At 46.3% G+C, this 140,293-nt stretch overlaps 8 protein-coding genes across 9 annotated transcripts in view; 6 read left to right on the top strand and 2 right to left on the bottom strand.

Moving 5' to 3' along the window:
* The window catches only part of LOC147601867 (lymphocyte antigen 6E-like), a 2,761-nt gene extending 2,281 nt beyond the window's left edge, over window positions 1-480 (top strand). The window contains exon 3 of the mRNA XM_086741504.1: window positions 323-480. Coding sequence (XP_086597630.1) covers window positions 323-480 — 158 coding nt within the window. The remainder of the gene's footprint in view (window positions 1-322) is intronic.
* A 14,133-nt stretch (window positions 481-14,613) lies between these two features.
* On the top strand, window positions 14,614-17,799 carry LOC104482602 (lymphocyte antigen 6E). The gene is made up of 3 exons (XM_010124116.2): window positions 14,614-14,665; window positions 16,925-17,044; window positions 17,591-17,799. The coding sequence occupies exons 1-3, from the start codon at window positions 14,614-14,616 to the stop codon at window positions 17,797-17,799; spliced, it is 381 nt and encodes a 126-aa protein (XP_010122418.1).
* Window positions 17,800-21,063: 3,264 nt separating this feature from the next.
* LOC104482611 (lymphocyte antigen 6E) lies at window positions 21,064-27,145 on the top strand. Its single transcript, XM_010124127.2, has 3 exons — window positions 21,064-21,251; window positions 25,399-25,518; window positions 26,529-27,145. The coding sequence occupies exons 1-3, from the start codon at window positions 21,200-21,202 to the stop codon at window positions 26,735-26,737; spliced, it is 381 nt and encodes a 126-aa protein (XP_010122429.1). The 5' UTR covers window positions 21,064-21,199; the 3' UTR covers window positions 26,738-27,145.
* Window positions 27,146-31,977: 4,832 nt separating this feature from the next.
* LOC104482617 (lymphocyte antigen 6E-like) lies at window positions 31,978-36,878 on the top strand. The gene is made up of 3 exons (XM_010124138.2): window positions 31,978-32,029; window positions 35,729-35,848; window positions 36,667-36,878. The coding sequence occupies exons 1-3, from the start codon at window positions 31,978-31,980 to the stop codon at window positions 36,876-36,878; spliced, it is 384 nt and encodes a 127-aa protein (XP_010122440.1).
* Window positions 36,879-48,893: 12,015 nt separating this feature from the next.
* On the top strand, window positions 48,894-55,146 carry LOC104476950 (lymphocyte antigen 6E). Of its 2 annotated transcripts, none has more exons than XM_086741357.1 (3): window positions 48,894-49,040; window positions 53,056-53,175; window positions 54,313-55,146. In XM_086741357.1, exons 1-3 carry the CDS (start codon window positions 48,989-48,991, stop codon window positions 54,519-54,521), a joined length of 381 nt encoding a protein of 126 aa, XP_086597483.1. In that variant the 5' UTR covers window positions 48,894-48,988; the 3' UTR covers window positions 54,522-55,146. The 2 variants fall into 2 exon arrangements, with proteins under 2 accessions (XP_086597483.1, XP_086597481.1); XM_086741355.1 differs by lacking the exon at window positions 48,894-49,040 and adding an exon at window positions 50,179-50,262.
* A 17,330-nt stretch (window positions 55,147-72,476) lies between these two features.
* Window positions 72,477-78,862, top strand: LOC104474864 (ly6/PLAUR domain-containing protein 2). The gene is made up of 3 exons (XM_010120701.2): window positions 72,477-72,614; window positions 77,664-77,783; window positions 78,651-78,862. Exons 1-3 carry the CDS (start codon window positions 72,563-72,565, stop codon window positions 78,860-78,862), a joined length of 384 nt encoding a protein of 127 aa, XP_010119003.2. The 5' UTR covers window positions 72,477-72,562.
* A 17,106-nt stretch (window positions 78,863-95,968) lies between these two features.
* On the bottom strand, window positions 95,969-105,327 carry LOC104473365 (secreted Ly-6/uPAR-related protein 1). Its single transcript, XM_086742681.1, has 3 exons — window positions 105,215-105,327; window positions 99,220-99,339; window positions 95,969-97,941 (listed from the first exon to the last, which is right to left on the bottom strand). The coding sequence occupies exons 1-3, from the start codon at window positions 105,264-105,266 to the stop codon at window positions 97,730-97,732; spliced, it is 384 nt and encodes a 127-aa protein (XP_086598807.1). The 5' UTR covers window positions 105,267-105,327; the 3' UTR covers window positions 95,969-97,729.
* Window positions 105,328-123,711: 18,384 nt separating this feature from the next.
* Window positions 123,712-127,737, bottom strand: PSCA (prostate stem cell antigen). Its single transcript, XM_010119735.2, has 3 exons — window positions 127,532-127,737; window positions 125,487-125,591; window positions 123,712-124,162 (listed from the first exon to the last, which is right to left on the bottom strand). The coding sequence occupies exons 1-3, from the start codon at window positions 127,581-127,583 to the stop codon at window positions 123,951-123,953; spliced, it is 369 nt and encodes a 122-aa protein (XP_010118037.2). The 5' UTR covers window positions 127,584-127,737; the 3' UTR covers window positions 123,712-123,950.
* Between the last annotated feature and the right edge of the window lie 12,556 nt (window positions 127,738-140,293).

Here is a 140,293-nt window from a genome sequence, read left to right as displayed (position 1 = left end):
GCCTGGAAATTTGCTTTCCATCCAAACACGAACATTGTCTCATGGATGCTATTGTACATCTAAGAAACCCTTGACAGGAGGGTCCATGCTGGCAGATGCTGGATGCCCAGCAGGGGTATGGAATACCTTGTGTAGTGTATCACCAGCAATTATTGAGCTGTGGTGGGATACGGGTGGGTGATATTGGCCATGTTGGTCCTTGGGGCTGTGGGAGACATTGGGACTCATTAGCCCATCTTCCTCTGGAAATATCTGCTGCATAAGATTGAGGGGCACTCAAGAAACTCTCCTTGCTAATGCTGCTCTCTCTTCTTTGGGCAAGGCTTTTTGTCTTTGTGGAAGAGGATCACCAAGAAGTGCTCTGAGACCTGCCCAGACCACAACTTCAGCCTGGGCTTGGCTTCCTACACCTCATATTGCTGTCAAACCTTCTTGTGCAACCTGAGCGCGTGCCCGGGACCCAGGCTAGCTCGGAAGTGAGATGGCAGGAGGTCCTGTGCCAGTACGCAGCGGTGGTGGGAGAAAGGGGCTCCTGAAGGCCTGAAGAGCATGGTCAGATTCCCCCAGGATGGTATGGACACCGAGCATGCTGCGGAGTAGATAAAGTATTATTGTCACCACCTCCTGCCCTGTGTTGCCTCCTAACCTGTAGCTTCTCACTTGCTTCTTGTGCCTGAGCTCTGTCACCCTGGCAGCTTGATGGAGAAGCGGCCGTGCTATGTCCCTAGCAGCCTGGGGGAGGGAGATGCTGCTTCTGCATGTCCTGCAAACTCCTAGACGGGTTTCTCCTGCAGTCTTACCTTATCTCAGGTGCAACTGGGAACCATACAGTGGCAGCTTCCAGACTCAGGGAGGGGGGGTGGACAAAAATAACAACCTCTCTGCATCAACTCGGAAAGGAAACTGTGCAAATTCATAGGGTTGCTGGTGGTGAAGGAAGAAAAGGGAGTCCTATGTATAAAATCCTGGGCCTGTGATGGGTGCTAACTGCAGCTCTTCTCCCTTGCACCTCTCACTCTCTCCGTCCAGCCTCTCACTCCCAGCCACCAGCTAGGGACAACGACATCCCCCTGTGCCCCATTAACAGTCAGGCACACCAGCCACATGCCTCTTCCTGTTTGCTCTGCCTGCAGTGCCATAATTTCATCAAAAAATGATGCTTATCTGCACAGCCCGTACATTTGCGCACATCTGCTTATCTGCTATCTTTGTCCCCACCTCCACTTCCACCAGCTGTCCTTGGTCATTCCTTTCTTCGTGTTGCCGTGCTTGTTTGTGGCTGTTCCTTGAGCCAAGTGACCTCACCCAGGGCTAGCACTGCCCTGGACCTAGCACTTGGCATTGTGTCTTCCAGCAAAGCCCTTCGTTTACCCATCCCTCCGACGTCCCCCAAAGCAACCGCAGGGTAACGGAAAGTATTTGCAGCATTTGGGTCGAGCTGCTGAGGAACAGTGGAGGGGTTTGTAAGAGAAGAATACAGATTTCAGAGAAGCCAAATACTTCATGTAGCTGTTTCCAGAGGCTGCAGAGAAATGAGGGTAAAAGGAAGCTGCAAAAACGGAACAATGATGAGAGCTCTGAGATTTTTCATTGCCAGAGGTGCTGCTGAATGCCTCTCCCAAGCAGCACTTTTTGGAGGAGTTTTGCTCTGGCAAAAGCATGGAAATGCTTGAATTCAGGTCAGCCTGGCCTCCTAAATCTGCAAAACATTGCTCAGACAAGGGATGATGCTCTGCGCTGTGCTTCGAACCCACTTCTGGTAAACAAGGGGGACAAAAGGGGCTTTGAGCCGTGCCAAGCGCGCCTGCCTTGGGCTGGTGCCCATGGCTGCTGTGGTTGAATGCCTTCTTCTGAAGTGCTACATAACGGGAGTCTTCAGAGATGTGCGCTCTCTTTTATTAATCGACTTCTACTTTCCTCTACCTCCTCCTTCTCATAGTTACGCCACGCTGCGAGGGCAGATCTCTGTGCCAAAGGAGCTGCGCTGGGTGATGCACCTCCCTCTACCTCTTCATTAGACCGTGATCTCTTTCATAACCTATTTAGGAATTCGCATTTTTCGCCCCCTCCTCTCCCTCCGCCCGGATGCTCAAAAGCTCTAATTTACTCCTCACACAATATTTCCTCATTAAAAAAAGGGACTACTGTGTTTTTCCTCTTGTGTGCTGGAATTATTTAGCTCTATGAAAGCACTGAGGAATCCCAGTTGGACAGACTCTAATAATTAATATTTCATTGTGTTTGATTTACGCATCCTGCAGTAGCAGAGACAGTCCCCCACAGCCTGCAGAAAAACACAGTTGTTTTTTTTTTTTTTTCCCTCTTTAAAGCAAAACTGGCTGTTTTCTTGCTTAGTTTGATTTGCCTTTGCTGCAGAAGAGCATTCTGGTATCCCATGGCTAACATAAGGGGAAATAAATCATCCTAGTTGTTGAAGAGCAAAGAGTTCTTTATTTCCCTTGCCCGAAGGGCACTGCAGCTCTAGGACGTTGAAATCTGCCCTCCTCCCATGGTGCAAAGTTGCTCGAGGGGCAATTGCTCCTTTTCAAGACATCAGAGATGTGTGGGGAGGAAGCAGCCGGTGTGATTCCTAACCACTAATTTTGACGAGGAATTCGGGCCAATCAGAACCACAGGGAGAAGGCGGTCATTAACACACGGATGAGGTTGTCCGGAAAATTACCCCGAGCCTGTGCCCCTCGCTGCGTCATTGTGCAAGGCAGCATTCACCCCTTGGGTTTGAAAGGTGCTTGGAGAACCCTAAACGGAATGGGATTGTGCGCTGGGTGGAAAGGAGCTGGTTGTTATCATCACTACAGACTGCACTGAGCTTCTCTGAGCCAATTCAAAGGCATCATGGTGATGGGAGAGATGGGAGAGAGCTCTCCTTTGACAGGCTGAGAGTGTTTGGGCTGTTCAGCCTGGAGAAGAGGAGGCTCCGGGGAGAGCTGAGAGCGGCTCCCAGTGCCCAAAGGGGGCTGCAGGAAAGGCGGGGAGAGACTCTTCAGCAGGGCCTGCTGTGACAGGACGAGGGGTGATGGTTTCAAAACAGAGGGAGGCAGATTCAGATCAGATATTAAGAAGAAATTTTTCCACTGAGGGTGGTGGGACACTGTCCCAGGTTGCCCAGAGAGGCGGTGGATGCCCCATCCCTGGAAACATCCCAGGCCAGGTTGGCCAGGCCTGTAAGCAACCTGATGTGGTTGGAGATGTCCCTGCTCCTGGCAGGGGGATTGGGCTGGGTGGGCTTTGAAGGTCCCTTCCTACCCAAACCATTCCATGATTCTATGATTCTGCTTTCCTCAGCACAAGGCAGGGGTCAGGTGAAACCCTTGAGTGGTTCTGGGCATCCCACAGTCCAAAAGAGACAGCTCAGCTGGAGATTGTCCAGAGGGTGGGAGAAGGATGATATAGAGACTCGGCATGGCCTTACTGCAGGCGTTTGGGGAGGAGATATCCAACCAACCAGAGATGGGAAGAGAGAGGAGAGAGGGCTGTTGTCCCCCAAAGGGGCTAAGAGACCCTGGTGCAAGGCATGGAGGTGGATCCGTGGAGAAAGAAGTGCCCAAGCACAGCACTTAGAAGAAGCAGCACAGAGTCCTTTCAGTGGCTGGAGCTGGCAGGCAAACACAGGGCGGGGATGAAGCAACAAACAATTACAAATGGTATAATAAGTGCCTGGTTGCAGGTTTAACTAGCAGTTTAAATACCTAAGGGACTCATTGGATGGATGTCAGGGAGGCGTGACGTGGCTCCTTCGGGTCTAGGCTGTAGGTCAGTTGGACTCACTGTGTGTGGTCGTCACCCTTCCCTTCTGCTATCAGAGCGACCAGCTTGCAGCCTCGAACAGCCAAACACACGTGATAAATTTAGCCCTACGCCAAGCTGTGCGTGTGGGCAAGGCTGGAGGAGTGCTGGGAGGAAGGCTGGAAGCGGGATGGAGCTGCCAAGCCTTGCCAAAATGGGAGCAGCGGTGCCCTGGGCAGGGGTCCCCATGGGTGGTGATGGCAGATGAAGGAAGCCAAGCCTCTCCGTGGCCAGCAGCCACCCCATCTGTCCCACGGCCGCCCACGCCACGGAGATGAGTACCACACCAGGCAGCAAAACACCAAACCGCTTTTCTGAAGCGCAGCCCCTGATGTGTTGCCTAATTCTCCGCAAGGCTCAGGGTTGGGGGGCGGGGGTGAGGTCCGTGTTTCGCTTGTGATGCGGCCAGCATCATTGGGATGCCGGTGAGACCTGCTGGGTCACGCGGCCCGGGGAGGAAGGAGAGGGGAGAAGTGAGCTGGCTGAACCTAGCAGGTACCAGGGTGTGCCGTAGGATGGACAAACACCTCTCCGGACTCATGACACCTCCCTGCTGGGGGCTTGGGTAGAAACACTGTGGGAAATTCAGCCCCGGGGGAAATTCCAGCTCTTTGAGGAAACCAGGAGTTTTTCAAACCAAAGCCAGAAGCTGAAATGACAGCAGTTCCCAGGCAATGTTTGGAGTTGAGCCACGTTTTTGTTTGTGGTATAAATAAAAAAAAAAAAAAAATTAAAAAAAAAATTATTCTCCATTTTGTTCTTGACTTTTGACTTCATAAAACATGAACAGTTTCAACCATTGTGAACTAAAATGGCCTTCGGGGACTCGTGCTGTCGCCTTCATTGACATATCCAAATGCTGGATGCCTCAGTCTGTGCCTGCCCCCTGAGTCGCAGAGCGCTGGGCACCCTCCTAGGACAGGCATCAAAAATGGGGGTTCACGGGCTCGGTGGAGACCCTCAACTTTTTCCAGAGGCCTAGGGCAAATGAATCAGAGCAGCCTACCATTTGCATGCCTAATTTAGTTGCTTTGAATCCCAGCCTCAGTGAAAAGAAAGAAAATTTTTTAAAAAAGGAAAAAAAAATCAAAAAAAGGAAAAAAAGAAAAAAAGAAGAGGTGGCAAGACTGTAAAAAAAAAAACCCGCCTACGGGAGGAAACTTGATGGAAGTCGGCACATTTCCACAAAACTTCCATGTCTGGTGCACTAATGAATATTCTGAATTATGAGACGGGGATAAACAACAAAAAACTCCCTTTCTTGGGAAATCCTGGACAGTTTCCAGCGCTGAGAGCCAGCCTAAGCCCACGAGAGGGAGCTGGTGCCTCTGCGCGGCACCGGACTGGACACAAAATGCTGTCAGCCCACAGAAAGCCCGTGCTCCTGGAGCAATTTCCAGGGGGAAAACCAGCACCCGTGCGAAGGATGAGATGGCTCGGTTGGAAGGAGCCCAGGGAAGGATGGCTGTGGGACCGCGCTGCTGATGCCAGTCGCACCGATCTCTTCACTGACGGTGGGCCCTGGCCAGCCTCCAGCATCTGCTTGCTCCCACACTGGGGATGTGCCTTGGTTTTTCTGCGCAGGATAATCCTGGTGCATCCTGGGCTGCATCCCCAGCAGCGTGGGCAGCAGGTCGAGGGAGGGGATTCTGTCCCTCTGCTCCGCTGTGGTGAGACCCCACCTGCAGCGCTGCGTCCAGTTCTGGACCCCCAACATCAGAAGGAGGTGGAGCTGCTGGAGAGGGTGCAGAGGAGGCCACGCAGATGCTGAGAGGGCTGGAGCAGCTCTGCTGTGAGGCCAGGCTGAGAGAGCTGGGGCTGTTCAGCCTGGAGAAGAGGAGGCTCCGGGGAGAGCTGAGAGCGGCTCCCAGTGCCCAAAGGGGGCTGCAGGAAAGGTGGGGAGAGACTCTTCAGCAGGGCCTGCTGTGACAGGAGGAGGGGTCATGGTTCCAAAACAGAGGGAGGCAGATTCAGATGAGATATTAGGAAAAAATGTTTTCCACTGAGGGTGGTGGAGCACTGTCCCAGGCTGCCCAGAGAGGCGGTGGATGCCCCATCCCAGGAAACATTCCAGGCCACGTTGGCCAGGCCCTGAGCAACCTGATGTGGTTGGAGATGTCCCTGCTCCTGGCAGGGGGGCTGGGCTGGATGGGCTTTGAAGGTCCCTTCCAACCCTAATGATTCTATGATTCTATCTAATACCAGCTCCTGGCGTGCCTGTGCTAGAAGGGAGGGCATTTGCATCCAAATCCCAAACCTGGAACCAAGCCCTGCCAGTTTTCAACCCAGAGCCTGTGGCCATGGGTTGCTTGGAATTGGGATGTGACTGTCTGTCCCTCCCTCTCCTAAGGTTGCGGTGCTCTTGGAAGTCCCCAAAATCACTGGGTTGTTGTCAGACTGGGCCTGGGCAGCATGAAGGGAACCTTATTTTCTTGGCATCTATGAGGTCCTGGGGAGTAAAGAGGGTATCAAATCGGATGGTGCTGCACCTTTCTGTCCCGTTACAGGTGACTCTGTCCCTTCTTTCTTATTTTCCTACATATTCCCTCTTTGCAACGAATCTGTGAACATCTTCCTGCCTCTCTAGTACTAAACTCAGCTAACTCCCTCTATTCCTCTCACAAATGGTCACAGGTGAAAAACAAGACTAGCACCTGCAACCCTCCATGCATGCAAATAATGGAGATTCCACGTTTTTCCTCCTCACCTGTGGGTTTTAACCCTGTCTTCAACCCATTGCCTGATGCCTTCAGCAATTGTGTGAAAGTAGAGAAGGGAAGAAGTCCACAACGGTCTTGGAGGAAAAGGTGGTCTAGATGAGACTTCAAACCAAGCTCTGCCACTGCTTCCTCATGTCTGACCTTGGGAGAGTCATCTGGTGTCTCTGATTCATGCGCTTAAGATGGAGATAACAACGCAAGGCTTCTCTCCCTGACCTGGAGGGCTCTTTGGATCTCGGCACTCAGTATCCTGATGGCTTCACCCAGCTGATCCAGAGATGTCCTTACACTGGGACCAGGAAGGGTCAGCCCACCCACCTACTGCAGATGTCTGAGCGCTCAGAGCTTGCCTCTTCCGGGACCCTGCAGCACTGTGCTGCTATAACCGGTGTGAACACTCATCCTCGCCACGATGCGGTGCAGAAACCTGTCGTGGCAAAGCCTGGGCTGCTCCCACGTTGCTCACTCCTCCAGAAATGCTGTTCTTTGACTCACTGTGGTGCCAAGCAGCTTTTATTAGGAGCTCTGTTAGGAGCTAGGCATGCGTACAGTGCAGAAAGACACCCCTCCCCAACTTCCCTGTCTCACTGGAGCTTTTACAGTGGGTGGATGTAGACACACACGGATCATAGAATCATAGAACAGTTTGGGTTGAAAGGGACCTTCAAAGGTCACCCAGTCCAACCCCCCTGCAAGGAGCAGAGACATCTCCAACCACATCAGGTTGCTCAGAGCCCCGGCCAACCTGGCCTGGAATGTTTCCAGGGATGGGGCATCCACCACCTCTCTGGGCAACCTGTCCTGGTGTTCTATCACCCTCAGTGTAAAAAAATTTTTCCTAATATCTCATCTGAATCTGAATCTGGGAAGGCAAGCCTACGGGCGTTGCTTGGTGCATCAGTTGCTTGGCCGCTGCCTGATTTGTTGTTGGCAGGGTCACAGGTCTGAGAACAGGCTGAGGCTGCTCAGTAGGTTTGGTGAGGTCCAGGACCCCTCGTTCAACTCCAAGGCTCCTGAAAGTACAAACACAGGATGTATTGGGAGGCAGATGCTCTCTCCAAGGTTTCCTGCCTGCTGTGGGGCTGAAGGATTCAGGGGAAGCACATCTTGATGAATTTCTAGGTCTGATCATATTTCATTTCCCAACAATACCCACCGTCACCAAGGCTCGGTGGCAGAAACCCAGATGCTGTCCTGCTTCCAAGGAAACCGGCAGGAGGGGTGCTCAGCATCTCCCAGGCGTTACTGAAATGGTCCTGTCTGCATGGCCCCTCCCTCTTAATTTGGAGCAAAAAAGGAGCTGGGTCAGAGGCTGTCACAGCAGCGTCCCCACAGATAATCTCACCTCCCACTCCAAACCCTCCACGCTAAATGCTGCACCGCACGCGTTGGTGGGACTGTGAAGAAGCAAAAAAGGAGAAACCAAGTTCCTGAGGATAAATGCTACAGGGAGAGGCTCCATCCAGACAGGCAAAGAGTACAGGACAGAATCCATTCTCCAGCCCTGAGGCCACGCAATATGGCATGCTTGTGGCACCCTTTCCATCCCCAAAATGAGGTGACCAGATCCAAATGGCTCTGGGCTGTCTCCTCAGCATGGTCTGGGAGGTGTTTCTTGGCATGGGTGAGTGCTGATAGTGGGCAAATGTGCGAGCCCGTGCCTGTTCTTGACTTATTTATTGATGTGGACGCAGGTTCACAACTTTTTTTTTTGTTACCGTAGCACTTCACGGGTCTGGCCAGGACCCCACCGCGTTGTACAACTGGCATAAGAAACCCAAAGGAAGCGATGCCTGACTCCAGTAGGTGCAGAGATTGCTTGCTCAGAATGGCGTGTTGCATCCTCCCCTTCTTGGTCACTCTTCCCTGGGGAAATGAGATGGGGTCAGAGTGGGTGGGCAGGACCCATCCCACCGTCAGGACCAGGTGGCAATGCAGGCACTGGAGATGTCATGGCTTGATTTTGGCTGATGAAGTGATGCCAGAGGCCCCACTTGGTGCTGTGGACATGTCAAAGGAGAGGAGATGCCCCGTATGTCTACTGTGACAGCCATGCCCAGAGGACAGGGGGTGAGGTTTTGGCTGCAGAATGGGTTTCATGGTGCTGAACCCATCCCAGAGCTATTTCTGTTGGCGTTTCCTCCATCCCATCTCCCTTTCAGCTGGTACAAAACTGGGGTTTCCTCCACGCAGGGAGGCAGGAGAGAGTGGCTGTGAGCAAAACCAGGTCCTGGTGCCAAGCATCGTGTTTACAGCCCAGAAATGAGAGGGCATTTGCATCAGCGTGGGTGGCTTTTGGTTCCCATGCCCCTCCCAGGCTGTCATCTGCGAGGTTTATGAGCCCTTGTTTGCACTGAACAGCTGGGGAGATGGGTTTGGAGGGGCCACTCCAACCGTGGATGGGGTCGCTTCATGGCACGTGAGCAGCTCTCACCACGCCCCACAAGCAGGGAGGATGGGGCGAGAGAAGCCAAAGCCCAGCTGCAGCGTGCAGGGATGCTCTTGAGGTGGACTGACACCTTTCCCTCCTTCTGCCCGCCCACCAGTGCAAACGCACCCCAGCAAAATCATGCTCTGCTTTTCCAAAATAACAATAATTAAAAAAAACCCAAACAAACAAAACAAAACCAAAACAAACACAGCCTTGACTTTTTGGCTAACCCTCCTGGGAAATCATCCTTCTGCTTGTCTGGTGAGGAATGTGATCGTGTTCCCAGATATCGTCCTGTTTGCTTCTCTGACCTGCTGAACACACCCGTTGGGCTGGGATGGTTTCAGCCAGGATATTTCCGTCATCTGCAGCTCCTCCACCTTCCCTGGGCGCTCCTCCTCCAAGGACAGCCCTGCTCTCCGTGCCCTCCTCGGCCGCAGTTGCGGAAGTTTCAGTATGGCTATTACCTGAGGTGTGACAAGTTTCTAGACGTAACAAGGGATGGCCCAAGCTCTTGTTCTCACCGTGCAACTGGGGTTTTGGTGCTGTACCTGACTGGGTCAACAGGAGTGGATCAAGAAAGAAACCGGAGCATTCTGATCTTCCCACGCATGTGCTGAGTTTTTCCACTCATGATGAGTTTTTCCGCTCCCAGTTGGGGTCCACCTGGAAAAAAATCAGACCCAGAGCCGCTAAAACAAATTAAGAGGAGAGAGGTCGTCCATGGAGCTCATCACAGCTTTCCCATAGAGAGAGATAAATGTGCTTTTCTCATTTTGCTCTCAGCTTCTCCCTAACCTTGCAAATTTCAGCTATTGGGTTTCAGCACAGAGGCCTGAAATACCTATCAGGAAAAAGCTGAGTCAAAAATTTAAAGCAAATTTAAAAAAACAACAAAAAAAAAAGCAATTTTGAAAACCGTTCCTTGCCTTCTGGGATGGGGGGGTGTGTGTCTATCCTTTATAATGGGTACACATGGAAAATTTTATTTCTTACAGAAGTACAATGGATTACTAGACTAAGACTTTCTTGGTGTCCCTGCGGATGGCTGTGAAGGCTTTCACAAGCCAGCTGCTACCACAGCTGTGTCATAGGTTAGTTTTTCTCACGTATCACTGGCCCGGCAGGTTCAAATGACTGCTCTCTACACCACCATGTAACTCCAGGATTTTAAAGTTCAATTTAAAAAATTCCACAAAGCAAACACAAAAATCCCACAGTGATCAGAAAGACACATGTGAAAACAAACATAAGAACTGTCACCTACTTTTCCTCCTGTAGATGTTGGCCAAAATTTTCTGTGGCAAATCTTTTGATCAGCCTTTCATAAGTGTTTGTACTGGCATGGTTCTAATGCCTATTGCAGACCAAGATTTCCAAAGAAAGACCAGAGCATCACATGTCAGGACCAGCGTGAACATGTGGAACATGGGACGCTTCCATTTTAGTGACTGCACATTGGCTTCTCACGTGATGAAAGAGGGTCAGGAGGGCTGGACCTCGGACAAAGCGAAATTCCCACTTCCCATCAAAAAGCAATGAGAGTTTTGGGAATTATCAACTGAGCTGTGTTACAAATGCAAACTTAAATAAACCTGCGAGGATCATTTCTCCCCAAACACAGTTGTGGTCAGTGGTGTCCTCCTTGGTGAGGACTGGCATTAACTCTTTTGGGGCAATCTCAAGAGGGTAAGGAGTTTTTCTCTCTTGCTTCTTCCTTCTCCCAACCATTCTTCTTCGCTGCCCTATTTTTTTTTCCTTCAGACCCTGCAGTTCTCCAATATCTCCCCTCCTGGCTGCAGAGGTGTCACCACAGAATAAAAAACCTTGGCTCTGTATCCAAGAAGGATGATTCACATCCGTAACTCTAACTTCTTTCCTCTGCAAACAGGGTGGTTACAGCCAAATTGCTTGCAAGGAGTAGCCCTATGTCAGGGCAATGCTTGAGACAATGCTGGCTGGGGTGTGCCCAAGCCATGTTGATGGTCCGATGGCATGGATGGCGTTGAGGCTGGGCTTGTGCCCTGTTTGGTGAGCTAGTCTGCATCTGGCCCAACAGGCAGGGCATCAGCGGGGATGTGATTCATGGTGATTGACTCCATGCATGATGGTACTGTTTGATATCTCCCCATGAGCCTCCAAGCTGATGGGACTGAATTATCTCTTAGGACCTTGGAGGTTCGGGGAATGTGACAAAATGGCTTTGGGTCCCCGTTGGCTGGTAGCTGCAACCCCAAAGGACTCAGGTTTCTTACCCATTGTGACCAACAACAAGGCTGCCTGCAACAGTCAGGCCTTAAGGTGGAAAAGGCAAAATATCACATGCAGATATTCCTTTTTTTCCTGGGGTTTCTGGATCCTATGATCTCGCCACTTCCAGCCCTTCACCTAACCCTGTTGCCATTGCATGGCCAGATGAAGCACCCAGCCTTCTCTGACCTGTCAAGGAAGGAGGAGAGGACATGACGAGATAAGCCTGATGCCGTCTGGGACTGGGCTGGACCGCTTGCCTTCAATGCACCATCTGAATGACTCAGGGACACTGGGAGCACTACCCATGGCTGCCTTCTTCCCATCGTGTCCCATGACCTCTCCTTTCCCTGTTGAGGCTGCAGTTTACAACCCTGAGCTGAAACAGAGAGTTTCCTCTTTGCACGATGGAGGAGAGCTGTGGTTGGAGCCACTTGCCAGAAAGAAAAAGGGAGAAAGCGGGGGGAGTTGACATTGAAACATCCCCAGACCTGGCAGTTTGCTCCACCTCACCGCTCCATCACAGGCTGAAAACACACTTTGTCTGTGTCCAGTCGCACAAAAGGGTCAGGTCTTGCAAAACGCACTCCCAAGGTCTGGCACAAACACAAGACATCAGCTGCCAAGCTCAAAGTGGGTTAAGGTTTACTCCTTAAAACTCCCGGGCTCTGTTAACTCTTTAATACCCTCCATGACACCCATCGGGTTAACATCCCACCTAGCCCAGTTTCTGCAGCAGGAGTCACCCTGCTGCCCTCCGCTCTCTCTCTCTTTTTTTTTTTTTTTCATAATGTCCCTGGGAATGTAGTTTTAACGCCTCCGTGCTGTGTTCTCCTGACACCATCTGCACTTCCCGCTACCCTAGTTGTCTTTTTCCCGGCTTTTCTTTCAGCTCTCTTCACTCCTTGCTTGAAAAAAAACTGGGCAGCTCTCTGCTTCAAAGGACTCCCGTCCCCCAGCCCACCGCCATGGAGCTGGTTGGAGCCCGGAGCCCTTGCAGTGGCCCTGAGCGTGATTGTAATATCAACAGCGCAGAAGAATAGCATGTTTTTGGGACCTGGCCAGACCCCAGCCTGGATCCCAAAGCTTTTGCAGTCTTATCCTTCAGGGATACAGGGATGGGGCCAGGGGATGCCCCAGATGCTTTCCTCATCCAGGCCCCACAGGAGACCCCGCAGTTTGATTCCTGTAGCTGGTTAAACTGGGATTTGGGGAACTGTAGAAAATGCTCCTCAGACACTGAAGGGCTGTGGCTAATACCTGAACACTGCACATAACAACAGGTACATTTTACACATCGCTAAGTAATGCCACCATAGGAGAAAGGGTGAAGCGTCGATACTTCCATCCCATCTTATTTCTTACCCTCACTTTGCCTGTCTTTAATTATTTCCACCCCAAGCTTTGTGTGTTTGTTTTGATTTATTTTGCTTTGCATCAATATTTCTCAACTTCCTCCTTCTCTCTTTCCAGTTCTGGGTGAAATATTAATCTTGTTTATTATTATTAACCTTCCCTCGCTCTAATCTATTTAAATGCTTTCTCACATTTCCACTTCCTACAGCCCATTTCTCACTTGCACATTTTCTATTCAGCTGCATTTTGCTTTAACAGTGTAATTTATTTACTGTTCATTTATTTGTTTTAATTTCAAAGCCTTTCTTCTTTCTTGTTGTGGGCTGTGTTCGTGCATTGCTCCCTTCTTCCTGCTGAGGAGCTGCATTTTTCTGCTCTGTTGGCTCCAAGATGAGCTGAATTCAGTGCGATAGCTCAGTTTCTTTTCTGGATTTTTGATGTGGATGGAAGGGAAGGAAGTTTTGTTTTCAGTTTCTCCAGCTGGCTAAGAGAAGCCTGGCTATTATGGACTAATTCCTACTATTTCCCCCGTGTTCTAGCAGATTATGTTGCTTGCCTGATGTCGTTCATGCGTGTATTTATAGGAAGTCTTTTTGGGAGAGTATGGTTTTTTCACAGATTATTTCTGAAGTAGAGTTGCGACATTAGCTGTCACGTGGGTCTTTCACATCCTTGCTGCAAGAGGAGATAATTAAAGATTCATGCTCAAGGTCAGGGAAAATCCAGAGAACAGAGTAGAAGACTTTGAAAACTGGGTGCTTATCTCCCTCCACCCTGCTCTGGACACAGGCAGAGACAGAATGAGTTGGGGGCTGAAGCTGCTGTAGAAGAGGAGGAACTGGGCAAAAGAAGAACAATTGGAAGCAAAAGACTCATCACAGGGACTGGGCATGGGGTCACCTGCCCAGGATCTTGCAGACAACTGATCAGAGGAAGAGCCTATGAACCAACTCCTTGGGGAGTCATTTGGGGAAAACAAAGAGCAACTGGATGTTCTTTTTTTTTTTTTCCCTGTTTCCACACTATTTGTGACATTACAAACCTGGACTCTGACCTCCTCTTGGTCATTTCTCTCTCTAAAGACAAAAGGTCCTCATCTTCTGAGATGTCTTCTTGACCAGGGTTTGTTCTGTTTCTCAGTAATTTTCGCTCCCGTTCATTGTTTAACTCCTGCAACCATTTCCATGCACTTCGTGCCTCTGCTGCGTCCTGAGTCATTTGGCAAGAGGTGATGAAGTGGCTGTGGGAGCAGAAGGAGAGAGCCCAGAAGAACTGGAAAGGTCACGAGGGACTGGAAAAACCTTGCAGAGTCAGGAGTTGATCTACAGGTAGCAACAAACATTGTCTCTTGGAAACCCTGGATGCTTCTGGAGGAAAGAGAAGCAGAGCAAAACAAAAGCATAGGACCAACCCCATCTTTGCCAGGCCTGTGGGAGCTTCGGAGGGACAATCCTTGGGCACAAATAGTGTCATTGCAGGAATGACCCAAGCTAGTTTTCTGCTTAAAGCACTTTTGTTAGTACAAATATGATAAATCTGGATGAGTACAGACAATCCAATGAAAAATCTTTCTTGCCTCTTCTCCCACTTCCCACAGATACGAAGGTCTCATATCACGGCAGAGAGAAAGGATGGAGGATGCCAGGTGACACCTACTATCTTGCAAGCGATGAGCCACCCCAGACTGGCACGGCTGCTTCTACTTTGCTCCAGGTTTCATGGTTCAACCCAACAGAGTAAGAAGGGACTCCCACGTTCGAATCGGACAACCTGTTCCCCAGATTAGCAAATGCAGACATGGTCAGCAGGAGTAGGCCTTGGAAAAAAAGATTGGATCTGAATGAGATGTAAAAAAAAAATTGCTACCTAGAGCCTCGTAACAGGTTCCTACGCACAAACACACCCATCACTGATCACATCATATGTGCTGTCACTCCCCAAACCCCAAATTACCGCAATCAAAGGCAGTCAAAGTAAATGCGGTCCCGGTATAAAACCTTACCGTGATGCACCATCCCACATTGTTCAGACTCTGAGGGCACAACGACCATGAAGGCTTTTCTGATTGCCCTGCTGGCAGCAGTCCTGTGCGCCAAGCAAGGTAAGGAGCTTTGGAGGCTGGGAGAGCCAGAGGGAGATGGATGATGAAAGTACCAGAAGAGAAATTAGAGATAATGCAGGGACAAGAAGACTTAACAGCTTTTAGTGCAATTGGTGAGATCTTGGTAGTGCAGGTGGTATTGACACTGCATCTCCTGCCAGCGTTTCACTCCATTTCCCACGACGACATTACAATTAAGAAGCTAGGTTGCTGGCAGATTATTTGAAAGCCTAAGAGCTCCTTGCTTATAGATGTGAAGAGCTTTTTTAAGTGTCTGGGAGTTAGTGTGTTTGTAATGGGATCCGTAATGCTCCGTGTTCACCCCCTTTCAAAAAGAGGTCCAGATAATTGTGTAGAAATACCCAGCTGAGAGACGTTGGCTCTGTGAGTGTATTTGCAATCCCGAGGAGGACTGCAAGCCTTTTCACATTTTGAAGACTGTTTCGGGCTGCATTTGCAAAACTAGAGCTAACGGAGCATGGAGGCCAGACGCAGGCAAGTCTTTCTAACAGCTATAATGGTCTAAGCTGTTATTTTTTTTCCTGGCTGGGAGGGATTTTCCTTGCACCACTCAGTGAACGTGAGTGCGTTTCAGTTGCTTTCGCACAGATGCTGGGGTCTTGGCTCCATCTGCAGCAGGAAGTGGTTTGAACAACTTTGTGAGATTTGGCAGAAAAACAGACCAGAGAGAGCTACAGGGACTGTAAAATGCAAGGACACTTGCTAGGCAGCGTGTCTGGGATTGCTCTGGCATGGTATGCAAACGGATGGTAGCCCACAGCTCCAAAGAAGAGGTGAGAGGCTTAACTTATCCAAGTGATGGAGAAACAACGAGTGCTGAATAGTCGGTTAGAGGGAAGTCAAAACTAGGAAGCAATAGGGATGATTTTATTTGCTCTTATGGAGAACACCTGCGCTTGCCACCCCTGGCACTAGGAAAGAGAAACTGGGTAGGTTTCAGAGCAAGACTACCAGTCATATGTTGGGGGACCAGGACCCAGAGGTGGCTCCAGAGCCTTATCCAAGGCACTTGAGCTCCTTGCAGTAGAGAGAGATGGCCTTTTCTTCTCCTACCTGGGATATTTAGGACCTAAAATGGTGTTTAATTCTGTTTTCTACTGCTTCTGAAACTGTGTAACCAAGCGTCATGGGCAGGTTCAACTTCAGAGATTAATTTGAATCAACAGCAGCTGGGCTTTGGAGAGTCCCTGGGAGGAGTTTCCTTGTTAAAAATAGATCCAAATTAAATCAAAAGGGGCTATTCGGTGCAGAAATAAGAGCCTTCCTGGGTTGAGAAAGCCAGGAGGAACTGAAGCAGGGAGATTTCAGCCTAACAGAGGAGCCTCCCTGGTTTGCAATTTGGTCACCTTCAACCAAGAGCTCTCCACCACTGGTAGCAATGGAGCAAGGCTGTCCCAAGAACAGCTCCACTGCCTCTGTCACCCCTGCTCAGAAATGAGGAGCATCTCATGGAACTCTGAATGAGTTTCCACCCATTGTGAACCCACCTCCAGGGAATGAGACGACAGGTGCCTGTGTTTCTAGCAGGGCCAGCTGGCCCGCCTGGACCTTCGAGTCAATTTACTTCCGTTTTGTTCAGAAATACATATCTTACCTCTTTCTGGCTTTGTAATAGACCTGGTTTAGCCCTGCTAGTAATATCAGTGAGAACATGGTGTTCCAAGTGCTGGTAGAAATAATCTCTCCATTGTCTTGAGCAACCCCTCCCAGGGAACTCCCTTTAATGTGGCTCTGTGCTCACTAATTTAGCTCACAGGGCTATCGTAGGCTTTAATTAATTCATATCTGCACGGTGTTTTTGCAGATGCAATCCGAAAGTACAGAAAACTAACCTCTCAGCTGAGAACAGTGCCAGTTTATTCTCTCCTTGCCAGAACTATACTAGTCCTAGCCGGCCGGGTCGCGAGCTCTACTTTTGTGGGTTGGCCTCAACCAGGCCAGTGCAGACCTGAGGGAGAAAGAAATGTCACTCGAGAGTGCTGCTCTGGCTGAAAAAATATGTTTTCATGTTTAATCACCAAAAATCTCAAGCAAAGAAAGAAAACTTGGTTCGTTCTGCTTGTTTAGCTTTTCAGCTTCATTAATTAAAACCAACCTCTTATTTCACTTGTCATGAAAACTTGTTCGTAACGTAATTTTCACCTTGTATTTTCCAAGAAGGGACATGGCTTTTGACACTTTCTTCCCAGGAGGGCACTGCTGGAAACCACTAATGTGTGCCGTGTGTGCTCTTTCCAGCTTCCTCGCTGTTTTGCTACACGTGTGACAACGAGCACTCCAACTGGAACTGTCTGAAGACCTACAAGTGTGAAGACCATGAGAAATACTGTCTAACCACATACAGCTCTGCTGGATTTGGTGAGTACCAGCAATACCTCAAGGCTTTTTTTTTTTTTTTTTTTTCCCCTCCGGAGAAACTGATGGGCAATATATTTTTAGGACAGTAGTTGGTTTTGTTGGAAAGAATCGACCGCAGAGGTTTAAGGATCATAGCACATAACGTGTGTGAATCCCTCAGTGGTGCTCTGTTGGGGCATGTTCCTCACCACCTTGTGGCAGGGATAACTGGAGCACACAGATTTGTGTGCTTTGTGATGGAGGATGGAAAGGGGTTGGATGTAAGTAACGTGGTTTTAGAAACTGAAAATGCATTGGCAGTGTGGGGTTTTTTTTGCTGTCTGACAGGAAGCATGGTGTGGATTTCTGTCAAGGACTTTCTAGTGTAATGCATTTGATCCAGGTTGCGTGGATACTCACCCAGCACTCATCAGATCTGCTGACAGCTGTTATTACTGCACTGCAAATTAAGCCTAGTGCAGTATACCTCCTCCTATCGCCCTCTGGTCAGCTCTTGCAGAAGAATCTTAAATCACCGCTCTCCTTTCTTGTCTATTCTCCATCCAGGCAAGGACACAGGACACCGCATCACCAAGAGATGTTCTGCAGACTGTCCTGAGACAAATGTGAACTTCGGCGTGGCGGCTTATTCCACCAAATGCTGTAGCACCTCCTTGTGCAATTTCAGTGGTGCCAACAGCATAAAAATCAGCTACGCCGTGATGCTCCTGGGAGTTGTGGCCAGTTTGATCTGTGTCGTCAAGGCAGGATTGTGATAAGGGGTGGGACGAGATACGACAGCCCAAGAACCTACAAGGTATTTCCCAACTGAGAAACCAACATCCTCTGTCAAGTGTCTCCAGTAGGGTCTATGCTACCCTGTTTTTTTTGACCAAGACATTGCTTCAGATCCCATCCACAAAATGGCACGGCAGTGTAGCTCCTAGTTTTTCCCCTGTATAATTTTGCTGTTTTATACTAATTTTCCCTGAGAAAGCTCTTTTGATAGCATGTGTGTGACAATTGTCAGCCAAAATAAAGATTTATGTTATTCTAGAGTGTGTTTGCTATATCCACTCTAAAATCAGCCTGAGAAAACAGCTCTGCCAGAAAGGACCATAGCCTGAATTTCTATTTCACATTTAATTCCTCTTTTTAGCACCTGGGAGTCTTCTCCTGGCTGCCTTTCTCAATCGACTCAGTTGCATCCAGCATCTCAAGACACACACCCCACAAAACCAGATGATCTGCCTGATCACTCAGCACTAACGAATGAAGGTGTCGGTCTGGAAATGGCAAAGATGTTTGTGTTGTTCCCATTACAAGCAACAGCGAGAGTTGTTTTGTGACTGCTAGCACATAGGATGGAATTTTGGCAGGTATTGGTGGTGCTTCTGGCTGTGCTGCAAAGTTCTCGTGTGATCTCTGCAGGGTGGATGGTTTCAGCTTTTTAAAATAGGTAAAGGTCCCATATCAAGATGCTGGAGATGTTCAAGATGAGGATGGTGCTCCTGGAACCTGTCCTCATAGAAAGGGGACCTCTGTGCCTGCTTGGAGAAGATGCTGTTGACTGAGTGATTTAATTTCTGGCATTTATTTAAATACGAGATGGCCTAACTGAAGAATGGTAGCGTTGTAGAATTTCTGTGCTGAGGGACCAAAAGAAATGTGGGTTTTTGCACTTCTTTTTAACCATTTTCCCCATCACCTTCCCTATATGTCAATGACAATAATTTCTGAAATGGTTCTCAAAGCCTTTGGCCAACTTGAAAATCCACATTTAATAAAAACATCCGAATTTCACAGTTACCTTTAAATTTCAGCTTTTGTTTTGTGAAAATGACATGTATTCACCAAAATAAATAAATCATTTGCCCTCCTCACATGAGAATTACAATCAGCTTTAGAACAAGATGAGCAAAACAGTTTCTTCCTTCTCCACTCAGCAACTGTGTCAAGGGAAATAAGTCTTTCCACCTCCAGTTACTCTTTCCAAAATCTTCTTGAAGTTCATTGCTTTCAAATACTTGCAAACTGTGATATTATCTTCTCCTTTGCCTTGGTCCTTCTCGAGTCCTACTCATCTACGTCCTTTCTACCTCCAGGGGTTCTTTTAAGTCTATCTCACCTGGCACTAGGGAAGGATGAAGATAATATTAATATCAGGGGGACATACGGGACCGGTTGGAAGAGTTGTTGGACCATCTAATGGAAGATCTCGACTGTCAGAATAGCTCCTTTTTAAGAAATACAGTCTTGCTGTCTCAAAATCTCAGCAGCTTGCAGGAGACGAGAGATATTTTAGTTTTTGCTTGGATGAGTCGGCAAGGGATGGGGAAAAAAAAAAAAAAAAGAAAAAAGTGCCTGGCTGAGCTGCTATTTCTGTACCTGTTAATGGATGCTGTTGGCTGAAATAAATCTGAATGTGGGCTGCCTCTACAGGGCAACGCACGGGCTGCAGAACGGCATCGCCTTGTGACTAGAGCCCTCTGTTCTGCTATTACCTCAAACAGTCAGCAATAAAAATGGATTTACCAATAAAGACTCATAAGGTCTCTTCTGGACTGGGGAAAATAAAAGATTTCACAAGGAAGAAAGAGTTGCACTGCCTGGCACGGAGGGGGCCAGCTTCTGTTTTCCTCCTGCCTGGTGCCTTACGAAGGCATTGGGCTTGTGAAGCCAAACAACGCTCCTCCTTTGAGCTTTCTTGGTTAATTGCCACCTCTGTTCCAACTGAGTTTCATGCCCTACCTATTGAGAAAGCAGAAATTTCCTCACATTAGTCACACAGGTCTCCATGCTAACAATATGTATACGTCCAATTTAGATTTGTTGGAAAGAGTTACATCACCTCAAGAACTGGACGTGCCTTTTCGGGGAGATAATGACTGTAGGTGGGTCATATTGGAAGCCCAAATATTTAATGGGAGATGGAAATCTGAACAACTTTGAGACTAAGAAATAAAAGGAAATAAAACAGATGGAGAGCAACAAGGGGCAGAGTTGCTGGCAGAGGCTTGGGGCACACAGGTTGCTCCCGCAGTTCTGAGTGTCATGTGAAAGGGATCCAGCTGGACCATTTCTGGGACTGTGCCTCCATCTCCATGACTAGATGGCAGAAGGACAACGGTGGGGTGCAAAAGCAGCAGCAATCAGGAGGAGATGGTAAAGATTCTGATTTTTACACAGGGAGACAGGATGAAACATGATAAAAAAGGAGGAATAAAGGGCACCGTATGGAAACCCGGTGGAGTACTCCTGTTTGGCATTTCACATAATTTTGGCTGGCTATATTTTATTTTTATTTTTTTTCTTGAAGATTTAATGAGTTGAGATCCTTGATCAGGCAATCTCTCATTCTCCATGCTTTTACTGTTTGGTTTTTTGTTTTTGTTTTTCTCCCTGACATTTATTTATTTTGCAATTTGTGAAAAAATAATCACAGCTTGTTCAATGTGATGGGGGTGGGTGTTATTTCTGTTTTTTTTTTTTTAATTTAAAAGTGGTCATTTTCATTGCCTAGTGGAATTTATTTTCTAATAAGATAACATTTTCCCTCATGTATAGGATCCAATTTTTAAACAGAAACATTTATGTTTTTGAACTCCTCTCTTAAAAAGACCCGCAGAAAATGATGTCTGCTCCCCTATGAAAAGCAGTGGAAGGATACTGCTCTTCTGATCTAGCTGTATTGACAATCCTGGGAGACATTCTGTAGAGGTTTCAATCCCAATTTCAATTTCAAATTCAATCCATTTCCATATGCACTAAAAGAGTGCGTGAGGAGGACAGGATCCTCAAGGACACAGCCTGCTCTGACACCCAAGCTGATCCAGAAAGGAGAACATTCCTCTACTCACGTGGATGCTGTTTTGGTTTTGTTTTTCTTTTCCTCCACGTATCCAGAATTAGAAACTGTTGCGCACTTAACACTGGATGAACAAGCTGCATTGTGAAACAACTAGGAAAAGAAGTTTGGGAGGAGAAAATACGCCTATTTAGATTTCCAACAAGCATACTTCCACATACAAGTGCTGACACGTTCCTCTCAATTACCCACCACCTGACACAGCAATCCTATAGTTATTTTCCTAGCACCAAAGCAAACATTGCAGAGGTATAAAACCTGCCCTGGGTGAGTCTGGCTCGTTTTGGAGGCTGTGAGACCTATAAAGGATGAAGACTCCTCTTCTCGTCGTGCTCGTCGTAGCCCTGTGCGCCGAGAGCGGTGAGTCTCCAAGGATTGCTTTGCAGCAGCGAGACCCCCTCCGAACTGGGGCATGTCTTTGATCTTGCAGGATGATAAGGGGATTTTGCAGCACGGATGGTAAAGCTGAAGGACCATTAGGCTCTGGAGAATATTCCTGTCCTCAGGATAAGAAACCAGAGGACACGTCCCCACCAGGAGTTGGAAGGATGCTGAGGAGCTGAAATGGGGGATGAGGTACCCACTTCACGTGGCTTGTGCACTCCCAGCCCAGCCGTTGGAGTGGCTCGGTGTAGGAAGCTCCATGAAAATGGGGGGGGGGGGTTAGTTGAGGGATATACAGAGCTGAACACATGCAATAAAACTGCAAATTTGGCATATAACTAACTACAGTCTGATTTTTTTTTCACTTGCTTGTTCATTAGTTGCAATTACAGACCATAATTGCCTAATTTGGTAGTGATGGTCATGCCATAAGAATATACATTTCTGGCTCTCATCCCTTTCTTGCGGCCTGAAGCTTTGAGGTGCAACTTTGCCGATGTCGATCCCAGGTCTGGGATGGAGATGTAGAGTCTTATTCTCACTCTGATAACTAGCGCATGTTTCTTTTGGGAAAGATGCAGTGTCCCTGCTCCTTGCGGGGGGGGGGTGGACTTTTAAAGGTCCCTTCCAACCCAAACCGTTCTATGATTCTGTAACACGCACTTTAATTCTGCCTGGCTGGGCTCTGGCAAGGACTGCTGCCTGTGCCTCTGGAAGATGCCCTGTTTGCCCAGGGCAGGGCAGTGGGTCAGGCAAGGAGAAGAGGGTGCAGCCCTGAATATCCCTCTGATTATTCCAGGGAAATAGTCGATTTCCTTAACTTGAGGGGCTTTTGCTTTACTGCAAACTGAATCTTTCTCAGGGTCTCCTGTAGGGCTTTACCTGCAAATTACTGGCCATTCCAGGCCCAGTCTATCAGAGCATTTAGGCTACACTTAATTTGCGGCTGTAAATATTCTTACTTCAGAGGCTTTAAATTGGTCAAGTGTAAATCATTGTGCTCAATAAAAAAAAAAAATGTGTGAGAAAGTCGAGAGCAATAAAAGGTTCACTTCCTGCAGCTTATCAGCTGTAATCACATTTTTTAAAAAAAAAGATCACATAATGAGACAATAAACTTACCAAAGAAGTCAGTGAAAGTTAACACATACGCAGCACCATGTCGGTGTGCAGTCCAACCAGAAGGCTGGCTGCTCTTCCAATTCATCCCGACTGAATTTAACAGTGTAAATCCTGCATCCACCAGCACTTGCACCTGCTTTACACATGTAAGTTGTTTCTCTGGGCGGCTAAAATTATTCACGTGGAAATCTTCCTTGAGGAATGTTCTTTTCCAGTTAGAGCAGAGGTCCTGCTGGGTGTAGATTGGAGACCTCCAAAGGCAGCCTGGTTTAACCCCAGGTTTGCATTCTGAGCGGGGCACACGTCTAGAGAAATATTGTTCCCTTCTCCACTCAGCCCTTGTTGCAATAGATATCTCAATAGACGCAATAAAATCAGAAGTGTTTTTCGATATTATATAAGCAATTGTTGTACTTACCAGGACAGGGGATCCAAATTATCCCACCTGACTTCAGGGTCTTAACTGAGCCACTCAATTAGGACCATCCTGTGCCTCCAAGAGTCCTCTACAGTAAATATGAGTGGGAGAAACCTCCTGAGCACAGAGAGAGGTTGGCAAAGTCACCCCTGAAGGTGCTTGCCCCCTCCTCTGGCTAGATGGGTCCCAGGGCAACTGTACACTTAAATTAGCACCTTTGGAAGGTTGGGATGAAACAGGACTTGGGTACGTAACAAGCTCCACTGTTTCCTCCATAGATTCAGGAACTTTTTCTTAGAATGTGCTGGATTAAAGAAGCTATGTTAATTAAGGAATAAAATGGGTTACATGTCTGGAAAACCCAGTTTGGGAACTCTGCTCTAGTGCACGGCTATTCTGGGAGGTAAGGGTGGTTCCCAGTGGGGTGGAGCAGAAATGTGCCTGTGTTTGCACAAGGAAGGAGAATGAAGCCACACCACTTTGAGTGCAGATGGTCTACAGGAGGGTCTCAGATTTGAAAAAAAAAAAAGTAGCCTGCAATGTCACGAGAATACTGAATGCAAGAGACAGGCAGGACAGCCAAGAGGGTCTGGAGATGGAAATGACCATGACCAAGGTAGGAAGCAAATTGTAATAGTCTTGGTATCGAAAGAGAGCGAGCTGGGTGCCAGGTTTGAGGCTTTTGAAATCATAAGGGTGTTGAGCACAGGAACAGAGGGAGATGGGATCAGGGTCGCTGCAAGCCCAGTTGCCCAGCCTCTGTGTCCTCCGCTAGCTGCTCTTCAGTGAGAGACAAGAGAGGGAGAGTAGGAACTGTGAGGGCCATGGACCACAAGAGGAAAGTGAAGGTCAATGTTGAGTGGCCATGGGAAAGAAGAAGGGGCTGTCAGCTGGAGTGAGGGGAGAAGATAGTTTCCACAGGCACCGAGAAGGAGAAATAGAGCCCTAAAAGGCATTTCTGTGACTTCCTATGAAATACAGTGACTCTGGTCATCTGGGGTTACGGTTTGAGCTGGGGTCAAGTCTGGGCTAGTAGGACCATAGGGAGCAGAGGGCTTGTTTAGGTCAGATGAGCTTGTCTAAGGTCAAACAAGGGCAGCAGTGAGGTTGCGACATTGCTGGCAAAGGCACTAACAAGGGCAAAGAAACTTGGGCAAAGGAGAAGAAGAGTGAGGAAGATGAAGAGCAAGGAAGGAAAAGGATAGTGCTGGTACAAAAATAAGACGGGTATTAACTGGCTATAGATAGGGAAAGCCTGGAAACGAGAAGAATGAGCCTAATCCCCAGTGGGTGACATTACTGCAGGAGTGTTTGCTCCAGATAAACAGATGAGTGGGAAATTCCCCTTATCATGCAAAAAAACCTTCCCCAAGGATCTCTCTGCTACAAATGACTGCTTTAGCTTACCTGAGTGAAAGCTATTTTTGTTCATTCATAGAATCATAGAATCATAGAACAGTTTGGGTTGGAAGGGACCTTTAAAGCCTACCCAGTCCAACCCCCTGCAAGGAGCAGGGACATCTCCAACCACATCAGGTTGCTCACAGCCCCGGCCAACCTGGCCTGGAATGTTTCCAGGAATGGGGCATCCACCACCTCTCTGGGCAATCTGTTCCAGTGTTTCACCACCCTCATCATAATTTTTTTTTTCCTTATGTCCAGTCTGAATCTAACTCCTTCCATTTTAAAACCATTACCCCTTACCCTAAAACCATATTAGTTTTATTAAGTCATGTTAGTACAGTGCTTCGCAGATGCACAGTGTTATAGACGCACCCATTTTGCAGTGTTAGGCAGTCATCACCCACAAACAGCTGTAAAAAGGAGCCTGCAGCAGCCAAGGGGGTGGTTTGCTGAGCCATGTCTTCTACAGGTCCAAGATTGCCTCCTGACACAGGAGAGCTCTGAAAATGAACCAACCAAATTCAAGCACCCATCTTCCCAGCAAACACTGAGAAGCAGATCTAGGTCACTTGTCCCTCATTTGAGAAACTTTATGGGGGCACGCAGCAAAATATTCATGCCTAGTATGGCCGGTAGGTTACTCTCAGGTGTTCTTCTTCCTTTTTGTATGCAAAAAAGATTTTAAAAATAATTTACTGTTGGTCTGTGTGCTCTGAGAAAGGATGTGCAGGCCAGGACTCTTCAGGTGACTTGAGGAGGACGTGAAAGAGTGTGGACAGGAATCAGTCAGTCTCCTTCCATACAAGAACTAGTGGCCAGCATACGGGGCTGGGAGGAGTCAAGCTGGAAAGAAATCACAAGAGCTTCATGCTGCAAGTGGTAGTAGACTGGGGAGCTCTTCCCAAAAACACAATGATTCAAGGGAAACTCAAGTAAGCATCCAGAAGGAAGATCCCTTGAGGGTTACTAAATGAGCAAACCACATCAGTGTCAGGAATCTGAACTTAAAGTACTTTGGGTCCAGGAGAGTCGCTGGGGCCAAGATTCGCACACCGAGGAGGCTGTCTGCCTGTGACTGCTGGGCTTGACAGATCCTCCATCTGGACCAACGCCACCAGTTTTGTGCTCCTACATGTATTTCTAGAGGTCACTGACAGTTGTTGTGTGCTTCTTTTGCAGCTTTCTCCTTGACATGTTTCTCATGCAAAGATGCATCTTCCAATATACATTGTCTTGGTACGACCAAATGCTCTGACCATGAGAAGTACTGTCTCACAACCTATTCTACCAGCGGACTCGGTAAGTGTGAGGCTTTTCTAAGGCTCTGATGACAAGACAGGGTTCAGCTTAGGCTGACTGCAGAGCCTTGTCCCACCATGGGCTGTGGTGGAAGAATTGATGAGGATCACAGCACACAGAGAGCAGGTGGGAACTCAGCATGGCCCATCTCGGTTGCAAAACTTTGTAACAATACTGCAATGCTGATTAAACACAGTCAGGAAAGGGAGACACTAGAAGAGAGAGGATTTCTCTGCACAAACCCCTTATCTCATCTCTAAGCTCAAATATGTGCTCATGAGGTGGTGGAATTAGAAAGGGCCAGGTACTGTGGAAGGAGCAATCCCAAGGCATGGTGATGATGACATCTTGCAATCTTCATAGAATGACATAATCGTTAGGGTTGGAAGTGACCTTTAAAGGTCATCCAGTCCAACCACCCTGCAAGGAGCAGGGACATTTCCAACCAGATCAGGTTACTCAGAGCCTCATCCAACCTGGCCTGGAATGTTTCCAGGGATGGAGCATCCAGCACCTCTCTGGGCAACCTGTTCTAGTGTGTCCACCACCCTCAGTGTGAAAATTTCTTCCTTATATCTAGTCTAAATCTACTTCCTTGTAGTTTAAAACCATTACATCTTGTCCTATCACAACAGGCCCTGCTAAAAAGTTTCTCCCCATCTTTCTTATAGACCCCCTTTAGGTATTGAAAGGCTGCAATCAAGTTCTCCCCACAGCCTTCTCTTCTCCATCTTCCACTGTACAAATGCATTAGATATTTAAATTCTTGCCCTAGGGTGCACTCAGTGAGCCCTGAAAACAGCAGAGGAGTCGCAGGGCCTGGAGATGGTCTCCACAGGCCACATATACACAAAGTGTGATGAAGCCCAAGGGAAAACCAGCAGCATTAAGTGGAGAACAATGTGTTCCCCACTGGATATTGCACAGCCAGTCTATCGTTGAAGTCTGTAACAAACATGCAAAATAAAAACTTTGACTTTTCTTCCTATTTTCTCTCCCTCCCACTTCAGGCAACGACCGTAACCAGCGTATTACCAAGAAATGTGCTGCATTTTGCCCAACAATTGACCTGAATATAGGCATAGCCGGTGTTGCTACCAGCTGCTGCGAGACCTCCTTGTGCAACATCAGTGGTGCCAGCAGTGTGAAAACCAGTTCCGCCATGATAGCTCTGGGTGTCTTGGCCAGTCTAGCCTGCATCCTCCGGTTGGGTTTTTAAAGGAGCTGGGAGGGATCAAACTTTCGTCTGTGCAGCGTGACTGCTGCCCTGTTTCTCCTACTTGGGAGGTCATGTGCCATCAGCAAATATTTTTACTCTTTCCATGCTCTCATGACAACGCATAAGAGCACAGCTCTACCTCAAAATGTTTTTTTTTTTGGAAGAGAAAGGCATGATGTGGAGCTCTTCACATGCAGAAGGGCACCATATAGTCACCATCTCTCCTACTATTGGTCTTTATAACTCTATATATTTTTTTTTCCCCTTAATTTTGTCCCTGGTATTCTCCTCTGCCATTCTCCCCTTTATACCATTTTCTGCCCCGTATCAGTTTGCTCTGAGGAAGCCTTTAATATTACAGCTGTAAAACAGAAGCTGAGCACAATAAAGTGTTGTTTTATTCTGTTGTGTGACTGTGTGGTATGGTCCACGGGGCAGAGCGGCGGGATGCATCCATGTTAGCAGCAACAAAAGCGGAGCCGTTCAGACTGCGAGTCAAATTGAAATAATGCTGAAATGTATTGCAATTGCTTTGCATTCACGTCAGGAAGCCTCTCACCAGGTTTTAGTTTGTCTTGTTTTTTTTTTTTTCCTGCATTGGCAGAAGTGTCATTTTGTGACTTCATTTCAGAGTAAACTGTATTTCATTTAACTTGCTTTCAATTTCTCTTCTGGGTCAGCTGGCTGAAAGGAAGGAGACCTCCAGCAGGCAAACAGAAGGGACAAGGCAGGACTCGACGCGAAGAGATCTTGAGCATTAAGTTTTCTTTAAACTAATTTAAGATCTTCCAGTGGAAATGGCTTTATAAGCACTACGGATAATTTTGAAAGGGGAGAAAAGTATCTTGCATGGTGCTTAAGGGAAAATCACTGGAAAAGACAGACAGTTTCTACTGTGTCTGCTGGCGTCCAGAAATTTCAGCATCGTCTATAACAAAATATTAATTTTGAAAATAAATCTTTTATATTTGCTAGTCAAGTTTCCTATCGAGGTTAAAATTGAAGGAACTCATTCCCCTGAACTGACCTTCCTTGCGGATAATCTTAGCTAGGAATGAGAAATTTGCTCACTCAAACCCTTCCGAAGTGAGTCACAGGAGGCTGGAATGCTTTCTCCTGAGCTGACGCTCTCCACCAGGATTACCCCAACAAAGATCTCCCTGGATAATTAGTTGGGCACAGCTCACCCAGCTGGTTTTCTCTCCGTAGACTCATTGCACTGGGAGAGCCGCTCCATGCTTTGCTCACTCTGCCAGGTATTTGTCAAGAGCAGAGAAATAACAACACTCAGAAACAGCCAGATCTTTATAACAGGTTTGCAAAGGAAAAGTGGACTCATGGTTCCAGTTCACCCCAATCTGCTCCCAAACCTTCTTGTCCACCCTTCCTCCCATCAACATCCAATCCCCAGCTATGCACTCCCTGGCTGTTTTCTCTCCCAGCCTTTCTTGTTGGCTTCTTCATCCAGTCTTGGTCTGGGCTTTACCTTCAACCTCTATTTTCTTGCTAGAGCCTCAGCTGATTTTTTTTTCTCCTTGGTGCAAATGCAAGGTTGCCCAAGGATACTTTGTCTTTAGCCATGAGATTCTCCATTGTCCCCTCAGTTTCTATTGCACTGCTATCCCACAGCTGAACTGTCTCCATTCTTTTGTCCAATCTGCTCTCTTCACCTTTCTTCCCCTCCTGCCAGATTTAGAGATATTCAAGTGGCACACGCATTTGAATGTCTCAAAGGAGCCAAGAACTGTTCTGTGGCCTTGGGTGGCCCCACACCCAGATGATAAGGTGGTGAAAATGAACTACTGGAAGTAGTCCCTAGCCTTTGCTATCCACAGGTTTATGATTTCTTAGAGACAATGCTGGTTGGCACAGGCCAAGGTCAAGCTGGGGCTAGTACTGCCACAGGTCTTGTCCTGCTGAGCTTGTGAATATAGACTTGTTCTTGGCAGCCAAGTTTAAAATAAGGTCATGTCTTCTGCTACATGAACTTCACAGGTGCTGTTGGTTTGAGTTGGGAGGAAAGCTGGCATATGAACAAAGGTATAAAAATGTGTGGGCAAAGAGGGTGAAGGCTAGTAGTAGACCCTGCTTCTTCTGTTGTGGGTTTCCTGGTCTGCTTATGGCTGTTGCACGAAGAAGTTATGAACAGCACTGGGAAGCCAGAAGTCCTGTCCCTAAGGAAGCAGCTTCATCCATAGTCTCCAGCCTGCCTGGTTTCTCCGTGACCCCATAGGTTTTGCATTCCCTCCTGCCCAGCAACACAATCCATGCATGTGGGCCAAAGACCGACCACATCTCAAGTTACATAAAAGAGTCTTTATCTAAAGGAGGGAGCAGCAGCAATTGCTTGGAGGGCTGGGACATCTTAACACCATGAAAGCTCCGTCAGTGAGCCCTCCCTTGGCAACGGGTGTTGTGTAAGAGGAGAATCCTCTCTGCTAGCCTTCCTGAGAAATCCTGATGTAACATCTCCCACGCAGATGATGCTGCCTAATTTCACATCCCTCCGCCCATGGTTTCTTATTTATTGACTCCCATGGTTGCATGCTCCTTGGATGAGAGTGGCGAGCTGCCCTGCAGAGATACCTGGGATGCCTGGAGAGCTCTCAGGAAGAAGATATGTGTCTCACTCAAATAGCTGGGATTGCTCCTGGGAGGTAGCTGGCTCTCTCTGCATGGATTAAATAAGAGCTCTGGTTTTGGTGCTCTGAGTCACTGCACCAGGACCTGAATCAGCTAAGGGAGCCTTGCCCTGCCTAAATTAGGCACCTGGAGGAGGTGATTTAACTTTGGCCCTTCTTTTCCCTCACTCAGGGCTCTATCATCACTGATTCTGAAGGACCAATGCTGCCTTATACTCTCCTTAAATAATTTGGCTGTCTTTCTCACCACACCATTAAATTTCTTCCCTTTGTCTCTACTTATTTGCCCAGATCCGATTAACACTCAGTGGATCAATTACAAGGCAAGAGACAAGATGGATGCAAAAGACCAAAGCAAGGTCTTCACTGGGTCTTAAAAGCTTCTGAAAGCCATGGAAAGTGACAAAATTATCTGCTGCTTTCTTGTCATATAGCCAACTCATGGCTCCATTTTGAGGAGCATTTCAGTTTTCCTGAATGGGTAGCGATGAGATTACTCTACAGAGGTGACTCAGCTTCCTTGCATTTTTTCCAGTCTTCCTCAAGAGAACAAGCTGGTGTCCTCAGCTTGCCTGCCCCAGGCCCTCCTCCAGGCTGAAGGCTGTGATACTGGGCAGTGGGAGACATCCTCCCCATACTGGCTACTTAAGTGTTGCCTCTGACTCCTTTTGAGTTTTGTAATCTGCCTTCTTGAGAAAGACGTAATTGCTGCGACCCAGTCACTGTGCTGCAAAATTACTGCTCTCCAGACACCGGGAAGACAGCATGTTCCAGCATTACAGTGTGCCTAGGTACTAAAGGAGACACTAATGTCCTGGGGATAGCTCCCAGATAACTGTTTGACATGGAAGAGCTTGTTTCCTACTCAAATATCTCTCCTGAGTACACATTTCTTGGCAGCGCTGGGAATGTTTTAGCCTCATCGCTCTTTCAAAGTTGACTTACCCTCAGCCAACATCCTATTGCATGAAGGTTCATGTTGGAACAAATAGATGTCGGCAAAGTCAACGTAAGGGGGAATATGGCAATAATTAAAGCATTCTTTCATACATGGAGGAACGAAAGAGGAATATACATAACAGAAGTCTATGGGATAATTAATAGGACCAAAAAAAAGGAAGAAATGGTTGCTTCTTTTGACCCTCATTGCAAAATACCAGCCAGAAGACACACCCACTAATTATGAAGAACAACTTGTTTATAACACACTTGGGCAGTAAACCGAGTTGCCCTCTGCAAAGCAGAAGGCTCAACTTGATCATCACTAGTGTGTCTTCTGCTGACCTCACAAATCTGCAAAACCAAGAGCGGGAATGTCTATTTTGACACGGGGCTCGAACAACTCTGGATTTCGCCACCTGATGATGTCTTTCTAGAGGCAGACAAGGAGGGCCTTGAAAAAGTATCAGAAACTCATATGGATTAGGAAGTCATCCCGTGTTGGAATGATTCATCTTAGAAACAAACAAAAATACCCTACTGATGGCTACTTCTAGGGAACTGCCTGTTAAATTATTCCATAACCACCAGCAAAAGTGGGGTTTGGCAATTTTTTTTTTATTTTGCATATTCTGCTACCTGCTGTCCAGATCTAATCTCACTTTGGAAGAAGCTTCGTTGAGATGGCAACTCAAGCTCTTAAAAGATGCATCTCATATTAAGGGCTATTTCCAAGAACATCAGAAACAGATTTTAAGAATTTCAGAGGAAAGCAACACAGAAGAAAATGGATTGATTTAAGATTGAAGATTGATTGAGGTTGAAAAAGAGACAGTTCAAGAGATGGCTTTTTTTCAAAGTAAGGCAGCAACTCCAGGATGCCAGTTTGTGATATTGTAACCGGAGGTCTGATTTCGAGAAACTGGTGGGCAAGAAGAAAAATAGACATCGTAAGGATCCCTGAAATAGAAGCAAAACTTCATTAAACAAAAAGCGTATAAGGTATTTGAGAACTACAACCAAGAGAGGAGCAAGCAGAGGGATCAACTACAGATAATGGAAAATTGATGAAAAAAGGAAGACTGACATAAAAATTTGAGGAAAATCTTATGTGTAACTAACAATTATCTAATTTCATGTAGTGTAAAATACATTGATTTTATTGGAGGTAAACCAGCACAGGGCAGTTGAGAGTCTGAGCTTCTAGTATTGTGGAATAATTAAAGAAAATGAATGATATGAACCCTGGTACATCAGGTGATAATTCTCCAAAGGGATTAGAAAAATGTACTGCTAGGACTGTCTCTCCATGCCTCCAGGCTCCACTATTTCATCAGTGCAGCTTCCAGTTCTGCTGGAAGGAAAAACTGGAGGAAGGAGAGGAGGAAACTTAGAGGAGAGATGAGCAGTTTCTCATTTGCCATCACTGATATGACCGGAAGGGCAAGAAATACGTTGCTAAAAGGACTTTTCCCCAAGGTGCCAGCCTGTTCCATGGTTTCCAGCATGGACAACTCCCACATCCACATTACACACCCTTGGGTTGATTTCATGTCCACCCGTGAGCTATCTGGAACCTGTAAAACTGCTGCAGTTTCAAAAGGTATATAACCTGTCCTCCAAGCATCTTCCCAGTTCAGCGGAGAGGATCTGGTGGAGATGAAGACTACTCTTGTCACCTTGTTGGCTGCTGTCCTGTGTGTGGAGCAAGGTGAGCCTCTAACGCTGCTACTAGTTAAGATAATGCTTACAGAGAAGACGGTGAAAACTTTTTGTGTGGCAAAAATTTAGAGGGTTGTAACCAACTTTGCAGTATTGCAACGCTGCAGCCATGCTATCATCAACTCCTTTCACGCGTAGGTTAGCAGTTTGCTGAAGAAATAACAGCCTGATAAACTAATTCTTCTTTCCATTACTGATAGAGCGCTGTACGGCGCTGAATCTATGGGATCTTCCCAAATGATGCAAGGTGGAAGTGCCGGAAAGCATAACAAACCATATTTTTTATCCATATAATTTTTGAGTTTTTAACAGACTTTTCTGTACTGCTGCTTCCTCCACTGTAACGAGCCACGTGGTTTGCCGTGTGTCTTGCTCCCTAGGAAATGCACCAGTGAGAATTTTTGTAGATTAAATAGGAGGCAGAGGTGAAGAAGTTTTTCTGTGCATATGTAATGCTAAAGGCATCCTTCTCCCAAATGAAAGTTTGACACACTCTGAATGTGTGTCCTTCTTCTGGGACACATACATGTGTTGCTACATCTCTACTTGCACGTAGGAATAATGACCAGATTGCCAATATTTCCCCCCACGCCTGATGGTTTCCCAGAAACTATGATACATATCTAGCAGAGGTTGAGAAAGAAACATCTAATTAGTTCTTGCTCTCTGATGTATCAGCCCCTCACTCCTACATTTTTTTTTTTGGACAGATGGTTCTTGCAGCATGCCTGGAAGATCAGAAGCTTCAACTAGTTTTAGGGTGGGAAAAGGGGTATTCAATTCTAAAAAAAAAATAAAAGGATTTTGTGCCCATAATTCCTGAACACAGTGAAACGACATGGACAGAGGAATAGTCATCAAAGGCAACGTCCTCATGTTACCCATGATGAAGTGGAAAGCTACTAGAGATCCAAGACGCTGGTAGCACACGTTCATGGTGGGTTACCTTGTTGCTGTAGTAGGCTGACAACATCTTACATTGGCATCAGCTTCCAAATGGACTTAAGGACTGTCTTTCATACAGCATCCTTCTGTAGCCCCGTCTAGACTGGAGAAAGCTAGTAATTCTAATCTCAAGGCTTTCATATTCAAGAGTAAGAGATCACAACTTTCTAGCCTAATACAGGGACAAAGGAAATCTTGGAGACAACCATTATTTGATCTTTCTCATATATCTAGGGTCCCATTAAAGATCCCAATAAGCAACTTTTGATCAAAACTGTTGATCTCAAAGTCCACTAAAGAAGGTCTGTTGCCATTTGCTTCCATAAACTCGCTGTTATATATATATTACATCCATAAAAAATCTTAAAAGGTCATGATCCTTTTCTCCGCTCTAATGTTGGACCAAACCCAGCAGATGTTCATCCAATGTGTCCTTGAAAATTTTCAACAAAGAAGATTCTAGAGCCTGGAATTCCTCACACCCTCATCTCTTTAGAAGGTTAGTCTTAATATCTCGTAGCATCTCTTTTTGTACACTTCTGTGTTTTCATCATAGGATCTGTAGAATAGTTTATTTATTATCTGTAGAATAGTTTATTACTTTCTTCTTTGCAGCTTCTTCTTGCTTGCATTAAGAAGGTTACTGTGTCTTTCCTCAGCATTTTCTCGCTTTTATTAAACAAACTAAATGCTTCTAACTTCCCTAAGAGCTCATAGTTTCAAGGTATCTGACATTCCTCCTCCCTCTCCTCTGGTCTCTCTCCAAATGTTTCGCATAGTTTTTGAAGTGCCGCATAGAGATTTGGTAATTGGTGTTCCAGCCAAGGCCTTGCCAGAGTGGAAAGGCCACTTTGCGTATCTTGCACATGACATTGCTGCCTGTGCTCCCTTGGCTGACGCTTGTTTTCATCGCTGTAGTGTGACACTGTTGACTCCTGCTGTTTGCACTGGAGCCCTTAATTATAACTCAACCAGTTGTTCCTCATTCTACATTTAAGTGGCTAATTTTTATCTTTATTTAATATATTTCTCTTTATTGATAGCCATAGATTTTTTTTCGTTATTTTATTACATCCATCTGTCAAAATAACTTATAACTCTACTCATAGTATGTTTTCAGCTATTTTGTCCTTTACATCATCTGAAAACGTGATATGCATCCTCTATCCCATCCCTACCGCCACTAGTGATGATACTGTATATAGACCTGAACCCACAGAAGAGCTCTGGAGAACCTTACGAGTTGCATTGCTCCCAGTGGTTTGACCAGTTACCATTGAGAACTACCCTGTGAGTGGATTTTCATGTCTGGCTTTGCACCCATCCTGTTGCATTTTCACTACCTTATGTTTTCTGGGCTTCCTCATAATGATGTCATTCAAGATTGTGGCAAAAATTTTGGTAAAACCTTATTGCATCTCCTTTACCCTGTACACAAAGATTCAACATTTTTTAGTGATGAGCAAAGCAAAAAAGCTACACAGTGTTATGGCCCTCTCAGCATCAATGGCTGATAACTTTTTCCTTCCCTTCCCATCCCTTCCTTTCTCTTCCTTGCATCAGGAACTTCTCATTTAATGGACTTTCTGACCTAGGTTGCCCTTCCACTTTCTTGCTGCCAATCTCTTATCGGGCAAAGCTGCACTCACAACAACGTGTCCTCAAGTTTCTTTCTGCCCTTGCCATACTGACAGACTCTCCCTGGACTTACCAGGAACTTAGTAAGAATTCGGCGTTATGTTTGCTTCCCTTTCCAAAAATATCCGTGTTTTCAAAGTAACTCATCGCCTCCTACATACAAACACACATACTCTGCTCAGAACCCAACCACCACCACAAAACTTATAAATAAATTAATTTGCCTAGCTGGGGAGAGTTCTGCAGATGCTTTGGTGTGGTTTTGCATCCAGACTGTGGTTTTGCTCTTCTTCCTTTTTATCACTACTTTCTGGAGACATTCCAGAAGTCTACCTACCACGTTCTGGATTTCAGGGCGAAGCGGCACATTCTTGAAAGACAAGACACCTCATCACTGACTGCCCTTCCTGCCAGTCATCTTCTATATCTGTATTGTAGATGTACGAATTATCCCACCAAATCTGTGTTTACCAGTTAAACCATACTTTTTTTTGGTTAAGACTTCTAATTTATTCTCTATCTTACAGTAGTATGCAGAAGTTCAACAGAGCATGTGACTACTCTTGCCAGACTTCCTAGGACTGAGGTTAGGTCAGTTCAGTTAATGGCATTCAACCACAAGAAAGGATATGTGACAGTACTCTCCGAGCTAGATGAAAGAGAATTAGGACACTGGGCATTGTCCACCTCCTCAAAATGCTCCCAGGCATCCTCAAGCCCTCCTTGGCAAGCTCTGCTTAGGCTTGAGCAGGAGAAGCAACTGAGCAGTAATTGGCAATTCACGTGGCAGAGCTCTCAGGGCAGAAAAGCTATTGCTCAGCAATAATCTCCATCATAAAAGACTCCAAATCCTTGAATTCCACTCACATCTACCGCTGCCAGAGATTGCAAACAGATCGATAACGCTTCACAGTCTCGGACATATGAGACAGAGAGGGATTCAACATTGCTGCCACGGGTCAGGGGATAAAGAAAGTCACTGGTCATTCACACACAGGCATTCATCAGGCTATAACTAGGAAAATGGAGATATCTAGATTATAGGTATTGTGGTTCCTAAACCATGTAATATGCTTTTTCTTTTTCTTTTTTTTTTTTCCCTTAGCTTACCCATTTATGTGCTACGTGTGCCAAGAACAGGAGTCCAACAAGAACTGTTTGACCATTTCCATGTGCGCAAAGGAAGACAAATACTGTGTGACTGTCCGTGACAACGTTGGAACAAGTATGTTTCTGAACAGCACCTTGTTTGTGCCATACAAGAGCAGTCCCAGGAATGGGCTTTCATCCCAGTCATGGCCACATACGGAAATTATAGCGCCCAGTCACCAACTGGTAGGAAACACCAACTGGTAGGAAACACCAACCTTGTTACTGGATATTGCGGCCACTGCAGTGTCCATACTTAATATTGTCAGCAGGTAGCAGGAGTTGGGGAAATGCTGAAGATACACATAGCAGCAGCAGAGAGTGGGCTCAATCCTGGGGCTGTGTGCACTGCTTCACGGTTAGGTCCCCTCAGCTTTCTTCTGACCACTCCAGCTAGCTCTTGCTATGGCAAAGGCCATTCCCAGGGTTGTTTTCAAAAGTGTTTGGCCAAAACTGCACCACGGCTGACTTCCTCTACCATGCACAATCCCTGAGCTTTGTCCCTGGGGCTCTGCACACTCAAACACTTCCAAGTACTCTCAGACCAAATCTCAGGTCATACAATACATCCCCCTCAGCTTTATGCTCTAGGAAAATTGTCCAGGTGGGCAGCGATCCAGCCTGAGCATCACTTCAGGCAGCTTGAACCGAAAGCCACCCCCACATGCTAATTTCACTTTTGGGAGGGATGAAACGTGGAGCCCAGAGAAGATGAGCATTATGTTGCAGCCATGTGGACGTGGCCAGAATGTTGCTAGTCCTGAGCAGAAGACATATTTGCCTTGGGGACAAGTGCCTGGCCTTGTTTTATACACCAATGTAAATTTAGTCATGGAAAAATTTTAACAATGACTCTTATATTCTACTCTTTCTTCCCTCCCCCCCCCGCATTAGAGCCTAACAAGCCTAAATATGTCATCTCTAAGATGTGTTCTCCAACGTGTCCAGAGACAAGCCAGCAGCAAAACCAAACCTATCAGAGAGTTTCCTGCTGTGAGAAACCATTATGCAACGTGAATGGAGTCAGCAGCAAGCAGAGTGGCTACGGAGTGATGTTCCTGGGTGTCCTAGCCAGTATCACTTACATCTTTGCATGTGGACTGTGATGGGTTAGGAAAAGCTCCCTGTGATGGCATTGTTGGCTGAAATAAAAGTGTCTTGCTCTGGGATAATTACTGCTCTCAAAGCGTCGAGCTTTGTGGCTCAGCTTCCCCTGGGATTTTGAAGAGAGTCTGAGTAAGTCAGGTGCTGAACTCCCATTGATTTCCCAAGCCTACTTGAATCCTAAGTACCCCCAGACATTCATGTCACCTAAGAAAACACATAAAAGACAGCCCTCTTGACATCTTCAGGCTTCAGATCGCTACAGCTCCGAAGAGACTCTCGAAGACATATTTTTGTCTCTTTGACTTTCAAAGCACTGTGAGGAGTAACAACCCACTCTGCCTGAAACACAGGTAATAGCTCAATAGCTATGAGGGGATGTTCAGTATCTTCTGTTCACAGGAAGTTGGTTATCACACATCAAATAAGTAGACATAAAGCTTATTTTTGGCAGTATTTTGAACATTTCTCCAGCCTCAGTGGGGCACAATTTCCGGCTCCTCTGGCTTTTTGCTCTCATAGGGGTATCACATTTTGAAGAGAGCATCCTTTATCGCCCAGCTCTTGGCTGAGCTTGGGGAAAAGGCAGAGAGGAGCAAACATGGCTGAGAGAGGAAAGACAGCAGCAGGGTACCTGTGGGGAGATGGGATGGAGAAGGGAAGGTGGGAGGCAGCATGGCAAGCACTGCACTGGAACTTGCCTGCACGCTGCCTCCTCATGGAACTGGTCCATCTGGAAAGAACGATGTTCCCGTATCTATTTCCCTCTTTTTTTTTTTCTTCTTTTTCAGATTTTTTTTCCAGGGCCAAACCAACCTCACAGCTGTTGCCAACCCCAGTCATTTAGAGGCTGTGAGATGGTTTCTACAAAACCATGTTCCTGGCGTAGAAACAATTGATTGTGTTGGGCTTTGTTTGGTTTTGCATGCCAGGGTCTCCGCTCCCTCCTCTCCCTGCAAGAGCTGCAGCTGAAGGGAGACAGAAAAGCTCTGTAGGAGGCCTGGTGGTGTCTACAGAGAAGAAGAAGGGCAGGCAGCCAGACACTAACGCAAACAGCCCAGAGCTTCTTGGTCACAGCCCCTGCTGCAAGCTCACTTTTCTGGAAAACAAGAAAAACAAAAAAAAAAGAAAGAGTTGGCAGCATCACTAGCTCAGCTGTGTTCTGGGGGAAATCGGAGTTCATCCAAACAATTAAAGGAGTTGTTTTGGTTGTTTTTTTTTTTGATGAGATGTTGTATTTGATGGCTAAATGAGATCCTTGGTTTATCTGAAGCATTGCCTTGGAAGTCTGCCGTGCTTTGGTTGCACATGTGGAAGGATGCACATTTTTGAGATGTTTCACGCTGCCTGGATTACAAAGCAACTGGTTTCCCCAGAGGACCATCAGCCAAAGATGCCCCATCAATCGCACCTTTTGTACGGTGAACTCTGAAGCCTGGTGCCTCGTTTTAAACATTTTGTTTAACGGACAGGAGGGAAACAGAGCAAATGAAGGAGGTGACACCACAGTGCTGGGCAGGGGCAAGAAGACTCTGATGCCTGTTGATCTAAGCATAACGGGTGAGCCGTGCCCAGGGAAGACAGCTGTCAAGACGGAGAAATGTGAACTTGCCAGCAGAACACACTGTTAATTTTCTCTCACCAAAGACAACCGCAAAAAGGAAGGAAGAGATGTCCAGCTACTAAGGGCAGAGGCTCGTAACACTGGCAGGGGCTGTGGTGGTCATGCTCCATCCTGATGCTATGAGCACATGCTCCATGAATACCCCGCAGAGAAGGAAGACCCTTCTTCCTTGCAATACATGGCGTGCTTTCCAAAGACCCCAAGAAAGTTGGGCTCCAGGCCAAAGCCACTACTGTCTTTACCGCCAGGCAAGTTGGCACAGGAAAGGGGAAGCAGAAGGAGCAATTTATATCTCAACTAGTTTCACGGGACGTGAGAAGGCAATGACCTGGTGGGTGAGACCAGCTGGTGGGGAAGGAAAGAGTCAAGGGTTGAGACAAGTCCACCGAGGCTCATGGCCTGCGGGGATCCAGGATGGGCAGAGTGAAGGAGGGACAGCAAACCTCATCTTTTTTTAGAGCAGCAGAGTGGGAGTTGCTGTAGGGTCTGTAGGGAGAGGTGGTCCACTCAAAGGCCAGCTGAGTCCAGCGGCCGCTAGTAAGAACTCCCTTTTGTAACCTTTGACATGGAGATCCCCAGTAATTGGACATTTTTTTCTAAAAAAAAAAGTTGCTTGATTCTGCTTACACGGACTTTCTCCTGCTGGCAGATTTCTGCATGCATCATGTGCCCTTGCAGGCACTTATTGTCTTCCTAGCTCTTCCCCTCCATTTCACCACACCAGTTTAAGTGCCGCCTGCTGATAGCACCCAGATGGATGTTGCCTCCAACAACATAAAATGGACAGAGGGGTTTCTTTCTTGAAATTTCTGGATGCCAACACTCAAAGAGTTGTGGTCAATGGCTCAATGTCCAAGTGGAGATCAGTGACGAGTGGCGTTCCTCAGGGGTCCGTGTTGGGACCAGCCCTGTTTAATATCTTTGTCGGCGACATGGACAGTGGGATAGAGTGCACCCTCAGCAAGTTCACCGATGACACCAAGCTGTGTGGTGTGGTCAACACACTGGAGGGAAGGGATGCCATCCAGAGAGACAAGGGTCTCTCCTGTAGGACAAAGGGTAATGATTTTAAAATAGAAGGAGGCAGTTTTAGACTAGATATAAGGCAGAAATCTTTCACAATGAGGGTGGTGGAACACTGGCACAGGCTGCCCAGAGAGGTGATGGATGCCGCATCCCTGCAAATATTGAAGGGCAGGTTGGATGGGGCTCTGAGCAACCTGATCTCCTTGCAGGAAGGTTGGACTGGATGACCTTTAAAGGTCCCTTCCAACCCAAACCATTCTATCATTCCATGACTCTATGGTTCTATGATTTATGAATGGACTTTGTCAGACCTGATGCTCTGAGTAGGAAATCACCGAAAGTCTTTCAAAGAAATGAAGAAGGAGGGGGGACACTTAAAACTTTCCTTCTTGTTTGGGGGTGAGAAATGGAGTACATGTTGGTCTGGCTAATAACGAGATCACAGCTGCCTTTCCACACTGCCTTCCCTGGGCTGGAGGAAGATGCAGGGGCTGGAGGAAGACCAGAGTTCCTATGGCCTAGCAGTCTAAGTACAGACAGACAAGTCTTCTCTTCCTCCAAGGGAAGCACCAGTCACATTTGCCTTTTCAAATGAAGCTGCAGTGTGATGTTTGGTTGATGGTGCTCTCCAGGCATAGCTGTGCTTCCTGGGAGAAGACACCCAGGTGATGCTTGGAGGTGACACTTCAGCGTAGAATTTGTTTTGCAAGCTCACAACAACTTTGAGTTGCATGCTTAGAGATGTCAGGAGATGTGGTTTTGCTTCCAGCCTGCAGTACCTGAGGAGTAAAAAGGAAGACAGGTGTGGAGACACTCACCATGTCTAACACGAGAGTGACAGAGCCATTTTGCTGCCGCAGATGTTAATGAGATTAACGCGGATTAGCCAACTAACACATTAAAGGCAAGAATTATTAAAACGAAGCAGGGCACAGGTCTAAGCAAATAAAATGTGGTGTTTTCAGTATGAATATGCACATCGGTGAGCGATATCAGCCAAACTAACTGGCATCCAGGCACAGAGGGATTGGGAAAAAAAACCCTCAGAAATAAATCATCAAACAATTTGCAATGGTGTAGGGGCTATTAAGGACATGGGGATGAACAGCAAGAGCTCGTGATAGATGGGTGTTATTCCCACCTGTGACAAGATGGCAAAATCTGTAGTTAGGGGAGAAGTGGTACCTGTCACACAGCTCAGTGTTAATAAAGCTTTTGTCACATGACAGTCTCATAAGCAAAACTAAGAAAACACAGTCTAGCTAAAATAATGAGCAAATAACTGTCAACAGTTTGCTGTCAAACTGTAATGATCTATTAAACAGGGTCCTCTGTGGCTTGCCTTGGCTCGGGTGTGATGCGATGTTTTAATTACCGGTTTGAATGATGGTTTAGAGAATAAATTCATCGAGCTTGCATGTGACAAACTGAGAGATTTTTCAAATGGGAAATTTCTGGGTGACTCTGATAAATTTAAGCCATAGTCTGTGAAAGAGGATGTAAATTAGGAAGGTGTTGTGGCTTAACCCCAGTCGGCAACTAAGCACCATGCAGCCACTCGCTCACTGCTCCCTCCCAGGTCGGATGGGGGGAAGAATCAGAAAGAAAGAAAAACTTGTGAGTTGAGATAAAAACAGTTTACTGGGACAGCAAAGGAAGAGATAATAATAATAAACATATTAATAATGATAATAATAAATTATAATGGTAACAGAATATACAAAATAAACAATGCACAATTTCTCACTGCCCAGTGACCTGATGACCGATACAGCCTGTCCTGAGCAGTGATCATGGAACAGAACCAAAGCAATTTTGGAACAATCAAGAAAGAGAGAGAGCTGCCCACTAGCCACTCCCTCACTTACATACTGAGCATGACATCTGTGTTACGGAATACTTCCTTTGGCCAGTTTGGGTCAACTGTACCCCTCCCAGCTTCTTGCACCTCCACATGAGCAAAACCTGGGAAGCTGAAAAATGTCCTTGATCTCTTAGCAATAACTAACAACATCTGTGTATTACCAACATTCCTCACATACAAAATCCCATTCTAAATCCAAAATACAGCAGCTACTAGGAAGCAAATTAGCTCCACCCCAGCCAAAACCAGAAAGAAGGACAAGCACAAAGCTCTACAGTTAGTATGGACCCGTCATCTGCACAAATACAGGATGAGGAAATCTCCCTTGAGCAATCTGGCAGAAGAAGAAGTCGTGGTGGGTGTTAAAACAGATCACAAGTCTAACATGTGTCAAACTTAGAGAAAAGAATTATGAAAAAGAAGGCAGCCTTGTTGAAACTCTGCAATCCATTGAAAAGTCTTACGTGTTGCACTAGGAACTGTAAACTGGTGTGTGATGGGATGACATCCTTCCAGCCTCTTCTCCAAAGGGAAGGCCCAGGCTGCTCCATTCTCCCCGCTTTTTGCTTTAGGGTTCACACAGCAGCAAAGGAGCTTTTAGATAGGATCAGAAAGGATCCTAGCATCTAACGTACAGTGGAGAACTAGAGAACTGCCTCCAGCATCAGCAGCTTGAGCATCATTACCAAGATGCATCAAAGCATGATAGAAAAATACCGTCCTTAGCATGTCGGTGTCTCCACTGGGGCTGGAGAATGAACTCGGTTGTCTCTCCTGATTCTCTCTGTGTCCTTTCTTTCATTCCCACGTACACATTGCAGGAGCTGGTTTCCTCCACTAGGGCAGAATTGTGGTCTTCAGGCTTGACTTTGCTTTATCATAGAATCAAAGAATGGTTTGGGCTGGAAGGGACCTTAAAGATCATCTAGTTCCAAGCCCACTGCCATGGGCAGGGTCATCTTCCATTAGATCAGGTTGCTTAAAGCCAAATATTTAAGCAATGTCTAGCAGCAAAGGAGACCCAAAGATACTCTTCCACTGACACCATGTAGGAACTTTACTCCAAAGGATGTTCAGCCTCTGGAATACCTCCAGGGTTCCCAGGATGTCAGTCAACACTAAAAGCAACAGTAGTGCTAAGGCAGTGAGTGAAGAGACAGCTCTGCGTAATAAGAATAACATATGATTTTGTCCTCTTTCAGATTATTTCTCACCTAGGAAAATCTACAAAGCATTGTCATCACACATGGGGGGTGACAAGGGTTCAATCTTCCTTGGTCCCCAAGGCCCAGGAAAGAGGCGCTGGCTCTGTGCCCAGTGCTCTCAACAGCTCACCTGGGATCTGCCTCCAGCTCCAGGGCCTGCTCCAGCATGAGATCTTAATCAGCAATTAGATAACGTGCAGGCACTGCTCCTGGGAACAAGTAACTCCCTTCTGCAGTCTACAGGAAATTAGTGTAATAAAACTAACTGCAAGATCTTCTGGGAGAAGAAAGCAATTTTGTGATACAGAATCTCTAACAAAGTTGATTTTGCCCTCTCCCACTTATCCTTACAGATTTAATTTGACCACTGTCTCACAGGCACCAACATGTGTGTGCTCAGATGATCTGGCCAGCGTCACTTCTGTGCCACAGGTAGCCAAAAGATGACAGCGGTGCAGTGCTCATCGTGCCTCTCGGGTTCTTGGCAGAGCACACCAAACTCATTTTGGACTTGCGTTTTACAGCCTTTAGAGAGAGGATGGGGGTTTGGCTCCCTTTGCTTTCATTTTGCCCCTCTTAGGTGAAATTCCTGGATCTCCTGGTCCTTTTGTTTTCTTTATGTGGGCGTTTTATCACTCCCGCCCTGTTCTTTATCCTCTGAAGGCTCTTATCTACGGTCGGTTTGTTCCTTTTCTTCATCTGAATGAAGTCAGACACAGGGTGCTCTACTGCAGTTAACACAGGCCTTTCCTTTTAACCCTTGCTCTGCTGTTTCTTCTAAGTGCTTTCACACACTTGCACATTCCCTCTCCTATGTCTTTCATACCAAACTTAACATTTATTCTACAAATCTCCACAAGCCCAGCACCTTCCCTACAGCTTCAGCACGGTTTGTGCAGCCTCTCTGGAGGCTGGTGAATTCCTTGTTTACAGAGAGGCACTTTTTTTTTTTTGTGGAAAGGACGGTGAAGGACCTTAAAAGTCTTTTCCCTCCCCAAAACAACCAGGTGATGAGGTGGGAGAGGAGATGCCCCCAGGCACAGGAATCTTTGCAAGCTGCTGCAGAACCTCATAAATGGTCCAAAAGAGGCCAGGACTAGAGAAAAGGCTACAACATGGGTCCAAAGTTCACCCAGGAGATGGAGATGGGACTGGAGACAGGTATACCTACTACATAGGTCAAGGGCCATCCGGCAGATAGGGTTGGAGACAAGTTCACAACCTGAGGCCAGTGGCCATCATGAGGCCAGAAGCAGAGCTGGAAACAAACTGCCCACAGCAGGAGTCCAAGGTCCATCCAGGAGATGGCTGGAGATAGGCACACTTACAGCATAGTCCTGGCAAGGACAAAAGGCTCAGGCTTGAGCCTAAATGGGGCTCCTGGACCCAAGGGGAGAGTCTGAAAAGAGGTCCCTGGTAAGACTGGTCAGGGCAATTAAGGCCCATGGAGGCACTCAGGGCATGACAACATGAGCCGATTTGTAGAGGAGTCAGTTTATGATGCTGGAGCAACCTTTCTTCAGAGGGAGCCTGGTCGCTCCAGACATGGACATATCTTCCAGCACACTTCCAGCAGCCTGGATTGCTCACAGCAGCGATCAGAGTTTAACTTTTTTCCCTGACTAACGACCCTTGCTTAAAGCCTCAGAATTGTTTTCCTGTCAGAAGCCTAGAAGGTGATTCATGCAGACTCTGGAAAGAGAAAGTGTGAGAATATTTATTTCTCCAGTACCGACTGAGCATGCGCCAGCCAGCAAATGACCTTCACCTTAACAGCTCCAGAAGAGAAGGGGAACGGAAATGTTGACATCAACGAGAAATGAAAGTTCATAAATCTGACAGCCTGACTGTGACAGCAGGTTGTGGTTTTGGTGGGCAGATCAGGGCCCTCTTCCTGTAAATCATGCAGCCCAAAGATGTACCCAGTTATGCACCCACATTTTCAGCAACCTCAGTAGCTAACTGAGAGCTATCTCAGGTCTGTCCTCAGAGGCTGCAGCAGAGAGTGGCCTACCAGGATGATGGAGAACAGTGAGCTATTTGGCACTGCTCAAAGAAGCACCTATGTCTTGGTTTGCCCATGAAAAACTTGTGTCTGGAGCATCCTTGGATGATCCAAGAATGTTCCTGAAGGTCTTCTGGACAACTCTGATCCAGAGCAACCAGAAGGGACTTCAGGAGGAGAAACATCCAGGGGTGGGATGATGACATATGAAGTCAGCCCTCTCATTCAGGCAGGTGGAGCAGGATGGTTTGAGTAGGAGTCTCAGGGATGGTACATCACGGCTCCAGAACTCTTAGCAGTGTAGAAGGCTATGCCAGCACCTGGGGCATTGAGGGCCTTTATGCCATGACTACCTTGCAGCAGACTGCTCTGGGCAAAAAGACTTGTCTGTCTGAGAGGAAATGTACTCTGCAGCAAGGATGGAGAACCCGGGCTCCTGCTCTTTCAGGCTAGAGAACAGATCAAGTCCTCACAGTCCTCTGGTCTGACACATTGACACTCCACCTCATCTAATCGCTGATTAACGTCTAATACTGGAGCAGGCCCTGGAGCTCAGAAGAGAAGTCTGAACAAGTCTCATCTCCAGAGGATGATGTAACTATTGGAAAGAAAGGACTTTGTCCCATTCCTGTGGCATCTATGCAAGGTGGTTTTAGCGGGTTTGCTCCACAAACCAACTCTGCTCCTCTGGGAGCTTTCCTTCCTGGGGAAACACCTCATTTGCAAATTCAGCTGGGGTTTAGGTGCCTCACAGAGACTCACGTGTAGAGTCCTGGCCAGGCTCAGGAAGCCTCACCCAAGCCCTGAAACAGAAACATAGCAGTGAAATAAACTCTTTGCATGCCACCTGGCTCCACAGAAGCTGAACAAGCTTTTAGCGGGCCCACATTTCGAGCTCAAACTCCTAAAGTGCCAGTTCAGCACAGAAGCCTTGCAGATCTAGTAATTCCAGTTTTAATTGTTGCACCCATCTCTGCTAATCCTGCTCCCTTGACCCATGAAGGGAGCCACCATACTCATAGAATCATAGAATCGTTAGGGTTGGAAGGGACCTTCAAAGGTCATCTAGTCCAATGCCTCCGTAAGGAGCAGGGACATCTCCAACCAGATCAGGTTGCTCAGAGCCCCATCCAACCTGGCCTTGAACGTTTCCTGGGATGGGGCATCCACTGCCTTTCTGGGCAACCTGCTGCCAGTGCTCCACCACCCTCAGTGTAAAAAATTTTTTCCTTATGTCCAGTCTGAATCTACCTCCCTCTATTTTAAAACCATTACCCCTAGTCCTATTACAACAGGCCCTGCTGAAAAGTTTCTCCTCATCTTTCCTGTAGGCCCCCTTTAGGTACTGGAGCTCTCCCCAGAGCCTCCTCTTCTCCAGGCTGAACAGCCCCAGCTCTCTCAGCCTGTCCTCACAGGAAAGGTGCTCCAGCCCTCTCATCATCCTCGTGGCCTCCTCTGGACTCACTCCAACAGGTCAATGTCCTTCTGCTGTTGGGGGCTCCAGAACTGGACACAGTACTCCAGGTGGGGTCTCACCAGGGCAGAGTAGAGGGGCAGAATCACCTCCCTTGACCTGCTGGCCACACTCCTCTTGATGCAGCCCAGGATGCCGTTGGTTTCTGGGCTGCAAGAGCACATTGCTGGCTCATGTTGAGCTTCTCCTCCACCATCACCCCGAAGTCCTTCTCCTCAGGGCTGCTCTCAATCCATTCTCTGCCCAGCGTGTATTTGTGCCTGGGATTGCCCCAACCCTCGTGCAGGACCTTGCACTTGGCCTGGTTGAACTTAATGAGATTTGCACTGGCCTACCACCTCTCCAGCCTGTCCAGGTCCCTCTGGATGGGATCCCTTCCCTCCAGAGTGTCGACGGCACCACACAGCTTCATGTTGTCGGTGAACTTGCTGAGGGTGCACCCTATCCCACTGTCCATGTTGCCATACTCTTCATCTTGTGTTTTTAAAACTAGCCATTCCTCCCCATCACGCAAGCAAACCTTGGAGTATTTAGCACGAGTTTGCTTTATAATCCACCTGCCTCCTTATCTGCTTTTCCCTGGAGCATGTTTTTGTACCCGTGTCCACCTTTCCCCAGCAGAGACCACATTCCTGTTGCTGGACTTTACTCCTGCTGCCTTTCTTGCCTCTCTTTTCTTGTGAAGAGACATTTTTTTTTGCCTTGCATTCACAGTATGAAGTCAATGGTTCAATGAGGCCCTTCAACAACCCCCAAACTTGCAAGAAGAGGCTGGAGCATTCAGTGCTGTCTTTCGCTGCACGTTGGTCTAGAACGTAAAGCCTTGTCATCGGAGTCACTGTGTTGAGCTTTGCAGTCTTCTGTTCCACACCGTAGCCTTTGTGAGGGAGGTTGGACCAGCAAGCTTTCAGAAGGGCGTCCTTACCTGGCACATCTTCCACCACAGGGAATTGGCCTTCAGTCACCCTGTCCACCTCTTCCATTTGCAGCATCCGGTAATTAACGCTGTCCCCGCCCAGCCATTTCAGAAGTATTGGGATTACTCCAGATCCCATGGTGAGTTATGCCCCCATGTGACTCTTAGGTCTTCTCTCTTCCTTCCTAGCAGCAGACAGGTCCTCTCCAGGAAACGGTAGATCTGATAATGTGAAATTTGTGCGTGAGAGAAAACCAGAAAGCTGTAGGCCCTTGTACACTTCTCGTGGGGTTGAGGGGAGCATACAAGACATCAAAGCAACCAGAGAACTGAAGAAATATGCTGTGCCTTCCTGATACCCAGAAATTAAACCTCACATGCTGCACCTCAAAGCTGTGAGATTACCCACACGTAGGCCACAAAAAGCCAGATTGACTCTTACAGGCACAACCTGAACTCGGTCTACATGTGACAGGGGTCTTGTGAGTGTATCTGAATTACAGTTGCTCAGGCTACCGGAAAATTGACACTTCCCATTTTTTTTTTTAGTATTTGATTTCTAAACCAGAGAATGAAACAGTCCCAGCAGCCCGTTCCAGTGGAAAACATTAGACCACATAAACACGCCGCTTGCAGTCAGATCCGGCTAGAATAACTGGCAGTGACAAATAATAACGAGCCATAAGAGAGAGAAGGGAAGTAGGGAATCCACACATGGATTTGTTTTCCGAGTAGAGGACTCCGAATGCACTCTGACAAGACAGGAGCTGGAATTTCTTCTGACAGATGTATTTGCCTGGAAATGCTGATTCTGCAGAACTAAACCCAGCTGTGGCATACAGTTTGTCAAACCTGCCTGTTTCTTGCAGGCTGACCAGCCACATCCCGCATTCCCAGGCTTCCTTAACAGCCAGCTTCACAGGGTTCCTCCCCCAGTGCCCTCCTTGCAGCTTGTTTCCTAGAGGATTTAGCTATTTCTGAGGGACTTACTGAACCTGGGCCACTCCAACAAACCTTCTGGTGGACTGTCCTACTCTCTGAAGACCCATCCTGCCAAGCAGCCCAGGCTGTCCTGTGCCACCCTGGCTGCTGAGCCCTCGTTCCTTCAAGCTTCCCAAACCTATATATATCAAATTCTGTTTGGGTTCTGGTGAACAGCTAGGGAAGTTGGTTCTCTATGTGCTTGGGTCTTGCATGAGGACTATGCATGCAGAGGGCTTGTACATAGAATCTTAGGATGGTTTGGGTTGGAAGGGACCTTTAAAGGTCATCTAGTCCAACCCCCCTGCAAGGAGCAGGGACATCTCCAACCACATCAGGTTGCTCAGAGCCCCGGCCAACCTGCCCTGAGGAAGGGGTGTCGTGCACGCATGGGGCTTGTGCATTTAGGGGGTCTTGCATGCAGGGGATCCACGCATGAAGGAAGTTCTGCACGCAGGGGTTTGCGCATGGAAGGGGTGTGTGCCTGCAGGGCGGTTGTGAGCGTTTGGGGGGGTGTGTGTGCTCAGAGGTGCTGCGAATGAAGATGCACGCAGGAGGAGAGGGAGGCCTGAATGCAGCAGGTCCTCGTGGGCGAAGGGCTGAAGGGGGTTGCACTCGAAAAGTGCTGCGCGTGACTGGGGCCCGATACGCAGGCAGCCCTCCTACTCCTGTCCTCAGGGAAACAGGGAGGAACCGAAAAGGGGATGGAAAAAGCCTTTGGGGCAGGGCCAGGGGAGAGCTGGCTCAGCTCCCCGCGGGACCCTGAGCGGGCCAGGCGCAGGGCAAGCCGAGCCACCTCTCCCACCACCCGTTTCCCCTCTCCGGGCTCTGCGGAGCGGAGAAACGAAACCCGACGAAGCCGCGGAGGCGGTGGAGGGGAGGCGGTGCGGGGCGGGGCCGCCGGCCTTTCCCCACCCCCCCCCTACCCCCCCCCCCCCACCCCCGGCGCCCGGCCCTGCCGCCAGCCCTGCGCTCCGCCAGCCGCCCTGCGCATCTCGCCGGACCCAGCCCCGCACCATGAAGGCGTTTCTGCTCGCTGTGCTGGCTGCGGTGCTCTGCGTGGAGAGAGGTAAAGGAGGGAAGGGGATGCCCCGGCCATCCAGCCACCACCGTCACTTCCCGAGGTCCCCCAGTCCCTTCGCAGCTCTGGATTTTGGGAGCGAATTGGGGGGGGGGGGGGGGGGGGGAAGATGATGCTACGTCTCGCAGTGGGAAGTTGGAGATTTGCAAGGGGAGCGGGGGGGGTTGCAAAGGGGCTGGGGGGGGGATAGAACTGAGCCGTGCCGCGGTTTGGCGCGGGGTTTGGGGGGTGGGGTGGGGGGGCGGTGTCTTTCCAAGACCTGCTTCGCAGCAGTGCCCCTCTTGAAGCAGCAACTTCAGGGTTTCCGTGCCGGGATGTATAGGTGTGCATCTCCAGCTGTGCCTGTAGATATTTTGGAGCTTTTCCCAGTTACAGCTCGAACAAAGACCAGGGCCCGCTCCTCTCCCTCTTTCCGGCGCAGCGAGCCGGGATAACGGCGTCCGAATGGGCTGAGATGCAGCCGATGGGAAGGAGGGTGGAGGGGAGATGGAGCCCAGCCCTGGCAATGGCTGATGGGGCAAAGTCTGGGCAGAGCTACTCGTGATCTTGACTCCTGCCGCCCCTCCACCCCCAGCATCCTTCAGAGCCAGGCTGAGGTGGCCAAGGGGAGGTGACCCCCAAGGGACCATGCCCTGCAGAGTACATCTTGGGGCTGCCGCCGAAGCTGGGGAGAACGTGATTCCTGTTGCTGGGCAAGTTGTCCGAGTCGCAGGGTCTGCAATCCCTGCCTTCCCGCTGACTCGGTCTCTGGTTATCCGAACTCCATGGGGCCGTGCAAAACCCCATATTGTTTCCATATGTCGATAGTTGGAGAAGCCAAACAAAGAGCAAACGGCAGAGTTCTGGGCCCTCCGAGCCCCTGCTCAGGAAAGAGGGGCTCTTCTTATCTCCTGAGGACATCGATGAGAAGAAACGAATTTTTGCTGCTCTTCCCGTGCCCCTCTCCCAGTGGGGTCTGGGAAGCAATTTGGCAATCCGAGCGTTGGGTCTGCTGGCACGCGCTCAGTTCCAGCTGGGAGGATGGGCTGGCCAGGCCAAGGCAATAAGGGTTTTCCTATACCCCTCCCCTCCCAAAAACCTTTCGGCTTAAAAGTAAGTTCTTAGCCAGGCAAAAGGGTTGGTTGCAGGGAGCTTTATCCCCAGATGCTTCCAGCACATCCAGGGAGTCTTTTGGAGAAAAGCTCAAAGTGCCCCGAAGGTTTTGCGTATGGTATGTAAGAATCTTGTCTAAGAGCAACGGAAAAGGAAAGAGTGTTTGGCATAGCGACCGAATGGAAGAGCTGCCGAAGCAACAACATTTTTCAGCACTGCTGCTGAGCTTCAGAGCGGGCTTTTAAAGGCTTTTTTTTTTTTTTTTTTTTTTCCCCTGCATTGCTCTTTGCAAGAATAGCTTCAACCTCTTATCTGAGGAATGCCCCCAAATGATCTGCTCGGTTTTGGGAGCTCTTTGTTCCTCCAAGGAGCTGAGCAGCAAACAAATAAACATAAATTTTTCCTGTGGAAGAAAGCCACATTTTTTTTTTAGTTGGTGAAAATGAGACTTCCCTTTCGCATTGTTCAGCCTTGGGCTTTTTTTTTTTTTTGCTTTCTTCTTTTTTTTTGTAGCCTTGAGCTCCAACTCTTTGCTCTATCCCCAGCTGGATAAAATAATTCTGCCACACCTCTTGCGCCTTTTGTCTAAAATACTCAGTCTGCTTAACTCTGTTAACTCTGCAGTGGGTTATTTACTTACCTGTTTTGCTGGGGCAGAAAGTGGCACTAGTTAAAACTGCAGATTTCCTCTCTTGAACTACACTGAAAGACTCACCTTTCCTGGAAAGATTTCATCTGTATTAAGACAACAGGTAATAGGTAGATGTGACGAAGAAAAACATGAGGACAGGTACGTGATGCTGTGGCAGGAGCGTAGCTTTAGTCACGTGGCAGAGAATTTTGTATACGAGTATTTCTGATGTGTTTGTATTTGGAACCTCTCAGCCTTAATGAGCAGCGCTGCACCGCTCGACTTGTGTGCTCAGCGTGGTGAGCAAATCCATGTGAGGACGTACGTTCTACCATAATGCCCACAGGAAGCCTGTGATCCACTTCATTCCCAGTTGCAGACGGTTCATGTGAAATGAGATGAGTCAGTGTGCCTCCTGGCTTTGCCCTCAGCGTGGTTGCGAGGTGAAGGGTTTGGGACAGGTTACCTGAGACTTGAGAGCAGAAGCATGCTGGGGACGGGGGAGCTGGGCTTCATCCTGAAGTTCCAGACTGAGTTTTGGCCAATGAGGTCCAAAACGCCACCCGTGGAAATGCTTTGAGGGCTCAGCAAGGGACAATGACAGGCTGTAGACTCTGTCTTCCTCCTCCTCCCCTGCTCCTAGATCCCGAGGCGAGGTCCACTGATGAATCTCTCCTGGGGTATTTGACTCAACTGGTGGCCCTGTAATCCTGGGTGCTGTGTGTAGGCTGTGGCATGCTCAGGTAACTTGGTTTCGTTGCAAGGATTGTTGGCAAACTGGTGATCGTTGGAGGATGTATGAGACAGTCCAGGAAGTTCTTGCTTAGGGGGTTGTGGTGTGGGCTTCATCTCCAAAGCAGAGTCATCTAGCTGCCCCGATGTGACATTCAGGATCTCCCACTAACTCGTTTTAATCAGTTTCCCTGAGATTGTGTTTTTGTTTTATTCCTTGGCATGGCTGCTCAAAAGTCGTTCCTCAGAGTACAATTGTTATTTTTTTCTTCTCAATTTTCCCATTAAAAAAATTATTTTCCTGAGAAAAACAGGATTGAGAAGAAACTCAAGAGGTTATGCAGTCCTGTAGTAGAGCTGCTGACCAATATTTGCCCAACTTGTTCTTCAAAATAGTCCATGACAGAGACTCCTGAGCCTCAGCGAGCTCTCACAGGGTTTCCCTGACTTCACCTCCTTAGGATAAGTGGGCCAAAAGAGGTAGGAGCAGGAATGATGCTGCCTTGCGCTTCCCATCCTGAATCACCCCCTGCTCTGTTTTGCATTCTGTAAATACAGAAGAGAAAGGCATCTAAGTGCTCAAAAATCAGAGCCTGTGAAGGATTGGGAACAGACCTGATCTCTCAGCGTATGTAGGTCAACAGTTGCAGTGTGGATGTGATGTTCTTGTATGTAAAATACAGGGAAGATGATCCGTCCACTGCAGAGTTCGTATGTCCCTACTGAAGTCACCAGTCCAGGCTGTTTCTGCAACCCTTTCCCACCACCGAATGCTGTTTTCCAGTCTTGCCCTATTCCTGGGGAGACCTGAAGGATGTGGGATGGGAGCTGGCTGGTGCAGTTCATCCTCCTGGTGTAGGGTAGACCGTTTTGGGGGACCTGCCGTGGAGGAAAGTGTGCTTTTATACTATCCCTCTGCTCCAAATTGAAAAGGTTGGTTGCACGTGCTGCCTTCACAGTGCCATGACTCCCTGAGTAGCGGGACAGTGCAAGTCCTTGCAGGTCTTGCCGCAGCGCTGGGCTTGCTCTAGCTGAGAAATGGTTTCCACCACGTGCTCTCGCTCAAGAGTAGCCTGAGCTTTGTGCCCTGCTGCCAAAGGCAGGTCATGGAAAGCTCGAACCCATGGTCACGCCTGGAGCGTTTCCCATCAGGGTCTATGGTGGCTGAGCTGAATAAGCCCAAATGTCAGGCTCCGTGTTGCAGGCCTGAACTTGCCTCTGTTGATTAGTTTCAAGTTGGCAGCTGTAGCTTGAACCTGCTCTTGGTGCGCACAGGAGCGTGCCGTAAAGCACCAGGCTGACCTGTGGTTGTGTTGAGGCTTTAGTTGGCAGCTGATCCTGCCAAGAGCTTGAAACGTGTCCCTTATGCTTGAACCTTCCACCTGGCCAATTTTTTTTGGGAGAAAAAACCTATCACAGATTGGTACAGCCAGAATAGCAGCGTGCCTGTGTCCAGATGTGGATGCGTGCCATGTGTCAGAGGTGGGGATCACCAAGTGGGGAGGTCTCCCCACCAGCTCCTAACCGAGATGTGCCTTTCCCTTGCAGCCCACGCGCTCATCTGCTTTTCGTGCTCGGATGCATCCTCCAACTGGGCCTGCCTGAAGCCTGTCAAGTGCGGGGAGAATGAAAACCACTGTGTGACGACGTATGTTGGAATGGGAATCGGTGAGTGATGACAGGAGCTTCTTCTTCTCCTCTTGGCTGCTCTCCTGGGTCACCTGCTGAGCTACAGGAAGGCTTTCCTTCCTTTGGTTGGAAAAAGGAGAAAGTTCTGCTTAGCAGCTGAGTATCAGACCACCTCAAGGGAATTTTTACGAGGGACGTGCCGCCAGGCAGAGTCACGTTAAAGCCCACGTGCCTGCACTGATGTCGGGAGTCCGAGAGGAATTTTGGCATGGGGGCAGGGAAGTTGCCGATGAATAAGTGAAAAGGTGGAGGATGCTGCAGATTTCCTCTGTAGGGAAGCTCCAGGGCTGCCCTTCCCACTTTTGCTGTGTTTGGGTTGTTCATCCCTGAGTCTTACCTTTGGTTCTTCGCTCCTGATGGATGAGGTGGGGTTGCCAGGAAGGGAGATTTGCGGGTTTCCTCCCTAAGTGCCAGGAAAGATCTGATGGGGGGGGTGGTCTGAGCTTCCTGGCTGCTGTTCCTAGGGAAGCAGGCCGCTCTGGCAGGTCTCCTGGCACCGTTGCAGAGATCAGAGCCCAGCCTGGCTTGCCTTGCTCTCTCTTGCAGGACGGAAGGGTGTTGCATGCCTGAGTTGACCCACCCACGTTGTTGTGGACCATGCACGCATGCACAAATGGCGACTGGGAGCTTTTATAAACCTGTCGTCTTAGCACGCTGCTAATGGTTTCCTATTTCCTGCTGCTAAATGTGTTCTGTGCCTCTCTCGCAGCCGACGCTCGCAATGCAGCCGTCACTCACGCAGCCTCCCCGGTGCTCTGTACGCCCCGTGTCTCGCTCAAGGAGTCGTAGGGTCAAGCTGGAGTGGGATTTTTGAGATTCTTCACCAGAGCCGTAGTGGCCAAACTTTAGCCAGCAGCCTGGAAGGGGTGCCCCGGGGGTGTTGCAGGGTCTCTAGGGTCTGTGTGGGCGGTTATCGTGGGTGTTTCTTGAAATGCGTGGGCTGGCTGAGATTATTGTTGTAGCCCGACGCCGAGAAGCACTTCATCCTCTCCGTGCTTCGGCTATTTCCGTACTGTTATTTCCTTTGTGGAACAGGTGATCAGAAAGCCGAGAAACATTCTAAACCTGTTTCCTTTTGCTTTTCTTCCTTTTCCCCCTGCCCCGACCTAAATCCAGGCAGCAAGTCTGGCCAGTCCATCTCGAAAGGATGCTCTCCCATTTGCCCCAGCGCCGGGATTAACCTCGGCATAGCGGCTGCCTCCGTTTACTGCTGCGACTCCTTCCTCTGCAACATCAGCGGTTCCAGCAGCGTGAAAGCCAGCTACCTGGTCCTGGCCTTGGGGGTCCTCGTTAGCTTCATCTACGTCCTCAGGGCTCGTGAGTGATGGGGCTGGCCGAGGAAGACCCACCTTCCATGGGCTGTCTCAGGTCTCATTAGCCAATATCTTCTCTGTTGCTGTCTGCAAGGAGATCTTCTACTTCTCAGCAAGCTTCCAAGGTGGTTTTTTTTCCCAGACTTTATGCTCTTCCAGCATCGGAGACCTGGGCGGTTTGGCCAAGCTGTTGTCCTCCTTCTGTGGACGTACCCCACTACACTCTCACACCTCCTTGCCAAGGTGGATCGTTTTGGAAGGGTTTCTGCTTTTATACCTAATACCTCCCCCCTCCTCGTTTCTAAGGTTGGTTAAAACAAGGCCTGGGACTCACCGAGAACCGATTAACCCCAGACACCACCCGGTCAAGCGTTCAGACGTTCCTGCCTCTCGCCTGCGTGGAGGTGCCTGGCACCAGCGTGCTCCAGCGCATGAGTGGTCCAGGCACCGGGAATGCATGACCCGAAGGGAGACACATTCCCAGCCCCTTGCAGCTGCAGTCTCTTTTTATAAAATAATTTTGTTTCTTCCGATCCTGGGCTGACTTTTCTGGAAAACAAATGACGTACCTTGTATCCTGTCCTTCTGAGCTCTGTAAGTGCCAGACCTGAATAAACATGCTCCTATTGTTACCTGAGATGGGACGTGTGCTGTGTGTGTTTCCTTGCTCCAGACAGAGAGATTAGAAACGCTCTTAGAAGAAACCCAAATATTATGCCTGGCACAAGGGCCTCTTACCCTCTGAAGTGGTTTTTGATGCTTCATCTCAGCATTCCTTCCAGTTCACCTCTGAGCAGCAAGTCCATCTTCTCCCTGTCCATTCTGGTAAACACCCCTGGGCCTCTCTTGGGAATCGCCTTTTCCAGGGGCATTTTAATGAAAAATGCCAGTTATTTGGGTCTGGGTCAACGCCATTACTCCTAAAGGAGCAAGTGCACTGGGAACAGGACCTCTAAAAATTAGTCTGCATATTACAAAGACTTGGTGCCTCGATTTCCCCACTTTGGACTTGTGATGGTGATAGACAAGAACGTCGATACCTAAATGCTCCAGGATAACAAGTTCGTTTGCAAAATTTAGTGAAGTCAGAGACAGAGATCATTACTCAGACCTTTAGGTTCAACCTGCAGTCCCTGGATGGGCTGATGATGTGTGTGGACTGCAGAAGGTGACTTCACCACCAAACCTGCCATTCCTGCTGTCCCTCAGATCTCAGGATCTTCCCAGGTCTTTTGGCAGTGTGGCTCCTGGAAATTCTCAGATGTCTCATGGGAGATGTGTCCTCCTGCCATCTCTGTGTTGTGTTGATTTCCTACATGTGGACCTGCTAGACACTAATGTTGAGCCTTAAACTGTCAGGCGAAAGCTTGCTGTGAACTTCCACTGATTGATCAGAGGTGCGCTGGGCTTTTTTTCTCTTCTAGCAGTAGAAGCCAGGAGTAGCTTTGGTACTCTTTATCTACAGTCTCCTTGTCTCCTTTGTACCTGGTTCTCCTATTTTGTATCAAAAAACAAACAAAAAGCTCTAAAACTGCACACACTGTCCCCACTTAATTGAGTGATAAACAGTGTGTGGAGATGTGTAGAAATATTTGCAACAAAAGCGGTTACCTGTTTTTTCCTCCTCCTTCTCCCCATCTTTTAATTAAAATGACACAGATGCTAATGACAGCTTTTTCAACAGGAGGGGCTGGTCAGTGACCTGCAATTAGGTGATGAGGTTGGTAAGAATGCATTGCATGTCTCGTTGGTCCTCAGATGTGCCTTCCTCTGGTTAATGCATCCTCCCTCGCCTGCTGGGACCACAGGGCGCGAGGTGCGCTGCAAACCTCTGCTATGCACGTATAGCACAGGGAAATTTGGGGGAAAAAAATTACTAGACATGGGGTAAATATTCCCCAGCTTCCCTGTGCTTGAGCCTTCCTTCCAAGAGGGTTAAAAAGCTTGTCTGTAGGGTTAATTAGTTTCTTGCCACTTGCTCTGAGTAGATGCTGTAGTGAGACCAAAGCGGCACCCAGAGTACTCTACCTTGCAAGTAATGGGGCTGTAACTCTTTTCTATCCAACTGGTAAAAAGATATCTTGGTTTTGGACTCCGTTACCCTCACAACATCTCTGCTGTGAGCAAAGAGCTAGACTTAAAGCCATCAGCATAACTGTGTCCTAATGCTTGTCCATGCCTTTGCAAGGCTCTTGAGGATGCTGCACTGGACAACCCCCGGGGCTAAAGCTATGAGCAGGGTTATGAGACCTGGTTGCCTCTTCCGATGGCCATCTTCTTCCTAGCTCGGTGTTCCAGAATTTGCTTGTGCCAAGTACCCATTATGTAAGGGCTGGTGGGAAGAGCATTCAGCAGCCTACTTACCCTGTACAAATAACAAGTTACATTAATGGTATTGCCAGGGGACAGATCTGAAGGTCAGTTCACACGTGTTCTTGAGCCTGTAGATGAGAAATTGATTGCATATGGAGATAGTTTTTTTTTCCCCTCTTCTCTCTTTGTCTTTCTCTCCTCCTCATGTGCTATACTCCTGTACGCTTAGTATACAGAATGAAAGATATTTGCAGTTTTTCCTTTCCAACACATGTGGCAAAGATTTATTTGATAGATATATATATGATGAGAGAGAGGGAGGGTATGACAGCTTGTCAAATGCAAGAGGTGTTATCCAACAGTTTAATCCCAAGCATCATATGATCAGTTCTGCCAGCTCCCACAATTTCTAGTCCTACTGTAGATGTTTTTTTTTTTTGCCCCCAAATCCCCAGCACCAGAAATCATGTGAGAACCTCCGCTGTCGTAAAGCCCAGAAGTGAAAGACCTGGAAATGTGCAGCCGTAGTAATTAAAAACATTAATAATAAGACGAAAATAAATAGCAAGAACCCAGCATTTATAGTTCATTAAAACTGGTGGCTTATTAAGCCAAATGCCTGATTTGGAACTTCAGGGCCATGATGGGACAACTGTTAAGTGCTTTGAATGTGTTTACTTGCACTGTGGAATTAGAGATCGAAATCTCAGCAGAAAACTCAGATCTTCACTTTTTCTGACAAGACGAGAGGTTACAATGGGAGGCAGCTTTGCTCCATACAAGCATAAAATATCCTGGAACATTTTTCACTGGAAAATGAGAACAGCTCAACTAAATAATCTACCCATTCTGGAGCACGCTAATGAGAAAATGGTTTCTGTGCTTCTGTCCTGGAAATGGCCGTATTTCAATGGCAGCTGCTGCTGTCTACCACTATGCCAACATTGCAAGGGCTCTCGTTTTTGCGTATTGTCTGTACGTGCTCAAGGCTTCCCGCAGCACCAGCCCTTTCCACTCAGGTTCACTGGGTTTGCTGTTTGCTGAAAAGGAGGACTCAAAAATGATCAAAGTTCTTCCAACTGTTTTTGAATTTATTTTTTTTTGCGAAAGGGCAAAATTTCTCCTTTTGGAAAAACTCAAGACCTGATGTGACTTCCCTCCGCAAACAGTTGGAACAAATAAGGCCAGATGCTTAATCATTACTCAAAGGACCCACAGCATTACTCAAAGAATGTCCTTTCTTGGTATTAATTTGCTCAAGTTAGGGATTATTTGAAATGACTTGCCTCTCAGAGACCCTATTTACAATGAAGGTGGCTGTGGTCCCACCACCTCTGTAGGAAGCCTGGTAGCTCTGGTTTGGATGGCTGTGCCTCCATGCTGGAATGACATATAGGCATCCGTGCTCTCCTGTCTCTGGAAAAGGCAGATGTGGTGGACATCTGGATGCTTGGAGGTTTAGGGCCCTGTCACAAGCTCCTCGCTCCTGTGATCTCAATGCTTTCGCACCTTGAAGCTGGTCAGGGTTCTCACTGCCATCCTCAGCAGTGAGGTGCTGTAGGTCTCAGCTGTTTGGGATGAAGGTGGCTCTGAATCCTTCCTTGATGCTGGAGGAGTTATTTCGCCCCTGGAAAGCTGCTGTCTGAGGCTATCAGATTGGAATGGGGACAGACATACAATTCTGCGTTTTGGGAGTGTCCATGGTGCACAGGGAAGTGAAGCTCTGGGTCGGTCCTGCCATCTACTGGCTCTTGCCAGACATGGTAGAGATGCTTTGAAGCCCAGATCTCTCAAGTCTATGAAGAATCGTTAACACATGAAATCATGTTAAGACATGAACTTATGAGTAGGAAGCCGAGGGTGAGCTATCTTTAAGCAGACAATTGCATACAAAGTGGAGAATCAGAGGCAAATTGAGTCTTTTAATTTGTCCAGCTTTGCTCCAATAGTGTAAATTGAGAAATGAAAGGCCTAAGAGGCTTCCCAGGTCCAACATTTTCTGAGGGAACACTTTTTCCAGCCCAAACCCTACTGTTTCATCAAAAATTGAAACATTTCATGAACATATAATAAGGCCAATAAAGTGTTGCAGAAAAAATATTGACACATTTTACTTCAGCTTCGTTGGATGATTTCATTTTGCTGAGATGATTACACTGAAATGTTGATTTTACTAATACATATATGTGAGGTTTCTAATTGTGTATTACCTTTATTGTAACAGAATAAGCCGAATAAAGAAACGTTGATTCCTTTAAATATATTAAAGTAAGTGTAAGTGTAGTGTATGTTACATATGGTTTCTTATACTCTAATAAAAATATATGGAATTAATAAAAAAGGTACACTTGGAACAAATTTTTTTTTGATGGCTCTGCAGATATTACAGATACTACTTCTTGCTTTGTGTGAAAAGAGAGTGCTTGGGTTGGATTCCAAGCCCAGGCTTGGGGGTTGCAGGCTGGTCAAAAGAAGGACAGACATGAGGCTGAGCCTGTAGACTATAGGGAAGGGATAAATCCATCCGTGCCATCTCAAGGCCATTGGAGTCTGTTCCTGGTGATGGATGAAGAAAAGGGATTGTCTTTGCCTTCAATAGCCGTGCTCATAAATATCGTTGACTTGCCCTTGACCCTACTGGGAATGGAGATGGGATTTGTCCTTTGAGCCTGTGCTCTTTCTTGTCGGAGAGGGCGGTTATTTTGGGCACATAATGGCCTCTGTGTGGGTGCAGCTGTTCCTCTTCCCGAGCTGCCCTGGCCTCTCGCCTGCCCTCGGGTAGACGCACACGTGGACACACAGACGTGGGGCTGGTTGCTCTGGAGATTCTTCCCTGCTCTCCTGAACTGAGGAGCATTCATGCCGCTTTGCAAAGTTGTGTCATTCTAATTTTTGTGTAAAGCTTTATTATTTTGGGGAGCCCAGCTGGTTCCTGTGGGAGAAGGAGATTACATTTTCTGGGGAACGTAAGATAAATGCAGAACAACAGCAATGGGCTCTCAGGAGTTTCTTAGGAACAGCCACAGGCTGTTTGAAACAAAGACATAAAAATATCTTTCCTTTTCACTGGATAACCCCAACCTGGGCTATTTTGTTCCTGGGAAAGGATCTTCTCCAGTGCTCTACCTCCTTGCAATCTAAATTTTGCAGCTTTGCCTATAAGAGGTTTTGGGATGGAAGGGCAGCAGTGGTAACAGGGAGTATTCTGGGGGCTGGAGGGCATTGCACAGCATGTGGTGACAGAAGAAACTTGCCCCCCAAGAGTCTACACCTCCCTACTGCCTGGTGTTCCCCAAAGTCCCCGCTTCTGCTGCTCTGTGGGGACCTGTCTGTCTCTAGATAGGCCCAGAAAGGAGCTCTCCACGTTTCAAATATTCAGATAGTTCAGGAAAATTATGCCATTTCTCCTCATCTAAGAAGGGACACCATTAATGTTTTGACCGAGAGGTAACAGGGCTGCTTCCTTCGTTAAGGTCCATATTTCCAGGTAAGCCTTGATAAGAGATGCAGTAATACCAAATGCTCAAAAGTATTTCTAGAAACTAAACAGCATGGGCTGTTGCTGGTGTTTCTGTTTCAGATGTGTCTGCAGATGTTTCTCACTGGCATCCAGAGGTCGTGTTGATCATCTCAAGGTATGAGACACCATGTGCTAGCAAACGGATCTGAAGCGGAAGAATTCTCGCCTCTTCATCTCTGTCCTTTTCTGTCCCTCTGGACATGTCTCCAATCTAGTCATGGCAAACACAGGTTTTAGAAGAAGGAATAGCTCTGTGTCTGGAAAGGTGTCTTCAGAAAATGGGTTCATTTGCTAGTTTTGACGTGGAGGAGTCAAGAAAACTGTGTAGGTAGATAGATTGCAATTGAAAATTTGGTGCTAATGGAAGGAAAAAAATAACTGACTTAAGAGCTCCACCTTCCTGCCAGTGCTAAGCATCTTCCACTTTCTTTCCCCCTGATTCCTTTTCTCCCTGGTTCGTGGGTATTGAGGTCCACAAGAGAGACTGTGGGGAGCAAGTGGCTCCCCTCCTTGGCACCTCCAGCCTGCAACGATAACCTGAGCAGCAGTTGAGATGGGAGGAGGCTGGAAAGGTGGGAGGTGCTTTTTGTGGCTGTGGGAACAGGCTCCAATCTTCCTGCTTATCATCTCCCAAGAAAAAGAGATTTAAAGCGATACACAATGTACCTCAGTCTCCTTGGGCTTGGTCGCCTGGCCCTTCCTGTAATACAGGGACACTTGGCCAACCAACCTACCATTAGGTTAATAACTTGTCCTCTGTGTAGAAGTTGTTAAGCCATTACGTCTAAAATGTAACATGTACAGCATCAAACCCATGGGGTTTGATGACAAAAACCAAATGCGAGCACTCAATAGATATAAGACAGTGGCACCTTGTATGTTACCTCCTTGCAGTGCTCAGGTTCTTCACAAGGGCAAGGTGTAGCTACTCACATTGGAATTTAACTCATGGCTTGTTCAAGGCAATTTAGATAGATAGACTGAATTTTTCTCCCTTTTTTTTTATTTTCACGTGGAGGTATCTCATCCTAAACCTGGTTGGAACCAAATTATTGCAAAACTCGAATCTGGAAACAGTAAAAATTAAAAACTACCGAAATTATCCTAAAAATGCCTCCCTTCCTTCCTTGGGAAATGGGCTGGGACCAGGCATTTGCATTTTCTTCTCTTGTCGGAAGGTGGCAGTGGCAGGCCCCAGATCAGCCAGTGCCGTCCCAGTAGGAAGTCCTGGGATGGGTGTGTTGACTTATTGGGACCACAAGCCCGTTCTACTAAGGGACATGGTGCAGAAAGAAGTTTATCTGGTCCAGTTTTAAAACACTCACATGGAGAAATATTTCTCATTATATCTGACCAGAATTTCCTACAAGTTGTGATCAATGGACATGCTCAAGGAGAGTTCAGCTCAGCCTTCTCTTTGACTCTTTTTTTTTTTTTATGTCAGATGCTGTTAGACCCCCTGAGACCTCTCTTCACAGCCTGTTTTTCAGGCTGAACAAACCCAGCTCTCATAACTCCTCATTTTGCCTGTGGTTAAGTCCCTGGCCAAACCACAGGAAAGCTGGCGATCACAGAGACGTGGTGGGATAGCTTATGTAATTGAGTGCTACCATGGCTGGGTACAAGGTGTTTAGGAAGGGCAGCCTGGTAAGGTGAGGAAAGGGAGTTGCTTTTTATGTGAGAGTGCAGCTGAAGTGCATGGAGCTCTCCCTAGAGATGGACAATGAGTCAACGGAGAGGTAATAGGTCAGGATGAGCAGGCAGATCAGCACAGATGATGTTGTAGTGGGTGTCTGATACAGAATCTGGATACACACCACCATATCATACCAGGAAGAAGTAGATGAGGCCTTCTTCAGATAACTGGAACAAGCCTCATATTTGCAAGCCCTCATCCTCATGGAGGACTTTCCCCACCCCAATATCTACTGGAGGAACAACACAGCAAGACACTAGCAATGTATGAGGTTGCTGGAGTGCTCTGGTGACAACTTCCTGCCACAGGTGACTAAGGAACCAACAAGGAGAGGTGCTTTGGTGCATCTCATATTTGCAAATAAGGAAGAACTTGTCAGGGATGTGAAGGTAAGGGGCAGCCTTGGCTGGAGTGATCATAAGGTTGTAGAGTTCAAGATCCTGAGAGAAGGGAACAAGACAAAAAGCAGCATCACAATCCTGAAGTCAATATGGATTCACAAAGGGGAAATTATACTTCACCAGCCTGATAGCCTTCAACGATGAGGTGACTGACTTGGTGGATGATGTGAGAGAAGTGGATGTTGTTTATCTCTACCTTATTAAGGCTTTCAACACTGTCTGCCACAACATTATCGTAGATAAGCTGTGACAAAGTACAGGTTAGATAAGTGGATACTGAGGTAGACTAAAAACTGGTGGAGCAACTGGGCCCAGAGACTTGCAATCAGTGGCATGAAGTCAAGCTGGAGGCAAGTCAGTAGTGGGGTACTGCAGGACTCCATGTTGGAGTCAATACTATTCATCACCTTCATTAATGATCTTGATGATATGACAGAGCTCATAGAATCATAAAGTCATGAAATCTTAGAATGATTTGGGTTGGAAAGGACTTTTAAAGGCCATGTAGTCCAACCTCCCTGCAAGAAGCAGGGACATCTCCCACCAGATCAGGTTGCTGAGAGCCCGTCCAGTCTGGCCTTGCTCACCTTCATCAAGTTTGCAGATGCTACAAAACTAGGAGGAATGGCCGATAGACCAGATGGGTGTGCTGCCATTCACAAGGACTTGAACAGATTGCAAAAATTAACAGAGTGGAACCTCAGGAAATCCAACAAATGGAAATGCAAAGTTTTGCATCTGGTGAGGAATAACTCTCTGCACCGGAACAGGCTGTGAGCTGATTAGCATAGAAAGCAGCTTTGCAGAGAAGGAACTGATGGTCATGGTGGACACCAAGTTGCACATGAATCAGCAATGTTCCTTGGTGGCAAAGAAGGCCACCAGCCTCCGGGGCTGCCTTAGGCAGAGCATTGCCAGTAGGTCAAGGGAGCTGATCCTTCCCCTCTGCTCAGCACTGGTGAAGCCATACCTGGAGTTCTGTGTCCAGTTCTGGGCTCCACACTACAGGAGGTACATGGACATACTGGAGAAAGTCCAACAAAGGGCCATGAAGATGATGAAGGGACTGGAGCATCTATGCTGTTAGGATGAGAGATTGGGGACTTTTCAATCTGGAAAACAAGAGGCTCCGGGAGGATCTTATCAATGTCTGTAAATATCTGAAGGGAGGGTTTGTAGAGGACACAGCCATGCTCTTTTCAGTGGTACCTAGTGTCAGGACAAGAGGCACAGGGCACAAACTGGAACACAGGAAATTCCATTTAAACATGAGAAAAAAAAAAAACAAACCAAAACTTTATTTAAGTGTGGTTGAATGCTGGAAAAGGCTCCCCAGAGAGGTTGTGGAGTTTCCCTCATTGATGATATTCAGACCTAGCTGGACACAGCCCTGGGCAACCTGGTCTGGTTGATAACTCAAAGTTAAGAGTTAACTAATAGTAAATTAATGTATTGTATAAACCTGCATGCTTTGCTGGTCACATTTCCCTTGAAGAGGAACTTAAAAGTATAACGAAATGACCTGGTAAGGTCATAGGATTAATGGACTGCCAACGAGGCATGAAGTCACCAGGATGCAACAGTAACTGGAGTTAAAGGTAAAGGTGGCAGGGGGAGATCATGGCCACCAACTCAATTCAGGACCAAGACGACTTGCCTCCCCTCCAAAACTACAAAGAGCATGCATGTTAATTTACATAGCAGGAGAGGCTAATTTAAATATAACTAAGCAATGCTAAATGATGTGCTAATTCCTAACCAATGAATGTAGAATGGTAGATTTAGATCAGTTATTAGGACATTTTTTTTTACAATGAGGGTGGTGGAACATGGGAACAGATTGCCCAGAGAGGTGGTGGATGCCCCATCCCTGGAAATGTTCAAGGCCAGGTTGGATGGGGCTGTGAGCAACCTGATGTGGTTGGAGATGTCCCTGCTCCTTGCAGGGGGGTTGGGATGGGTGACTTCTGAAGGTCCCTTCCAACACTCATGACTATATAATTCTATGAATCTATGATCTCCAGAGGTCCCTGCCAGGCTGAACCATCTCAGGCTTTGTATGAATACTGCTGCTGCTGCATCTGAGGGTGTTTGTGCTCCTTTGCTTTGTGACAGGTGCCCACGAACCGTTCTTGTCTTCCATGGACCTTCCTTTGCTGGTTTGTGAGCACCATCAGACAGACCGAACTGCTCACCTAGCTGGGAAACATCACCACAGGGCTGCTTCCCTCACCTTCACTGGGGAGAAATGCTCTGGGAGCCCGAATGCTCTGGAAGCTCAAAGCTCTGGGATCAGAAGCATCGTCCTGAAATCTTCAAACATCTGGAGGCCAAATCTGGGATGTTTCTTGCAGCTGGTGGGAGACCACCTGGGCGGTGGAGGTATCTTCAAGACACTTAAGTTTTTTACTAGTTTGGGCAGACTGAACCTGAGAACACATTCCCACCAGTCCTCAGGCAACGACCAGCGGCTATTTCCAGGCTTAATGCCAAGCACTGCAGTATTAGAGGGAGACGAAAAGGGCCTGGAGGTAAAGCTGCTTCTTTTCAGTCAGGTCATTTACTGTTTTACATGTGTTGTCCTTGTTCTTCCCTTCTGGGTCAATAAGAAGTGACTCAGATAGGAAAGTATCTCTCATTCATTGGATTAAGTCTTGAAGGAACGTAGGGGATAATTAAAGCAGGTGACAGCTAAGCTGAGCAAGTGATTTACGTTCCTGCATCATTAACAATGCCTTGGAAAGCTGGATGGAGCAAATAATCTCAAAACAAGTGATTACTGCCTCAGTCAGTCAGGGTTGATGGGAAGGGAAAAGATACTGGCTTGAAAGCAAAAAGAAAAAAAAATTTCATAAATTTGACAGGGAAAGAAGACAAATTCCCACTAGTTATAAAAATACGGTCAATCTTTTCTATGCATATTATGAACAGAGAAGAAGAACACACTTTAGTAGTTATCAATTCCCATAAGATTCTCCCACAGGACGACTGTATCCATAAGCTGGCCACTGGCCAGGCAAGTGATAAATATGAAAGTCTGACCGAGAAAGAGTTAAGTGCTACACAGAGGTTGTCCTAAGTAATAAACTGGAGATGAGAGGTTCAGGCATTAAATTCAAAGGAAAAAAAAATGCAGATACCATTACAAACAGAGAACAGGACTCCTTATAAAAATAAATCATCTTGTTCTCTACCTTCTTGTCCTAGTGAATACAAAAAGCACTACTAATTGTTGGGCATAGCACACAACACATGGCTGGGGCAGAGGGTGATCTGGTCTATAGTGTGGTCTGGTGGTGTTGTAGTTCAGCCCCGATCGGGACCAGACTACGCAGTCTCTCTCTCGCTCCCCCCACCCTCCGAGAGAATAGGGAGAGATAATGTAAGGAAAAACGGCTCGAGGTTTGAGATAAGGACAGGGAGAAATCCTTAAAGTTACTGTTACGGGCAAAACAGACTCAACTTGGGGAAAAGTATTCATTTATTTCTAAAATTAGCAGGAGAATGAGACAGGGAACAAGATAACCTCTCCCCACTCCTCCCTCTTCCTGGGCTTAACATTATCTCTACTACCTTCCCCCCACCTCAGCGGCACAGGGAGGAGGAGGGAATGGGGGTTGCAGTCAGTTCATCACATGTTGTTTTACGCCGCTGCTACATGGTCGGGGGAAGAACTCCTCACATTCCTCCCCTGCTCCAGCGTGGGGTCCCTCCCACAGGCCACAGTCCTTCGTGAAACTGCTCCGGCATGGGTCATCTCTTCCATGGGGTGCAGTCCCTCCAGAACGGCTGCCCCAGCGGGCCCTCCACGGGCCACAGCTGCCTTCAGGCACCTGCCTGCCCCGGCGTGGGGTCCTCCCTGGGCTGCAGGTGAATCTCTGCTCCTCTGTGGACCTCCATGGGCTGCAGGGGGACAACCTGCTCCACCATGGTCTTCACCACAGGCTGCAGGGGAATCTTGGCCAGGAGCCGCATTACTCCTCCCCCTCCTTCTTCACTGACCTTGGTGTCTGCAGCCGTTCCTCACAACAGGCTGGCAGATGCCTCTCAGGATCCTTTTTTACATCTTATTCACTTCTCATCTCCTCTCCACTTCTTGCAGCCGGGCCGGGCTGAGTCGGGCCCAGTCAGCCGCCCGGCGGGAGGCCAGAGGGTGAGGCCTGCAAGGCCCACAAGGCTCGTGCCTCCCCCTCTCTGCCCCCCGCTCAGCTGCTTCACATCTTTTCCTGTTTCTTTCTTTTTCCTGTTTATTTCTTTTTCCCATTTTTCCCCTTCTTAAATATGTTATGGCAGAGGCATTATCATGGGACATTCTGCTACCAATTGGCTCGGCCTTGGCCAGCAGCGGGTCCGCCCTAGGCCCGGCCGAGTCCACTGAACAAAGGGGAGCGACTTCTAGCAGTTTCCTACAGAAGCTGCCACCTTAGGCCCCCCCTCACCCAACAAAACCATAACAGGTGGGAATATGGGAAGAGAAGCAGAGTTGAAGACACCCTTCACACTTGTGGTCTGGTCTGCCCTGCCTGCCCCAGGTACTGCACTAACCATCCCTCATGTCCCAGACCAGTACCAAGGTGGAAACCAGTGTGGAGAGAGCTGCCAAGCTTTCTGTACCCATCTGCAGCTCCAATCTACAGCAGACTGACCTGCTACCAGGTGTGAAAGTCACAACTCTCAGCTCAGCAGGGTCCTTTGAGCCTACGACTTGTCAGATTGAGGGGAGGCATGTCTTTTCCCCAAGGGCACCTTCCAACAACTTGATTGCGGGAATCACTCGACCTTTACACGCTCAATAGGATTGAGAGAGGGCTGGAATGTCTTGCAAAGCCGTGCCAGTGTAATGGTTTTAAAGCCAGGCAGAGACATGTTGGATCTTGGCCATACATTGTAGGGAACGGTAGTAAAATCAATTAATAGGAGTAAGGCTGCTGTGACTAATGAGTTAATGAGCGATGCCGGAGTGGAAATGTCTCTAAGAGAGCTGCAGGGTTGGATTCCTGATGCATTATTCATAGGGATAGGCCAGATGCAGGCTTGGAACTGTTTATCTTTTACTTTGCTTTTCCAGGTTTCTCTTTAACTTTTTAAAGACATTCCTCATCAACAGAGGAAATGGAAGAGGGCAAAGATACATGTTTCATTCCTTTATTTTCAGTGCAAAATGGCTCTCTTTTCTGGAGAATTGTGGTTTCTGTGAGAGCTAGATGGGGGACATCTAGCATCAGCCCCGAACGGGACCAGATGCCTGGCAAGGTCATGGAGCAGATTCTCCTGGAAACCATGCTAAGGCACATGGAGAGCAAGGAGGTGGTTGGTGACAGCCAACATGGCTTCACCAAGGGCAGATCGTGCCTGACCAATTTGGTGGCCTTCTATGACGGGGTGACGGCATCGGTGGACAAGGGATGAGCAACTGACATCATCTACCTGGACTTGTGCAAAGCTTTTGACACTGTCCCGTATGACATCCTTCTCTCTAAACTAGAGAGGCATGGGTTTGATGGACGGACCACTCGGTGGATAAGGAGTTGGCTGGATGGCCGCACTCAGAGAGTGGTGGTCAACAGCTCGATGGTCAGGTGGAGACCGGTCACGAGTGGCGTCCCTCAGGGGTCCGTGCTGGGCCCAGCCCTGTTCAACATCTTTGTTGGCGACATGGACAGTGGGATAGAGTGCACCCTCAGCAAGTTCGCCGACGACACCAAGTTGTGTGGTGCCGTCGACACGCTGGAAGGGAGGGATGCCATCCAGAGGGACCTTGACAGGCTGGAGAGGTGGGCCCGTGCCAACCTCATGAAGTTCAACCAGGCCAAGTGCAAGGTCCTGCACCTGGGTCATGGCAATCCCAGGCACAAATCCAGGCTGGGCGGAGAATGGATTGAGAGCAGCCCTGAGGAGAAGGACTTCGGGGTGATGGTGGATGAGAAGCTCAACATGAGCCGGCAATGCGCCCTTGCGGCCCAGAAGGCCAACCGCATCCTGGGCTGCATCAAGAGAAGCGTGGCCAGCAGGTCGAGGGAGGGGATTCTCCCCCTCTACTCTGCCCTGGTGAGACCCCACCTGGAGTACTGTGTCCAGTTCTGGAGCCCCCAGCACAAGAAGGACATGGACCAGTTGGAGAAGGTCCAGAGGAGGCCACGCAGATGATAAAAGGGCTGGAGCACCTCTCTTATGAGGACAGGCTGAGAGAGTTGGGGCTGTTCAGCCTGCAGAAGAGGAGGCTCCGGGGAGACCTGATAGCGGTCTTCCAGTACCTCAAGGGGGCCTACAAGAAAGATGGGGAAAGGCTGTTTAGTAGGGCCTGTTGCGATAGGATGAGAGGTAATGGTTTTAAAATAGAGGGGGGTAGATTTAGATTAGAAATTAGGAAAAAATTTTTTACGATGCGAGTTATAGAACACTGGAACAGGTTGCCCAGAGAGGTGGTGGAGGCCCCATCCCTGGAAGCGTTCAAGGCCAGGCTGGATGAGGCTCTGAGCAACCTGACCTAGTCAGGGATGTCCCTGCTCCTTGCAGGGGGATTGGACTAGATGACCTTTGAAGGTCCCTTCCAACCCTAACCATTCTATGATTCTATTCTATGATTCTATGACATGATGTGCCAGAGGTGAAGTTCATGGTAATTTAGTCCCTGGCAGTCTGCACACCAGCAGATTTATTGATTAGATTAACCCATCCTCGCCTTTCTTAAGTAGCTTTTGTCACTGACACTGTTTTGGAGCTACTAGGAGAAAACTGTGAATAGTTTGAACAACTCTCCTCTTTAGCCTTCCTAATACATTGCTTATATTGTAGTTACGATCAACCTCACAACATGCACCAACTTAATATCTAGAATGGGGAAACTGAGGTTCATTTTCCAAGGTCAGCTAGCAAATCATTGACAGAGTTTAGGATAAACCTCTAGAATGTGGCTTTCAGGCCAGCACTGACTCCTGTTGCCTCTAGTAACTCATGCATCTCCTGTGAGGGTTGCACGAAAATAGCAGAAGAGCGCTGGTGAAAAAAGAGCGTTAACTAGTGGCTAAACCATGCAGAATACAATGCTGCCTCTATTTCTGGAGTGACAACTAACTCGTTCCATGAGCCTAATTAACCTCTCTGCATCTTGACTTCCTGATATCTGATTTTGAAATAATAATATTTACTCATCTGACAGGATTGTTTTTGGGTTTAACCTACTTGCAGGCGAGCAGCAAAAGCTTAGCACTAGCGTATGACACTTTCACGTCAGCATCCCTCCACATCTGCCTTTGAATCCAGTCACAGCTTTTGCTCCTACACCTGTCTGCTGTGGAAAGCTGTGGGATTCCTAGGACGTACATAAAGAGCTGATTAGAATCAAGAAAATGGAGAATTTAAAATTATCAAGCCAAGAAGGCTCTCAATCAAAACCCAGGCCTGCATTTCTCTAAGCAAATACACAGCCCATGGTCCTTGAAACTCTACACTGGAGGTGGATGGGCACATCTTAGGACTTCCCAGCAGGACCTCCTCAACCTGGTAATTAGGCAGCCTGAGCAAGTCTATTGGGAGGTTATGGGATCTGGAGACTTTCCAGCGTGGATGCAACTGTTGCAGGACTGCTCACATCAGATGAAGATGCCTCCGCCCAGAGACTGTCTTAGCTGGCCAGGTAGGGCTGGGAACGGATTTGGCACAGGTGTCTCAGGGTGGAAGTAAATGTTTGACTCTGAACTTTTCCTTTTATTTATGGTAACAAAATCATCTGAAAAGCAAGGAGTTCTTATACTAGTTTGCCTTTGCACACAAACACTGTAAAATGCCTTTTCTTTTCTTTTTTTTTTTTTTTTCAAATCCATCTTGTGGGTTGTGAGGCAGATTTATAAAGCTTGTAGTTTTGGTTTTTTTTTTTTTTTTTTCTCTGTAGCTAATGGAAAACCCCCAGCACAATAAGCTGTTATTACTCACAAAAGAATAAAAGGAGTGCAACAAAACACTGTTTGGATGTTCCTATTAATTCTTGTTATTTCTCTGGTGACTTGCCAAGACTGCAAGGCAATTGCATAGGGTGTGCAAAAAAAAAAGAGGAAACATTTCAGTGATGCTTGAAGACTCTGATAAGCTCAACTGAAACTATAAACAAGTAAGGTATGTTGCCACCCCCCTCCCCGCAAAACAACACTCCAAATTGAAGGAGGGCACAGGATTTAAGCAAGGTGTTGGCATATGTTCTTCCATCCAAAAACTTATAATGTAATGGAGATAACATTTCAGACATGCATGTGAAACCAAACATCTAGCAGACATTGTTTGAGGCCACTTAATACCAGAAACCAGAAACCACACCTCTTTCCATGGTTTGTTTTGTTTTGTTTTTTCCTAAGAACAAAGCAAACACGATCAGCGTATTTCCCCTTTCTTAATAGGATTATACAATTCTCTGCTGAACATGAGGAATATCAAACAGAAACTATGCCAACACGCCTTTCCCTAGATAATTTTTGGCTGGAAATATCTGCTAAACTTTCATAATCAATGTAATGACTCTATTACGGAGGCAACTGTGAAAACAATGGGTCCAAACTCCTGAGGGTGCCGGTCACCCAAGAAGTGTTGTTTGCACATGAGCAGGACTTGCTAAAATGATGACACCATCCCTGTCACTGGAGCTTTATGTTTGGAGAGAGGGAGGGTTGGGTTGTTTATTTGGGAATAGCAGAAGATCTTTTAACATGTCAAGAATTGGAATGATACTAACTCTGAATATTCAGAGTTCCTCCAATGGTGCCATAGATAACAAAGGTGGTGGAAATATTTCCAAGAATATCTTTGTTTCAACTTTCCCTCCTTTCTTTCCTTATCGAAAGTGTGTCGGAATGACAGGGAGAGACTCTTCAGCAGGGCCTGTTGTGACAGGACGAGGGGTGATGGTTTTAAAATAGATGGAGGTAGATTCAGATTAGATATTAGGAAAAAATTTTTGATGCTGAGGGTGGTGGAACATGGGAACAGGTTGCCCATAGAGGGGGTTGATGCCCCATCCCTGGAAACATTCAAGACCAGGTTGACCGGGGCTGTGAGCAACCTGATGTGGTTGGAGATGTCCCTGCTCCTTGCAGTGGGGGTGGACTGACCATTCCATGATTCTATGATTCTATGATGTGCACTTGCCATAACCACAGAAAGGCTCTTCTTTAACAGCTTTTGCAATTCCACCATCAAACTTGCCAGGATTTACTTGCATGGGGCTGGTCTGAGGCACAGGAAAAGCATGCAGAGGCCTGGGGAGGCAGAGTTTGGAGATGGAAAAGCCAAGGTTTTTGATAAGCAAAGATGTTGTGGGCTTGCTGCCACACTTGGAGAGGGTTGGCACAGATCAGAGTGGCTTTCCCATGCAACATCCTCCCTGAACGGATCGGGGTAGTGAGCCTGAGATGCTCCATTGGCCCAGACTTTCATGGCCTGTTGTCTTCCCAGTGCTTCCACCACCTATGTCCATAGAGAACAGGGAAGGAGAGAGGAAGACAACTAGCTCCCAGCCACAGCTCCCTGAAACCCTGCTCACAGCTTGGAGAGAAGTTTTACAATACCCAAACTCCAACCATGCTGTTTCCAGCGAGTAAGAGATTGCAAATCAGCTTTCAACTTCTCTTGGTGATAAACTCTGGCCTCTGCTGAGGGTAAAAACATAAAGGAGAAATGTACATGGAATTTAATGCCTTTCTGTTCACAGCTACAGAGGTTTTTTTCCCCAAGGTTCATGGAAATTGCCCAAGTCTCCCTAACCACTACAGAAAGAAAGGAGAAATATCAACACGCTTCATGGCATGGCATGAACACTGGGGTTATTTAATACCCTGGGTTTACACATCATACCTTGACACAAAGCACCCAGCTTAAACAACCTCGGCTATTGTCCACCATGCAAACCCTCATTTTCTTCTCCAAGGAACATGAAAAGAGATGACAGTATGGCAGGAGGTGGGGCCTGCTATGTAGCTCGTTCAATTCATTTACAGCTCAATCAGACTAGTTTTTCCAGTAGAATTGTATCTCGGGTGGGAATTGGTACATGGCAAGCCATGAGAAGGTGTTCCATTAAAGCTGAGGGTGAAGAGCAGTGACAGACCAGTGACGAAGCGACAAGGGTCGGTGCAAGATGAAGATATTTCTGTCTTTTCTGTTGATTGCCATTACTTGCATGAAGTTCGGTAAGTTCCTGCTCTGACTTATCCAAACTCCTGCAGGAGATGCGGCATGAGGAGATGGGCTGCATCCTGTTCCCTCTGAAGTCCATGCCTCCCACTTCAAGCAATTTGCAGCAAAAAAAAATTCTGTCTTTGGGATATTTCCAGCCTGTCAGGTGTTCAGCATCATCACGGTCGCATTGGGATTGTTATTTCAGGCACTTTAGGAAATGTTACAAGACAAAGTGTGATTATATTGTGTCATTTCTTTAATGTCATTTCCAGCTCTCACTTTTTACTGGTTTTGTTCAATCTGACTCTCATCTTCTGGTTTTTTTTTTTTTTGTTGTTGTTGTTGCTTTAAAGAAATATTTCTGTTCCTTTTTTGATATTTAACCCTGAAGCCAGTTAGCCAGTCTAGTGCAGTGTGTGTGTAGTGGTTCTCTCTAATTATACGTTGCGCATATGGTTTATTAAACTTCATCCAATAGAAGGGGGGAAGATGGTCTGGGACTGGATGGCCTTTAACGGTCCCTTCCAACCCAAACCATTCTATGATTCTATGATTCTATGATTCTATGATTCTATGATTCTATGATTCTATTATTCTATTATTCTATTATTCTATTATTCTATTATTCTATGATTCTAGGAAACGGGGTGAGAAAGAAGGAGGTTTTGGAGGATTTTTGGGGAGGACACAGCTGCTGTTTGGAGAGGCAGACCCAGAGCTGGAACGGTAGCCCTCTCTTTTGTGTAATGCACTGACTGTCCTGTTATCTCCAAGACGTGTCCTGACTCTAGTCACTGGTAATTCAAAGCCTTGGAGTGCTTGTGCTGTGTCAAGATCAATGAGAGCTTCTTGTGCCCACCACAGCTGCTACAGTAGACATCAATCACCACTGGTCCCCAGAGCAGGAGATATTTCTCTTCATCATTATTCTGTGTTCATTCTGAGGATTCATGTCTGCTTGTCAATGGAGAGATAGCAGTTCAGAGAGGAACGTAATTATTTGATAGAGGACAGCTTGAGGAGGAGACTCTATAGTCAGATCTCCTTAAGGGACAGGCAGGAATCTGAGAGGCAGAATGGAGCAGGAAAGCAATGGGGTGGGATACAAATTTGGTCTAGGATTGACTCACCAAACTAATTTTGCCATCCTACTTATTAAGACTTTGTTAAGAGTCGGGCAGCTGGTAGCTGAAGCTCCTGCTGTGACCCAGCGTTGCCACCATTTCTCCCTTCTGGTCCTTCCCCACTTCCCTGTCCCAGTGTGGGATGGATGCTTTGATTTGGTGGGCAAATCTTGGCAGATGTGGGAAACTTCAGAGTGGATTTGGCAAGCAGAATTTTCTTCTGCACACTCTCTTCTCTGCAAAGCTGGGATAAAACCGTGATGTCTCTGCAGTTCCTCCAAGTTTTTTTTTTCTGAGCATGAGTGGAATCTGTGCAATTTTGGCGTTTCCTAGAAAGACAGAGTTGAAGGCTAGAAGATCTGCCAAGATCCCAGTAAAACTAGTAAAATCTCTTCTGAGAATTTACAAGCTTTTCTGCTTTTTTTTTAAAATCTCCTTTTCTGCTTTTAGCTAGCCAAAAAGGGTGTGCTATAATTACACTGAATTATTTTAGCATTTTATATTTACCTTTTATTTATATTTACCTCTTTATTATATTTATCTGTGTTTGAACCTGCTAGTCTCAGTAAGGTTAATGAAAATACTGGGTTTGCACATGTTGGGGACAATGCTTTCTCAATTTTACTTCTTTTTGTGCTTACCTTTGGTTTCCTGTGCTTTTTTTTTTCTTTTTCTTTTTTTTTTTTTCTTTTGTTTAAAGAGGAACACAAATGCTGTGACTTAGACTTATCCAGTGATGAGTATCAGGAAATCTGAGATTAATGACGAAGCTTCCTCCCTGAAGATGTATTTGACAGCTCTCAGACATAGAATTGATGCAAACAAAAACATCAACTCACAATGAGCAGAACAGAATAATAAAATAAGCTTTGAATAAAAGCAATATAATTACTGGGTTTGTTTATCAAAAGGGCTTGCTGCTTAGGATGAAGTTGCATTACCTATTTTCATAAGGTGCTTACTTGCCTGAGCCTGCTGTTATGGCTCCCCATTTTAGGTGTGTTGAGATGAGCTGACTTGTTTTTCTTTTTCAGTGAAGTTTAAAGTGATTTCGCCTGGACATGCAAATTCAAGTGTCTGGCTGGGGGGGTGGAAAAGAATACCTAGATCAAGCATTAGATTCCTCAGAAACACCTACAGAGACCAAAGTGTTTTGGAAAGCTTGTCCAAAAATTGCTTCCCTGGTGACAGGAAATATTAGACACTGTTTGATCTTGATATCTTTAGCTTAGAGTGCTCTGCAAATACTGCATCACAACAATTTGGGCTCTTCTCTGTCTCTTTCTAAAATCTCTCCATCTCAAAAGGCTTTAGGCATGGAAGGACTTGGGCTGTGGTTATCCTCCATGTCTACATTCTTCTCCTGAAATCAGAATCTCAGCACAGGCAAAGGGTTGTGCTTAATTTGTTCTCTTGGCTCAGTAGATTTGATGGAGACAGTTCCTTCTCTCTGGGACACTCTCCTACCCAAGAGCTCCCAGTCTTTGGAAAGAGCTGACAGAATGGACAGCACCAGATGTAGTTCTTCCTGCTGCAACTCACATTCAAGTTTGACTTCTCTGTGTATCTAGATCATTCACCAAGGGGAAGTCAAGCTTAGTCAACTTGATAAACCTCTATGATTAAATGATTGGCCTAGTAGATGAGTGGACAGCAGTGGATATTGTCTACTTGGATTTCAGGAAGGCCTTTGACTCTGTCTCCTCATAGACAAGCTGGTGATGTATGGACTGGATGAGCAGACAGTGAGGTGAGTTGAAAACTGGCTGAATGTCCAGGCCCAGAAGGTGGTGATCAGTGGCACAAAGTCTACCTGAAGCCAGTAACTTGAGATGTAGCCCAGAGGTCAATACTGGGTCCAGTCCTGTTTAACTTCGTCATTAATGATCTGGATGATGGAGCAGAGTGTACCCTCAGCAAGTTTGTGGATGACAAAACTGGGAGGAGCGTCTGATACATTAGAACGTTGTGCTGCTATCCAGAGGGACCTTGCCAGGCTGGAGAAGTAGGCTGACAGGAACCTCATGCAGTTCAACAAGAGAAAGGGCAATGTCCTGCCCCTGTGGAAGAGCAACTCCACATGTTGATATGTTCTGAGGGCCATCCAGCTCGAAAGTAGCCTGGCCAAAAAGGACCTGGGAGTTCTGGTGGACACCAAGTTGAATGTGATCCAGCAATGTGCCCTTGCGACAAAGGCGGCTAGTGATATCCTGAGTAGCATTAGATGAAGTATTGCCTGCAGGTCAAGGTAGGTGATCCTTGCCCTCTACTCAGCACTAGTGAAACCATCCCTGGAGTACTGTGTCCAGTTCTAGGCTCACCAGTACAAGAGAGACATAGACATCCTGGAGAGAGTTCAGTGAAGGACCACATGGATGAGTCTCTCCTCTGAGGAAAAGCTGAGAGAGCTGTGACTGTTCAGCCCAGTGAAGAGAAGGTTCAAGGGGGCATCATATTGACATCTATAAATACCTGAAGGAAGAGTTCAAAGAGGACGGAGCCAGACTCTTTCGATTGGTGCCCAGTGCCAAGAACAGAAGCAATGGGCACAAATTGAAACACAAGAGGTTCCTTCTGAACATCAGGAAACAATTTATTACTGAGCACTGGCACAGGTTGCCCAAGGAGGTTGGTGACTCTTCATCGTTGTTGATATTAAAACCCCATCTGGACACATCCCGGGCAGCTGACTCTAAGTGATCCTTCTTGAGCAGGGGGATTGGACTGGATGACCTCCAGAGGTTCCTTCCAACCTCCACCGTTCTGTGATTCTGTGAATTTGTGAGTCTGTGGTCTCTTTCTAATGCTCTACTAATGCAAAGGCAAGGAGAAAAGCAGATGAAAAGTAAGAATAGAGTTGAGGTAAACCATCTACAAGTGTGTTTACTCTCCTGTGGGAATAACACAGCTTAAAGGTGCAAGGCCAGGTTGGACGGGGCCCCCAGCAACCTGATCTGGTTGGAGATGTCCCTGCTCCTTGCAGGGGGGGTTGGACTAGATGACCTTTAAAGGTCCCTTCCAACCCTAACTATTCTATGATTCTATGATTCTAAAGGAACTTGGGGATGTCGTTGGCTGGCAAGCAGAACAGTTAGATACTTGGCATAAACATGTGAAGCAGGACCTATTGACTAATTGTGATAATGATTAAAATAAAAAACATCTTGCTAATTGTACAGCTGAAGTATAGGACCTCTGCTCTGTCCCTGCATGTCTAAGCCCTCTGCTAGCACTCAGAGCAAGATCTTCAAAGAATTCAAGCACTGAGGTGTTGCATGCTATAAATTCTGCCTGCTAAGATCCAGCCACCACACCAAATAGGCAGTCCTGTCTTGGGCAACCCAGTTACCCCCACAGTGATAAGGGAGAAGCAGGTGTGTCTAAGAGCTCTTCGTTGCTATTATCATGAATTTACTCCTGATTTTTTTTTTAATCACTCTCATCGGTTTTTTGGGTTTTTTTTTTTTTTTTTGGAGTTGAGGTGTCCCAGCACATTCAGCCCATATTTACTGCATGTTCTAAGGTGCAGATAAAAAATTACTCTTATACTCTTTGGTGGACTGCTTAAGACCTATCTGCAAAAAAAAAAGGCCAACCTACCAAACCCCTGATAACAAAGCAAGAGCAGAAAGACCGTCTTTGTGCCCCAAAAAATCGGCAGTCTGGCGTTGATAGGACTTTGTGGTATCATGGGATCTTCTATGTGTGTGGCTTTTTTTTGCTTTACAAGCAGTCTGAACCTACATCTGAGGCTGTACTTTGACCACCAGACTACTGTATTTCTCATTCCCATTGGTATACATACTTTTCCCTGTTCCATTCATATTCTCTGTATGAGTATTTTGGAAAAATACCCTCCCCAGAGGTACCTGGAGGGCCATGGACAGAATCTGGTGGTCCATACTAAGCCCAACTTCGTATTTTTCCTCCTTGCAGCCCAAACCTTGCAATGTTACACTTGCTCTGAGCCTACCACTGTTGATAAGTGTCTGCTGATCCAGAGTTGCACGAAGAATGAAACCATGTGCAAGACAACCATGTATTCCTCAGAGGATGGTAAGGGCAGTGGCTTCTTTATCCTTAATTTTAACATGAGTCAGTGTTTCTACAGTGAAGATTGCTGCTATGGGGAGCAGTATATTTTCTCACTTAAATATGCAAGCCTGGAAGAGAGCTCCCACAGGGCAGAGAGCGCTCTCCTGCTGTTGTGGAAAGCAGTCTTCATGTGAATGAACACTTAGTAAATGCAAGCTCATAGTTAATGCTGGTTAGAAAAAAAAAAACATATTGACCTGAGCTTAAGGCATGGAGCTAGAGTTCTCTCTCTCCAGACCCTTTTCATGACTCACAAAACCAGTGTGTGTTAAACAGTGCTCTCATCACCTGAGAACAGTTTATGAAAGCTGAGTGGAGTACAGAGGCAAGTAGAGATGAGCCAAGCTCAATAAGGTGGGGACATCAACTTCTGGTCATTGAGGCAAAACAGAAATGCCCATGAGTTCTATGGAGCTCCCGGGAAGGCATCGTCAGTCTGACTGGTGATGCTACAGGCCATAACATGTCCAAATAAAGAAATGCACTGGGAAGAGGGATGCTCTCTCTTTTGCATGGTCCTGCTGATAAGGCTCTAAGCGAGGCAGGAGACAGTGAATGGAATCAAAGCAGAGGCAGAAAAAGTGCCTAATTGACCTTTTGCAGGAGAAAGGGGATCCAGGCAGGACACAGAGAACACAAAGTGTGGTTCAGCTTGCAGCTACTTGGTGGGAATTGTTTCCAATATTTGTGGTAGGAAGTAGAACAGCTGTGTTTGAACCGGAGCCAAGACTTTGGTGATGAAGGCAACTGATATTTCACTGAGGACAAGGAGAGTTCTCCTCTGTTCTTCCCATTCCTAACTGTTCCTTTTTTCTTGCTTTATTGTAGTTTATCCCTTCACGGGCGTCTCGACCATCACCAAGATGTGCGCTTCCGCCTGTGTCCCATCTGATGTGGACGGGATTGGCCTGACACGCCCTGTCTCCTGCTGTTACTCTGACTTGTGCAACTTTGATGGTGCAGCTAGTTTGAGGACCAGCTTTGTGCCTGTTGGGATACTAGCAAGTTCCCTTTGTACCCTCTTCTGGACTAGACTGTGAGGAGCTGATGGGGAGGTCTTTCATGCTGAAGAACCCAATGAAGAAGAGAACAAACCCCTGCCAGCCTAACCTTCTGCTTGGATGCCTCATGGATAACCCTCAACAGCTCCCAGAATTTGCTTTTTTAGTACTCACCCGTTTCATAGAACGTGTCTATTTTTCTCATGACCAACAGAGAAGCAAAACTCAGGAAGTCTTAACACAAATTTTTGAATTGAACCTTCTTCAAAACTAACTATGGAGTTTCTTTGCCATGCTGGTCTGATTGGTTTTGAACTAAAAAATTCTGCTATATAAAGTATATTTAAAGCAAAAATCTTGCGCTAAGAGCCTTCTGTATCTCCTTAGAGCATTTTTCTCCCAGTCTTAGCCAGCAGAATAACTGAATTGGCCAGTCTTCTCAGACGAAATTCAGTTATGTGGCAGGTCCTCTCCAGTCCACAGTTTTGTGTTGGCCCTTTGTGCTGTCTAGATCTCCTTCTTCCTACACAAGAAGTTAAGGGGAGACTTCTCTGCTTCCAAAGTATGAGTCAGGAGACTAAACTTCCCATGCCAGTGATCTGATCCAAGGAGGCTAAAATCTCTTTTGTTTTCTGTACCATTTTGAGCAGAATAAAATCAATATTGTATTAAAACTGTAGTGATCACTAACATTATTTATAATGCACTTGTCCTCTGATAAAGTTTATTGTTTTATTTTATTTTATTTTATTTTATTTTATTTTATTATTTTATACTCCAGTTCCACCTTTTAGTATTGCTTACACCGTCAGATGAGTTAGATTTTGTGGTCAATCTTGCAGCAGATGTGTAAGACATTCCCCATTATCCCCCACTGGCAGTGGCCTCCCGTCAACATTCCTTCTACTAACTCCACTGGTATAAAACTATCTTCACTGGGAAGACTGGGTGATTTGTGTAACTGTGGTAGCTTGGATTTGGAACTCAGTGGAATGACTTCCCCACTTGCTTCAGTCCTCCAGAGCATCATCTGCAATTCCTTGTGTGTGGGTAAGGGCTATTGCATTTTGATGATGTTATCCATCCTGGTCTGGTTCTGCATTTTCCTGTCATCCCCTTTTCAAGAATCAGCAAAACTGTCCTCCTTCAATTATCGCTTTGCTTGGGATAATCGATAAAGAAGTGATTTAAAATCTTCCCTGTAGCATATGCGAAAGAGCACTCTGAAGAGAGTCGGTACAATTTCCATCCTTGGAAGTTCTCATGACTCAGCTGGATGAAGTCCTGAGGAACCTAGGCTGACCTCACAGTTGAGAGCTTTGATCAGGAACTTGGATTAGACACTTCCTGAGTTCCCCATTCTGATCTGAGTTTTCTGTGATCTTACAACGCACCCAGTGAGATCACCAGAGCACAAACCATTATTTTCAGGCATGCTGCAAAGTCTAGCAGATGATTTTCACCTGTCCTGCATTGCTTCCCATTGCCAAAAGAAAAAGATCATATTTGAAACAAACTGCAGTTCTGATTTCACACACAGCACACAGGTTGCTGAGATATAATTATTTTTGCTGGATCAACATTGTGTAAGCGGTCAGGGTGCTGCACAGGCACGGATACGGCTGGATGAACCACATCCCTGGCTATGAAAGGATTCTGGAAAGGAGCTGCAGGCTTACGTTAGCTGGCAATGTGTGCTTTGAAGTGCCTGCTACCCGTGAGCCACGCCCAGAACTCAGTTCCCAGAGGCGTTTGGTAAGTTTTTGGCTTTCTGCTGCACAAGGGTGGTACATGGAGGTTCTCCCTTTTTATATGCTAGTTCTGGAAATCAGCAGTCTCCAATTTTACTGGCCCAGAGGCTGCATCAGGACCGTTGTGTATGGTAACAAACAGTGAAACACCACCGAAATGTCGTATTGCATGTTGATTTTATTCACACTCCCAGCCTTCATAGTACCCTTTTAGGCTTAATGCCACCGTTTCATTACGGGTAGTTTCTCTTTCAAACTCTCGGCCTCACAGTTTAATTCCGATCCCTTGTTCTCATAGACGAACAGTAGTGAGACTGCTCCATGTCTACCTTTTCTACACGGTTTACGTTATATAGCCCTATATCCACGCTGATAGCTCTTTTCCAAGCCAAAGGTCCCTTGTCTAAATCCAGGTATCACCCATGAACCCATGAGTACATGAACCCATCTGTACTCCAGGTACCGAGTGCCACCGAGAGAGGATCATTAAAAATCCTGAATGAACCCCATGGGGAAAGAAGAGTGTCTAGCCAGTCCCAGGACACGCACAAGTGCCAAGATGTGAAGCGGGCACTTCACATTCTTGCTGTGCTGCTGCTAAGACCTAACAAAAGTGATTTGTCACGCGGTGGTAAAATGCAATGATGACAGGCCACCTCGTGTCCAGAGTCCCATCATGGACACCTCTCTGCTTTTCGTTGCATCACTGAATGATGTTTGTTACATCCAGAAGCCCAAGGCACTTTACCATAGCTGATAACTTTCTTCTACAATCTGAAGAAACTGAAGTTTCATTGAAAGCAAAGCAGGAGCCCACATATGTGGATAAGCATTTCCTCCTTTCTGTCCCTAGGCACTTGTGACAAACCCTATTTTACCTTCTTTCTCCAAATAAAGCCAAAGAGACCTCCATTTATTTTGTGTTGTTGTAAATGGATGGTTTATTAGGACATGATGAAAATACCTGGCTACTCATTTACTTGTTAGGGATAAAAAAATATTAGATGTTTCCTGCTCACTGTCTGGAAGCGTGTGTATGTTAGCATTTCTGCGTGTGAAACCAATATTGATTATGTGCCTGCAAAACTCAGAAAGAAATAAAACTCGCACAGATTTTTTTTCACTGCATAGCACTGCTCTTTCTCAGACATGAGTTACTGGGCTCAGACTACCCTGTCCTTACGCTGTGTTGGTTGATAAGCAGTGCAGTCACGGCCCAGAACATCACAAAATTATCATGTCAAAGAGCATTTAAAAACAAATACGTCAAGAGTCAGATTATTGTGTTATATCGTCATCTTAGAGAACAACGCTAAAAATACCACTGCAGTCACGGACACTGGGAATATAAGCCATGGCCAGAGATACTGAGAATACTTGAAACCAAGCCATTGTTGGGCTTGGAAAGGTGAATGGAACGTATCTCGCCGGTGGAGATAAAGTCGTGTCACCAAAAATGTGCACAGAAGAAAAAACCATTGGCTTCCAGTTGCAAGAGATGACAATATAGCTCTGTAGTCCAGTAAACACAATACTGGCCTTGCTTGTAACAGGCCACTCTTTTTACTGAGTTTGCAAGTCCTCAGAGCTGAGGCTTGTTGGGCTTGTTTTGTATGAACTTGTCTTGACCTGCTTTCAGCTTTGTTTTTACTTTACTCAGCTGTAACAGCAATTTTCCTAATTAGCCAGGTGGCTATGCCCAATTTGCTTTACTTCTGTTTATCTTTGTATGGTACAACTGTAAGTTTACATGGATGGCCGTAAGAAGGAGTTGTTGTATGTAGAATGAGCTGTTTATGACTCTGATGTAAAGAAATACAGACCTGAGGTGGCAGCAGAGGCCTGAAGAGATGGAGGTGCAGGATGTGGCACAGAGGAGTGCTGACATGGAGTGATACGAGGTGGGGCACTGGCTTGGCGTGAGAGACTCCTTGGCTATAAACAATTCATAAATAGTCAAAGAAGTAGGGACCTAGGGGTGGAAGAAATAATCTTTAAGAACAGCAAAGAGAACAAAGAGCAAATATCAAACCAATGCAAAATGCACTATACACGGTAAAATCCTGTGTGACGTGGATCTGCACCTTCTGACTAAGGGAAAAAAAGCAAGGTAAGAAAGTGTTTTAGCAAACATAATCAAAATAATTCCCAGTAGATCCTTGGTTGAGGAAGAAGAATCCATTTCAACCATCATAGTATCATAGAATGGTTTGGATTGGAATGGACCTTAAAGATGAACTAGTTCCAAACCTCTTGCCATGGGCAGAGACACCCGGCATTTTTGCCTGACTTTCTCTTTGTTGGGATGCATCGCTCCTGAGCTTGGAGGAGGTTCTTGAATATTAACCAACTTTCTTGGGCCCCTCTTCCCTCCAGGGCTTTAGTCCATGGTACTCTGCACAGTAGATCCCTGAAGAGGTCAAAGTGCTCTCCTGAAGTCCAAGGTAGTGAGCTTGTTGTGCACCCTCCTCACTGCCCTAACGATCTTAAACTCTACCATTTCATGTTGACTGCAGCCAAGGCTGCCCTTGAGCTCCACATTCCCCACCAGCCCCTCCCTGTTGGTGGGAACAAGGTCCAGCAGAGCACCTTTCCTTGTTGACTGCTCTGTCACTTGGAGAAGGAAGTTCTCATCCATACATTCCAGGAATCTCCTGGATTGCTTGTGCCCTGCTGTGTTGTCCCTCCAACAGATACTAGGGTGGTTGAAGTCTTCCACGAGGGCCAAGGCTTGTGAACTTGAGGCTGCTGCCATCTGTCTATACAGAGCCTCATTCTTTTAGTCTCCATGGTCAGGTGGCCCATAGCAGACCCTCACTATAATGTCACCTATCCCTACCCTCCTTTAATCCTGACTCATAAGCTCTCGGTCTACTCCTCATCCATTCTTCTCATCGTACTCCTCCCAGTGGAGGACTCAGAATGCAAATGACTCACTGTACTTCTCTGTAAGGTGGGAGGCAGCAACATAAGTGGAACAGTGTGCATAACACCAGGAAAATAGGCAGAAACTACTAAGTATATGTATAAAAATTTAAACTGTATTATTACTGAAACATTTTATGTAATAATAATAATAATAGCTATTTCATTTTTATATCTGTAATAATTTGATCTTCGCTAGTCATGATTCTTTGATTAAACTGTTGAGATTTCATACATAGTAATAATAAATTCTTGGCTTTAAATATAAGAGATATTTCCTTTTTGTCCACAACAAGATTTTGAGCGTGACAAAAATATGGAGATTCCTAGCTGGGTATGGAGAGATGGCTAGGTACGTTAATCTAGGGAGCGGTGATTTTGAAAATGACTGGAATGTTGTGGGCAGATATCTGAAAAAGGGCTCCTAGGGAGACACCAAAACCCTCCGGATTATTGCTGTAAGCGTTTTCAACGGAACGTAACACCACAAGGCTGAGAAGGTTATGTCTCATCTTGGCTCTGGTCTGGTGGGTCTTCTTGTGGCAGGACATGGGGGAAAGGATTAATGAGCGTTTTTTCTTTTGTGCCATACCACTGCTTGAAAATGCTCATACTGTGAGTTTGAGGATGAGCAGTGCAAGTGCTTCTGTAAGGAAAGGAAATCTGGTATCATGGGATGCTTCTTACCAAGAGCTTGGATGGAGGGCCAGGCTGAGAGAGTTGGGGCTATTTAGCGTGGAGAAGAGAAGGCTCTGTCAAGACCTTATAGCAGCCTTCCACTGCCTAAAGGGGGCTACAGGAGAAACTCTTTATGAGGCCCTGTTGTGATAGGATGAGGAGTAATGATGTTACAATGAAGGGAAGCAGATTCTGACTGGACATAAGGAACAAAAAATTGTAATGAAGGTGGAGGAACACTGGCCCAGGTTGCCCAGAGAGGTGGTGGATGCCCCATCCCTGGAAACATTCCAGGCCAGGTTGGATGAGGCTCTGAGCAACCTGATGTGGTTGGAGATGTCCCTGCTCCTTGCAGGGGGGTTGGACTGGATGACCTTTAAAGGTCCCTTCCAACCCAAACCATTCCATGATTCTATGATTTTATAATTCTAATTTGAGCAGGACACAATTAATTTGACGTGTTGTTAATGTCTATTCTAGGATGGAGTAGGCTGGAAATTACAATTTCTTAGTGGTGGCTGTTCAAGGAGCTTGAATGAATAGTTCTGTTGGAGTCTTCCACATTAAAATGTCCAAGATTTGGTGAGGTGGGCCCTACCTGCAGTGTCTTTTCATGTTTGTACCAAGCCTGGCATCAGAACAAGCCAGAACAAGGAGCAGTCACTGGGAAAGAAAGCAAACTATGACTGCACATCAGCCCTTGGTGGCAATTTCTGCAGCTGCACCAAAGCCACAGAGGCAGGCACGTGACAAATTGGGTTGAGAACAAAAGATGACAACTGGAAGAAAAATCAAAAAGTCCCAACAACCTGACTGTCCTGTGATTTCATTAGAGGTGAGCAGTGAGAATTCTTCAGACAGCTACGTGCTTCAGCCCTCCCTTTTACGATGCGCTTGAATCAAGGAGATTTTTTGAGATCCCCACCAGCTAAAAAGCATTAGACACAGTTGATTGCAGCCACTTCTGAGTGATCATGCTCCATGACCTTAGCTTGTGCGTCTTCTGCATAGCTGTCATCACTTTGACAGGCCACATGCGGAGAAGGCTAATCTTCCCCTCCCTTCACTGGCCATGGACTCTTCGCCTCTTTGATCTCTGGCCAGTTTGTCAGCATGTTTCACGTATTTCAGCTATTATGGCAGGGATCATGGCCCCTGGATGAGATCTAGTCTGAAAAGCATAAAATCTGTGTGGGTGAGGCACTGTGCTTCATAGTTGCATGCTCAGACCAAAACAAAGCTCTCAAACCACAGGGCAATGCTATCTGGTTAAACATAAACCTGAACCTCTCTTGCAAGAAGCAGGTAGTGTGGCATGCAAAGTTAGTATATAGCTCTGACGCTACTGATCTAGGACAGGCTGAGAGAGTTGGGGCTGTTCAGCCTGGGGAAGAGGAGGCTCCGGGGAGACCTTAGAGTGGCCTTCCAGTACCTCAAGGGGACCTACAGGAAAGATGGGGAGAGACTCTTCAGTAGGGCCTGTTGTGATAGGACAAGGGGGAATGGTTTTGAAATAGAAGGAGGTAGATTTAGGCTAGATATAAGGAAAAAAATTTTACACTGAGGGTGGTGGAACACTGGCACAGATTGCCCAGAGAGGTGGTGGATGCCCCATCCCTGGAAACATTCAAGGCCAGGTTGGATGAGGCTCTAAGCAACCTGATCTGGTTGGAGATGTCCCTGCTCCTTGCAGGGGAGTTGGATGAGATGACCTCTAAAGGTCCATTCCAACCCTAATGATTCTATGATTCTGTGTGTTCAAAAGCTGTCTGAGGAAATCAGGACTTTTCTTGGTTAATGGAGAAAGAGTGGCTTTGCAGTAGACATTCATCCCATCCCTTCCTGGCACTTACATGGGGCCGGGATGAGTTGCTACCTCATTTTTTGTTAACGTGGATGTCTCCTGAAGTGATCTGCATTCTCTTCCTGGCTCAGCTCAATGATGAATTTTTGTACATCAATCTGACTGTAGCTCGTTGCTTCAGCTCCCAGCCCAAGACCCCTTCCCCTGGGCTTTGGAGCAGTCTAAAACAGGTTTCCCCAGGGAGCAGCAAGTATCAGCCAGCACTCTCGATAAACACAACATCGTTGTACATAGAGCTAAGCTACCTACAACATATTTCTCTGAATTTGTTGTGTTTTCTCCCTTTCCCCAGTGGCACAGCAAAGGGAGTGCATTGGCTGGGCAGGTGAACGCTCTGCTTGGAAGTCCTCCAGGCAAAGTCCATCTTTGTGACTGCATGATATAGCACAGGCAAGGAAACTGGGAGGCAACAATCACCCTTGCCAGAATGCTTCAGGTTTGAGACCTGGCATGGCTGCCTCTGAAAGGCATGAGGATAATAGACCCATGTCCTGCTCCCAGTCCTCACAGAGCAGTATGAATCTATTATGTTTGCTAATTCTTCCTCAGACGAAGCATTTCAGGAAGCCAAGGCATTTGTGACCTCCTGCTGAGATTGCAAAGTCAATCAGTAATATCCATAGGAGAAGGCATGGAGATTTCCTTCTACGTCCCTGCGTAAACATGCACTTTGCTGCTACCGACAACACGAGCTGCAATCTGAAGTTCAAGGCGTGGTTGTGCTGTCCCCTCTGGAAGAGCATCACTCTAATTCCCTGCTGTCCACAGAGTTGCACAGCAGGATCTAATCTCATTCACTGCTGATTTATTATTCACGGCTGCTCTCATTTGCTATGTTTCTCCATGCACCTTTCTGATCAAGCCTGGAGAGACCCGCCTTCAGCAAAAAAAAAAAACCTGGATAGTTGTACCCAGCATGTCACAGGTTGCAAGCAGAGTTGCATGTGTGCATAGACAGGGAAGCAGTTATGTCCACATGTAAATTCCAGGAAACTCTTTTCAAAACTTACATTTAAAACAAATCTAAATGACTTATTTCGACCCAGAAGAATACCCATGGTTATATAACAAGAAGATTATCTTTCACTTAATGACTATATAAATATGACTCATGCCCTTAAGGGTAAGGCTGTGTCATCAGTCTATGGTTATGCATTGCAAATCTGTGCTCCCTACGGCAACTTTACCTTCCCCTTTGCAAACAAACTGTGAAGGACTTGGGTACGGCACAGCCACCGCTCTGTAGTCCTCTGAAGGATGAGAAAAGAGACTGTTGTTGACATTTTGAAAAGATATCCAGCTCTCAGAGACAGCAACTGGTGCACAGTGAAGGGCATTTTGAGAGTAAAGCAGAAACAAGGAGATGCCCCCAGTATTGACCGAGATCTGGAAATTATAAAATAGCTGAGGTTGGAAAGGAGCACTGAGGTATGGGGTCTAACCCCTTGGGAAAAGCAGGGATGGTTTGGAGTCCAGCCCAGCTAATCTCATCACTAGCTGCCGTTACTTTGCACGTGAGCAGACCCCACGTGAGCACAGACCTGTCCTCCCCTTCCCCAGCCCCAAGGCAGCAGCATGAGCAGTGGTATTGCTTTGCCCAAGTAAACACCTGGGAAATACGTAGATCGAAGTCCTGATCCAAAGCCCATGGTAAATTTTACAGCTTGAGAGACTTCCCCCAGCCTACAGTAGAATGAGAGAGGGGTGGGAACTGAGCCGTGCTTCATAGTTGCCCTGAACCATCAGCTCTTCATTTTCACGGATGAACAACATTTCTTGCAAACAGAACTGCTTCTGTTCTTTGAGACATATTTGCAACCCGCTTCTGATTTTCTTTGAGATAATTAGTCATTTAAAAAATATTCAGAAACCACACAGAGCCTTTGTTTTTTATTTTTGCAAAGGGCTTTGGTTCAGTGTCACATACAAGGATGCGCAGGCGTACAGCACAGCTTCTCTGACTATAAAATGGGAAGAATATTTATCACCCAGCTTTGATGCTGAAGCCCTTGTGTCTAAATTCAGAGCCTGAGCTCCTGAGAGGGAAAAACGCTACAGAGCTTCAAAGCCTTGTTTCTATGATTTGTTAGCTTGGCAAAGAGTCCTTATCAGTGATCACATTTGATTAATATCCAGGGAGTGCCGGACACTTTCCAGATGCAAAAGTACTCGTTTTCCTGAGAGAAGAATCTCACAGAAAGCCTGAAGCTTGACTGGAAATTTTGCCGGCTTCATCCACCAAAATCAAGGTCTGGATGCCCAGCGCATCCTTGTCCTAGTTATCAGACTGAATTAAAATATGCAGCTATTTATAATGGAAGCCTACATCTTGGTACCAAAAATAGAGTGGAATAAAACCTCGTGAGGAATTAATAAAACATTACCAACAACAGCACTGCATTTCAGGAGCTGCAGGTATGCCATGGACCTGGTTTGCTTGAAAAGCTGTTTACTTCGGTGGTGGCTAACTCCACTGCGTCTTTCCAGACCTGTACTCCTGGCAGGATTTGGCCTGGGATGTGGGCAGACACTGAATATCAATGAGAGAAGTGATGAAATGAAGAACAGGAACATTTTGGCTCTATGCCTCCTCCTGTGAGCAGGAAAAAGATGCTCCCACTCTGTGCTGGACCTGCCTGAACTGCAGAGATCGTTAGCAGCAACCTTCCACCACCGATCCCTCTGGCATGGTCAGTCCCTTGGGACTGGGTGCACCCAGAACTTGGCAGAGACATTTCCCAGGGCTGTTTCTAGCTGAGTTCCAGGGCCAGAAGGAGGTGATTACGTCACTCCTTCTCCCCCAAAACAAAGTGCGAGGATCTTGGAGACAATCAGTTACAAAGTTCTAGGGGGGTGTAGGTAGCACCTGACAGCTAGCTGGTGCCCAGCTACAAAAAAAAACCATCTCCTAAAAGCCTCATTAATCTTAGATGCATCTACTCCTCCTTAATAAAACAACCGTGTTGTCACATGTTATTTCAAGGTTTGCCTGATTACAGGATACCATAAAATCCATTAACTCTCCACTGGCCTCCAGGGCTGTCAAGATGTTGCCAAAGTAAACAAGTGAGATTATTGAGCAACTGGGGAGAGACAATAACAGAAGCGCATCCATCCACCCACGCATAGAGTCCCACATGCATGTGCTCCTGCTGCCCTGGCCTTTCCAAAACACAGCCAGCTCCACAGCTCCCAGCTCAAACACTGCCGGCACCACGGTTCAGGGGATGGGGACTGGCTGTTCCTTCTGCGGGACAGATGCCACCACCCTGACTCAGGTGTCTTGTGAGTTCTCAGCTTGAAGAGAGTCTCCTTGTCCTTCCCTGAGCACTGCTGGGTGAGGTATCGAGTTCCTTGCTGGTGGGGTGGAGGGTCATTGAGCTGTACAGCCTGGTGGGCTGCATGGAAACATCCATGGAGCTGGGACAAATGGAGAAAAGAGAGAGTCTAAATAAAAGACCCGGCTAAAATAAATCATAGAATCATAGAATCCTAGAATAGTTTGGGTTGGAAGGGACATTTAAAGGTCATCTACTCCAACTGCCCTGTAAGGAGCAGGGACATCTCCAACCACATCAGGTTGCTCAGAGCCTCATCCAACCTGGCCTTGAATATTCCCAGGGATGGGACATCCACCACCTCGCTGGGCAACCTGGGCCAGTGTTCATAAGAAGGGTTGAATGGCTGAGTTGCTACCCTCCAGATGTCTCCAGAAAGAAAAAAAAAAAAAAAATAAGGCATGAAGATCCATCTACACTTTGCTGCTACTTGTCTCATGACGTAGCACTTTCTATAGGAGTTAGATGCATTTGTGTGACCAAATGACAGTCCTCTGATCAGAAAGTGCTCGACAGCACACATTTGATATTTCTGTCCCACAGACCTCCTGGCTTGTTGAAGCAGCAGCCTGTCAGCAATTGCATTTTATTACATGTAAAAAAAAAGAAAGTTGCATGTCTGCCAACCTTTTTCTAAGAAGTTTGAGAGGATTTTGATGAGGGATCCTAAAAGCTGAAGCTCACTCCTCTGCACACATCCTTGCACTGCCAAGGGAGGGGAGGTGCTGTGTGTATACGTGTGCTCTGACTAAGTGACAGAAATGTCTACTCATCCACATTTTACATTTACTGAGCAACATTTGCTTCCCCTGCCCTATTCAGGAGAACTGGCACAACAAGAGGACTCCAGTGAGACTCTCATTTTTATTTTTCCATTGAATAAGGATTCGTGAACTGCCTTCATAAAGAGGTAATATTGTAGCTCAGAGACTGCCTGAATAAAACATCTCTCAGCTCCTTTAATCAACCCAATTGTGCCCCAGAAGACCACTGAACCAACAGATCCTCTAAGGATCCTTTTTGTGATGGCCTTCTAGCTCGTGAGATCTTGCATATCGCTTGGATCACCCAAAGGTAACCATGGCTTGAAGATGACACAGTCACAAACAATGACAATGATTGTACTTGGAGACCTGATCTTCCAAGAGTAGATCAGAACAGGCTGGCTTGTTTACCCTAACAAAACATCTGAAATAGGACCAAGTGCCCGTAGAAACGGGCACCTCAGAACAGGGAGAAGCAAGAGTAGTATTTTCTTACAAATGTGGTTTCTGACCATCACAGCAATGAGGGTCTAGACAACCTCCCACCAGCAGAGCTACAAAAATGTATATACTTCAGACAATTTATTTTTTTTTTTTAAAAAGGAGTGATAAGAAGAAGTAAGGATATGGGTTGAGTCTTATAAGCATAGGAGACCCTTTACATGTGCTCCTTGAGGTTAGCAGTAAAAGCCCCTTGAGACACCTAGACTTGCTTCCTATGCATGAGGAACCCCAATTGCCCCACAAGATCTTTGCACAGAGCTGGCACAGAAAACTCTATCATGATTTGAGGACATTAGCAGGTAAAAAAACCCCAGCTCCTGGTTGCATTCCCCAAAGGCAAAGATAAACTAGACCCCTTTCCCAAGCTGGCCATGGCTGGTGTCTAAAATCCCTTATTTTCTAAGATAGTAGTCAGATATCTTCCTATTAACTCTCCTCCCCTCACCAGGATGGCGTTGCTCCTCTGCTCTAAGAGTGTCAGAGTCTGTCACTATCTCCTAGGTGTTTGTTTCTCTTTCAGATTTGGATGTCATCCCCAGACACAGCGACAGCTGTCTTTACACTAAAAACACCTCTTCCCCTGCGTCCTCTCTCCCCAGAGCCAGGAGACAGGCAGCAGCCAGGAAAGACTAAAAACAAATGCTGGCATATTTTTAGCCAAACTTTGTAAGGACATGACTCACCTGATTATAGATTTGTGTGGGAACAGGTAACACTATACAGCTGCTAGTTTGAATTCATCGCATGGCAAGAGTTTGTGAAATCCCTGTGGGTTTCGGGAAAACAAATATTCAGATGGGAGAGACTCTACGGAAGCCTTCACTGGGACTGAAGACGGCTCAGCCCTTTTTAAGCCTTCAAAGGATCCATGACAAAGAGCTACATCAAAGGACATTGTTAATGAGGCTTTGCTGTTCTGCCACTCACATCAGCTCTTGGTGACCGAGTCCAGGTGCCACTGGGAACCTGGAGCCTGCTGCCCACTGTAGGTTGGTGCTCCTTGCTGGGAGTGGTGGCACATCCCTCTGCAAGCATCTCCCGTCACTACCGCCTGACAGCCATCCTCTGAAATCCTGCCACTGCCCAGGGGAGAGTTTCGACTGGCAAAGCGCCGCCCGCCCCCGGGATTTCATGTAGGCAAGTGGAAAAAAATTGTGCCTCAGCCTGTGTTTGTGCCTTGTCTGGGGAGCCAGAGGAGCAGAAAAGGTCCGTGCATAGCAGCAGGACTCAAAGGAGGTGCAAAACGTCTTCCAAGCATCAGGGTGCTCCTCACCCAGCTCCTCACAAGTCCAAAGGTACTGCAGAAGAAAATACACCATCACAAGCACCTTGACATCTCTCCACTTCCTTTTCCAGACAGTCTTTCATATCTCATTCCCAGATTATCGGGCAAAAGCAACTTCTTTTGCAAGGAGATGAAGGGATGTTCATGCCAGTCCCAAACACAGCTGACAACAAGGCAGCAGTGAGCTCTGGCTGCTCCAAACACTGGCGAGTCCAGGGCAAGGCTTTGCACTAAAACAAGAGTTGGACAATGCTTCAGTGCCAGTGCACCATTGTTGATGTGACTGAGGACACATCAAATTGCCCTTGCAATGGTGAGGAATGGCCTGAAGACATGAAAAATATATTCACATCTTGTATTCAGAAAGCTGCTGGCCAAAGGGAGCATGCAGTGGTTCTCTTCAGAAGACCGGGTTAGATTTTTGTGACTCCAACCCATGGATTTCATATGCTATGGCTTCTGGTTGCCTTTAACATTGTAGATTGGCATAGATTTCAGCAACATGCCCACGAGGGACCAGTGCAAAATTGGTTCATCCCAAGGCGCAATGTCCTTACCCACATTTATTAAGTGTATTCAGAAACTTAAAGCTCAGTCGGTACTAAAGGTGTAGAATCATAGGATCAGGGCTGGAGCAGCTCTCCTGTGAGGCCAGGCTGAGAGAGCTGGGGCTGTTCATCCTGGAGAAGAGGAGGCTCTGGGGAGACCTTAGAGCAGCCTTCCAGTGCCTAAAGGGGGCTACAGGGAAGATGGGGAGAAACTCTTCAGTAGGGCCTGCTGTGATAGGATGAGGGATAATGGTTTTAAAATAGAGGGAGGTAGAGTCAGTTTAGATATTAGGGAAAAAAAAATTATGCTGAGGGTGGTAGAACCCTGAAACAGGTTGCCCAGAGAGGTGGTGGTTGCCCCATCCCTGGGAATATTCAAGGCCAGGTTGGATGAGGCTCTGAGCAACCTGATGTGGTTGGAGATGTCCCTGCTCCTTGCAGGGGGGTTGGACTAGATGTCCTTGAAAGGTCCCTCCCAACCCAAACCAAACCATTCTGTGATTCTATGATTTGAACTGTGCCTGGAGCTACATGACAATCCCCGTTTCTGTAGTAGTGGCTGACTGGGGAAGGGGATTTGGGTGCAGATGAGCCTCAGATAGGGCACAGAAAGATTAATGGACACACCTTTTGTTTTTTAAAACCTCATGGCAAGCTGTAGACTGGAACCCTAGGGAATGGGGATGAAGGCATGTCGGGAAGGGAGTTAATACATGCACAGGCCATCTGCCCCATCTTTTTACAGTACTCTGAGCATCTCTCTAGAGTTCAAGTGACCCTAAATGACTTTGCTAAATGGAGACACCCACTGATGCTGTGCTTGCTTTCCTGCCCTCTCAACATATCCGCTTCAGAAAACCTAAAGTTTCCTTTCACCTCGTTTTTAAGGGATCTGTGTTGTTCTCAAACCTGGGGCCGTACTGAATATAGAGGCTTTGGATTCGTGTTCCTCTGGAATTAGGGATGAGAGAGTCAGGCAGGAGATCAATGAAGATATCTGAGAGAGGATGTTCCAGCATGTCAGAGGCAGCCGTTTCCAGTCATCCATGGCCTAATATGGAAAAACAGATCTATTTTAAGAAGAAAAAAAAAGTGCACATGATAGGTTTTAGATGAGAAATAATTTGAGAGTGATATTGAAAATGATATCACTCCTGCTGCACTTGAGTCCTGCCAAGTGCATTCTATAATTAATAACTACTTCAGATGAAGTGACTTTCTTTTGAATGTGCAGTATTAAACATTTAAATCCCTATCTGTAAATATAAGACGGTCGTAGCTATCTCCCTAAGCCTTGCAGCTACATGCTAATGTATATTTATATTCTAGATGATAAGTATTTTTAGCAAGAACTGCAAGTTCTTTCTGTATTTGATTACATCAGAGCTCTATTTTATATTAAATGTCCGGACTGCAAAAATATCTCCTTCTTTTTTCTTCTTTTGGAGTTTTACAGTATTTTCTGTCCTTTTCTTCTCTGTTTTCATTTCATGCCCACCTGGATTAATGCACCTTCCGAAAGTGCTGTATGTTTTTTTTTTTTCCCTCTCTGTCCCTCCCAAAGAAGACAAAATACATAAAATCAAAAGAAATCAAGCAGCAAAACAGTTCCTGGTGTTTCCCACTTTGCAGCTTGTGCCAGCCTGCAATCAGGGCACGGCAGGATAACTACCACCACTCATGGCTACACACGACGTGACCAGTGTCCTGCTGTGGAAAACAACTGCAAATGATCCCCGATGGAAACCCCGGTTGTCTAATCATGCTGTTTGTGTAGTTTCGCTTGCCCACAGCAGCAGTGATACTTTTGCGGGAATCTTGCCCAAGTCAAATCAGCAGGATGGAGCCTACAGGTTCCTAATCCAGCCTAAGCAAAGGCTGGGTGTGTACTGTGCTTCCAGAGGAGGAACTGTCTTTTGAAATGTCCAGTCCACCTCCAAGACTCGCGGAGCCCACAAGGAAAGGCCACACAAAGCAGATATATCGCCCTGATGGTTGGCTGGAGGTGGTACCACTTGACTTGGTAAACCAGTTCAAATATCCTGACAAGTGTGGGTCTGCAAACATGTCCCTGAAAGTTTAGTCTCTTTAATTTCTACATGGCAAAAGCTTTTGCAGATTTGCAACTGAAAGCAGGTGATGCAGATCAGGGCTTCACATCTGTAGGGTTGCACATCTGTAGGTAGGGCTGCACATCTGTAGGGCTGCCCCACATTTGCAGAAGGACTGGAAGGTGATGAAAAAAGCAACTTCTTGGCCAGTTAAAGCATAAGGCACAGAGGAGTTTTCCCTCAAGTCTGGAGATAAAGTCTCTGGATGCGCACAGAATGGCTGCTGGGAGGAACAAGCCCCCAGAGGGGCAGGTAAAATCCTTCAGCATAGTAACAGCAGCACCGGATGCTGCGTGCTGCAAAAACCTCCTCTTGCAGAGCTGAGAGGCTGCAAGTCTTTTTATGGCCCTTTGGAGACACATCTCTCTCTGTTCTATTTTATTCAGCCTATATTTAAACGTTTCCCTCCGTATGTCCACTCGACCTGGTGACGCAAAAGTCTGCCAACTCCTTTGAATCCCCTGGCAGTGTCCTGCATTCGCTGGGGCAGTGGTGCTTGCTGGGTTTAACTCCTGGGACCAAATAGAAAGAATAAACAAAAGCAATAACCAAAGCAGCAGAGAATCAAACTTTGCAGGGGCGGCTGTTCAGCCTGTGTCATATGGCTAGTACAGTGTAAAGAGAGGAATATGAATGGAAAAGGACATTTTGTACCCCTGACACTCGGTGTGAAGGGCTTTTCACCTCGCCTGATCTCGGAACATATCACAAGTGCTTTGAAGCTAAACCCAGCCTTTAACTCTGTTCTGGCTGCAGCAGAAGCTCACTGCTCTGGCGATGGAGCCACATTAACAGGCAAGTCCCAGGCAACAGGAGATGCTGACATCACCAGTGACACAAGGAGGGCAGTGGTCCCCACCCGCAGCATCTTTGCAGTGCAGAGTGAACCCCGAAGTCCCAGTTGCCTGCTTGCCTTGCTGTGCTGAGCTCAGACGCTTTCTCTTTGCCTGCTGCAAGAGAAGCTGCACCATGAAAACCCTCAGGTCCCCCTCTGCGTGTCCCAAATGAGCCTCCTGTAGCCACTGGACAGTAATTTACCCTTCTGGCACCATTCTCCCCCTCCTCTTCCAGCAGGGATAGACTTAAATCTAGCTCTTCCAAGGCGTATTTTTGCGCTCCCTCCCTGGGAGCACACAATAAAGATGCTGCAGGCTGAAAAAATGGAGGATCCAACTTTATTTGCTAGATTGTGACCCAGAAGGGAACCCTCACCCTCCCCGTCCCTCTGTATCCCGGCCCTGCCCCGTCTGCACGTGCAATAGATGGGGGAAAGCTCAGCCCACATTAGCACAGCACGGGACACCGCAGCCAGCAGTGGAAAAGCCATGGCGGGCAGCGACTCACTGCAGAGCTGGAACCCGGGATGGAGAAGGCAATCTGACCTAAGGATGGCAGTGATGGTGGTTTGCTTCTGGCCTGACACATCAGACTGATTTTGGAGCAGGGAAACAGAGAACAGACGAGCGGGAAGCAGAAGCTGGTGCTCTGTGTCTGCAAGGGTGGGTGTATCTGAGTAGCTCCCAGTCATTATTCTCTCAATGGCATTTCCCCCCCGTAGAGCTCAGCATTGAAAGGGTGTTTCAGGGAAGCTGTGGCTGTTTTAGTGAAGCACAGAGCATTTTACCTCCAAAAAAAAAATGGGACTCATCAGCCTCCTGAGCCTCAGGCTTGTGCGGGGCCCTCTGCCAAGGAACACAATGCCTTGTCAATGTTTTCTTGCAAACAGTACTGGGACAGACCTTGAGAAATAATTAACTCCGTGCAATGAAGAAAAAAAATCTCCCCCTGCTTATTCCTTTAGTTTCCTGGCTGGTGTCTTATGGAAACAGAGTAGAAATGGACTTTGCCACAGAAGAGATTGCAGGGATGGCGTGCATGCACCAGGATGGTACACGGGATGTACTCATGCTCCGCTCTGCCCTTGCTCTTGCAGGCTGTCCCCTGAACGAGCCTTGTCAGTAGGAACAGAGCAAATGGCAAGTTCCCCAGCTCTCCCCCACTGGAGGGGTCTGCGAGCTGGGCACACCTGACTTATTCATATCTGTGTTCACTCCATCTGGTTTAACAGCAGATGGAGCATCAAAATCAATCTTACAGCTTCTCCAAGGGAGAACGCAGCAAATCGCCAACTGGGACCCAGTAGAGCCATTAACCGACGCGAATGAAGCCGTTGGCTTTTCCCAGAGTTGACGGTCTGGGATAACCATTACTCTTCCTTTCCTGCAGACCCTGCTGTGAAGGGATGGGGGAGGGCAGAGTAACAGAAGAAGTTGCCTGAAATGGTCTGTGAAACATCTGGGAAGGGAAATCCAGGAGCTCTGCTTGCAACCTGAGCTCAGGCAAAGAGCTGCTGCGGATTTTGGCTAGCCATACTCCCAAATTCGCTTTTGCAGGTCTAACCTGCCCTGGCCTGTTAGTCCAGGGCCTGTTTTGAGCTTTCCAGAAATACATCCCATCTCAACACAGTAAGACTGAGCTGTTCTGAACTCATTCCATAGCTACGCAGAACTAAGTGCCAGCTTGATTCGGTTCACAACACACTCTGCTGAGCCGGTACTGAGAGAGGACCAGCATCCGTCTGCTGCTCTGACTCAGGAGACGGCACCAAAAGTTGAAAGAAAATAAACCAAGCTCCTGATGGAGAGTTGCAGGATTTTTTGGGGGTTGTGCACAGGAATGTAATAGAGGCCCACAGACACGGGTTGTGTGGGAGTTTGAGGAGACCTGGGGAAAAAGCACTGTCCACATCCAGTGTGTGCACAGCCTCTGCTCTTGCTGAGGGTGACCCCAGAGCACCAGCCTTGATGGAACTGCCCAGGTCCTCCTACTGCACAAAGGCACAGCACTTCATCCACTACTGTTCCCCACCAAGGAAAGCTGTAGGGGAAGATGTGGGTCCTGGAGGCCAGAAGCAGTTGAAGGTGAGGAGCATCTTCTTAGCAGCTAGAAACTGGAAATTTGAGAGTTTTAGGTCCGGATGCCCAAACTTTTGGCTTGAATTCACTTCAAGTCACAGCACTGAAAATAGGTGAAGCCACACATCAACGAAGAAGGTTATTCCCAAGGCATCTAAGGAGTTCATGAAGCAGTTCAGAGTGGCGTGGGGGTGTTTTTGCTGGAGCATGGGCATCTTCTATGTTAGAGAGCGCACTGCAGGAGCGTGCCAACAACCATGGCCATCAGACCCAGCGCTGCAGAGTGGCTTCCCACCCCATTGCTGCTCCTGGTTTCATCGGTACAGAGGTCGGTGTAGCAGCATGATTTGGGTCTGGTCGCCCCTATCCCACTAAAGGAGAGGCATTCTTCCTCACAGCTTCTGGTCACGGTGATGTTGCCGAAAAAGGGGTAACCTGAAACGGGCAGATTGGAGAGGGGAGAGAAAGATAAGAGAGAGGAAGAAATGGTAAAGAAAGGTGCAGACAACTGGCATTGAGAAACACTGACTTTGTGTAACAGAGGGAAATTAAAAGTAAAGTGTTTATAGGTAAATAAAGGCAAATAAAGTGTTAAGCATCTCTAATCCATGGGTGCCTGTAATCCAGACTGCTCTTTGTAGGAAAAGGTCCACCAGTACTCCCTGCTGACTCCCTGTCTCCCTCCTGCTCCTTCCAAATTTTTTTTCTACCGTGGACAAGGGGCACAAGTCTCTGTCTGTCTTGTTTGGGTGAGTTGTTCCTGCAATAGCTCTGCATAGAAGGTGCAAGTGCCAAGAAGCATTGGTGTAACACTGGCACCGTCATTGGTAAAGCTGGTGGTAGGTGTAAGCATCTACAAACAGAGAGCCCCTGGGTTTCTGTGGCATGTTTGCACACATTTGTAGGTTCAAGGTCCATAAGGGCATAGGGGTAGGAAAGGCAAAACAGAGTACAGAGTGAGTCCTGTATACTTCACTATGAGGTTCTGCACCTGATGAATTTCTCTCCTTCCACATCTGAAGTTGAATAATCCTTCTTACAGAGAAGTTGAAGGATAATCCAATCTGCGTCTGGAAGGGGGAGAGGGAAGTGTGGCCAATGGTTTGAGGTAAGTAATTCTGCCCCTCTACTCCACTCTGGTGAGACCCCATCCAGAGCACTGCGTCCAGCTCTGGGGTCTGCACTGGAAGAAAGACATGAACCTGCTGAAGCGGGTCCAGAGGAGGTCACAAAAATTGTCAGAGGGCTGGAGCACCTCTCCTATGTGGAAAGGCTGAGAGAGCTGGGGCTGTTCAGCCCGGAGAAGAGAAGGCTCTGGGGAAACTTTATAGTGGCCTTCCAGTACCTAAAGGGGGCTACAGGAAAGATGGGAAGGATCTACACTCACTACAGCAAGTGTAGTGATAGGACTAGGAGTAATGGTTTTAAATTGAAAGAGGGTAGATTTAGATTAGACGTTAGGAAGAAATTCTTTACTGTGAGGGTGGAGAGACACTAGACCAGGTTGCTCAGAGAAGCTGTGGCTGCCCCATCCCTGGAAGTGTTCAGCGTCGGGTTGAACGGGGCTTTGAGTGACCTGGTCTAGTGGAACGTATACCTGCCCACGGCAGGGAGCTTGGACTTAGATGATCTTTAAGGTCCATTCCAACCCAAACCACTCCATGATTCTATGATCTCCCCCCATGAGCACTCACAGCAAGCAATTAAACTTACCTGAGTCTACGGAATGCAGCGTTGTTGTGCACACAGTGGCTTTTGGGGGACACAGGGTGGCTGTTCTGCACTTAGCAATGTCCGTTGGTTCCTTGCACGTGTAACATCGTAAGGACTGGGCTGCAGAGGGGAACAGAATAGGTCTGAGGTGGTGGCAGCAGTGAAGACAGAGAGTAAGTCTGCAGCTTCTCTGCTCTGTGGCAGGGACTACAGAATCACATAATCACTTAGGTTGAAAAAGACCTTCAAGATCATTAAGTCCAATCGCAAACCTAGCACTGCCAAATCCACTACTAAACCATGTCCCTAAGCATCACATCTACACATCTTTTAAATACCTCCAGGCATGGTGAGTCAACAGCTTCCCTGGGCAGCCTGTTCCAATGATTTACAACCCTTTCAGTAAATAAATGTTTCCCAATATCTAAACTAAACCTCCCCTGGCACAACTTGAGACCATTTCCTCTTGTCCTTTTGCTTGTTATTGGGAGAAGAGATGACACTCGCCTCTCTACAACCTCCTTTCAGGTGGCTGTAGAGAGCAGTAAGGGGAGCCTCAGCCTCCTTTTCTACAGACTAAACAACCGCAGCTCCCTCAGCCGCTCCTCCTAAGACCTGTGCTCTAGACCCTTCAGCAGTTTCGTTGCTCTTCTTTGGACATGTTGCAGCCCCTCAATACGCTTCTTGTAGTTGAGGGACCCCAAATGAACATGGTATTTGAGGTGCGGCCTCCTCCCCAGTGCTGAGCACAGGGGGACAATCACTTCCCTACTCCTGCTGGCCACAATATTCCTGATACAAGCCACGATGCTGTCGGCCTTCCTGGCCACCTGAATATCTCTCAGCTCATATTCAGTCAAGTATTGACCAACACCCCCAGGTCCTCTTCCGCCAGGCAGATTTTCAGCCACTCTTCTCCAAGCCTGTAGTGTTGCATGGGGCTGTAGTGACCCAAATGCAGGACCCTGGCACTTGGCCTTGTTGAACCTCCTACAGTTGGCCTCGGCCCATCGATCCAGCCTGTCCAGATCACTCTGTAGACCTTTTCTACCCTCAAGCAGATCAACACTCCCACCCAACTTGTTGTCATCTGCAAACTTACTGAGAGTGTACTCTATTCCCTCATCCAGATCATTGACAAAGATACTAAACAGAACTGGCCCCAGACCTGAGCCCCAGGGAACACCACTTGTGACTGGCTACCAACTGGACTTAACTCCATTCACCACAACTCTTTTGACCTGGCCATCCAGACAGTTTTTTTTACCCAGTAAAAAGTACACCTATGGAAGACATGAGCAGCCAGTTTCGCCAGGAAAACGCTATGGGAAATGGTGTCAAAGGCTTTGCTAAAGTCTAAGTAGACATCATCCATAGGCTTTCCTTCATCCACTAAGCTGGTCACCTTATTACAGAACATCAGGTTAGTCAAGCAGGATCTGCCTTTCATAAACCCATACTGACTGGGCCCAATCACCTGGTTGTCTTGTACATGCCATGTGATGTGACACTCAAGATGATCTGTCCCATAACCTTTCCTGGCACCAAGGTCAGACTGTCAGGCCTGTAGTTCCCTGGATCCACCTTCCAACCCTTCGCGTAGATGGGCGTGACATTTACTAACTTCCAGTCAGATGAGACCTTCCCATTTAGTCAGGACTGCTGGTAAATGATGGAGAGTGGCTTGGTAAGCACCTCTGCCAGCTCCCTCAGTACCCTTGGGTGGATCCCATCAGGCCCCATAGACCAATGCAGATCCTCCTTTGTTCTCCTTCTGTTGCTAACATATTCTCCTTTATGGCAGTAGCCAGATTAAGTTCTAGTCAGGCTTTGGCCCTTCTGATTTTCTCCCTGCATAACCTCATGACATTCTTGTAGTCCTCCTGAGTTACAGCTAAAGCTCTCTGTTCAACCAGGCCGTTCTTCTTCCCCATCGGCTTGTCTTTCGGCACATGGGGACAGTCTGCTCCTGCACCTTTCAGATGTCCTTTTTAAAGAATGTCTGGCCTTCCTGGACTCCTTTGCCCTTCAGGACTGTCTCCCAAGGGACTCTGTCAACCGGTCTCCTAAACAGGCCAAAGTCTGCCCTCCAGACATCCAAAGTAGCAGTTTTGCTGACCCTCCTCCTCATTTCTCCAATAATTTAAAACTATCATTTTGTGACTGCTGTGCCCAAGACGGTCTCCAGCCATCACACCACCCACAAGTCCTTCTCTTTTTGCAAACAGATCCAGTGGGGTGCCTTCCCTAGTTGGCTCACTCACCAGCTGTGTCAGGAAGTTATCTTCCACGTGCCCCAGGAACCTCCTAGACTGTTTCCTCTCCACTGTATTCTATTTCCAGCAGACATCTGGTAAGTTGAAGTACCCCCAAAAGAACAAGGGCTAGTGATTGTGAGACTTCTCTCAGCTGCTTATAGAATATTTCATCTGACTCTTTCTCCTGATTGGGTGGTCTATAACAGACTCCCACCATGATATCTGCCTCGGAAACTGTGCACAGTTGGAGGCAGTGGCAAAGCCTGGATACTTCAGCGGGGAAAGACCAAACCCCAGTGCCAAAAGACAAGGAGCTGAGCATGATCACTAGCCCAAAAAGAGCAGGGATTTAGAGGGATCTATTGCTTGAGCAGCTTTGATAGGATCTTTGCATCCCCTGTAAGAGATGCTATAACAAAGAGTAAAATAACTCCTTCTGTTGAGAGCAGCATTCTCCAGCACTGAAAGACTGGCAGTTCCCCTGTCCCTCCACCCACAGTGACAGCTCCTTCCTGCTTATTTAGAGAGATTTCTTCAGAACTTAGTAACTGACAGCAGAATTTAAATTTCAGAGTTGTATCAGAGATCCTAAGAGCTGAATGTGGCCTAAAAACCACTTTCATCAGAGGCTACTGCTGCTTTTTCCAAAGAGTTGATGCTACAAAGCTCTTGCTGGCTGCCTGCCGACACAGGAACACCATTATATATGCAAGCACTGATCACAGCGGTTGCTCAGAAGTCTCGGCATGAGACCTGCCCGTCCGCAGCCAGCGGATACCGTGTGAATATTTTTCAGAGTCGTGCTGGCGTGGCTTCATGGCAGAAACCAGCCCTGTTTGATATTTTCTATTCTACGTGCCTTCTGCCAACACGGCAGCTGTAGAACCACCCAAATGTGTCCACTGCCATCTACTGGTAAAATTGCAGAGAGATTATGTTTTCTTGTTACAGTTCTGCAGCACCTGCTGTTAGAGAGAAACTTCTGGGACTTCGTGATAAGGATAAACGTTTTTGAAGGTAGTTGTTTGAATGTCTGGCTCTGGAATGAATTTTCAGGGCATCTACTTCTCTTAGTACCTCCTCTGGAAAATTCAGCTGTGCAATAAAGCCTACATAATGCAAAACTTTTTTTTTTTTTTACCTATTTGCAGAGGTAGGAAGGACTTTTTAACGTGAGTAGCGGTGGTGTTCTTGTGGCCATATCCTTTGTAAACAGATGTGGTTCCTGCTTACGTGAGCTGAGGACTTCCATACATCCCTTCCAAACGACCCATGAGAGGTTGTTTTATATTTAAACATGTAGTGCCCACTGAGAGAAAAAAAACCACAACGTTGTCAACCTTGCAAGCATAGGGATGTTTGTGAGTGTGTAGGACTGATTCATGGATGGATGGAGCAGTGCTAGTTTAAAGCATCTGAGAAACTGATCTGCAACTTTTGCATTGAGCTGGTTTCCAAATCTCATCGTTTTCACGAGTGAGCAGAGCAGTGTCATAGGCTCTGGGGGAGTTTAAGGAAGAAAATCCTCAGCCCCTTCATATTTCACTGACTCTGGGTGGGGCACTCAGAGGACACTGGTTTTGTAGGAAGGTTGCAGTGGAAGAGGAGAGGCCAAAATCACAAGGACTAGAACAGAAGAGAAGAACAGAACATAGAGGACAGAAACATTCCAGGCCAGGTTGGACAGGGCTCTGAGCAACCTGATGTGGTTGGAGATGTCCCTGCTTCTTGCAGGGGGGTTGGACTAGATGACCTTTAAAGGTCCCTTCCAACCCTAACCATTCTATGATTCTATGACAGTGCTGTGTACTGTTCTGAGGCCAATAATTCACTGTCCATCACTGTCCAACAGTGACTTCTACCCCTTGATACAAAACCTCTGGAAAACACATGGTCAAAGAAATATTCCTGAGCTGCAAGAGCTGTGCCTGGACCAGCTGCCTCCCACTGGATCATTCCAGAAAAGCCATTTCTGCCTCCTTCTCAACTATAAAGCAAAGGGTGGTGATGCCTCTCTGTTTCCATAAAGTGCTCTGAGACCTGTGGGTGGAAATCTCCTCTATCGGTTCCTCAGCAACCCCATTGATTTCAGGAGAGTACACCCAGAAGTAGGAAAAAACCCACATAACATGTCATACATGAAATATCTTTAAAGAAAGGAAAAGAAAAAAAAACCCAGTAGGTACTGAAATGTAAAAAATTGCAGCAGCTGAATAGAAGTAACTACATCTGCCCTGGTTCAGCCCTGTGGTGTGTTTGACCTGGATCTTGTCCTTCAGCCAGCAGCTGGGTTTGCTTTAGAGACCAGTGGAAGGAGTAATGAGGGCAGGGGGATTTAAAAAAGCCATGCAGCCTGAAGAATAGAGCCCAAACACTTTCATGCATAAAGAACTGCAAGGTGTATGCCTTTCAGCCTTCTTCCACTTGGAAGGCCCCTTCCAACCCAAACTATTCTACGTTTCTATGAATTATGTCTATGTAGCCCTACCTCCAGATGGAGGTGTTTGACCCCTGCTCAGGCTGCCTATCACAGGATCTCTGTGGCCCACTGTGCAGTGGGTCACGAATAGATGGAGTAAGAACAGAATGATGTCCAGACCCTGCTACCAGCTTGCCCAAGATCCAGGCGCACCAGAGAACAAACAGAAACAGACCCAGGAGAATTGCCTATCTCCACTTATATCCTATTCTCTAGAAATTAGTGAAAACCCTGGAGCTGGTGGTTTAATAAACTTTCTGAAATCCTTGGAGTAATTTCTCATATCATTGCCCATATCTTTACTGAAGCCTCACCCTCTGGTTTTCAGAGCTTCCAGCAGCCAGCCAGGAGGTTTTAGGGATGGCAGGAGCCCTGGATGAACATACCCAATCCCACCCCGGAGGGGACAAGCTGGCAGCTTAAGAGCTTCCATTGCCCTGTGCCATGTGGCTGTCATTCACTCCTTAGTCTTAGAAAGTAATGTGTTGGTCCCCTCCATCCCGGGGTATGATGTGAGCAGGGTCGAGTGACAGAAAACAACCTATATGTCCAAATTATGTCCATTGCTCTCCATCAGGCCTCGCGTCTCTTCCCGTCAGGAATGAATCTCTCCTTTCCCCATTCACCCTCTCCACTGACCACGGGCTGCAGGGGAGTCTCAGCCGGGAGCAACATTACTGCTCCCCCTCCTTCTTCACTGACCTTGGTGTCTGCAGCCGTCCCTCTCTCAAAAAATTCCTCACAACTGGCTCAGGCAGGCACCTCTCAGGGTCTCTTGACATCTCATCTCCTCTCCACTTCTTGCAGCCAGGCCGGGCCGAGTTGGGCCCAGCTGCCACCCGGCGGGAGGCCAGAGGGTGAGGCCTGCAAGGCCCACAAGGCTCGCACCTCCCCATCTCTGCCCCTACTCAGCTTCTCCACATCTTCTCCTTTTTAAAAAAATTTTCCCCTTTTTAAGTACGTTATTGCAGAGGCGTTGTCAGGGAACATTCTGCTACCAATTGGCTCGGCCCTGGTCAGCAGCGGGTCCGCCCTATGCCCAGCCAAGCCCATGGGACAAAGGGGAAACAACTTCCAGCAGCTTCTTACAGAAACTGCCACCATAGCCCCCCCTCACTAAAGAAAACCAAGACATTACATAAAGGCATTATTTCCCCTACCTGGGAACTACCAGGTCTTTCTGCATTGACGCCTTTCCCCTCCCCTTCCAAGCATTTCCCAGGGGGTCCCTGCAGTGCGGGGGATGCAGTGGTCTTACCCAACTCCACGCATGCCAGGCCAAGCAGCAGTCCGACCAGAAGCGACTTCATGCTGAGATCAGATCCGTGTAGCCGGAGCAGTAAAGAAGAGCCGTTCGCAGGGAGCTTTATATGTTTTCCTACCCTCCACCTCCTGTTGATCCTGTGGGTGAATTCCCTTGGGGTGATCAGGGGAGAGCTCAGTTCCAGTCTGGATTGGGATTTGTAGAGGAACAAGTTCCCCGAGGAGCTGACGTCACCGCAATGAGCAGACTCCTGCCATACGTCGTCTCTTCTTCAGGTTTATGTCCTGGGGCTGGTCCCAGGGAAAGGCAAAACCACAGCTTGCACTGCAAGGGGTGGCCCCATGCCAGGCCTTGGATGGGGAATGTGACAAGGTATATTTGTTCCTTCAAATCTGGCTCCGCGAGCTGAGTTGTGTCATGCATGTTGCGTTGGGCAACAACAGTCAAGATGTAAGCGGCAGCAGGCTGGGCTCCCACACAGGTTATCTCAGCCTCACCGAAACCTGTGCTGTGTTTTCATGCCTGCTGCTCTCCGGGCTGGCAGACGGGAAGCTGCTATGGCTACGTTTGCCCAAAGCATGTCTATTTTCCCAAATCCAGTGCAAAAACTATCCCAATTTCTGGCTCCCAGGGGCTTAGTTCTTAACTGAGCCCTGGTGCTGAGCTGATGGGCACAGGAGTCACTGAAAGGCCAGAGGAGGTAAACACAGGAGATGGTGCCTCCAAGTCTGGAATTTAGAGACGTCATTTTGTTTCAGGTCCCGAGTCATGCTGGTAGAGCAGGGTGCTGTGCCTTCTTTTGCAAAGGTGTCAACTATTTAGCAAATTTTCTTCTAAAGCTTTCAAGATAACACTTTCAAATATGTTTTTGGTTTTTTTTTTTTTGTGTCTTGTACAATTTTTGTGGAACCAGTTTAAAAATCTCCCTGTAAGGGAGAAAGATTTTCCTTCTCCCTTTTGACTGAGCCAGTGGCATTTTGTATTTCATAGGAAAAGCGGATAGATTTTTTATTGTTTTCCTTGTGGTCCAGAGTGGAAAACCCCAGCATTATGCAATTTCCCATAAACCAGCTGAATAAGCCACGGCAGAAAAGTCTATGAATCACTGCAAAGTACTCAGAGACTTCAGGGATGGAGAAAAGATGATGAGTGCACAAGCTGATATAATTACTGGGAGTTTGCTTGTCACAGGCTCCTCGTGGCCATGCATGTGGGCATTGCTATAATTCCCAGGAGCCTTTCCTTTTCCCCAGCTGGAGAATGGGGCTTTTTTTTTGGGGGAAAGTGCTACTCCCTAAATGGTTCAGAGTAACTCAAGAAGCATTGCTAATGAAAATTTCCACAGTCACGGATGACACAAAGTCAATCGAGTTTGGGCAGTAGGATCAGCGCTGTGCCATGGGAAAGTGAGGGAAAGATGTGCACCCTAATGCTGCCTTAGTTGTGTGAGACAAAATTATAATTTATATTTATTTTATCTTGCTATGCTATCGGAAACCAGGTACACAAAGAAAAACAGTGCAAACATACCTCCCTGTGTATATAAGAAAAACTCCACTCTGTGAAAGCCCCAGACCTCGTTGCATTCAGATCCTTTCTTGTAACTGGGAAATTCAAGGCATATTTGAGCAATATCTTAATTAACAGCCATGAAACTGGAAAAGATCCAGTGCTTTAAGCATCCAAGGTGGCTATGCCTCAGTAGGTAAGCACAGCGGGGTTGGCACGCCGACATTCACAAAACTAAAAGGCTGCTTGGCAGATTGTGTGTAGCTTGCTGAAATGGAGATGTCCACACAAGCGTATTGTGATAGTCTTCCCGTACTTGAAAGGCATGGCATACTGAGAAATCCTTGGAATAAATCAGTGCTGTTGAAGGAATAGTGATATAAATAGGAAACTAAATGAGTCTGTCCAGCTTGGTGGAGGCTGTCTATCACTGCGATGTCTGGACATGGGATGCATCAGCACAGCAGGATTGTTTGCCTCTAGCTAGAGCAAAGCCACTTAACTCTGTCTAATGGCTTGAAAAGGCTTGGGATCTGGCCATAAGGAAACTACCAGAGCTGGGATTGTTAAAGCTCCTGCAGACCGGCTGAGTGCAAGATTTCAAGGAGAGAGAAGTTAGGAGCGAGCCAGTAAAAATGCGGAGAAAAGAGAAGACCTATAGGTATTAGCTGATCCAAATCTAGGAGCATCTGATGAGGTAAAGCCCTGAAAACAAAACCAAAACCAAAACCAAACACAAGTGATGTCAAGTTGTGTGTTGAGGTGTAAGGAAGGCTGTTAGCAGAGTGATTAGGGAAATGCCACCAACCTTGGTAGCTTCTCACCTGGAATTTCATTGCCCCTGTCAAGAAAAAATGAGGTCCTGATGGAAAAAAAAAATAATGCAGACTAATGGGAAGTTCCCTGGGAGAACAGAATCTACCCCACCCCAAAAGATGACACTGTAAATCGCTGTCCCCTTTTAGTTTTGCAGAAGAGAGGTTGAGTGGAGATCTGAGTTATTCCCCAGAAACACATTGAAAGCATAAAAAATAGAGCTACAGAAAGAAAAACTCTGTAATCTAAAATGTCACACTAGACTAGAGCTGTGTAAGAGTAGCATGAGTTAAATTAGACTGGCAATCAGAGGTAGGATCTTAAATGCTAGGAAAAATTGAGTGCCTCCTAAAAGGAAAGGCAGGGTAGAAATCCCAGCTGCTTTAAGACGGAACTTGATAAATATGTGAAAGAAGTGGCTTCATATAGCAGTTAGGACAGCCTTAGACAGCTCGTAGGACTCAGGAGGACCTAAATTCCCATCTGTCTTTGTCAGTGGCGGAATAAACCCTGAGCAAAATTTTGGACGCTGACTGACAGGAGCCATAAGGGACTCCAGTTGAAATGTCATTTCAGGTCTGAATATCTGAGAATATAGATGAGTGTAGAGTGTAGAGAGTGTAGAGAGAAAGGCTCGTGTGCCAAAAGCCTCTCTGAATTTTCAGTGATATCGATTCAAAACCAGTACTAGCCTGTCCCTGCAAGACTGTCCTTATTTATAAGGTAACCTAGGTAGATATAAAATATCTCTGCTTATCATATATGCAAGGAAAGGCAGATGATGTAAATTCAGTGTTCACAGGCAAGAAGGTGATGTGCTTCATAACTATCTGATCTAACTTCTGTTATGACTTGTTCTTATTTGAATGAAAAAGAAACTAAATTTGTAGAGATGTCTTGTGACAGGGAGCGCACACCAAGCTTTGATAAGCTGTTCCAGTGGTTGGTTATCAGCCATGTGTAAAATAATTCCTGTGTAAAATAGTTCTACTCTGCTTTATACAGCTTTTACAGCCAGTGGCTCTCGTTGCGCTCCTCTACTAAACTTAACTGCTCACTGTTGCAATTTTCCTCGCCCCCATGGAGATGCATTTTGTCTAGGATATCATAGAATCATAGAAGGGTTGGAAGGGATCTTAAGGATAATTTAGTTCCAATCCCCCTGCCCTGGGCAGGACATCTTCCACTAGACCAGGTCACTCAGAGCTCCATCCAACCTGGCCTTGAACACTTCAAGGGATGGGGCATCTGCATGTCTTCTGTCTTCATAGGAGAGGTGCTCCAGCCATCTGATCATCTTTGCTGCCCACCTCTGGACTTGGTCCAACAGGTCCATGTCCTTCTGATGTTAGGGGCTCCAGAGCTGGATGCAGTGCTGCAGGTGGGGTCTCATGAGAGCAGAGCAGAGGGGCAGAATCACCTCCCTTGACCTGCTGCCCACGCTGCTCTTGATGCAGCTCAGGATGCAGTTAGATATCCTTTTGAGAGACTTTGGTGGGCTCTGTGACTCCTTCCCTGGAAGGTCTGTCCTCCAGGGCTTTAATCCTTCCAGTGGTCCTTCTCTTAACCATCCCTGATTTGCCACCTTCTCTCCTTCATTGCCCAACCCAGAACAAGATGTTGTACTGTAGCAACAGCCACTCCAGTCCCAGCTATAAGCAGAATGTATCCTTCTGTCACAAAATAAGCAAATGACTGTGTTTGACACTCTGGCCATGGTATTGTAGCCATGGCATTGGTCTACCTGACGTCAATGTCTTTATTGAGACCTGCTTCTCAGGATGGAGTCTGCCATCAGGTTTCCAGATACCATGGTGATGACTGAAGTACAGGGAAATAGAGAGACTACTGATCAACATATTGAGCCAACCTGAGTTCAGTGGCTGTGATTCAGGGAGGGTAGATTTTTGCTTGAGACCATTTGGATGACTGTGTCTATAGGCTCTGCCATCTTCATCTGTGATTCAGCAGCAGGAAAACACTCTGCCCGTGATGATGACTGCAGTGATGCTTGATGATGTGTTCAGCTAATCGAAGCTCCCACCTCTCAAGGGTGTGCACTAATAACAAGACTATAGGCTTGTTCGGGTGGAGTTGCTCTCCACCCTCCTGATGAAACTCTGCCACTGGGCAGAAAGGAATGCAGGTTTCATTGGGCTGGAGAAGGGTGAAAGTGTGAGTATGACTCGGTGAGCACCCTTCCCCTAGGAGCTCTTTAGATCTTCTAGGGGCTGTTTGATACAAAACACGTGTGTCCACATAGGGGAGTATCAAAGAGAAATCCAGAGTCCCCGCTCTGACTCAGTTAATCTGTAAAGAGCTCTTACCACTTTCCTCCCAAGCCTATGCTTCATTTTGCTGGTTTGTATACCCTGTCTGAAGATGTGAGAAGGGAAATTTAGCCTTTCCAAACTAAGGAAATTGTATTCACATCTCCCAAGTTCTGGCTTAAGCACATTAACCTCTAGGCTAAAAAGCAGGTACACATCTACAGATTGCAGGAAATCCTCCACCCATTATGTATTTTTAGAGACAGAAGTAAGCTCTGTTCAGTGCTTGGAGAGAAAAAGGGGAGTCCAGGGACACAGACTCCGTGTTTTGCAGGTTCCTCTTCTAGACACAGGGTCGAGAATAATCCCTTCAGGCATCACCTCGACAGCTGTGTTTGGTCAGCCCTGGGAATGTAGGTCTCCCAGACATTTGCAGAGGGCATGCAAAGTATCCAATATGTGGTTCTGAACTGTATCGTAGAGGGATGGATATCTACAAGTCAGACGTTTTAGGGATCCTTCAACCTGTACCAGTCCTACCTTGTACTTGAGAAGCACATAGGATGTGTAGTAGTTTGCACGCTCCCTGGCCCTGAAACCACTGAATCTTCCCTGACAAACTCTGAAGTATAGCATGGGCCAAGGATGTTTCCCATGAGGCCATTAATGTTTGGAGGAATAAGAAAATTTATCTATGTGAACATGAGCTGTGCCAGTTGTCTTCAGGATCAGAGAATCATGGAATCATAGAATGGTTAGAGTTGGAAGGGTCCTTCAAAGGTCATCTAGTCCAACCCCCCTGCAAGAAGCAGGGACATCTCCAACCAGATCAGGTTGCTCACAGCCCCGTCCAGCCTGGCCTTGAATGTTTCCAGGGATGGGGCATCCACCACCTCTGTGGGCAACCTCTTCCAGTGTTCTACAACTCTCATTGTAAAAATTTTTTTCCTAATATCTAATCTGAATCTACCTCCCTCTATTTTAAAACCATTACCCCTTTTCCTATCACAACAGGCCCTGCTGAACAGCCTCTCCCCATCTTTCTTGTAGGCCCCCTTGAGGTACTGAAGACTGCTATAAGGTCTCCTCGGAGTGTCCTCTTCTCCAGGCTGAACAGCCCCAACTCTCTCAGCCTGTCTTCATAGGAAAGGTGCTCCAGCCCTCTGATTATCTTCGTGGCCCTCCTCTGGACCTTCTCCAATTGGTCCATGTTCTTCTTTTGTTGGGGGCTCCAGAACTGAACACAGTACTCCAGGTGGGGTCTCACCAGGGCAGAGTAGAGGGGGAGAATCACCTCCCTCGACCTGCTGGCCACGCTCCTCTTGATGCAGCCCAGGATGCGGTTGGCCTTCTGGGCCTCAAGAGCGCATTGCCGGCTCAGTGGATCCCGGTCCCTTTTAAAGACCAGCATAGGCATAACCTGGATGTGTCTTCAGATGAAAGTCTCTTGCATTCATTGTTATGTTGTGATTCCCCTTTCTGTCCTGGTAAAATAGCTGCTGCAAACCATATGTGAAAGCCTTTGCATTATGACCCATAAGCGCGTGCTCTATCATGTAAGAGGATCTTGTGAAGATGTGATTTTCCATCTGAAAGCTGGATGATTTAGAGCCAAGCCTGAAGGGTGCTGGGAGTATTCATGGGGGCTGCTGTTGGTTGGGAGTGTCCAATATCTTGGTTCACACTTTCACCTGCTGATGGCACTGTCAGACTCTGAGCAACCTTCTGCCACAGTGCAGAAGTGGACAACATGCAAACACTGGCCAACTGCGGGGCCTGATACCTCCCTCCCCTTAGCAGGGAGATTTTCCCTCTTTATCAACTAGGCTTTGGTTGTGCAGAGGACAAGGGAAAGGAAATGGAGTTCTCCCCATTAACTTGAGATATCACTTACCTTTGCTAAAATTAGGGACTGTAACTGAGTCTGCAACTGAGTATGGAAGTGACTGACATCAGTTTCTCAATCCTTCAATATCATCAGCAGTTTCTTTGACTGGCAGGACTGAGAGCTGTATGAGGAAGCCTATCCCTCACACTACTGCTTCATGTCCCATGTTGGCAGCAATGTCAATCACAAGATACAGACCTAGATGCCTTATGGCGAGCTAATCTAAATAGTAAGCCTTGCTTATGGTGCATGTTGCTATTGATTACCCAGCACAATAAAAGGTATAGCATAACAAAGAGACCAGTCCCCGTCATTGGGATCTACATGGCTGGGGCCAAAAGTTGTGGGAGCATCAATTAAAAGAAAATGCGGAAGACAATAACCTTCAGAAATTTGCACAGTCACAAACAGATCGATGCAGGACATAAAATCACAAATGGGAGTCATCTGACTTAAGTCTATAACATAGATGTTTCCTGGGTGAATCACCATACGTCTGTCTTTTTGCAGTCAGGCAGACACATGCACGGTTCATCGGAACTGCGTTAGACAAAGGCCTCATTAAAAATGAATAGCACTGTGGATTACGTGTTTCCCTTCACTGCCTTTGAAAGGCACCTTTCAAAGGTGAGGACTAGGTCACCTGGAGACCGTAAACATGTGTATTTTGTCAGGTGCATCCCACTACAGCATTTGTTGGGTCAGAAGGCAGAAGATCAAATCTCCCCATGAAATATAAGTATTTCGGATGAGGAGTTGGGTGGCTAGCGGAAGAGGGACTCACTCTAGGAAGGGATTTTAAAAGGAAGGGGAGAAGAAGGTCTCAGAAGAGCATTTCATTCCAGACATTTTTGAGATTAGGCTCAGGATATGGACAGGACACTGCAATGGCTCGGACACTTCTGTTCGACTGCAGTTTCTTTGAAGGCTGTTGCCTTCAAACCATTTTCAGATTTTGAGAATGGACCAACCTCTGAGGATGTGGCTGGGTATTAATATTGTTATCTCATAGACAAGACTCTAGTTTGTGGGACTGTGAGATTATTTTGCAAGTGAAGCAGTAATGACAGCTCACGTCATGGTGATGGAAAATTTGCACCGGCCTCTTTCTCTCTACATTCTCAGCATTGCTGATGGGGTAGAGCTGCACGAGGTAAGCGACTGAGGGAAGAAGCTTGCTTTGAGCTCCGGTGGGGAAGCTTCTATGTGGGCTCAGGCTACAGATATGGAAGTGATGCTTTGTTTTCCCAAGCACTAGAGAGATTTTCCTGTTGGCAAACACATTTTCGTTTATGTGACACTATGTTAGGGACTTCTGGCTATGTTCCCATTATATGTCTTCGTTTCGTCTAATATCAGGATGTTGTTCAGTTCAGCTGGTTGGATGACTGTCTAGAGACATCTTAGAGAACTGGTGTACAGAACAAATGCAGTGGTCCAGGTCCATTCCCAAATATTGTTCATGGATTGACCAAGTTCAAGACAGTATCACGTGATCAGAATTTACCATCTAGATTAAAGAGAGGAGGGGCAAAAATCCTTCAGAGTCATTAGCCTGAACAATTTTTGAAGGAGAGAATAATGAAAAACATGAAAATACTTAAAAACAAGATCATACTCTTCCTTGATTTCACATTAATAAAGTCTGATTTTCAAGAGTTCAGCAAAGTACTAATCATATGGGAATATTTATTAAGATGGCTCTTAACTCAATATAACATATTAACTCAATATAAGCTAGCTGAGAACTTTTTAAAGAATTGGAAGTGGAAGAGTTGAAAGTTTTTTAAAATGTTGGGAGGAGGATGTGAGTGCAGTTCCTCAGGAACTGGTCTTGGAGTACTCTTGTTTAATATTTTTTGTAAAAGCTTTCAAGGTGCTAATTGGAATGGCGTTAATGACATTTACTGATGATACAAATTTGGGAAGCAGCAGCAGCACAGAGAAGGATCAGGATATTGTAAACAACCTCGTGGCTTGGATGCAAGTCTTATACTAATAAGATCATATACTGTAATAAGTAAGTTATTCAATAAACTAGGAGGACACTTGTAAATGGAGAGATGAAAGACATAAGAGCATCGCTTGATCACAGGCTGCGTATACGTCAAACATCTGATGAAATATGAAGAAAGCTGTCATGATTGGAGGCTGTGTCAGTGAGGATGGTGCAGGGTTAAGGTCACCGTGCAAGGCACCAGCGAGACCACACTCACAGCACTGGGTGCGTTTCTTTCCACCTGTACCCGAGGGAGCTGAAGTCCCACACAAAGGCTAATATGAAGATGAGAATGGACAGTATATCAGACTAAAAGAGTTGAGATTTCTTAGAAGAAGGGGAGAAGATTCCGAAAGAAACTCGGTCAACTTGGAAGGGAAGGCTTGTCTGAGATAAGAAAGATAGCGGCGCTGGGCACATGGATGGGATTAGTCCATTAGGAAAAAAAAAAAAACAAACCCAAGACTAGAAATTAGAAATGCATGCCCAAGCAATGAATTAGTCTTCTACTAACAGATGTGGAAAAGAACAAACAACTAGATTTTAAAACGGAATTTGATCAGTGTGATCTGTTGATAAATGTATTGCCCACACGATGTGTTTTGTATGGCACAGAAATAAATCAAGCGATTCAGGAGTGTCTCTTTCCTTTCTGAGTTTCTTTTAGATACTTAGTTTGATTTGCACTGTCAGAAGATGTGGTCACTGCTCCTGTTGTGCTCATTGGAGAGGTGGGTGGCCCAAACGGCACTAAATGGCTCTAGATCACAGAAGAGCTGAACTAGTCATGTCCTTCACTTCTCCATATAAATGTACCAAGACTAGTTTCCGCCTGGGAGCTGGTCAAGGTCAAAGCAATGATACATGTGCATTTGACGGGCAAACTGACACGGAGGCACAGAATCAAAGTCTAGTTTGGACTAAATATAAGAAGCAATCTTGCCAGAAACTTGAGCACAAGGGCTCTATGTCCTTCCCAGGAGTAGACTTCCAGCAGAGCCTTGGGCAAAGTATTAGTCTCCTCAATCTTCTGTACTATTCTATTAAACAAATCGATGGAGTAGATGAGGCTCGTCTTCTCTTAGGTTCTTCTTGGACAGACAGCCCCATTATGTGAGGTAGACCAGCACAGCTCATCTTCAGAGAATGTCTCCATAGCTATTTTGCTTCCTACATCCTTGGTTGTTTTCAGGATGATGGCTGCTTCTTATCACACCTTTCAATAGGAAAGAGGCAGCTCTATGTTAATCTTTAGCCTGAGGACTTTGGGCTTGTTTACATCAACAGCTTAATCCCAAATCCAGAAGCATGGAAGTATATGTTTTAATGTAATTTCTGTGATGCAAAGGTGTCTGTTGTTTTTCATTTCACAGCGATTCACCAGGGTGGTAATGGTAGGGAATTTACCTTGAAGTATCCACACAGTGTTGTGGATTTGCTTCCCGTATATTTCTGCTTCACCCTTGCGTTTTGAGATTCTTTATGGTAAGTATGGTGAAATATGTGTGGGAAAATAGCCAGTTGTTTTGTTCCACACCTGGAGACTAAACATCCATCCCAGACTCCAGGTCCTCTATTTCTATTCTTTGTATTTTTTTTCCACTCTCTACAGAAAGATCTTTGCGGATGAGACACTTCCCCAGAAAATGGTTATTGGAAAACAAGGGGATACACTGTCATCTGTGGTTGCCCCCAGCCTCCTTTGTCACAAGTCAACTTTGGAAGTCTACCTTTACGAGTAAGCAAGCTGGTCCAGCCTGGATATTAACTATGCCTACTGAGCAAGGAGAACACAAATGTGCAGGTCTGGATCTGACGGCTTTGTATGGACAAGCAACAGCAATGACAGTTTTCCAGACCTTGACTGGGATTGAGGTGGTGACTGGCTGAAGGCACTTTACCAAGGGTTTGGACAGATCCAGGCTGAGAGGGAACGGTTCCGTCTGAGAACTCGAGTCAATTTGGAAGAGGACTTTTCTTCATCAGGATACTCAGCACCTAGCAGCTGCTAATAATTAATGACAAACCAGTCACCATATGCAGATTGGTTCTGTAACACCAGCCATTGAGTCAGACTAACCCTCCGCCCTCCATGGTTCATTCTATCTCCTGCTCCAGAAATCCCATAGTTCAATGGATCCCATAGTTCATCGTGCCACCTTTTACTCAAAAGTCTCTGGAAACATCCTCTTCTTCCTTCTTTTGCTGCCTATTTCTACTTCAACAGACATTGCTTGTTGGTTAAAACTGATATTGCAGGGTACCTTAAAAATTAAAGATACCAGGGACCAGTCTCTAGCACTGAAGCTGACTAACAAGGAATGCTCTGTGGCTCTTTTTTTTTTTCTCTACCAGAACAGTCTGGTTGCATTCAAACTACCTCCTGGGAATGGTCATTGGCTTGTGTTAATTCCTCTGTCATCGCTAGGAATTGTTTGGGAGATCCTCGGGCCTAACCCATACTTATGACAGTAGGGATGACAAACCTCCAGCACCCAGAAGTGTCCCTGGGCCTGGCTTGATTTACTAACATAACTGTAACATCTGGGCATGGAACTTGCTGATCTCATCCCTGGAAGGTTAAAAAAGTAGTAGGTTGTGTTTTGATTTCCATGATTTTGAAAAAAATACTTTTCTCATCCTTCACCCACCCTGCATTTCTGAGACATATATGGATGTATCCCACCTTCAGCGCCTGTTAAGAAGGATTCCAGCAAGTAATATAACGAGTTGCAAGGCTACTTGCTGCTGGGCTTTGCGTGGAAAAGAGGCTACTTTGCCCCTAAATAGGCCTCGGAACCCATATAATAATGTAAAAAGAGCACTGCGAGGGGACACATATATTGGTGGAGGCCCAGGTAATAAGTACATTTGAATTTCTTTTGGCAATTCAAACACTAGTGAATTCTTAACTGTTATAAGTACAGATGTTACTGATAAAGTCCCTGAGAGAATTTATGTATCTTTTTAGTGTACTCTTAGCGTCTTCTTACAAAGCTCTATACAGAAATGATACTGGAGATGTTTTATAGTAGCTAGGCAAGATTTCCTGGGGTAGCTGTTCTGCCCTGTGATTAACCTTCCATCAGAGGCTACTTGTGTGCTCTCCAGTAGTCTCAGTGCTCACTAAACCTATATCTATGTGAATGAACAATTTTTTTTTTATTCTTAACCTATTTTCCTTCAACTGTCACACTGTAGACACACATACATGTGTCCTTTCTGCCCATCTGAATGTCTCCAAGAACTTCTGAACCAGAAAGCCATCCTGCTAGTGCGAAAGGCCACGTGGTGACCTCAGCTGTCATAGATGTTAAGGGAAGTGACAGATGAGATGGGCTTCCAGACACAAATCTGTACAAAACCAGGATGGCAATGAATTTTCTCTCTTGGCTTCTTTGGCCTTCTGTCGGGCTCTTGACTTGGGCCTTCACAGCTTCCCTGGACTTTGGGACAGGAGCTAGTTCTACATTAGCACGATGAGTAAGGATTGTCCTCAAACTTCCAGAGTGGGGAATTTGGGACAATTTTCCATTCACACTGTGAGTGTCCCTGCTCTCTGGGATGAATAGTTTTTGTTTTCTGGGTATTTCTTCATGCCAGTATTGTTATTTCTCATTGTGTTTGTATCAAATGCCATCTCTTCAGATCATCCCTTCTTGAATAGATTCAAGGCTGAGGAGCAGCTCATTAGCACTTCTGACACAGACATGCTTATAACTGGCTTCAGACTCCTTGCTTCCCATGGACAATGGAAGATATCACATCAGCAGATCTCCGTAGCAAAGACAAATGCTTCTTTTCTCCACCATCCTGTGGGAAGGATGAGGAGAAGCAGGGTAGAGTTGCTGTGTTTGAAGAGCACTTGGTAGCAGAGAATTTGCTGCAAAGAGCAAAGAAGGGAAATTAATTGCGTGGGATTATGAAGGGCAAGAGCTGTCTTTGACAGTACCTGGGTGTGAGAACTGCTGGGAAATGCTCTGTCATTTTACCACAAGGCAATTGGTGTCGGTCCAGAAGCAGTGACTGCACATGAGCACTACACTCTTCGCAAAGGATTGCCATTCTCTGCCTCTATGGCATGCGAGAGAAAGAGCAGAGAGGGTTGTATTCTTAACGGTTTTCTTTTGAATGTTCCGATTTAAACTTGAACAGTCAAATTCTTATGTTGAGTCTAACCTTCCTTTATTTTTCTAAAGCTCATTTCAGGTGTAGAGGAACCAAACAGGTCAGGTGATAGATGTTTTCAAATTATCACATCTCAACGACTATTTGAAACTTTAGCCACACCTTCCTCTCTTTCTAATTACTACAATTGAACAGGTGTCAAAAAATATCCAAATGTCAGTATTTTAAGCAGGATGAATGCCTTTCTCTTCACTACAGAAATACTGGATGTTATGGACAGAGATTACATAATTTTCTCCTGAATCTGTGAGAGCTGATAAACATGTTGCCCTTGCCACATTGCAGAAAGTGAGTTTAAAGGCTGCAGCTGAATGCAAATCCAGAGCAGAAGACACAACTAGTGTGGACAGAAGGCACTTGTATGTGTGGCACCACTCATCTACCCAGGAAGACAGGTGGGTACCTGTAAATAACTCAACGTGTAGTGACGCCTGATGAAGACAAACCCCCTCCCTGCCTATCACTCCACTTTCACTCACCTTCCCTGGGTGAAGTCCTCATTCCACAAATTCCCTCAAGGCTAGATTGAATCTTTACTGAAAATAACGAGAGAGGAAGGAAGAAAACATTTTATTTTCCTGACTCAGCCCCATACCTATCACCTCTGTTGCAGAGGAGGTGTATGGAGGCAATCAAACTAAACCAACCATGGACGGCCACCAGCAGAGCTGTGAAAGGGCCCAGTTCTGGGTCATGGTGTCTCTAAGTCATTCACATGGAGAAGCACTGGCAAAGATGGACATGTGCCCGTGAAGGGCATAGAGGCTATTTCAGTGTGGGCGGTGAACACAGCTGGTGTGTACAAATTCCAATACAGGCACACAGCGAGAGGTGTTTTAGCTGATGACTTTATAAGGTGATGCCCCCGTAATATGGCCTGGTGTGTGAGAAGTCAGAGAAACCATATACAGGAGAGCTCAGGGCTGCAACAGGAGCTGTGGATTGAGAGTAGCAACAGAGCAGTCATGGGTGCAGCATCTGGTTTGCAAGCAGTCCTATGATTTAGCTTAGAAAGGCATTAATAGAGCTCGAGGTATGATCAGAAATGAGCTAGCGAAAGATCTCTCTGCCACACAGAGCTGTCAAGTGGCAGGATGAGAGTGAGATTAGTCGAGATGGTATGGGATGAACATCAGCCTTGTCCAGCCAGCCTTGCCCGGGGTGAGTGGCAGGTACAGTTACTTTAAGGATGCTCTGCAATCAAAAGGCAGAAATTTTGAATTCTTCTAGTGACTGTCCAGTGGCTTAATAGATGGCAGAGCAGAGCTAGCTGCAAGCTCTCTCTCCTTTCTATTTGGACCACAAAAAGCCTCATTGCACAACAGTGTATGCATAATTGAGAGCAGGAATGTGGCTGTACAGGGTGGTTTGGTAAGAGGTAATCCTTCCCCAGGTCTGTTATGCTCGCTAACTCTATAAAGCTTATTTTTAGCCTAAGTCTCTCCCCTGGCCCCATTAAAGTCACTATCAGAGCATCTTTTGTTGTGTTGGACCTGATAACATCTGTACAAGGTAGAAATATGGAGACACTATGTAACTTGCCCCAGGCCATGAAGGAAAAGTGGAGCACAGCAAGGAACTTCTGGTCCTTAAGTGCCAGCTCATCCGGCCTCTCTGTTCCAGAGACTTTCTCCAGTGTGATCAAATGTTTTTAACCAGCTGCTGCAAATCGAGTTGATTTCAGGTGACCTTGGCGACGTTTTTCAGACCGGGTAGAGGCACTGGGTGTAACTTCCATAGGAAATACCATATGTCCTGACCCCTGTCCACGGTGACCATGAATACTAGCTACATCAGTAGCAAATACAACATCATAACAATAATATAAGCAACACTTTTCTTTTACTCTGAAAGAAGTAAGTCTGCAATGATTCCTACCATAAAAATCATACCAAAGCAGTTATTCTAGATCAGAGTTGCTTTACTTTTCCCGTCTGTAAGAGGTAACCTCACTGGAGGCTTGTATGTTTACATTCAGTTCATAATGCAACTGCAGCCTTTGGAAAAGTGCAACTGCTGCCCTTGAAAAAAAGAAACTACACGTTTTATTGTCCAGCTATTTATTATGTAAATAAATGAACTGCAGTTTGACCCTGGAGAAATAGAGATCTCTTGCATATATGATGGATTGAGTTGTTTTAAATCCTCAATTTTACACCTTTTGATAAGTGTGGAAAATATAGAAGAAAAACTGATAAAACTGCTCAGCCAGCAGTGTCAAGAAGCAACTTGCTCAGGCAGAAAAACAGCCTGGTTTTGCAAATAAATGTTGTGCCTATGTGTCACCCAGCAAACAGCTCTTAGGCCTTCTTCTCAGCACCTGGAGAGTAAATTGACCTTCAGCCAGGGGCTTGCATAGTTGTGCGGTGCCAGATCATCTGTACCAACGGAGCACACCGCTGACAGAGGGTGCAGGTCAGAGCAGGAGGGATCAAGTTCTGTTTATGTTTTTCAGGGGTTTACAAGGCAGGAGGGGAGGCCAACCTTTCTGTCAACGTGCAGTCACAGCACCTGGGAGGACTCTCCTCTTCCTGGTCCTGCCCTCACCCAGCCCAGGTTCTGACCCATGACTGAGTCATTTTTCTGCCCCAGTTCACCACCTCCTAACCCTTCTCAGAATTTAGAGGGTTGTTTTTGAAGCTATCTGTCAGTGACCTGAATGGAGAGCCCAGTTTTGTGCTATTGCAGGTGCTGTGCCATGCACCGACCAAGCAGCAGCAAGTTCCACCGGTTAACACCATGTCACATCTGAAGGCGCTTCCTACCCCGCTCTTTACTGTGTCTATCCCAGTCATGACCTCTTCCAGTTGCACGTTCTCTGAACTATCTAACGCCCTCTACCTCCAGCACTGCATGCAAAAACTCCAGATATATCCACAGGGAGTATATATCTCCAGATATATATCTCCAAATAAATCCAGAGGAGAATCACTCAGAGGTTGATTGTGGACTCCTTCCAGAACATGTACAGAGATGAAACTGGGAGGAGGAATCATCCCTTCAGCCTGCAAGAGTCTAGGCATTAGGTCTCAATCCCCAGAACATGGGAAAGTCCCCTTTCAGCTCTAGCAAGAAACTCCTAAATGCTGTGCTCCAGGAAGTAGACATCATTGCCACATGGGATCAATATGTTATGACAGAAGTATACAGCCCCCATTCATGCTAAAGGCTTCTGACACCTCTCTTATTTTCAGGGCCGAATGTATTTGACCTCTCCAGAAGCTGGAAGAGGCTGTGTTTCACCCAATATCTATGGGGACTCCAACGGCTTTGGTGCTGGCTAACATGCTTTGGTAATTTCCATACACCTAAACTCCCAGTCTCCAGAATGGTCCATTGTAGCCAAACTGCTTGTTGAGAAAGGCCACTGGATGTGGACTTGCCTGAATGCCTGTCAATTGTTTCAGAAAGTGGGCACAGGGTAGTAGTGTGTCAGGGACCCTCTCAGTGTGCAAGAAGATGAGCTCCTAGACTGGAGAGTTGATGGAGCTCGTCATCCATGCAGAAAACAGCCTGACTGGGACATGTACAGCTGGATGAACCCCCTTTTCAGTGACTAAGGCTCAGGAGGTTTGCAAAAGCAGAATAAATCACCCCACATGTCCCATATCCTCCCCCCTCCAATAACTAGACTCGACTCATAAGAGGAAGGTGCTTCATTCTGGATTTTCATTTGGGGAAACCCCTTCCCCAGCTTCCTACAAGTAGCAGCTTGTTAATGCCTTATGTCCCAAGGATTTACGTACTTTTCTCTTTCACAATAGCAGACAGTGTCATTATCTTCTGACATCCCATTGACTTCACTCATCATTTGTTGCTGGCCCTGGCCCGCGGCTATGGGTCCCCCAGATGACTCATGTCTACCAGCTAGATGCTGCTTTGTTATTTCCATCCCTGGCTCTGCACATTCTTGGCAGCTCCAATAGTTCTTAGAGTAGAAAAGAGGAAAATGAGGCTCTTGGCCAATCTCCCTCTCCTTTTAGTCCTCCACCTGCTGCTGTCCTGACTTCACAGCTCATTGACTTCATGGGTCCACCCCATCTTGTCCTTCTTAGATGGGGCTCTCCCAGGCCCATCTGTACACTCTGCTGACACCAGCCTTGTCTTCTCTTGTTGTATATTAGGAGGAAGCATGTGTGACACACTGGCTTTCTCCAGACTGTTTTCTACATTGTTTTTCAGATCTCTTCACATATGCATTGCTTGGAGGTCTTATTTGAAGGTTTCTTTCAAGCAGCTTTGTATGCTACTTTCTCTGCTGCCTTTCATAGAATCATAGAATGGTTTGGGTTGGAAGGGACCTTTTAAGGTCATCCAGTCCAACCCCCCTGCAAGAAGCAGGGACATCCCCAACCACATCAGGTTGCTCAGAGCCTCATCCAACCTGGCCTTGAATGTTTGCCAAACACTGTACGGGATCTCCCAATGTAAGGTGTGAACACCTAAGTTTATACTCATAAAACAAACTATCTGGAGAAGGCAAGCTACAATTTAGAATCTACTATATATAGAGGGGCTAGAACTGTATAGAAGAGATGTTAAAACTGTAGAGTCTATCTTGCATGTAGACACCTTGTTGGTACCAGCAACCAAGAGCACTTGAAGTGGTTTTCCAAATATTTGAAGTTTGCACGGTTGCTGTATTCATTACATCAGTAAAGGTGGGCAAAACATGATGATTGTGTCAGTGCCAGATGTTGCACTAAACTGCTCTCCCATCAGATATGAACCAGATCTTCTACATGTGACGAGTGGAGAAAGCCACTCTGACTTCAACAAGGAGTCCCAGGAAGGGGGAAAGATTCATGGGTGAGGAAGGGAAATTTGTATTATAAGGAAAGGAATAAAGGACTTTGTAGGTATCCTTGTGACCTCAACAAGTCTTCAGGAAACATCAGTCTCACCTTACTTTTCAGGACTCCTAGTCCTGTCCTGAGAGCACTTCAGGAGGAGAGGAGTCAGCCCCGTGCTTTTCCCTAGCTCCTCTGCTCTTGTTTTCCTTTGTTTTTTCCTGACACTTTCCTCCTCCCCATCTCTCACTGACTGTATCTCACCTGGGTGTGGAAGTGGATATGTGCCCACAGATATGTGCTCACCTCCATGACCAAGGTATCCAGAAGGGAAAATGTGAGCTCTGATATTTACTTTCTTCACTCTCCCTGGTCTGCTAGACAAGCCCACAGGACATTCAAGACAAACCCCTCCTCAAACTTGTGACAGGATCTGTGTCCCAGGCTGCAGAGTAGGGCATGAGTCAAGAAAGACCTTAGAGAAGAATGCTTGAGAACCTGTCTGTGGGAGATGGGGACTTTCAGGGGATGCTGCTACAGTCAGGGTGGAGACTGGCAATCCCAGAGTTGACCAAGACACTATGGGGACACCCTTTCCACTTCGCTCCACTGGTTGTTGTCCACCATGTGTAGTCTTCCCCACCATCCTAAGGATGCTACAGCTGTGGGAAGGCGTATGGATGGCTGTATGCACATGCAGCAGGGAAGGTGAGCACTGCTTTTTTTTCTTGTATGGTGCAGGGTCCCAGGATCTCTAGGTCACAAGCAAGTTCCCCGTCAGGTGTGATTGTTCTTCACAGGTTTTCTTGGGGTATGTGCCCTCCAGAGTTTGTCATAAGCCAGAGGCCCTCAGGCTTTGGACGTACAGTTGCCACCTCTGTTCTACTCTGCCATGGCACCTCTCAGCACATATCGTCATTACACAACAATGACCAAGATTGATCATCGGCCAGACATGCAACACAGCCATCTGCAGTTGCTGCTGGGTGCAAAAATACGTGACTAAGTGATGTACAGGTAACACACTCACAGTTGATTCAGAAATAAGTATATTTTAGGTGTTATGCAGGTAGCATGCACACATATTTTCTTATCTGGTAGCGCTACATTGATACAATAACAGTAATGAAGAAGCTATCATATGGCAAAGATCCGCCATCAGCTCCGAGGATACTGTCTGCCCAACACACCACATTGCTCCCAGTTACAATTCCTGTCATAAGAGGGTTGCTCCAAGACTTTCTGTGGTCATGGGAGTCCTCTTTGCTCCTCACAGTCTGTTGTTCAGGAAGATCCAGAGGACGCTGCCTGCTATCCCTGCTGCCATCCCGTAGCTGCACCTCATGCTGCCCGCTGCGTTGACATTGCAGAGGTCGCTGCTGCAGCAGGAGATGTTCCTGCTGCCTACACTGAAGTCCTGATGGAGTGGTTCACATGACGAGTCGCAGCCCTTGCTGATGATGGTGAAGATCCTTGCAACCTCTGGAAGGAAAGCAGGACTATTACTACAAGGACTCAAAGCAAGCCAAGCCAAACCAAGCCTCCTGGAACTGAATAATGAGATGCTATCCTTATCTGAGCTGACTTCTTGGGAAAAAAAAAAGAATGTTTCTAAAAAGCTGCATGTTTTACTGTAGCAGGTTTTATTTTTGGGATGTCAGTTTGTCAGCAGAGGGGGAAGGGTTTCAGTCCCCAAGTTGTTGCTTAAGGCAGTGTATTCCACAGCACAGTTCTCAGGGGCTTCTAAACCAGCACCAACAACAGAAATTCTAATAATTTAATTAATAATGAAAAAAAAATATGCAAATTTAGTGCATAGGGCCAGTGGGTTATACAACGTGTTGACTCTCCTGCAGGTGAATGCATGGCCATCAAGGACAATGTCTACTGCAGATATTACATTTACTGCCTAACAGAGATGAGGTTGAACATGTCACTGATGGGTTTTGTGGCCCAGGTCTAGGAGTAACTGAGTTGCCACCACGGACCTGGACTGGGCAAACATTTTTTTTTTTTGCAACATCTAGAATAGGAGAATTAAATCATAATCTGTTAAAGGAGTTTATTCAGAGACAGACACATGGCTGCATCCAGAGCTGGTTGTGGACGGACCTCTGTGAAATTCTATCCTTTTCATTGAATTCACCTAAAATCAGTTCTGTCATTGAATGCTCCTCCTAATTTCATGATTAGGTTTCACCAGACTCAGTCTTTCAAATTTTAATTAATGTTCCACATTTTTCAAAGCCATAAACTTAACTATTGTCCTTGTACGCAAATAATTTTTGGTGTTATGAAAGAGAAATAAACATAAACAAATGGGAGACATTGGTAGATATTTGCAGTGTCAAGTGCAGCTGGACCCTCCTGAAATTCGTTCCAAGCCCTGACACTGTACTGGTGACACTGCTCAGTTTTCAGCATGATCTGTTGGCAAACACTGAGGAATTTATGGGGTACAGCATGCACGTTCTAATATGACTTTGTAATCACATTCTCGAGGCCAGTGTGGGGAGAGGACTTGGTGATGGCCAGCACCAATACTAAGGGACTAGCTATCACCAAGAGATAAACATTTTTCTTCTGTGATTTCTATTTAACATGAAAGTAAACCAAAAGCTTTTTTATCACCTTTTTTTTTTTTTTCCCTAGATGGCTTTTCTCTTCCTGCTCCACACTGAGCTTTGCTGACCCACACCAGCTGGTGTAACTAGAATAGATGAGGCTGGCTTGGACACCTGAGCCTGGGACCATGCTTGGCTCCAACATCACAACTAAGATATTGTCCACCCCCGCTTTGCCTTACTGATCACATCTGTCTTGCATATTTCGTTATCCTTGCAGTCCACTTTCGTCTGACAGTTGGAGTTGCTGAGCTGTGACGTGCAGCTGTAACATTGCAAAGAAGAACCTGCAAGAGACCAAGAGGGGTTATAAGACAAATCTATCTAAAACTCTCCAGGGAATTCAACTTAGTGCTTGCACTGGGAAACAGGACCATTCCTGTGGGTCCTCAAAAGGAAGATAGCAACTCTCTTACTGGGAAAACAATATTTTTTCCATTTTTGGTGGAGAACAGTACACTCGCTTGAGGTGAGAGTCAAGTTTTGCAGTTGCTGAAGATGTTTCAGATGTAGTCAGTGTCGTAAGGCAGCAAAAACAGACCAGTTGGATAGCTGGCCTCATTAACTGGTCTCATCAGTCAATGGAAGTGCTTCCTAAATACTTCTTCCTCTGCATTTAGGATGTCTGACTTCCTGTCTAGAACAGGGGTTTTTTTTGTGATATACTCACCTTCTGAGCTGGGATGAAAAGATGAAGTCCCCAGAAGGACAGGTTGATATTATTTGCCTGCCCCTATAGACGTTAGTGTTTTACCAGACAGGCTTGTGAGCCCTAGTTGAGGCACTGCCAGGGTTGGATGAAACAGCGAAAGCCCAGGGGGAAGAGAGGGTGAGGAAGGGATGGAGCAGACAATTTGCAAGGTCTCTTCCAGCCAGTTGTCTCAGTTTCACCAGCTTGTGACACATACACTCCATGACCCTCTCTTAGAAAGCAAAGTGCAGACACGGCTTTTGCCTCTCTTTGAGAATCAAATCACCATGTGTTTCCACGCCCTTATGGACATGCTACTCTACGGGGGATGCAAGTCGATGGTGCTAACACCTGCTGTGCTGTTAAATGCATCAAGTAAAAGCAAAATAAGCATTGTCACTTACAAATGTCTACCCTGATGAAAAATAGTCCCCAGAGAAGTGAGAGCATGGTGCAATTACCTGTTCCTATTACCTACCCATGCCTCAGGGCATCAAGTGTGAGAGTGAATGTATATATATGTACTTTGACCCTATGACCACCAGGCTTGTATCATGAATCCCTCAAGTCAATATCATAATGTCTAAAATACTCTTTTAGGGGACAGAAAAAACCTATTTAGCAATTAGTGTTATTCAGAGCAGGAACAAGAAATGACTTGAGGCATTTGGTCTCCCTCTGTCCAAGCCATTCTGGTATAAATGACTGATGCAGTCATAGGGGCAATGAGCCAAAGCCTAGTTTGTCTGTAGTGCTGCACTCTACTCTCACATTTAGCTGACTTTTAATGCAATGGAAGTCAAATTTCAGACCATTCTGATGGAAAATAGCAGAGGAGAAAGTCTGGCCAAGACCTCGTACAGAAGGTCTGTACAAGATTCTTCTCAGCCTATTCCTTAAGCATCTTCTGCTGATTGAGAAACATTTCTGCTCAGATCTACTTCTGTTCTCTGGTAATAGGGAAAAAGCTGGTTTAAAGCCATTTTTTCCCAGTGAAGCTAGAAAAACCTGACAGTGTCTGAATCCCATCCATCCAGTTTATTAACACAACATGGCATTTTCCCTTTTTCTGTCCCATTAAAATTCTGACAATCTGTGCAAGATCAGAGCCCACTTTTGAAATGAAGAGTCAGAAAAAAAAAGTTGTAACAAAACTTACCTTTGCAGAAATATTGCAATTTTGATAGCCTGGGAAGAAGAAAAATAATCCTCCCACCCCACTTAAAAAAAACCCCATACACACATGTAACTGTATAGTCTAGCTTAAATAACTTAGATTTCAGTTAAATTCAATTTTGTATAAGACTTATCTTTTCTGGAAGCTGCTCTACCCAGCACTAGGATCACACCATCAGCAGGGTGGGACTATGCATTTTTTTCCACGCAATACCCAGGACATCCCATCAAAAAGAAAATGTCTTCGTATGACTGCTGCGCCAGCATTTCTTCCCTCACTCCAAACCCCACCGCAAGTCTTTTCTCCTAGCTGAAGATCCGCTGGAGGGGACATGGGGCAGACTCTCCATGCTGTCTTACCTGAGTCCAAGCACAGGATTGCTCCCAGCAGGACGACAAGGAAAGCCTTCATTTTGGGATAGCCTCTCTCGTGCTGAATACAGATTGTTTCCTCGTGGGGTAGTTTATATACCGTGGGAGATAGCCATCGGGCATGCCCAGAAGGTTACCCTGTGAAGGAACCTGAGCGAGGGGTTGGCTGCTCACTGGACCAAGGGAGGGGTTGGTTTATGGTGGTGATACTTGTATGAGGTGCCTCTCCTATCAGACTGCAACTTTCAGAGCTACCAGCAGCTCCTTTCCACCACTATGCCCCCGCCTTTCCTCCTACCCTTGGGCAAAGTGTTCACACGAGTGGAAAAAAAATAAAATTCTTTAGAACAAGGCTGGCCTTATGCACTTCTCCAGAGCCAGTGAGACTGCGGTTGTACCCTGTGAACAAGGCTCTCCACCCCCATTGCTATCCTGAGTGGAGCTATTGTGTTTAAATCAAGGACAAAAGTGTTCTTTTAATAAACATCTCTAGTTATTTATCTGCAAGTGTGAGTACCTCTGCGACACTCGTGGTATGTAGTTGCAAGATATTTGGGCAAATTACAGTGCATTGGCCTCTTCCAGGTGTCCAAGTGCTCATATGCCCTTATTTGTATGTATTGTCTATAGTCTAGTAAAAAACAATGGCCATCTCATTTTTTTTTTTTTAATGTGTGCTGAAACCAAAGGAACTTTGTGATGGCTTTGTTTGGTATAGTTTTTATCTGCCACGTCTGCACTGTGGCATGCTTCTCTTTGTCTTCCAGCCTCTCTGTCTAGGTTGGGTGCAGTTTTGACACTTGAACTCATATCAGCGCGTACTGTAAAAAAATTCAGGCTTGTCAAAGAAATGCCACTTCTAATCACAGATGAGGGTGAGTTCAGCCGCATTCCAAACTGAAGTGTGAACATTTGCTTTGGTGGGTTGATTACAGACCTCTCCCATCCTTCACATCCTTTGACCACTTCTCAGTACACGTCGGTGTAAAAGAAAACAGGCCTTTCTGCTAAATTCTATTTGCTGTGGTTTCTCATTTTATTTAGGGTTTTTCTGAAATCTCAGAAACTTAGTACTTTGCAGTAATAGCCTGTAGGGACTTGCTTTCATGCAGTTTAGCTCTTAGGACACCAGGTACTTTTTCAAATTGAAAGGAAGGCGTGCTGGCGTGTTAGTGGATCATTGCTCTTGATCAGCAGCTGTGGGATGAGTGACGGAAGGTCAACCGGCCTAAGTCTGCTGAAATTAACGGCACTGCCCTGATCTACACCAGTGGAGAATCTGGTGCAGGGGACGATTTTGAAAATCGTATGTCCTCTGTGGGGTTCTTAAGTGCTTCCCTTTGGCCTCTTGGACTTCCATTTGAAAAGAAAAACAAGCAAACCAATCCAACACCTTCTTTCTGTGTCTGTTGACTTCTGCTTCACAGTATTTTTGCAGAACACCTTATTTATAGCCAACTTTTGTGGAATAGCTGCATAAAAAAAAGTAGCAATCTGTTCTGAGACTCTGGTGTTCCTTATTCAGAGATATTTAGGGCTATTTTTCTTTTTTTTAATCCCTTAGGATAATCCCTGTAGAGTTTGATTCCTTGTGTTAGGGAAGAACAGGGCCAAAGCGAAAGAATAACCTGGTCATCCCATCAAAACCACTCAGGCCTTGAATTAAATATTTATTCCTTCAAACAACTCATTGATAAGCAAGAGAGAGTGCTCTTTTCATCCTCAGCAGCCTGACTTGCTGCCAGTCAAGTTCTCCCAGTACTATTATTTCTTTTTATTCTTTTTCTAACAGCATCAGGGCTGCCAGTGAAGACCAGGACTCATGGTGCTTTAAAAGAGATGCACACAGCTAAAAGCCTGTCTTTGCCCCAGTTCTGCTTGGCTGCAGCCTTAGGCTGTGTGAGAACCCAGTAATTCCTATATCCTTACATCAGTTGTTGCTTCTCACTGTTTTTTTTTTAACGTTTGTGTGTAGTTCCTGCTTGATTCCTGAAGATGGCAAACGTGCCCTGTTATAAATATTATACACACACTAAGATGCAGTTGTCCATAGGATTGTGTGTGCACGGTATTTTTTTTTTTTTATTTTCCTGGTGTTACAGTCACAAGTTCATCTAACTGCGTGAACAAGACCATCTATTTCCCCTGAGAATCTAAAGATGTCTACAAATCACTTGGGTTTTGTTGTTTTGTAAAAATTTTTTTAAATACTGTTTTATATTGTCAAAGCAGATTCCTGATGGATACAGGTATGGAGCTTTCTGTTGAGGAGGGAGGGAAAGAGAGATGCATTATTTACTGAATTCCAGTTTACCTTCCTGGTGTTAGGCTGAGATAGCGGTGGTGGATGGCAGTACAGCGCATGGTGTCATGGATCACACAGAGGATCCGGATAACAGTGGTAGGCATGAGCTGGAAATTGGAAGACAAGAAGGACAATAGGTAAAACAATGCCTGGGAAACCTGGGCAGAGGTACTGAGTGTATCTGAAGGCAAAATAAAGTTGCTTCAATTTCTTGGGTTGTGTCAACTGTTTGGGTAGGTGGTCTGAAGAAGGTACAGGGAAGTCTGCAGGATGACAGAGATAATGCATTAAGATATCAATTGCAGACCGCTTTTTTTTTTTTTTTTTTTGTGGGGATGTCTTTTATGAGTAGAAGAGAAAAAAAAAACCAAAAACATCAAAACCAGAACCTAGAACCAGAATTGCAGTCCTTGAAAGAGCCAAATCATCAGGGGATCCTGCAGAGTCCTCAGCCTCCGAGCTCAGAGGAGTAACACCTTCTCAGATGCCTTAATTCAAGACCAAACTAAGTGCAAGAAGAAGAAGAAGAGCTGCTGTCCGAGGCTACGCGGCCCTGAAGAGAGGTCACTGCGATGCTTGCTCAGCAGCAGCGTGGCTTGCAGCTCCTCTTCAGGATGTTCCGGAGTACATGCGTGGAGGTTGCAATGGGCTGCTGAGGGAATCTCCCTGACTTTTCCACTCCTGGAAAATGTTTGGTACGTGTGATGTCTGCAAATCTACTCAGGCCTTGGGGATGTGGGGTGTATGATAAGGAATTTTAGTAGCCTATTTTAGGCATCGAAGTAGGAAGTTCTAATGGCTGCACAGCCGTGTTCCTGGGAACACAAGCAGCCTCAGGAGCATTGAACTGTCTCAAGTCAGAATGGGTGGGGAATAATTGACATTGAGTCATCAGCTGGCAGTAAGGCAAATCCATTACAGACTTGTCTGTAAGGAGGGAAGCATGGATCCTAAATGAGCCGTGTGATTGGATAGAGAGGAAGACAGATGGAGAGATAAGGGGAGAAAAAGATTTAAAAACAAGTAGATATACAGATGTCCACAGAGATGGATGGATAGCTAGCAGTCAGGAGGAGCTGGAGTAACTGGTCCTGTGCACCGTCTTCTAACCGTGTGCGTGATTGCAGGCAGGCTTTGCTCTGCTTGTGACAAACGGCCACAGTATGTCCCCTGTCTCAGCCTAAAGTGTTTCTTATCAGCCTCTCAGGTGTTTTCCACTCTCCTGTGCACGTGTCTTGGGATGGACAGGCACAATGTTGGCCCAGCAGCAAGAAACATGATTTCTGCTGCTTCAGGGCTGCCCTTGACTGCCAGCAGAGATAGGGTCCAGCTACCACATTTGTAGATGCTTAACACTGTTTCATGTCATGGTCTAGCTCACACTACAAGGATTTACTTGTAGATTTAGTGTTCAAGTAAGCTTCAGAGCACATGGAGGCAAGGCTAGGCTGCTTGAGACACCTTCCAGAGTCCAGCAATGAAGACTGGAGCGGTTGTTAAGAGCAGAACATTGAGAAAAGACAGAAAGGTCTTGGGGATGTCTGTCGTCAGGCTGCTGAGGGACCTTTGGCATGTGCCTTCCCTTCTTTGTGCCTCTTTCTCTAATGGCAAATAGGACACACAACATCTGCATCACAAGGGGAGTGTTTTGAGATCTGTGGGCGCAAACAAGTGCAACCAGAGAGCATTGTAAGGGTTTAATAAGCAAGGAGCCTGTTTGACCTTGAGTATTTCTACAAGGGTCTAGGCACAGACCGAAACATCCAGCTATTCCCATTTGGGATTTCGAATTTCAGAAGCTAGCCTGACAGACCTTGGAGAAAAGTTTCACCTTCACGTCACACACATTCTTGCTGACAACCACGAAATCAATGCATTGCTGCAAATTAATCCCACCGTGGTGCTAATCTTGTCTGAGGAGCAAACTGTAGATGGACAAGATTCTGAGGGCTGTAGGGGTTGGAGATGCCCATACGGTGGTGCTGTTGCTACATTGCTGGTGCATGGACCTCTCAATGTGTGGGAGAAACCCAGACTGTTTGTTTAAAATCTCAGCAACTTCAGAGCATCAAAAATGCATTTGACATTTTTTTTTTTTTTGTTATTTTGCTAATTGCTAAGCTCTTTTGGTTGTAAAAGATTTGGAGTGTGGGCTTCCTTCCAGCTTCTACTGGCGATGCCTCGCGCATCTCTGAGTTGTTTGCAGGAAAAAAGGAGAGCATTTTCCTATGCCTGCGCTTTGGATTTGGGGTCAAGTGTGGGGCTAGTATAACCACAAAGCAGTTCTGTGCTTGCTTTGCCATCGCAAAACACTTTCTTAGCCCCTCGCATACCAGGCGTTGTAGTTTCCCGTGGACAGATGTTGCAAAAGGTAGTTTGAAATACATGACTTTGCTGTGATCACGCAACACAGGAATATCAGACCTCAGACCAGGACCCTCAAGCACTCTAGATGCTTTCTAGTCTGTGCCCTTTTCCTTCCAGCAGGAAAGTTATTTAATTGCTGTGCCACCTATAGGAAACCACAGAATATTGATGGGGAACGACCTGAGATTTCCGGTCCAGCTGCTGCAGGTGGAATAAGATAGATCTGATGGCTGGACACACCAAGCCTCATACAGGGCCAGCAGGAACCACTGCTTCTCATGTGGCAGTGGGTCCATTCAATTCATGGCCACCTATGGTGCCTCCTTTGTTCTTCTTGTCCTCATTTTGAGGCCAGTACTCAGGGGTGGTACTGCTTAGCCCACTGTAACACAGCTTAGGGAAGAAATTTCGACACAGGAGCTCAGCTCACCACCTGACATACAGGGAAAATATTTTCTTGAGGGAGCGTATTTGTCAGAGCTGTTTTGTGACTTGGATATGAATGTGTTGACAAAATGTTTTCTGGGTTGGAAAATACCATTTTGTAGGCAAAGAAATGTTCTGTAGGAAAAAAAAAAAAAAAGTTATTTTAAGTCCAGGATGTATTCTGCAATCAAGCTCAGGTAGAGGATGCAAGATCAATCTAGAAAAGCCAATCTCTGCTGGTTAAGACATGCAATTAAGATGCAGGAGATACAGGATCAGTCCTTTTAAGTCATGTTTACTTTTGCTCAAGCAGATGCTCTATCCACAGACACTAGAGTTCAAATTGTACTTGTCTTTGTCTCTCTTCTTAGAACTGTTCCACTTTGTGTTAACTAATTATAAACTAATTGGGCCGGAGAGATGCAGTGTCATGAAGCAATTTGATTTTGATGAATTGGCAAATTCTTACGAAAACTGTTTCATTAAAAAAGTTTCTTTCCTGGCTGCTTTATCAAATGCTCCAATACTTAGGACAGCAGAAGATGAGTGGTACAAAGCAGGAGAGGTAATGGGAATTCTGATTAATATCTGTCATTTCCTTCTGTTTTAACTGTTTAGCTGGAAAATCGATTTGAAAAATAAACCCACGATTTCTTGGAGGCTTTTTTTTTTTGATAAAAAAGGTGTATGTAAATGGCTTTGAAAGGAAGGCTTTATTCTGGCTTTAAATACTATTTTAGGTACTGACTAGGAGGCTTTTTGGCAAGCAGCACCAGAGAAAGAAATTGTTTAACTCCAAGCATTGTCCTCCTATCCCGACAGTATCTAAGTAGCCAAAGTAATCAATATAGGTTAGAAAATAATTATAAATACTTCATAATTTCCTTGCTGTATCCTCAAATTTCTTTGGTGTATTGTCAGATTACCAATTTTGAACTGTCTGTATCGTACTCTGATTCAGCAATTCTCTGGGTTTCTTCCCAGACCAGCCACCAACAAGGAGCTCACCTGATCTCATCACAGGCTGAGAGAGTTGGGGCTGTTCAGCCTGGAGAAGAGGAGGCTCCGGGGAGACCTTATAGTGGCCTTCCAGTGCCTAAAGGGGGCTATAGGAAAGATGGGGAGAAACTCTTCAGCAGGGCCTGCTGTGACAGGACAAGGGGTAATGGTTTTAAACTAAAAGAAGGGAGATTCAGACTAGGTCTAAGGAAGACACTGAGGGTGGTGGAGCACTGTCCCAGGTTGCCCAGAGAGGCGGTGGATGCCCCATCCCTGGAAACATTCCAGGCCAGGTTGGCTGGGGCTGTGAGCAACCTGATGTGGTTGGAGATGTCCCCGCTCCTTGCAGGGGGGTTGGGCTGGATGGACTTTAAGGGTCTGTTCCAACCCAAACCATTCTATGATTCTATGATCTAATGCAACTGGGGTGTTGTATCTGGCCATACCACCCACGCCACTTTCTATGTTCAGGTGAGATCTGGTCAAGAGAGCTTGGGGTGTTGTCCAACTTATTCCAAAGCTGACACCTCAATTTGATCAGACAAATTCTTCCCCCCAGCTTCATTTGTTGTCTAAATTTCTACCGGCCACAGTGAGAGCTTGGGTATTCAGCTCTAAATAGGCCACTACCTTGCAGACAGTCATGTTTTTGCAGATGCTCAACAATAAACACACACATAAAAGGACAAAAAAAAAACCCAAGTGTTCATATGGTGTGACTCAAAGTTGTTCCCAGCAGTTACACTTTCAGTTTTGTCACTGGAATGAAATCATTCTTCACATATCCTCAGGCAGGAGTCAGAGATCTCTTCTCCTTCTTGACCTTTACAAATTGCACATCCTACTTTGCCGTGACCTTTTCAGAGGTGCCACAGACCCCAAGCGTGGATTTTTGTAATCGATACCATAGCCCTGCCATGAGCACATGACTTAACAACTACCTTCTCAGTCTCTTCAGGAAAAATCATGGTGCCAAAAGATAGAGATGGGAATGTGCCTGGGATTAAAATAGAGATCCAACAGGACCTGAATGGAGGAGACGGATTTACAGATTCTGCAATCTGTGCACAGTCAGACGAGTATATTTTTCTGATGAGCAGCAAAACTAATGAAGCTTAGTTTCCCATCTACATGTCTGTTCTCTAAGCTCTCTGTTCCCTGTTTATGTATGATAACCTGCCTTTTGGCTCCTTCCCGAGGCTCTTTCTGCTTTGGCTGGGCAACACGCATCATATTCAGGATACGGATTTTCTAACTGGTCAGCTGGCTGCTACTTCTAAGAGTAGTGAAGGAGATGAGATCCCTTTGGTGGGACCACTAATTTTGGTGTTTCTTCTTTGTTTAACCAATTTTCACAAAACTGGGAGGGTCTAGACCTTTGAGAACTTTCTCTTTGTTGAGTTTGCTTGAACCTAAGCAAGGTGATAGTCAGTCAGATACGTGGGCAGACAGGTGGATGGATAGAGGGATGGACAAGCAATGCAACTGCATGACACATATTTCCATAGACCAGGTTAAGAATTATGGAACTGTAAGAACTGTATGAGATGATAAGAACATTTGGAGATGAAAAAAAAAAAGGATAAAACCACTGAAGAAAATGAAGAAAATGTCAAGGATTTCAAGAAAACATCAAGGATGAAAAAAAATATTTGTTGGCCAGGGAACAGATAAAGAGGTAATAGGAAAGCTAACAAGTATCATTCCTCCCTTGTGGTCCACAAACTTTGCATGGAATTAAAAAAGAGTCAGGAGTTCAGGGACAGTCTGTTTCTCCCGTTTTCATGGTTCACATTGGATGGACCTTGGCTGATTCCTCTTCACTGCAGAAAGCAGGGGCATAGCAGCCTGCCTTGAATTAATTTTCTATTAATTACTGGAATGATTTTAGCATAAATAAGCAGCGGCTATTTTTAGCCATAGGACTGATTAGACATCACAGAGTACTACCCAGGGAAGTTGCGGAGTTCCTGCTCCTTAGAAAGGGGAGAACAGCCATTCCTGGTTGGACCAAGTGACCATCTGGCTCATGTGCCACCTCTGATATTGACCCTTAGTGGTTGTACAGGGAAAGATCGTAAGAGAAAAAGCCAGAAAAGACTGCTCTCTTCCACAATATCCCCATAATTTTGACAATCTGTGGCTCTGTGTCTTTGTAAGAAGGAGATAGTATCCAAAACATTGGTTTTTTTTATGAAAGACAAGTCTTTATGGATTTCTCCTACCCATTTCTCAGCTCTTTATGTTCTTTGCTGCTAAGATATCCTCTGCAAAACCTTTGCTTATCTTCAGCCTCACATCCGCTCTTACTAACAGTAAATAATGTCAGTACTTTTTCCTCCCCGGTCATATTTTCACTGCTGAGTGGTCTGTGGATCACCTCCAGATAGGTACATCTTCTCTCTGAGGTCTTCAGCTCAAGGTTGAAAGCCTTTTTAAAAGGGAGTTTTTTGCCAAAGGTGAGGTATTGCTCTCAGTGCAGTGCCAGTGGGGTTAACATAAATTCTGCAGGAACTGAGGCAATGCGGTCTGGTGTTTTGCTCTGGCCGCTCGTTTCTGAAGCCATGGCAACCTTTTTAGAAATTCCGAAGACAAAGTGAAAAGCATGTGCTTTGAAAAGCAATGCCTATATCTCTCTTTGTAAATTAAATATCTTTGCAATTTTTTTTTTAATTGTTTGGTTTGGGGTTTGTTTTTTATTTATTATTTTTGTCACTTATTTTTGTCAATGGGCAAGAAATGGCTGGGTAAATGCTACAAATTCTCTTACCCTCCTAAGTAAGAGGACTTCATCGAAGGAAATAGTCCTTGGCCCATACTAGCTTCTAACTGTACAGAAATTTTTGGGGACAGTGGTAGACATTTAGCTGCATTTATTAGACTCAGTGCTGCATAACTGCTGAGTAAAAGGACTACTTTTAAATATAAGAATAAATAGCAAGTTACTGGCAATGATGCTGATGGGGAAGTAGCAGGACAGATAAAGTTTTGTAGAGTTATCTCAGTTAAGTTTTTTAGCTTAACAAAAAAGAGACATCAAGGGAAGAGGCATCAAAAGAAATAGGCACAGGTGAGAGGGGCAGAGAGAATCAATTTTCCATCGAAACTGCCAGCATCAGCCACAGTATGAAATCAGCCTGGTTTAGATAACAACTGAATATACAAATTAGATGAAATTTTTGATAGAGTTTGCTTGGAAATAAGGTCATAAATTAAGCATATGCAGTTATCGTATATGTAATAATGCAACTTCATCTTAGGGACTGCAGAAGAAAAGATAGGCTGTGCCCTGGAGATACTGCAATTCCATGTGTGGGCACACATGGACTCATACTGCCTTCTATTTCAACACCAGCAGTTTTAACATGATTTAACCCAAAACATCCGACCCCTGTTAGTGTTTCTTTACATTGTAAAACTCACAAGAGATTCCAGCAGGAATAGGTTATTATTTTTGCTATGTTTATAAAATTGTGCTACTTGTGAGTTTAGACTGTTTATAGTGTTTTTCCGTATAGCGTATTGTAGCTTTGTTTTGATTTGATTGCAATTAATGTTAAAAATCAGTTCTTTGTAACTCTCCAATTGTTTTTTTTTTTTTTCTGAAACTAGCAAAGTATTAGTTGACCTGGACTAAAATCTTTCTAGGGTGAGGATAGATGATGGTGTTTCAGTACAGGACACATTCCCAGGCATTGTTTAATTTACAAGGACAGAAATAGCCAGTGTTCACCATAGGGAGGTTGCTTTCACAGTGAACTGAGGCTTTTTAGCCATGAAAGCATCAATTACAATCCACTAATTGGGGTGACTCCAGCTTCCATCTTGAACCTCACTGCAGCAGCAGTAGTCAAGCTGTTTGACCAGCTTTGCTTTGTGGTCGGTCTAGGAGGAAGGTGTTGCATTTGTGTTTGAGGGCTTTTAAAGTACTTTGTAAATATTAACCCCTTCACACCAGCGTGTTCCAGGTGAGGTGAGTATTTGGCTCATTTTCAAACAATGGGGAACATCCCTTTGGTCAGTTGGGGTCGACAGTCCCGGCTGTGTCCCTTCCCAATTTCTTGTGCACCCCCAGCCTACTAACTGGTGGGGCGGTACGAGGAGCAGAAAAACCTTGCCTCTGTGTAAGCACTGCTCAGCAATAACAAAAACATCCCTGTATTGTCAACACTGGTTTTTGCACAAATCCAAAACATAGCCCTGTAGTAGTTAATGTGAAGAAAATTCACTTTTGCTCTGTGCTTCTCAAGGAGCAAAATGGGAGCATTGCTTAACAGTGCATGGCAATGCTGCCTGGCAGCTCAGGACAAGCAGCATGAGGCTTACTGTATCCGTGAGGATCATTACGGGATTTAGCGTTGAAGGACGTGTTCATCTGGCTCGGAGCTTGGCCAAGGCACATGGTTGACTCTTTCTTCAATTACCACTTGTGGGGAGCCCCATTGTGGTACATCTTGCCTGCAGCTGGCATCTCTGATAAAGCAGCCACCAGTATCCTCTGAGAAGTCTCAGAAGTGACTTTTTAACTACTGAGGAATTGCAATTGGCAAAACACTTAAGGATATACTTAACCTTAAATGTGTATGTGAGTTCCATTTGGTTTGGCTGAGAGTGCGACTCAGTGTCTTACTCGATAAAGGTGCCCTCAAACAACAGATAGGGACATCCTCCACACTCCCAGGCCATTTATTGCTGTTATTTATTCCCAGTAATACAGGTATTTCTTGCTTTCCTTGGTCATACTGCCCTGTCATAATATGCTTGTTACTCCGTGTAAAGAGAGCGGAGACACCAATTTGGATTGAAAGCCACTTGCTTTTACATATGTCCCTGTGAATTTCTCTTTTATCTGGCTTTTTCCCCCGCCTTTTTTTTTTTAGAACTCTGTTTTCAGGCACGCAAATTGTCTGGTAATTACACTGCCTTTGATAAACATTTCTATTAACCACAACTTGTAAATACCTTACTTGCTCTAACTACATGCAATTTATCATAAAGGCTTGTGAAGCCTTTGCTTTCCCTCTTCTGTATAGAAGAAAGGGAGAGAAGAAGTAAACTCACAGTGTTATTTTAAGTAAGATTTTAAGAATGAAGCTTAGCTTCATAGATTTTTTTTTTTTAATTAATATGACTGCTTAGACTTCCTTTAACAGGGTTTTATGTCTTGTCTCCTGGCTTTATATATATATTTTTTTGGCAATATATTTTCTCCACTTTTTTTTTTTTTTCACTTCTTTGATCCCTCTTCCACATAACCAGGTCAGGTCTATTAAACATCACAGTGATGTGTCTAAGTGCAGACCCCTGCAAAGGAGTGGCAGACCTGTTTGGTTTCCCTTGGGAACACATCCTCTTCCAAACTCCATTCAGGTGAGTCCTAGGTCAGTCTCCATCTCCAAATTTCCCTACTGCAAAAGGCAGGAAATGAGTTGAGGGAAACTGAGGAAAGTTCTTGTCAAAATGAGGGAAAAGAAGTGTTGCTCGTCACCTTTGTCATTTAATTGATGAACGTGTTATGGTGCCTTGGGTCAGTAAGCAGGTACCAATGTCTGCTCTCTTGTCCCTGCTGTGATCTCCTGCTCACTTGCATTTATTGGTCTCTTCCACTGTGCTCCTGCCATAGCGACATGTGTGCTGACATGACCTATCCAAGCAGAAAACTACTCCCAAGAGACACGTGGGAATGTGGGAAATCTTTTTTAAATGTCTGAGATACAAATAGTCATCTACAGTCTTTGCCTCAGCTGTGGTGAGCAGGAGTAATTTACCTTTGGAAAACACCTCAGCACAGGAGACATTAAGGAACTACCTAATATTGTAAGCCAAACAACATTTAATAGGTACATTATTATTAACTTCTTTGTATTGGTGAAGTGCAGTTGCTGATTTATAATAGTGTGACTCTAATAGTAATACTCTAATAGTGTAACTACTAATAGAAGTAACTCTACTTCTGGTTCCTAGCTCTGCAAAGTCAGCTCTCGTGACTGCTGAAGTCTCCAACTTCCAGGATGTTTGAGAGTTTAGCTTTTCTTCGGAAACCCTTCTATCCCTATGCCTTACCAGCCACCCAAGTTTCAACTTTTTGGTACTCTCAGCCATGTGTCTTCTTGCTCACACCCACAGATGAAATTATACCACCAGTCTGGTAACCCAGCCCTCTGCATCTCTGCTATCGCTGCTGGTCTGTAAGGAGTTCTTCATGGGAGAGAAATTTTCTTGTAACACAGGTCAAATATATCCCCACTGAAACCGGGGGTTTATATGGCTGATTTTGTTTTTCCCTTCATTTTTTTTTTCCTCTTAACTATCAACACATCCTGGGTTTCGAGGCTCATCTCATTGGTAGAAACTGTTTGTGCATCCATCTCAAATTTGACAAAATATTTAGAAGTAACAAAACACACACAACGAAGTTTGCACTGTTCCTGTTGGAGAATAAATGTGAGTGTCTCTGTGACTGGGATTCCTTGTGTCTGCTTTTCATGTAGAGAAGGCCAGAAGCTTGACTGAAAAATATGCTTGCATTCTACTGGCAGATATCCCTTATGTCCCTGAGTAAAAAGATTGGTCTAGTACCTGCAAAACATTTATCCACCTACCTGTCATTGGTGGAAAGGTCTGAATAACTGGCCCAGGGTTCCCCGCTGTAA

Source organism: Chlamydotis macqueenii, chromosome 2, assembly GCF_036417535.1.
Source record: "Chlamydotis macqueenii isolate bChlMac1 chromosome 2, bChlMac1.mat, whole genome shotgun sequence".
NCBI classification, from domain to species: domain Eukaryota; kingdom Metazoa; phylum Chordata; class Aves; order Otidiformes; family Otididae; genus Chlamydotis; species Chlamydotis macqueenii.
Note: the sequence above shows the minus strand (reverse complement) of the source record. Positions and strands in the feature narration are given on the sequence as shown.

Bases quoted from the DNA above. Each gene is read 5' to 3' on its own strand.
- LOC104482611 (XM_010124127.2), top strand. From the start codon at position 21,200: ATGAAGACTCCTCTTCTCGTCGTGCTCGTCGTAGCCCTGTGCGCCGAG. The intron at 21,252-25,398 runs GTGAGTCTCCAA...CTTCTTTTGCAG, and splicing joins AGCCCTGTGCGCCGAGAGCG to CTTTCTCCTTGACATGTTTC. The intron at 25,519-26,528 runs GTAAGTGTGAGG...CTCCCACTTCAG, and splicing joins CTATTCTACCAGCGGACTCG to GCAACGACCGTAACCAGCGT.
- LOC104474864 (XM_010120701.2), top strand. From the start codon at position 72,563: ATGAAGATATTTCTGTCTTTTCTGTTGATTGCCATTACTTGCATGAAG. The intron at 72,615-77,663 runs GTAAGTTCCTGC...TCCTCCTTGCAG, and splicing joins CATTACTTGCATGAAGTTCG to CCCAAACCTTGCAATGTTAC. The intron at 77,784-78,650 runs GTAAGGGCAGTG...GCTTTATTGTAG, and splicing joins CATGTATTCCTCAGAGGATG to TTTATCCCTTCACGGGCGTC.
- LOC104482602 (XM_010124116.2), top strand. From the start codon at position 14,614: ATGAAGGCTTTTCTGATTGCCCTGCTGGCAGCAGTCCTGTGCGCCAAG. The intron at 14,666-16,924 runs GTAAGGAGCTTT...TGCTCTTTCCAG, and splicing joins AGTCCTGTGCGCCAAGCAAG to CTTCCTCGCTGTTTTGCTAC. The intron at 17,045-17,590 runs GTGAGTACCAGC...TTCTCCATCCAG, and splicing joins ATACAGCTCTGCTGGATTTG to GCAAGGACACAGGACACCGC.
- LOC104473365 (XM_086742681.1), bottom strand. From the start codon at position 105,266: ATGAAGTCGCTTCTGGTCGGACTGCTGCTTGGCCTGGCATGCGTGGAG. The intron at 99,340-105,214 runs GTAAGACCACTG...TCCCCTCTGCAG, and splicing joins CCTGGCATGCGTGGAGTTGG to CCCAGTCCTTACGATGTTAC. The intron at 97,942-99,219 runs GTAAGTTTAATT...TGCCCGTTTCAG, and splicing joins GCTGCATTCCGTAGACTCAG to GTTACCCCTTTTTCGGCAAC.
- LOC104482617 (XM_010124138.2), top strand. From the start codon at position 31,978: ATGAAGACTACTCTTGTCACCTTGTTGGCTGCTGTCCTGTGTGTGGAG. The intron at 32,030-35,728 runs GTGAGCCTCTAA...TTTTTCCCTTAG, and splicing joins TGTCCTGTGTGTGGAGCAAG to CTTACCCATTTATGTGCTAC. The intron at 35,849-36,666 runs GTATGTTTCTGA...CCCCCGCATTAG, and splicing joins CCGTGACAACGTTGGAACAA to AGCCTAACAAGCCTAAATAT.
- LOC104476950 (XM_086741355.1), top strand. From the start codon at position 50,196: ATGCTTCCAGCACATCCAGGGAGTCTTTTGGAGAAAAGCTCAAAGTGC. The intron at 50,263-53,055 runs GTATGTAAGAAT...TTTCCCTTGCAG, and splicing joins CCCCGAAGGTTTTGCGTATG to CCCACGCGCTCATCTGCTTT. The intron at 53,176-54,312 runs GTGAGTGATGAC...ACCTAAATCCAG, and splicing joins GTATGTTGGAATGGGAATCG to GCAGCAAGTCTGGCCAGTCC.
- PSCA (XM_010119735.2), bottom strand. From the start codon at position 127,583: ATGAAGGCTTTCCTTGTCGTCCTGCTGGGAGCAATCCTGTGCTTGGAC. The intron at 125,592-127,531 runs GTAAGACAGCAT...GGTCTCTTGCAG, and splicing joins AATCCTGTGCTTGGACTCAG to GTTCTTCTTTGCAATGTTAC. The intron at 124,163-125,486 runs GTAAGGCAAAGC...CTTTCCTTCCAG, and splicing joins ATGCAAGACAGATGTGATCA to AGGTTGCAAGGATCTTCACC.